General features: G+C 36.6%; 8 protein-coding genes, 1 long non-coding RNA gene and 2 other non-coding genes across 19 annotated transcripts; 7 read left to right on the top strand and 4 right to left on the bottom strand.

Moving 5' to 3' along the window:
• Positions 1-67532: 67532 nt before the first annotated feature.
• On the bottom strand, positions 67533-68774 carry LOC131541147 (uncharacterized). Its single transcript, XR_009271412.1, has 2 exons — positions 68090-68774; positions 67533-67990 (listed from the first exon to the last, which is right to left on the bottom strand). It is a non-coding gene; the product is annotated as an uncharacterized LOC131541147 (long non-coding RNA).
• Positions 68775-73203: 4429 nt separating this feature from the next.
• ier5l (immediate early response 5-like) lies at positions 73204-75448 on the top strand. Its single transcript, XM_058776467.1, has one exon. The coding sequence runs from the start codon at positions 73350-73352 to the stop codon at positions 74256-74258; it is 909 nt and encodes a 302-aa protein (XP_058632450.1). The 5' UTR covers positions 73204-73349; the 3' UTR covers positions 74259-75448.
• A 3141-nt stretch (positions 75449-78589) lies between these two features.
• On the bottom strand, positions 78590-88570 carry ptpa (protein phosphatase 2 phosphatase activator). 2 transcript variants are annotated; one of them, XM_058776581.1, is made up of 10 exons: positions 88437-88570; positions 86652-86761; positions 86000-86086; positions 85725-85850; positions 85309-85426; positions 84265-84364; positions 83984-84108; positions 83438-83538; positions 81960-82067; positions 78590-79417 (listed from the first exon to the last, which is right to left on the bottom strand). In XM_058776581.1, exons 1-10 carry the CDS (start codon positions 88459-88461, stop codon positions 79343-79345), a joined length of 975 nt encoding a protein of 324 aa, XP_058632564.1. In that variant the 5' UTR covers positions 88462-88570; the 3' UTR covers positions 78590-79342. The 2 variants fall into 2 exon arrangements, with proteins under 2 accessions (XP_058632564.1, XP_058632565.1); XM_058776582.1 differs by having other exon boundaries at positions 86000-86089; positions 88437-88454.
• A 770-nt stretch (positions 88571-89340) lies between these two features.
• crata (carnitine O-acetyltransferase a) lies at positions 89341-96614 on the top strand. Its single transcript, XM_058776580.1, has 14 exons — positions 89341-89512; positions 90094-90372; positions 90457-90575; positions 91778-91831; positions 91981-92146; positions 92402-92576; positions 93481-93659; positions 93783-93883; positions 93973-94092; positions 94222-94344; positions 94477-94612; positions 95318-95380; positions 95482-95619; positions 95885-96614. Exons 1-14 carry the CDS (start codon positions 89486-89488, stop codon positions 96098-96100), a joined length of 1896 nt encoding a protein of 631 aa, XP_058632563.1. The 5' UTR covers positions 89341-89485; the 3' UTR covers positions 96101-96614.
• A 466-nt stretch (positions 96615-97080) lies between these two features.
• On the top strand, positions 97081-106735 carry fkbp15a (FKBP prolyl isomerase family member 15a). 5 transcript variants are annotated; one of them, XM_058775651.1, is made up of 23 exons: positions 97081-97344; positions 98996-99102; positions 99220-99298; positions 99392-99461; positions 99867-99941; positions 100023-100121; positions 101577-101726; positions 102803-102871; positions 102961-103104; positions 103205-103317; positions 103523-103565; positions 103656-103775; positions 103911-103995; positions 104099-104178; positions 104717-104804; positions 104916-105022; positions 105114-105197; positions 105273-105355; positions 105457-105511; positions 105676-105852; positions 105946-105984; positions 106138-106245; positions 106318-106735. In XM_058775651.1, the coding sequence occupies exons 1-23, from the start codon at positions 97262-97264 to the stop codon at positions 106471-106473; spliced, it is 2214 nt and encodes a 737-aa protein (XP_058631634.1). In that variant the 5' UTR covers positions 97081-97261; the 3' UTR covers positions 106474-106735. The 5 variants fall into 5 exon arrangements, with proteins under 5 accessions (XP_058631634.1, XP_058631635.1, XP_058631633.1 ...); XM_058775652.1 differs by having other exon boundaries at positions 103656-103793; positions 105294-105355; XM_058775650.1 differs by having other exon boundaries at positions 103656-103793.
• On the bottom strand, positions 105691-117644 carry lrsam1 (leucine rich repeat and sterile alpha motif containing 1). Of its 3 annotated transcripts, XM_058775656.1 has the most exons (26): positions 117471-117644; positions 117100-117257; positions 116945-117001; positions 116772-116816; positions 116612-116689; positions 116451-116519; positions 115692-115776; positions 115349-115470; positions 115156-115246; positions 114868-114977; positions 114739-114768; positions 114531-114653; positions 113850-113989; positions 113664-113708; positions 112899-112969; positions 112521-112620; positions 112172-112259; positions 111908-111982; positions 111064-111144; positions 110700-110795; positions 109801-109899; positions 109591-109722; positions 109438-109507; positions 109158-109327; positions 108854-108998; positions 105691-105829 (listed from the first exon to the last, which is right to left on the bottom strand). In XM_058775656.1, exons 2-25 carry the CDS (start codon positions 117169-117171, stop codon positions 108876-108878), a joined length of 2172 nt encoding a protein of 723 aa, XP_058631639.1. In that variant the 5' UTR covers positions 117172-117257; positions 117471-117644; the 3' UTR covers positions 105691-105829; positions 108854-108875. The 3 variants fall into 3 exon arrangements, with proteins under 3 accessions (XP_058631639.1, XP_058631638.1, XP_058631640.1); XM_058775655.1 differs by lacking the exon at positions 105691-105829 and having other exon boundaries at positions 107079-108998; XM_058775657.1 differs by lacking the exon at positions 105691-105829 and having other exon boundaries at positions 107079-108998; positions 117580-117634.
• Positions 117645-117753: 109 nt separating this feature from the next.
• rpl12 (ribosomal protein L12) lies at positions 117754-121072 on the top strand. Of its 2 annotated transcripts, none has more exons than XM_058775658.1 (7): positions 117754-117912; positions 119223-119296; positions 119568-119666; positions 119753-119834; positions 120503-120589; positions 120832-120944; positions 121027-121072. In XM_058775658.1, exons 1-7 carry the CDS (start codon positions 117876-117878, stop codon positions 121030-121032), a joined length of 498 nt encoding a protein of 165 aa, XP_058631641.1. In that variant the 5' UTR covers positions 117754-117875; the 3' UTR covers positions 121033-121072. The 2 variants fall into 2 exon arrangements, with proteins under 2 accessions (XP_058631641.1, XP_058631642.1); XM_058775659.1 differs by having other exon boundaries at positions 117878-118018.
• On the top strand, positions 119923-120049 carry LOC131541784 (small nucleolar RNA SNORA65). The gene has a single exon (XR_009271594.1). It is a non-coding gene; the product is annotated as a small nucleolar RNA SNORA65 (small nucleolar RNA).
• LOC131541783 (small nucleolar RNA SNORA65) lies at positions 120634-120760 on the top strand. The gene has a single exon (XR_009271593.1). It is a non-coding gene; the product is annotated as a small nucleolar RNA SNORA65 (small nucleolar RNA).
• Positions 121073-121816: 744 nt separating the features above from the next.
• Positions 121817-123701, bottom strand: pole3 (polymerase (DNA directed), epsilon 3 (p17 subunit)). Its single transcript, XM_058775660.1, has 5 exons — positions 123526-123701; positions 123243-123323; positions 122973-123058; positions 122770-122888; positions 121817-122648 (listed from the first exon to the last, which is right to left on the bottom strand). Exons 2-5 carry the CDS (start codon positions 123306-123308, stop codon positions 122473-122475), a joined length of 447 nt encoding a protein of 148 aa, XP_058631643.1. The 5' UTR covers positions 123309-123323; positions 123526-123701; the 3' UTR covers positions 121817-122472.
• A 13829-nt stretch (positions 123702-137530) lies between these two features.
• Positions 137531-141759, top strand: ccn1l1 (cellular communication network factor 1, like 1). The gene is made up of 5 exons (XM_058776773.1): positions 137531-137756; positions 138374-138587; positions 139226-139573; positions 139791-139993; positions 140643-141759. Exons 1-5 carry the CDS (start codon positions 137670-137672, stop codon positions 140952-140954), a joined length of 1164 nt encoding a protein of 387 aa, XP_058632756.1. The 5' UTR covers positions 137531-137669; the 3' UTR covers positions 140955-141759.
• The last annotated feature ends 2420 nt before the right edge of the window (positions 141760-144179 follow it).

Genomic DNA, 144179 nt, shown 5'->3' with positions numbered 1-144179 from the left:
TCGGTAGTGCAGAAGGACAATAGTAAACACTCAATTTTCAGTTAAAGGTATTTCATTACTGAATTCAGTGATGTCATCATCCAGCTCAGTACAGTTCTAATAGTATTTGTGCAATCATGTAGACGATATCGCTGGAAATTAAGTGTCCCCATAGGGCTGCACGATTAATCGCATGCGATTTTGAACCAGCTGGAGTTTATTAAACGTGCAGATTATGTATTGTGTTAGATGCACAATATTCAAGATGGTCCTCACTGCAGAACAAAAGATCCAGGGGGTGTGGTTGGATCTAGATCCAACTCCTCCCACCTTACATTTACCTAAACCTACCTGTCTCCACCCCCTGATCCCTAAACCTACCCATCTCCACCCCCTGGATGTGGATCCAACCCCTGGATCTTTGTTCTGCAGTGAGGGGCTACTGCAATATTCACAAATAACAAACAAAACGATTCTGAAACATTTTAACTTTTAAAACAACCTTAGGACCCTTTTTCCACCTTACCTATGTAAACATTAACAAATAAGTATTGTAGCTGTACATACTGCTTGTAAATCCAATTCATACATTTGGTATGGTCTCTTAATAAATTCTGATATATTGATATATAAAAAATAGAAAGGGACAAAATTAAATAATTAAACAACACTGCGTCGTCAGCGTTGGTATTGTATCAGACTTTACTGATCAGTGTGCACTTAATGCACTTAACATTATATGAAATTCAAGTTCAAATGGAGTTAACAAAGTTTTTGACCAGCGAATGACGGAGATGGAGTGTCATTAGACATTATTAACTGTTATCTGAGGCAGTAAGTGCATCGCAACATATGCTTTCATCAACTTTTACAAGTTATATGACGTTTATTGTAGCTATATGGGCGCTTAGTTTTTCTTGTTGTTTAATACACTTGGTCAAAATCTCAAATTAAGCGCTTATGCACAGGATATTTAAAACGTACATTGTATATTGGCTAGACTGCAAATAACCTACTTCTTCTCCGCTCTTCAAGCACACAAAAACATAGCCATTACAGACGTAGTGTTTGAGTAAAGAAAACGCTGTACTATTCAATCATCAGTTATTTATTTACCCTTTCATTGCGAAAAAGCCGAGATCTGTCTCCTCCAGGCTGTGCGCGGCGTGTAAATCTGAATGGAGGCGGGTGAAGTTACGAGGTTTCACTGAGAGCTTGATGATCCAATGGCGTTACGAAGTTTTACACGTGAACAACATCTGAATCAACGTAAAATAATTAAGTTAGATGATTATAATTTTATGTTATGTGAGGTCTTTTATTTATTTTTTTGCGATTATTTTGCAGTTAAATGACGAATTATGCAGCGAGATTTTGCTTATTTTGCATTGTATTCAGCGATCGCGAATCGCGAAAAACTGGAGGGACTGATTAGTCATCAACACACACAAAAACAGTTGACCTAATTAATAGTTAAAAATCCATCTTGAACACACGCACTATAAAAATTGTTCAAAGTACTTACTTAAATTGAAGAAAAAATACTTTTTCCATTAAACATGCCAATACGCTACACAACTTTTAAAATCTAAACACATTTTAAAACATAAGGCATCATACACTTGCCGACTTTGTAAATGGTTGCAGTGAAAAACTTGAGAATCATACACTAAATGACTGAGGATCACACACTAAAGTTCATTTGTGGTCAGTTTTGTGCTCGGTTTATTCTGTTAAACAAACACTGTGTGTGATGTCACTCTCCATCCCGGTTCGTCTAAATCGCACAAAACTGGTGCCATTCATTTGTGCTTGGTTTATGCCGTTAAATGCAATATCTTAATACCGGTTTAATATCTCAAACCAGCACAAACATTAGTTTTTGCGACACAAATGTAGCACTAACGATTGCCATAGTTTTTGTGATTATTTCTTTTTTATGGGGAAACTAAAATTTAAAAAAGAAAAATAAACTAAAAATGAACTAAATTTTCTACATCTTCATTTTCAACATTATTGAATATTAAACAATAATAACAAGTATTTCTCTTTACTCAAAAACTCCTCCAATCCACTCTCATGCAAAGTGTGCTGTGAACTAGAAATCCACTCTCCAGTTTCAGATACAAAAAAAAAACAAATTAAAAAAATTATTCATGCAGTCCAAACACAAAAGGATTAAAGAAACTTCCATTGTATAAATGTAAGTGGACTGAATGTAATGAAATTAAGTTTCCACAAAATTAAGCAAAAACATCTATTCTTCTGATTACAGACTTCTGAAATTTGTGAACAAGTCAAGCCACATACCTCTGTCTGACAGAAATTACACATTCAAGAAGTGTTGTGTCTAATTTCAGTTTGTGCACATTGTGCTGACAAACTGACATTGTGCACTTCACACCATTATTCACTTGCTGAAACCAAACTCTTTGTGTACAGAACGAGATCAAGAACTCAGAAGAGGAGCGACAACCGCATTTAGCTGCAGTGTGCATGTGGTCTCAGACTAATTGAATCTGTGCAGTGTAGTAATTTAGCAAAACAGAGCAGGCCTGTATTCATTGCTCAATGCACTGAACTCCACTCCCACTACTTTTACGCATTTCTGTGCTTGGCGCAGCTGAGTTTCTCACCCAAGAATGAACTGTCTAGCTGTGCACCCACACAGCTCCACTTTGTGTGAAATGATAGCATTTTCTTTTTATTTGGCTTCTGTGTTGGTCCCTCTATGATTAAACCCTTGTTTGTTCCTCCAGCATGGAAGAGGACAGTGAGTGGGGAGCAGAACTAGTAATCGCAGGATCAGAGAAAGATGTCAGTGATCAAAATGCTGATTTTCTGTTCAGAATATGTAGTTCTTTTAATAAAACTGAGCTATACTTTGTCTAACTGTTCACCTGCTTATATCTAGACTGACCTTATAATAAATAAATGTAAATGTAATTCTGGTCCTCACTGCAGCCTGTCCTGTCCAAAAACCACCCACTTAGACAGGAGAAGACCATCTGAGTGACATGTAATGCCAGCCAATCATATGGGAACTGTTGATTTGAGCCAGCTCTTAACATTTCTGTTTGCAACATGCATCAGATGGTCAGTAAACAGATTTCGGTGGTCCAAAAGTTACTATAACACTGTGGAACGACGATATGTGGCTTTCCTGCAGGCATGCAAACACATGAGAAGTAAAAAAGCTGAGACTGTCACAAGCATTCTGGGTGAGAATTATTCATGCAGATTTTTATTTATTTATTTTTTTAAAGTGTAAGGCTCTTTCAAGTCAATTTAATGATTAAAATGTAGGTAATTTAAGCTTAAAATTGAGCCAAATTCACTTCATAAAATGGCACCTTGCTGTTCCACACATGAAACTAAGAGGTGCATGACTTAAATAGTCTAACAAACCTTATTAATTACAATTTTTCATACCATAATCTTATGTTTCTGTCACAAGATACAATGAAAAAAAACACTGTTGTGGTTTTTATTTACACTCTATTTACAACCCAGTGCTGGGTAAATATTGGACAGAACACATGCTGGGTTGTTTTCAACCAACAGTTGGGTTAAATGTTTAATTAACCAAACCTTCTGGATAGAAACCCAACCACTGGGTTCGCCCATATTTTACCCAGCACTGGGTTATATTTAACCCAGCATTTTTTTAGGAACTTGCTGAATGAGCTCAACTAGCAGTGTGATGATCACATGTTTGCTCATCATCACTGAGAAAGCATATGAGAATGACCTCATCACTGCTGCACAGCCTTATTCCCATCAGCCAGTGTGTCATCATTCTGTTAAGCAGTGGAATCGAGCTGCTCGCGTCTTTTCTGACAAGGACTGAAACTATTTTGTACTTTACTGTTAGGGGAGTGTCATGAACGAGAGTAAGGTTCAAGCGAGGAAATACCACAAAGGAAGGCAGAAAAGGAAGCAAAAATTTCAAAAGAAACCCAAATGAAGAAGTAGCATAAAATGGAAGACGAACAGAAAAACAGCAGGGAAAAAAAAAAGTGTCAAGTTTCAGTTGTTTTTTTAGGCGTCGTAGTAGATGGAGCTTGTAGTAAGTCTTCTCCTCATAGAAGCTGAAGTGGAGCAATAGAGAGCTCATGAAACATTGATAACTCAGATATTTACTTGGACCCCCCCCCAAACAGAGAAGAGAAAAGGCACATCCCAAATCATAAATTATTAAGTCTCCACTTCTCACTGTGATCCTGACAGGCATAACCTTCACTGTTTGATGGGCTCTTACTTAAGTAGGTCAATTAATCAGAATATTCTACTATTTTTATTGTTGTCGTTTTGAAGGAGTCAGCTTTCTTTACAGTAACTCTGATTATATTGTAAGTACTGTTAATTACATTAATTATAAATTGTACATTTAATAAACTAAATTAAGTTTATAATTGAGTATTTATACAAACAGAAATACTGTGGCATAAGTTGAATTACATAATCAAGACAAAAACACACACTAAACACACATTCTGAAGAAATTCTGCCACTACTCTCACCACTTACAACTGGCATAATTTACACAAACAAATCACAGATACAGAACTAAGTAACAATATTCAAATCATGATTTTTAATTGGAGTATCAGTTAATATCCTCATTCAATTTCCCCAATATTACCATTCATTACCATTTCTAATAGTCTTGGTGAAGGACAAAAGATAATGTTGCATTTGTTGATATTTTACTTAACTGGACATTATAGGCAGGCATACAACAAGCAATGCTTTTGGAATCGTGCTAGCCTGATGTCTCACTTTGTCTTTTCATACTTAAATCTTATGATTGATTTATTCCTAGCATCATCATCATAATAATAAGACAGTTAGACACTTCAGAGATGGACTTAGGAGTTAGATTTGAATTGGCCCTTATTTTTAAGTTTATTTAGTGCAACCAGTTGCTACGCCATTTGAACTGAATTGGTCATATTGCATACAGCAGGGCCGTAATGGAGACATGATCATCGCATAACAATGTCAAGCCATGGGTCCTCAATTGGAAGATCAGAAGCAGCGAACATAATAATCTCTTCATTAGTGTTAGAGAATTACGGTTATGAGAACAGCTGCAAAAGAGGAAGTGATGTGTGCTCAGCTTATCTGAAAGTATTACATCATAGGGACAAAGAAACAGAGTGTGAGAGAGAGACTATCGTGACTGCAGTCAGAGGTCCAGATGGCTGTGAGATTTACTCAATCTACCAGATTAACATGGGATGGAATAACTCCCCTGTTTTCCTTCACTCGTGGATTTGCCTGACCACTTCTGTTTCTCTGTGAAAACCATTTTAGCTCAAATGTTCTATGCAAGTTCTTTTGTCCTGGTTAAGAACAGCAGTCACTGCAATAACATTTTTACAAAAAAGAAAAGTAATAAAGACAGGCCAAACAGGCCAGAGCAGTGGTTCCCCCAACACTGCACAGGCCCGGCGCCAGGACACATGACTTGGGGGGATCGGGGGGAGGGATAGTTTCAAGTGAACGCCCGAAATACATTATTTGGGTAACACTTTAATACACTTTAATAGGCTATATTAAACTAACATAAACGAATGGAACCTTATTGTAAAGTGTTACAATTATTTGTTATTAATGCATATATGTTCACAAAAACACTGTTAAATTAAACAGAAAAGCAAGCAGGTGTGCATGATTTGGCATGGCAGCCAAAAAAAAAAATTAATAACCGTTTCCTCACCTAAATCCTGCTCGGTTGCAGAAATTCTTATCTTTATCTATAGTGTAGTAGTTAGCTATCTCTGTGTCACATGTGGCCACTTGTAAAGCGTGAAAAACACAAGTTTTATTTAAATTCTGAATATATTATCGTATACAGCATGCAAAGAGTGCTCCCTTTAAACTTATTAAAAACTGTTTTTAGAATGAAGTTACGAGCATGACAGAACGCAGCACTGGACAAAAAGCAGTGAGTGTGTGGATCCCAACCTAAACACCTCTGACTGGCTATTGCGTTGTTGAAATCAACAAACATGTCTGTGATTGGCTACACTGCTCACCTCTGCGAAAATGCATTGTAAAATCATTTGACACTTTCCAAAGCAGAAGGGCAGAAGATACACTGGATTGTTTGCCAAATCTATTTTGTTATGCTGTTATTACGAAGAAAACAGATCCTAGACCAGGAGTTATGGGCAGCTTTTCCATCTAAAAGCAATCAGAAGCAATAGCAGGCAGTTGTATGATTTAGACTATTATGCACGCTAAAGTAACATCCGACCATCCGCCTCTGTCCGGAGAGGGGGCACAGGGATGTCCCTCTGGTGCCGGGCCTGCTGCAGATTATGTCTCCCTAGTCAAATACACCTGCTTCAACTTATCAGCTCATTAGTAGAGATGGGTGAGTTGGATAAGGGAGATCTCTAAAATTTGTACTGGGTTAAACTAAACTCCAAGTATCCACCTGTTTCCGGGGGGCGCTACAGTAAAAAAGAATGTGGGTACAACTTCCTGATAAGGCGGCGGAGGAAGTAGGATACCAATGGTATTTTGTGTGCCAATTACCGCAAAGGCTCAGTGTTTTTCTTATCTTTTCCAATGTCGGGCCAATGCAAGCCAGTGCTTACGACGGGCCGGGCAGAACTAATAGCCTCAGACCTGTAGCACCAAGCCCAAAATCATGCTGTGTTTCCACTGTCGGTCCAGAAGCTCCAAAGCACTTCACTAAAACCCACCCTTTACATGCCCCTCTGGAACAACGTCATGCAAACCCCTCATTTCACCAACAAAGAGAAGTTATCAGAAAATTCATCAGAAATAAATTACTGGAACTAGTAAGATCACAAAACGAACATGATAAAAGCAGCCGCTTGTTTGCATGTTTTGTTGTTTACTTAAAGATTTAAAACCAAAGCATCGATGTTTTACCAGTTTTACACTAATAAGTACTACATTGATGAATTGTTTTATGTCAGGATTGATAATTAGTCACACAGAAATAAAGTGGTATTTACTATTATTTCAAAAAAGAAAGAGCCTACTTATTCAGTTGCGTATGTTTCTGTTTATTTGTAGTCACAGACAGTTTAGGTCTACATCACATTTAGAAAGAATGATCATTTCTTATAATTTTTCCATCAAAAATATGACCATGAGTAGCTTTAGGACACTCTCCAGTCCCAATGCACTTATATTTTCAGTCAGAAAAACAGAGGGAGCTCCCGAACAAAAACTATGATTATGATTTATGACATACACGGAGCTAAATATGAACATCAGGTATAAAGAGAGGAGACTTATTGGCAGATAAAATAAGTAAATAAATAAATTTGATTTGTCTGATTTGTCTTAAGTCTGATTTTTTCAGGCGGTTGTATTTACCATGTTTACTATGGCATATTTCTGCCTTGTATTGTGATCATAATCTACATCGGATCTCAAACAGAAAATATTTCAACCACTCGCTGCTGTCTGAAAGTGAGTTTTGAGCTAAAATTATTTTACAATCTGTTTTTTCAAGTCTGGTATTTTACAAGTACCAGCTAACAAATGAGAATGTTTGTTAGCTGGTAACTATATGAAATGATCCGTGGCATTGACGCTGACAAACGCGGAGAAACACCGACAGTGGAAACGTCCGGCTTGTGTACTTCAAACTGGAAGACACTCCCACTTTTGACGCAAGGCCTCTTGGGGCATAGGAAACTTGTGGATAAGCAATAGCTATTGTGATGCCTGCTTTGATACTAAGACACTTGGGCACCCCTGGTATAAAGTGTCTATCAATAGAGATTTTGCAATATTGTTTAAAAGATCTAATATTATAATTTAACAACTAGACTAGTTTTTCTACTGATATCAGAAGTGCTTTATGATTAAAAGTTAACTTCTACAGTTTGTGTGAAACAATGTCATTCAACTGCCATGTCATTTGCCGGTGTAAGAATTTACCATATGTACCGTATATCACACGTTCTTCAGCACTGATGTGCTTCCCTCACAGAGCTGACTGATAGAAACTCTGAACAGGTTTACACTGAAAGATCAATTCTCAGAATAAAAAGTGGAAAGTACAGAGGAATATTTGAGATTTAAATTAACTGAGGAATGAGGAAGAAACAAATACACCTAATCATTATCATCTTATTTTCTAGTAAAAATATCAAATTGTAAGAGATATTTACTTGAGATGCTTTTATTTCTTAAAAAAAGAGAAAAAAAGAAAATGATGTAAAAATGGGGGGTGGGGGGTAATCTTAATTTAAGAAACATTCTGTTTAAAAAAAGAAAGTCTTAAAGGGATAATTCACCCTCTTCTTGTTTAGATCAATGTGTCAATAAATATGTTGAGCTAAATAACCTAAAATTAACATATGCATATGCATTTTTCTTTCTTTTCCACTGAGTGAGAGAGAGAGAGAAATGTGTGTGGGTGGGTACAAAGCTCATTATTCTAGTCACTCATTCTCAGCACCGTTCCCCCTTTATACCAAAAGGTGGAGAGAAAGACTACTGACAGAGATTGCCCTACACAATCTCTCCCTCCATCTCTCTTCTGCCAATATTTCACAGCACCAGGTAATGCTCTCCGAGACCATTAGGGGAGTGCTATACAGACACTTCATAGTCTATCCGTTAAAAATACATTTACTCTTGAGCTTCTCTTCTTCTCTGATGCAAAGATTGGTTGCCAAAGCATACAGATCTAAAATGACTAGGATGGATTGAGACTTACAAAGGTTTAACTTCTGTTTTTCCCAACTCATTCACAATGTGATATAGAGGAGAAAAATGCAAAATATTGTAGTTTCCGTTTCTAGTATACCGGAACAATGTGTCTGGCTGTCCACCATACGGCTACGGTTTAAAAAGAATTCAGCTCAGTAAGCAGAGCAAAAGGGGCAAGCTAGCAGCATCTAGTGAGAGAACCGGACAAAAGCAGATGCCACAAAATGCCTCTCTCATCAAGCGCACACACACACACACACTCGCTCCACTTCCCTCTGCTCGCTCACTCGCTCTCCCTTGTTTCTTCACTCGTGTTTTTTTTTCATTCTGTCTAATGTGCAGAGCTACAGAGGAGAGTGAAAACTTTTCCATCTTTGCCTTCTTTCTTTTTTCCTCTTCAGAACAGGAAACCAAGCATGAACTGTTTAGTAAGAACCAATCTTCTACTGAACTATATGGAGGCTTTATCAAAATCCCAGCATACTAGGGTTGATTTACATATTTGAAACACTGAAATGTGGCACAGTAATTCATCTAATTCATTTGAACAAAATGGTGTAATATCAGTCCTGTTCTACTTTCTGAAGAAAATGTTTCAGTGTTTATATAGGTATACATACACACACACACACAGACACACACAAACGTTACTTAAGTTTCTTGGTGTCACTGACATGCAAATGTGAGCTGCCATGTGTTGAAATATTTATACATTCTTGTGAAAATATTATTTATATTGATACAATACTTTTAAATATGTATATTTTTTACATGTGAAAATTTGCCAATAAACATTTTACTCTTTTGCCTTAATGAGGCCTCAATAATTCCTGCTATAGATACTGTTGATTTTAAGAAAAAAAACTTCAAACAATCAGATTTATCCACAAAGATCTTAGAAGTTATCTGGGTGGATGCGACGTTACTTGAATTACAATTTAAAATACTTAAATTATATACAAATTGATTATGTCTCAAATGAAGTTATGAAAATGTTTTTATCCTTCATCAGGAGAAACAGCAGATATGAATTTCCAAATATCAACATACAACAAAAAAGGACTCAAAATAATGATCCTTCTTCACAAAACCACATTTATCACAAAGTTTGCATGGCTGAATTACCTTCTAATTGGCAAATTATGTAATTTACCTTTGTTGATGAGCACATAAATCTCAAATAATTTCACTCAACCTATCCATATGCGTTTACCTATGCTGATCTTAGGTCCTTATACGTATGTGACACTGGACAGATATTTTCTCTAATGGATTTGAATGGCTGCTTCAAGGTTTTGAAATTGTGACTGGAAACGTTTTAGGTAACACACCGCCTAAAACAATATTTGCCGCAGACTGACACCCTGATACACATATTAATACCGTATATTAAAGAAACTGATCTCAGCACAACATTTTGACAGTTTACAGTAATGCTTACTGGTTTTAAAGGGCTGCCTGCTGATCCGAGGCTAGACTGAGAGCAGTGACGTCACTGGGGGGAAGAATTGTCAGAACGAGCGAGTTCTCATTCGGTGGTGGGTGAATGGGTTCATCGAAACCTGCATATTCTTACTGGAGAGTCAGTGAGGTGTGGCCTAAGAAAGCTGTAATGATATGTACGGCCAACTTCCATGAATGACCAGGAACATGAGTGTTTAACACGTTAAAGGCATAGTTCATGGTGTGACATGAGTGAGTAAAAGATGACAGACTTGTCATTTTTGATTGAACTACTATATCCGTTTAAGTAATGCTGAATTCTGTCTTGAATTATGTCTTCACCATCAGCCCATTTCAAGTAGCAACTTTGAATTCTATTTAAAACAGTTACAAGTGGCCATCACTGATTTGTAAGTGTTTGATTTTCTTTTACATATAATAGTGGTTTAATTAACCTCACTCCAAGAATGGTTTTAGAAAATGTCGGAGTTGTCATTAGGAGCATTTTACATGATTTCAATTCTGCTCTTATGGTGTCCCTGTCGTGCAAAAAATTTCGAAAAACGCACCTTCAGCTGTAGTTGTTAAGTGAAACCACTTTATCTAGAAACTAAAGCCCAAAGAATACGTTGGTTTTCATGAATACACTAGGCAGGGTATTTGTAGGGTGCATGTGATAGTATGCATGTTCTCATGCAGGCTGGTTTTTATAATGCCGCATACTTTTTACATTCAGCTCGCACAAGCTCATAACTGGGGCCTCGTGTATAAAACTCTCTGTAGATTTCATCCAAAAAAAGTACGTAAGCACAAAAGCTAGATTACGCCAGAACCTGCGCAAACATCCCATTATAAATCCCAGTCAGGGGAAGATTGTGCGTACGTGCATCTTCACCCCGTCTCCACCCAGAAATAACCATATATGGAGCTTACAACATCTAGTTTTATGATGCATAACCTCATCTGCATATCATTTCCATGCATATTCCCATCCACGAAGGTACAAGACGTTAAGGAAATATGAGATACGGACTAAATGCCATTTGTGCCACATTAATTTTTATTGCCAAATTCATCCAGAATGTTTTAGAATATATCATAATATCCATAAAAACAAAACTGTTTAGTTCTCAGAAATAGCCTTTTTTTCGAATATAGCTACTTGACCTCATTCTTTTCCACTGGCCAAATAGTATTTCAATTGTTTTAAAGGGGTCAACGGATGCCCATTTTCCACAAGTTGATATGATTCTTTAGGGTCTTCTTTAGGGTCTTAATGAAAAGTCTATAACATACTTTGGTTAAAATTTTTCAATGGAAGTGTAAAAATCACCTTTTTACCATGTCAAAATCAGCACTGTTTTTAGCATGCCATTTTAGTCCATGTTGCTTTAAATGCTAATGAGCTCTGCTGACCCCGCCCCTCTCTTCCGTGGGGTAACAAGCAGTACTGTTTACTTTAGCCGCGAAACTGGCTAACTAGCACATTATTAGGAAAGGCGATTTGCAAAGATTCATAAAAAACAGTTACACTCATATATGGATGAAGCTGGATCACAAAAGATTTGTGCGAACATAGATGCATTTAGGTAGATCAGGGATCGGCACATTCCCTTCAAAACGAAAGTAACGTTAATCCTCTGCGTCTTCAGCGGCTCAGATGTCGGGAGTAAATGACGACTGCTATGTTCATTATTACATCTAACAACAAAACACCTCAATCGCTTAATCGGAGACATCTTGTCTTCCCCTGCACCGGAGTCGACACAATGGTGGACTGATGACAGCTCTTTCAGGGCGGGTCTAAGGTAAGACGGCGTTGTCAATCAATTATCGTGGGATCGGCCTGTGCAGAACTACAAATACAGTGGTATTTTTCATAATGTTGTGGAGATGCCTTCACATGACATCAACACCTCTGTGCAGCTGCAGTTGTACAGTAGCTATTATTCAAACCGGACAATGGACCGTTCGACCACCGAATCCAGCAGTGTCCGCCATAATATCGAAATAAGTGTGCATCATTGATCATTGTTCTCGCTAAAACATGAGATCTGCGGTTTAGTTTAAATAGCCTATGAATTATTATAGCACTCCTCGCTGTCATTAAAACATTGCATGCCACAGGAAAAGTGATTAAGCACATCAAATACAAATATGTCCAAATTCATATAATTTTGGTTTAACTTCCGCGTAATGACTTTATGTAATTTCAGTGCTTATCTCCATTAATGAGAGTGGAATATTTCATGTAATTGTGTATATCGAAATGAAAACAGAGTTCAAAATCCTTGTTTACTTCATTACTTTACTCACTCCAGGAAAAAGAGTGCGTGCGCAGTCAAGAGCATCTGTACGGAGCGCACATATTTATGGCAAGTTTATTTTTTATAAATCCAGGTATGTGCGTGGAAAACAGCGTACGCACATTTCTATGCCCATTTTGTACGCAATGTTTATACATGAGGCCCCTGGTCATAACTTCTGTAGAAAAACAGCACAGACAATACAAAGATGAAACTGTGTTTATCAAGGAGTAATTCACCCACAATGAAAATTCTGTCATCATGAATCTTTTTTTAAATTTTTTTATTTACTGTCAAACATTAACCCTCATGTCTTTCAAAGCCTATATGACTTATTTTCTTCTGTGGAACATAAAAGATTTTTTTGAAAGTAAGCAAACAACCACTGACTACCACTGAATGAACAAAACAAAAAAAGTTCTCTCCAAATATCTTCAACAGTATGTTTCACAAAAGACAGAAAGTGATACAGGTTTGACATGGGGATGAGTATGTCCATAAAAATAGGAACAATTTCATCTCAGCTTTGCTCTTAGATACAGACCAAACTATTAGGGTTTTAAGGTTTCTAGACCACCAGTGATGATCCTCAAAATGGCTCTGTTATTACAATGTTCCATTCCACTAAACTGCTCAGCGCCGCTATTGGTTTTTCTGCTTTAATGTGTGCAGGTGGTGCTCCATAACCGTTTTTTATGATGGCAGGGATCTGCAGTCAAGTGGACACAAATCGATGTCTGCCTTTTCTCCTTTCACACTCTGTTATGTACACACACATGCACAGACACACAAACAGAAACTGAGGTGCCTTATAAACGAAACTAGCCAGACATCACCAAACCGCTACACAACAGATTCCTGACTTGATGCCATATCTGTCCCTTTTTTATGGCAGCACCAGATCTTTGTGTCTCCTGAGACAACCAAGTAAACAGGTTGATACATTTTGCATTTTTTCCACCCCTGCTAATTAACAAACACACAGAGGCAGTTGTAAATGTAACAAAGTATGCTGCTGTTTGATTGGCTGTTTTTTCTTTTTGTTTGTCAGTCAAACCCTCCGGTCATGTGACGACAGTTTGCCGATCTGACTTGACATGCAGCGTTTTCCAATTAGTGATTCTAGAGAGACAGTGAAATCTTCACAAGGCACTTGGTGGAGCCAGTAGCTTTAGCTTCAGGAGGACAGATGAGCAGAGATCTGTGAAGCTTGTGGGGAGGTTTGCGCTTTAAATGTGTGGAGGAATTCATTTGAATGCAGTGAAAGCACTCACGGGCTGGCGGTAAAGTTAATCAGGGAGATGACTTGTGTTGGCAATGTATAGACTGTGTTAGACTGATACGTTTGTAATGCAACGGTTTACATACACACAGGACAATAATTATATAAAACCTGAATTTTAGGTATCAAAATTGATTGGATAATTATAAATCTGAATATCTAACTCCTGAATATGTAGTTAGTTACATATTTAGATATATAAATGTAGCTCTGAAGATATATTTATTTAACTTTACAATCAAGCAAATTGATTGAAAGTCACTTGTTTTTTATATTTCATTTAAAATAAAGGTTTTAAGGAGCTTTAAAATTAATGACCCCAAGTCTATGAATTTTCTGAATGATTGATAATGACTTTCAGTCTATGGCCAGATTTAAATTTGTAAAACAAAACTCTTTTCACTTGCATAACTTGTTCATTATGGCCAATGAACAAATAAAGCATGTCTACTACTTGAATGAAATATGGAAAACATACGATTTGCTTCAAAGTTAAAAAATATACCTCAGTTTATGAAATTATGAATGCTTTGCTTAAGAAGTGTAGTTGTGCTGTTTTTAAAATAAATAAATAATAAATAACTTGAAATTATCTTGATTAATTGTGATTAGTAGGGGGTTCCACACCAGAAAGAAACAAGGAGGAGAGGAGTGGAAAAGTAAGAGGGATTCAAAATGTCAGCCAAAAAAGGAAAATTATTTTAGAGACTACTACAACTAATTACATTTTGATAAAAGATCATTACAAATCCCACTGAAATACACCGGACATATTTATGACATTTCTATTACATTATGGTCCCATCACTCCTCCCACCTTCAGGGCAACATCTACTCTTATCACATTAAATAAGTTCAGAGCAACGGTACAAAATGACAACAAACTCCTGAAACAAAGTCTTTTGTTATTTAGAAACTCGTTTAGTTGGTACAGACATGGAAACAGAGACCAGAAACTAGTAAACAAATATTAAAAACACTATATGCATATAGCACATTCTATATGATGTTTTTCTATTTCACTGATGCTCAACAGAGAAATTAAAGGAATAAATTAATCTTCTATTAAAAAAAACATTCACTAAAATTATGAACTAGTTTAAACCTAACAATGAGGTAAAATACTGAATTGAACCTAATTTAAAGTAAAGTGCAAATTTAAAGGGTTATTATTTCCTCTGTGGAAAGTCAATATAACTCCATATAACAACATGCAGTTGACAACTCTATTGAAAAACTAGTACATTTATAATTTCATTATAAATTAATATTCAATTATTCAATTAAAGGGTTAGTTCACCCAAAAATGAAAATTAGCCTGTGTTTTACTCACCCTCCAGGCATCCTAGGTGTATATGACTTTCTTCTTTCAAACGAATCCAATCGGAGGACTGTTGAATTCTGTTCAACAGTCCACAAGACATCAAATAAAGCGCGCGCATCCATAATAAAACGTGCCTCACACGGCTCCAGGGGTGAATAAAGGCCTCCTGTAACGAATCCATGCGTTTTTAAGAAAAATATCCATATTTCAAACATAATAAACACTTCTCTCTCACTTCATCTAATTGTCATAAGAAGAAGTCGTTCCGGCGGATGACGTAGGCGTTGCGTGATTAGTGACGAACGCGAAGACAGAACAAAACAAAACGCTGGTCACGAAATAGAAGTACAAAACGAGGATTTGTAAAGAAAAATGTCGGAAGATTTCGATATAAGCCAAAAGGAGACTGGTTTTCCTTTGCTAAAGTAAGGAAACTTTGCTTCCTTTGCTCGTGTAAACAAACTCGCAAGACTGGCATATCTCAGAGGCGTGCATGCGACGCATACGTCCTACATCATCTGCCGGAACGTGTACGAGAGATACCGGAAGTGAGAGAGAAGTGTGTATTGTGTTTGAAATATGGATATTTTTCTTACAAAAACGCATGGATTCATTACAGGAGGCCTTTATTCAAGCCGCGGAGCCGTGTGAGGCACGTTTTATTATGGATGCACACACTTTATTTGACGTTTTGTGGACTGTTGAACAGAAACACTATAACACACGACTACAATGATAACGCTTGGAATAGACAGGACAGTTTTTTATAGAACTCCGATTGGATTCATCTGAAAGAATAAAGTCGTATACACCTAGGGTGCCTCGAAGGTGAGTAAAACACAGGCTAATTTTCATTTTTGTGTGAACTAACCCTCTAAAGTTAGTACTTTGTGTAAGATTTTGTATAAGGCTAAGGGAAAGTATTTTGTTTTGGGACTTTTTTCTTAACTTCCTAGCACTATAGTTCTTCTAAAGCTTCTTTCTCAAATTTTGTTCAGTTTTATCTTTATGTGCAAAAAAAAAAAAAAAAGGATGTAGTCACGAATAAGAAGAAGAAAAATAAGGGGGGAAAACAGATGGCAGTAGCATCATGCAGATGATGGGGATCGTGTGACAGTGTAGCTCTGGACTTGTAACCAAATGGTTGTAGATCTGAACCCTGTTCTAGAAGATCCATGAACCATCACCATAGTGCCCTTGAGCAAGGAACTGATAGCTACTGTAGTAAGTGTACTGAAGCTGGCTGCTAAATGTGGATTTTACATAAACTAACTCTAAAGTCTTCAAAAGATCACAACGATTATATTTCATGTTCAAGCTGCTGAGATCATATGTCAGCTAGCAGTTTAATGACCACAGAAAAAAAGACTTTTGATTAGCACTGGCTTATCATAGAAGGCTACTTGACTGAAAGTCATAAAAATGTTTAAATGCACTGTTAGCATAAGATTCAAAAGGATTCTGCACTCAAGTTCTAAAGTGACACACTATGCACTGCTTTTTAAAACTATCGTCAGCTCTTAATGGAGTGAGAAATGGTAACGAAGACTTTGCGACGGCACTGCGTGCTCAACAACAAATTTCTTAGAGCACATCAATGTTGTTCATAACCACGCACACACATAGAACCTAGAGCCTCTTTTCTAGCGCAACCAATCAATGAAACGTTGCCTAGGAAACAACCTCTACCCTTGGGAGGCTTTTCATAGATTTCTCTTTTTCTTGATGTTCCCTCTCATTCCCGGAATACAGCAGTTGGGTAGAGCGAAGGCAGAACCGAATGCTGGTTTTTAACATTTGAAGCCTAATGTTCTTAAATGAGCTTAGTGAACGGACTACATGTTCCAGGTGCCACTTAAAATGGAAAAACATGTGAAATGCATGTGAAGTCCTTGTGTCCCGTGGTGTTGCAACACTCGCTGTTGGTTGCATTTGCCAGTAGGAATCATATTAAGGTGACACAGAAGCAAAGCAAATAAAACACTGTGTCCAGCTCATTAACAGAAGTCTATCTTGTAGACCAATTATTGAATAGTGATAGAATAATCTAGTTCTTTAAAGCAAAACCGTTCTATCATGATCATATAGTCCCTGACCTGACTGAAAGCATTTCAAATGTCCTGTGAAATTAAACAATTATCAATAGAAAGCACATGTAGTTTAAAGGGTCATGAAACACTAAAATATGTGTTTGGTACTTACTGAACATGATGAAAGTCAATGATAGCATGCATCAATATATGTGCATTACTACTGTGCATTAAATTACATGCATTAAAAATGTCCAGTGTATGTTTGTGGATTGCATTATGAGCTTTCAAAACTGCGTATAATGTATTTGCGCATTTTGTTAAGTGCAACTGCACATTTGCGAAAGGTCGTGGTACCATTAAACCAATAAACGTGAAATAAAACTGACTGGACTGCAGATTGTTGTACTCTGCCCTCATCCTCTTTACTGCTTTTCACACCTACTTCTGTAGTATTTTTCAAAATTATGGTGAGGACGGACTCACTCAAAATGGGGGTTTCATCACACTAAGTTTGATGTTCATTTTTATATACAAACAGAAGTTAATAAGATATTTTGGCCAAAAGAACTGTAATTTAGACCTTTGTTTTTAGGCACTGGTGGGAAAAGACTTTTCATAAGAGAGAAAGCTTCAAATGATCTTTTCCTCTGAAATAAACAACCAAATGGTGTGCAGATCATTTAAAATGATTGATTGATCTGATAGAGTGAAGGAATGAGTCTTGTCCGATGTTATGCTAATCTGTTTTTGTGGATGTTCAATGTTGTTACTCTGCACATGTTTGTCTGAACAGGACACATCCTCTCATCCTCAAACATCATTGCCTTGTCGTACTGTGAAATGCAATACAATAGCTACATTTACATTTGATGTGTGTGGTTCTTGTGCACAGCTAACAGAAAATAACACAATTTCACCTAAAACTTTAACACTATTTACTGGTATTTCAAATAAAGAGAAATAAACAATAGATTTCACCATTTATTAAAATAAATTAATAAAATACCCATCCCAAAAAGCAGTCTACAACTAGCTTAGAATAAAAATGCCACCCTATAATGGTAACACTTTAGAATAGGGAACAGATATTCACTATTAACTAAGCGTTTTCCCTGAACAAACTCCTTGCTTATTAATAGTTATTAAATTTGTTGTTTAGTTTAGGTATCTAAGGGATCTAAGATATGACCATGCAGAATAAGGCATTAATGTGTACTTTACAAGTATTAATAGAGAGCTAATATGCTAGTAATAGGCATGCTAATAAGCAACTAGCTAATAGTGAGAATTGGTCATTCAAATAAAGTGTTACCCCTATAATCTATTGGATGTTTATTGATTGTCCTCTTAGAAATGAATCAGTGACTACGGCAAAGTATAAACTTGTTGTTTGTATGTAAATGCTTAAATAGACGCAAGAGAGCAAAGATCACAATTCAGAATGCAGATATTACAGTTGACTGCTGTCATTTTTAACACATTTACTTAATGTTATTAAAAATAAGAATGAATTGCACAACTAATAACTTTAGTTGCCTCGCTAAACAATAAAAAGAGCAGGCAACACAAAATACTCTACAACTCAATACAACATCTTAAAAACTTCTGCTTATGAACAGACCAATAATAACAAACTTACATGTTTAATGCTTTATGCTCAATGATATAAAAATATAGCAATACAAACAAAATTTTGGGATGTTTTTTCAATACTTTACTCATCTACCACAACCTTGGCTTTGAATTGTTTTCATTTGACAGCAAATATTAATATAGACAGTGAATTATGGTAAATATGATAACCATAATCGATATGATTGACTGCAATTTTTAACCAAATGGCACCTACTGAAAATATATACAAAAAGTTTGAACAGATTTGTTACAATAAGCAGCATTTGCTGAATTAATTGCAGAAATCTGTAGAGAGATTAAAAAAATAAAAAGGAAGGATTTTCAATACAGAGCTCTGCTGTAATAACTGTAAGACATACCCATACAAACCACTATCCGAAAACATGAAAACAGATATGAAGACTAACACAGATATATTCATTTACACCCAAATGCCTGATTGACACAAAAACATCCTCACTCACCCCGCCTGTCAAACACTCTCCTTTGTTATCTGTCGCCCATCATTTTAATAAGATTCGGTGGGTTTACTATAGGTTTGTGAAGTTACATTACACAACACTCCAGCACATTAATTGACTGGAGCTCCGGTTCTTCTCTTTACTCTACATTTCCATTCTCTTCCTATTTCTACATACTATGACACCATATTATTCAACAGCATCTCTACCTTCTGGCAGTTATTGAACGTGAGATACTGAATATCGAATTGGCTAGAACAAATAGACTCAGTGAAAAGGCAACCATGCCTTTCAAAAAAAAAAAAAAAAGTCAAATATTCATTTCTGTAAAAAAAAAAAAGTGTGCACAGATGTTTTGAATGAACCTTTGGGGCCCAGTGAAAAAGGCATGCAATACTTTAACAAAGGGAATCTGTGCTGCATCAGCACAAAAGGACAATTTCTATCCAAATATTAAAATAAAAAACTAATTTAATAAAGAATATGCCAAAACAACATCATCTTCCAGAAACAACTTGTTATGAAGGGGTGTTCAATACCACAAACATATTTAATGATAAATACATATCTGCCACACAGTGCACTATTATTTAAGCATCATATGTGCTTATTATAGTTTGAACAAGAACTAACCCAGCTTCTGAGGACAGATTTCATTTTGTTGTTCATTTTAGTGATTATCAAACCAGCAACCTACATAAATATATACAAATGTCAAAACTCACTGTTACTTTTATTATTTTCTACAATCATTATGAAAAGAAAACACAGTTACAGTTTCCTCACTGTAACTTCCCACATCCTCCTTCTCTAGGAAAAAAGCTTGCTGACAGATAGATTTATTGTAAATCTTGCTGTTGAAATCATCACCACATTATCAAGCAGGTGGCAAGTACATAATATTGTAGAAATATCGCATTTAATATCCTCTCAAGGTTATGTCTTTGAAATGCTTGCATGTTGCAGCAGCAGTGCACATAGTGTCGATACACCTGCAGTTTTCAGGTGGATCGTATAGAAATAGCAGCACCACCACCACAAGAAAAGTTGCCTGGTGTGTCTGTAAGGAGTTGAAAATAGCTATAGGCTACGGCAGATTAGTGCCAAGATTGCGCCCATTTAGTATGGAATTTACAGCTGCATATTAGGAGAGAAGAAATGAAAGGAAATTGTATTGTTTAATACTACTTTCACTTCATGTCTCATTTTCTATCATATCCTGTCACAGTTACCTAATTGAACCCCAACCGTTCTAGTACTTAGACATGATTTGATCACAAATCTTTCGTTTCTGAATTTACTCAAAACAGGGCTTTGATATGGGCAGTTATATATGTTAGCTAAAGGGTAAACGCACTTTCAGTGCCATTTTTGGTTTTTACTGTGTACGCTTATCAAAGTGACAGAATGGCATAACCCCACCATCGCTTCCTGAGCTCAGGTGCAGGTTTGGTGATTCTGCCAGCAGAGGCTAGTGAGGAGAGCTGAGGCACTGTAAAACACAAACACACACACACACACACACACTGACTGCTGGAAGCCAGACAATTAAGGGGATGGAGGACGGGCACATTTGCATACATATTAAAGTGAGACCGTTATAGAAGAGAAAAGAGGGAGCAGGCGAAAGATTGAGGCGGGGTGGTGGTGGTGGGGGGATATGTAGCGATAGGGAGAAGGAAAGAGAGAAAGAGAGAGAGGGAGTGACTAGAAGCATATGAGCGAGCCTTTCTCATAGATCTCTTTCATCAAAACACACAGGGCCCCGCCTTTGCTTGCGCATAAATCTGCATCTCTTTAACAGGAGGCTTTCTGGTCTTCTCGGTCTGGGCAGCAGAGGAAGGAAGGAAGGTCTGGCACAATAATAGTAAGAGTAGAGATACGAGTAGAGATGACACTGCGGAGCTACATTATAGATCAGTAAAACATACTAAAAAAAAAAGAAAAATCACGCCTGATGATCACAGAATACTGTAAAGAACATGGTATAGCCTTTCTAGACAGAATTCAAATTGCTGCATCATTTCAGTATTAATTCTGCATTAGCCCAATTCTGACACCAGTGATGTAATGCAGAAAGTTCCCACTGAGCTTACACACTACTCGACTGTCAGGCCGATTATGAACGTAAAGGAAAAAAAAAGTCGTATAGTGCGTGGTGTCTAAGCATTATAATCTCACAATTCAAGAACCAGTCATTTTTGCAAAGACTTTTTTTAAACAATACTATTTGCGGCTGACGCCAGCGATTGTATGTGGCTATGCAGTGGAGATGCTTTCACTGTCAAACATTCAGCATTCATTTTGTAATTTTGTCAGGTATTTTTTCTTGATTACACATCTTGTTGTGACGTTTCTTTTACTTCACGTGTTAACATTGCAAGTTAAATGGTTTCAGACTATTCTTTTTTCTGCAGTCAAAGAAAGTAAAAAATAAGAATGTCATTCTTTAACTTAATTTATTTCGATCTGCAGTCTAGTAAAAGTTGAGAAAAAAAACAGAATTAGCCTATAGGCCTATAGACTACACGCTAATTCTACTTTTTCTTAACTTTTAACGTTTTCTTAAAATTTGTTATAAAGAACATTTAAATCATCTTCATAATGAATAGCTTATTCTTCACGATGAATTTTCTTCACGATAAATATATAAACATAACAAATAAATAAAATAAAAATAACTAACGAATTAAACCAATAACAAATATGACACCTGTAAATAAAAATAATTTTATATATACAGTTTAATTATATATTAGTGCTGTCAATTGATTAAAACAAATTAACTAATCACATTTTTCTGACAAAAAACTAAAAGTTTTTTAATATACTTTTATATTGCAATAATTTCACATTCAATCATCAAATTAATGTAGAAACAACAAAGATAGCATATTTGTAATATTTGTTTAACGGCATCGACTGAAGACGAGTATCACTGATACCAATACTACTAATGCCTCTAGGAAATCGTTTTTTTCCCTCAGTATTTAACCATTGACTATAGCCATTCAATATTACAGTATAATTGTGAGCTATCAATTTTAACATTTATTAGACTTTAAAAATAACAACGTCTAATTTAAGTGAACTCGAAACAATCTTGACATAAACCCATTATAATAAATATCACATTTACTGTGCCCTTCAGCAAGTAGGAAATATACAGAAATTGAATAAAGTTATGAAACATAAAATTCTAAATTAAATATAGATGAATCCTTAAAGCTACAAGTTATCGATTTCCTCTTTTTTTTTCTCATGCTCTTTGATTACTAGGTTATTTTGGCTGTTTTAAGAGCTGCCACTGCTAAACATGTCACGGATCTGACACACATTGTATTTCCTCACAACTCTTTACCTTTTCTCTCAGAGACATGTTCTTAAATTGGATTTATATATAGCAAATGCAAATGCAGTTTTAAGGCAACTTTAATCAACGTTTTGGTTATTCACGACTTAATTAGCAACATAACTATGACATTTGCTTGGTTTCTTTGCGCTTTAATATGAAATGATATACAGCAGGCGCTGCTACATTTGTGCATACAATTGAAGAGCATGTGCTACAAGTACAGTATAACGGCTGACAGTTGCAATTTTTTGTTTTGGCAGAATTTGTCCAGTCTGGACTTGTCAGTCATTAAGTGTGTTGTGTATTGGACTGACTCAGGCATTAGGTTTGTCCTCCTCTCTGACTGTCAAAGACTAGAATCTGCTCCAGTCGATAAAAAAAGTCTTTAAGTCTGTCGGGTTCAGTCTTGGAATATTTGAGCTAGTCGTGTAGTGTGCCCCCAGCTTTTATGGTTAAAGTGTTATGATTTGAGTTTAAATCTAGACTAGTACATTGGGATAGGAGAGGACAGAATTGTGACCATAATGTTGAATTCAGAAAAAAGAGCTACCCAAAAAAATCCACTGGGAGCAAATAAAACAATAAGTTGCTTTTAATTTCATCATTTTCTCTTATAATAATGGTTTTCAGTGGGTGGACGTGTGTTATTAAGTTTATTGCATGATGGAAGATTTACAATTGTTTTCTAAAAATGAAATCACAGATGAAGCACTCAGGAACAAATTATGAGCAGAAGACTGTCAGCTCTAAAATGAAACCAGTCTTTTCCCTGGTAAAGGTCAAATATAGCTGTCCACTCTGGCTGTCAACTGAATGTCTAGATATGTATTGTATATAAGTCTAGATACATCCATTTGAAATACAGTATTTCTAAAGTATGTTTCAGCATAAAGCTTTCTTAGATATGCCACTAAAGATTGTTTTTATTAAATACGAAGATGGTTCCCAGTATGTTTATTACAAAACTATTTTCATTTCATGCTATCAGAAAAAAAATAGCTTGTCAATACGGTAGAACCCGCAAAAAGAAAACCGCTATGCCTTATCTACCCCTAAATGGTGCATATTATTAGTTTAAAGGTGCTGTATGTAGGATTGGCACCTAGCGGTTGAACTAGGAAATATTGGAGAGGGTTTTTTTCACCCGGCCCCTCCTCCTCAGACTTGACGCACACGCAGGTTGCCAGATTAACGACACCAACAGGAACGAGCGCACATGACGATGAATGAAATTAAATACGCTGTGTTTTCCGCCAACTGGCAACCCGGGGTGCCGAAATACAATTGGGTAAACTGGCAGTGGGCGGGTTTCACAAACCATAACAAACACAGACATTCAGGGCTGGAATGCGCATTTTCAAAGGAGAATAACTGCCTGTAGCATTGTTTTTCAGATAAACAAGTACGTTAACTTAGCATGTTTCTTAAATATCTGCAAACATATTATGGTATTTTTATGCTTTAGTAGAGTCAAAATCCTACATACAGCACCTTTAAGGAACTAATATCAACCCTTAAAGGGATATTTACCCCAAAATTGAAAGTTCCGTCATCATTTACTCACCCTTATATCATTCCAAACCCATAAGATTTTCGTTCATCTTCGTAACTAAGGATGTAATGAAACCCAAATGTTTTCTGTCCATCCAATAAAAGTACACGCAACAAAACTATTGATCTAAATAGACCTTAAAAGTTAATAAAGGTGTCATAAAATTAATATATGAGAATAAAAACCTACACTAAATCTGTTCATCATATAAAGCAATCGTATCTCTTCACAATACGTTGATTAAACTGCTCGATTCATATGGGTTAGTTTTAGGATGCCTGTATGACCTTTTTGGAACTTCATAGTTTTGGTTGTGTGGGTTTCATAAAAATATCTTAATTTGTACTTCAAAGATGAACAAAAGTCTTATAGGTTTAGATCTACATGAGGGTAGATCAAAAAAAAAAAAAAATTTTTTTTTAATTATGACATAAGGCTCAGACAGTGTCACCAAACTGTTGGCTTGTGCCTAAACCGTTCAGAAACTGAATACCAAACACTAATACTGAAACAATAACAAAATAACATGCACAACAATATTAACAACTTTTATTAGCAACAAATAGCAGTTTAGAAAAAAGTGCAAATACAACAGTCAAACAGAATTAAATTAACATAAACATCCAGAACAGTTTTTGCGCAGAGACGCGCACACAAATCAATTAAATTAAATCACACCGCCTGAACAACTTTTAATAACAAAGAGCAGCTTATAAAAAAGTGCAAATAGACCCACAACAGTCAATCAGAGTTGAATTAACATAAACATCCGTATTATAAAAAGTATTGCAAAGCGGCTGTCGGTGGACCTAGATGTTGTTGGTCCTGCATCGGGAGGCGTTGAAACTGTTGCACTGAGTGAACTCGGGTCCATCCTCGCAGCAGTGAGTGGATGGTGGTTTCGTATATGCGACCTTAGGTTCGAGGTATTTCCATCTCTCGCGGTCACCTTTTTGTTGCACAATTTGCAAATTGCCTCGTCCGTATTTACCGCCTCTCCCTTCTCGTTCGGTCGAAACCCGAAATACTGCCAAACTGCAGAAGTTGTGTTCTTTTTCGAGACCAGGTCACTTGGTGCGCGACTCGCCATCTTTCCCCCTCTCTCTCTTTCTCCTCCACGCTGTCACGTGATGACAACCAAGCATACGCATTTTTAGGCATTAAATAAATTATATTTAATATTTAATCCTCATCTCCTATATAAGTGCATTGTTTTTTATGATGGTATAACGGTATTGAAACTGATACCGTTGCTATTTTTAGATCCCGCGGTATACCATATTACCGTATTACCGCCCAAGCCTAGTGGTGACTTTGTTCTTTGCATTGGGTGTTGATTGGATTGGTTGATTGGACATCAAAAATTGAGGCATATGACCATGAGCTTGCAGGACGGGGTTTAAATGCGCCAAATTAGAGTAGTCCAGCAAATGTCACCAGAGAAGTCTGTCACTTTCACCATAATTTCCAGTTATAACATTTTTATTAAACATTGCCATTTTTTATAATTAAGTGTACAACCTGAATGAGTCATTTACAATAAGATCTATAACATGCATTTAGAAAATAGATATGGCGAACTCTTATTTCATGACGAATTTGGGGTTCTAAAACTGAGCATCCAGCAGTAGATAAAGCACAAAAGGTGTCCCTTTGAGGGTACAAGCTTTTGCACCCCAAAAGGTGCTATTTTTGCACTGTTTTTCTGACAGTACAGTTCTGTGAAACTTTTGGCACAATATCTGCAAAGCAAGAGAGAAGGCATAATCACTTTGTAATTGTCTTGATCCGTGTAACAAAGGTGGGGTCTGCGGTATGAAGCGCTGTTGCCGTGTTCTCTCCTCCACAGTAACGGTTGCTGTGGAGGCTGCAGTTGATGGTTATAACAGCAGCTGTCGCTGCAATGCACTCTGCAGCCCATGAGGAGCGAGAGAGAGAGCGAGACAGAATGTGGGAGCGACAGAGATAGAGTGAGAAAAGTGGCAGAAGGGGAGAGCTGGTGAGAGAGAGAGAGAACGAGCGATGTTTAAAGAGAGCTGCGAGAGATATACCAAGGGAGGGAGGAGAGAGGAGAGAGAGAGCGAAAGAAGTCTGAAAAAAATAGGGTTAGAAATAGCAAGCAAAAGAGAACTGCAGGCAGAGTAAGCAGAGAGGGAACGCAAGGGAGAGAGAGCGACAGAAAAATGCAGTGGGAGCTGGTTTAGATTGTAATAAGAGAGGCCCTGCTCCGCTCTGTCAAGCTGAACTTGCTCCACCACCTCCAACCTCCACAATCACACATCACACACATTCCAGCCTAACCTCAGAGGCCGTGAGCGTGTGTGCCTGTGTGAGTGTTTGTGTAGCTGTGCATGGTTGTGTACACATTTTGTGTGAAAATGTGTGCTCCAGAGAAATCCAGAGCAGATAGAGCAACATCAGGGTGTCTCCCATTCGATCACAGAGGGATACGGAACAAGAGCAACTGTAGACAAAACAGGATGAAGCTCGGTTTTAACTGTTCAACCTCAGATTTCAGAGCCTGTGTGAGTCGTGCATCTGTTAAAGTGCCTGTATTTCCAGCACTAAACTGAGCCGGGCATTGAGGAAGACTGACGCAAACGAGCAGTGACTAACTATGTAAACACTGTAAAAATAGAGTTGCAGCAATAGTCAGGGACACAAGAACGAGGAAGCTTCTAAACAGAAAATATACAGACGTGACCATATACCCAACAACACACTCAGAGACTCAAAAGAGAGCAATTTTTCAAATGCAGTGTAAAATGAAAACATCAACTAAATTGGCAATAGACAGGTGAAACAGGATGCTTTATACTTTTATATACTCAAAAATACACACAAACGAACGCACACAGGGTGAGAGGGAGGGGTGAGTCTCCGGCAGAGTTTCCTGCCACAGGATTTGAAACTAGAGCTCCTTCAGCTGTGGTCTCCTGTTTCCTCTCCCCATTTCCAAACACATTCATACGTTGGGATGTAGTTCCGTAGCTGTATCCGTTAGGATCCACGCTTATTAAATATGAGCTTTCACATGCTTCCCAGAATTTTGGAACAGCAAGAAATGGTCCAAAAAACAGTACTGTATTTTGTTATGTATTCTCAATCATTCCAAATTAGCATGAGGTTTCTTTACTTGGCCTATACTCATGCTAATCTGACCCAGACAGTGGCCGGGTCCAGAGCACAAGGACAAACATAAGCATCAGGCAGATGGGGTTGTGCTTAGCCCAAGAGCACTGCAGCAGAGGTCAAATGAAGTACACTACCGAGAATATGTACAGGAGTTCCTCCATTTGTAACACTATTAAAAGTGCTTTTCCATGGCACAATGATAGTATCATTAACACCACGGTATTGTATTATTACCATATTAACACATTACTGTTCAAATGTTTGGGGTAAGAAAGACTTTTTTATATAAAATTGATTTTTCTATTCAGCACAGATGCATTCTATTGAACAAATGTGATACTTAATATTATTGCTACAAAAAAATAATAAATATGGGTCAATGATGTGACGTCTAAATTTTCTGTCCGATTGCATTTTTTCAGTTAAAAATTGGTTTAATTGCATAAAAAGATGCCATATATATGAACTCATTTTAACTTTTCAAAAAACATTATTTATTTGTAATTTTTCTGTTATTCAAAGTGTCAAAATATCATGTGGTGCGACTGTCCAGCCATAACTTTTTTATTTGCAAACATCTTTGAAATTACCCTAAATTTATTCAGATAAATTTTCAGCATTTTTTGCATGATTTCCAAAGTATTTTGTAATACTGTATAAAATTGCAAAGCATTTGTATTTATATTTCCATCATAATATACAAACAAACTTTGTCTGATGATTTCCAGTTTATGAAATATCATGTGGTGTGACCATCAAGAAACTACCTTTTTGCTACGTCCGACAAACCATGGCACTTTTATGCCACGCATCATGTTCTCATGCATTGAAAAATACATCACGGAGCAAAGAGGACACTGACAGACAAGACAGAGCTGGTTACTTTTAGTATGAAACAAAGTCTCAGTGTTCAAATATTGTCATTTTTTAAAAGAAATTCAAACAACAAATTAGGGCTGCACGATATATCGTTTCAGCATCGATATCGCAATGTGTGCATCCGCGATAGTTACAGCGCAGGATGTGCAATGTTTAGTAGGCCTATTCTGATCGTTATATTTATACTGCTCGTTTTCTTTGCTCAGACACAGACACCGCGTCTACACCAGATGCAACAGCTGTACAGAGATAACCATTTTAAATAAATTTAGTTGCAGAGCTACTGCAAGCGATTTTCAGTGCTGGAAATCCATTTATCCTTTGTTAAAACTTCTGCATCGTCGTGGAGAGCGCAGGTCAAGGTTGCTTAGCAATGGCAGACGCCAGGAAAGCGCAACCTCCCGAGCGCCTTCCACACGTTTTTTAGGCGAAGCGACAAAGCGACCATTGCCAATCATTTTAACTTTTGTGTCAGTACGTCATAAATAGAACACCATCAGTTTACTGGCAGGGATTTTTCGTGTCGCCGCATCCAGTGTAGTCAGTCACACAGCATCACTGATTATAATGAGTTCTATTGTATTTTGTCGCGCCGCTCGCGTCCAATGTAGACACAGTGAGAGCCACGCAGATGCACGTGAACACCGAATTCCATTCACTTCCTCTACTATTTGTGCCTGAAATGACACATATGCGCGAAACTATGGGTCTAAATTGACATCGGGGCAAAATTAATCGTCTTCATTTATTTATGTCTACAAATTTTAATGTATGGTTTTTAAAACAGCTTAACAAGTTTTGATGCTCTCCTCCAAATTGACATTAGGAACTGTATTAAAACTATTTATGAATGCCTTTCAGAATCAGTGTATTTCATATATTCCAGTTCAATTACTTTTTTTTTTTTTTTTTTTTTTTTACATTTTTATTTTATTTTATACAAAACACATCATGATCTCCTTCAAACTGACATTAAGAACTCAACTAATATATGTCACTTAATGTTTCATTATTTTGAGTTGCTTTCAGTTTTATGCCTTCTGAATGAAGGAATGTCTCAGCTTTCTAAGATGGGCTAATTATTTTTTTTCTAATGTTTAATCAAAAATTGTGATAAAAAATTAGCCATCCCATTACAGGGTGATATTTGACTCCTTAAAGTGATTTACAGAATTTTATTTTATGGCATTTTCTAACTTTATTAAAAGTATGTCATCTTTTTGTTAAATTTTAAAAATACATATTTATAAGCTTTTAAAATTTCTAATTAGAATAAGAATAATAAGATATCAATCAAATTAATCAGTATTAACAAAATTAATTTGTACAGAGGTGGAGCAGAACAACACAAAAGTGGCTTGTAGGTGTATTTTCAGACGTTTAATGAGCCTCAGAGTTGGTATGACTGCAATTAAATTTATAAATTCATGTTTAAATATACAATTTGAATAGGTTATAGAAATATTAAATTATTTGAATAACTGAAAGATACGTCAAAATTTAAACAAACTGCCAGCAGGTGGCGACAAGTCACTGGTTTGATCACTGAATCATTCATTAAATTGATTCGTTCGAACGGCTGATTCATTCAGGAATCAAGGAAGTGACTGTCTTTATGAATGGGTAATTGAATCATTGACTCACTAGATACGTTTAAAAACGCCTGTTCATTCATAAAGGAGACGCCGCTGTGTTTGAATGGAGATGCGCAGCAGCTCAGTTGTGGCTATGATTCAAACTATTTTCATCGAGGAAATAGAGCAAAATCAGGCAACAGTGTTATAGTCAGACAATGTAAGTCACTTAATATTAACTTCTTGTTTACTGAACTGTTGTATTAAATCAATATCACATTTACAAACTCCCTTACTAATCATTAAATCTGTCACTCTCCTTAGTTCATCTCGATCTCACAAAGTTCCATTATAATCAACGAAGCTTTCTACACTGCATAATGAATCTCTTATTTACATTGTGTCTACTTTCTTCGTTTATGAAAGGATTCATGAGATATGTCTGTGACATTACTCAACTCTGCAAATCTAAAATAAATATTTTTTTCATAGTCGCACGCAGTAGTTTTCAGTCGCATTTGCGCGCGGCTCAGAATATGAGAGCGCGTCACACAGCCTTGTGTGAATAAGATCAGAGCGACGCAGGCCGCGGAGAGCACGCCGATGCTGCAGGACTCCGGTGCAGCGCTGTTTGTGGAATTAAATTCTAAATTATAGACGGACTGTTTGAACCGGTGATTTCTTTTTTCGCTGCTGTGGATGTATTTCATAATTTGATCTGAGATTAAGCAAATATTGTGCGGGAATTTCTCGCATTATAAAAGTTACATTTGCGGGAATGGTTTAAATTATGCGCAATCCCCGCAATCCCGCGCCGAAATTCAAGCCCTGCATTTGTATCTTTGTTCTATTATATTTATCTATGCTTGTAATGTCTTTATTTCCTATGCTGATTTACTCACCTACAATCATTGATTTTTTTTTTTTTCCAAACAGAGCTATTCATGTCATCTGGTGATTTTTTTTTTTCATAACGCAATATATATCGTAGAAAAACAAAATATCGCAATGTGAGTTTTTTTCCAATATCGTGCAGCCCTACAACAAATAGGTTTTGTGGCTCTTTAACATGTCGTGACAGATCGCTGTACCGATCATCTCTTCATCTTTACTAGTCATAGCACAAAATAAACATGAATGAACATCAGAAGGTATCTTGTTTCAACCATGAAAAGATGTCAATACACACCGTTTTTCAAGTTCAAGTCCATTGACGTTAATTTACTCTCCTGTCTGGTTTGTTTTCGGCGTTATAATATGTCAGACTGCCTGTTAATCAAACTCCTGGCAAAAGGGTAAATTGAGCTACCAATATTGGGCAAAGTACAGAAATAACTGGGGCTAAAGAAATGCCTGCAGTTAATATTCACGTGCTGCACTTTTCACACGTCTCTTTAAATAGATTTTTAATTATATAAGGTCTTTTTGTCATTTGGAGCGACCACTCGTCATGTGGTGCGACCAATAATAGCAATAACTGTATTAAAGGGGTGGTTTACTGCGATTTCACTTTTTTCATTTTAAATAGTGTGTAATGTTGCTGTTGGTGCATGAACAGTATCTGCAAAGTTGCTGCGCTGAAAGTTCAACGTAAGCGGAGATATTGTCTTTTAAAAATCAGGAAGTTTAATGCCTACAAAAACGACTCATATGGGACTACAACGAGATACTTCCCGGGTTGCATACGTAAAAAACCCATAAATTTGCATCAACCCCTCCCTCCGGAACATGCAAAAGAGGGGGCAAGGCCATGTTCTGCGGCTTTGTCGAAGAGGAAGAGTTATAGTGGAGAGTTGTAGCCATGCTGTCGAAACGGTGTTATTTTCACCCAGCTGTCAGGTCTTCTGTGTTCGGGCTTCCTACGGATGCTGTAGTTCGTCAACAATGGTTAAAATTTATGTTTGATTATGTTCCTGACAATTACAATCCTAATTTAGCTCTCTGTGCTGCGCATTTTACGGAAGACAGCTTCCAGAATCTACACGAGTTCAATGCCGGATTCACACAGAAACTATTACTAAAAATGGAGCAGTTCCAACTTTAAAACCAGAGGCAGCAGTTGTTGGGCCACAACCTGTAAGTAAGATTTCATAATTTTAAATGTATTTGCATGTATAATTTCAGACGTAATGTTTTAGTTTTATCAAGGACGTAAACAAATGCCAACGCTGGCTTTAGTAGCCAGTTAGTTAAATGCTATTTCGTGTGTCTATGACAAACGCGTACAAACATTTTGGACCCGAATTTGTAATTATTTACTAATTTTGTAAATGTATTTTCCATGTATACTTTATGACGTAATTTTTCGATTTGATCAAGAACGTAAACACAAGCCAACGCTGTTTGGTTTTAGTAGCCAGTTAGTTCGATGCTATTTTGTGTGTATAAGACAAGCGTGTACAAACTTCAAAAAAATTATATGTAATCACAACAGCAAACTTCCATTCAGAAACGTTTTGTAAGAGCCGTGCTTGCGGAAGTTCTGCTTGACTCTCTTCATTACCGCTTTCTGGGTCTGATTCTGGCTCAAACTGATACGGCAATATTGACACCATTATTTACATTTGACCGGAGCACATGCGACTGTCGCCCGTGAAGGTAATGGGCGTGAAGTTTCCGGACAATGTGCAGTACGCAGTTTAGCCAATCACAACACACTGGCCCAACTAACCAATCTGAGCCCACTGCCCGTTTCTGAGGGAGTGGTTTCATAGAATCAGGAAGTCAACCGGTCATTCAAATGACAGAGGAGAAAGAGGCTTATAATAAAGGTGAAATATATGAAAAATAAGGCGTTTTTTAACAAACGAAACACGAAGACATGTTATATTGCACCCCATAAACACAATCAAGCAAAGAAAAAAAGCAGTAAACCACCCCTTTAAAATAAAAAATAAAATATCTAATTTCTGTGGTCGAAATATGAATCACTGCTACAGTATTAAGTGAATGGTATTTTTAAAACATTTTTTATCAGTTTTATGCAATTTGCAGGAAAAATAAGTCTGTTAACTACATTTAAGAAGGCAACTCTGAAATTAAAGAATAAAAATAAGAGATCATTATTTACAAAAACTCAAATTAAATGCAAATACTTTGTTTCTAAACACTTTAATTACTGAGATTTTTTTTTTTTAAATGTTAAGCATGTTAAGGAAATTATTTAATATTAATATAAATCATGGTCGCACCACATGACATTTTTTAAGGCTACAGCCAATTCATCTAGATAAAAAAAAAAAACACAAAACAATTACTTAATTTTAATATGAATTTATGTGTCCACAACATTCTTAATGTTTGAACAATTACAGTAGATATTATTTTTTGTATTTTAAAATTATACGTCAGTGACCCATATATATTTTTTAATACCAAGCAGCTTCTTTAACATTGATAATAATAAGAAATGTTTCTCGAGCACCAAATCAGCATATTAGAGTGATTTGTGAAGGATCATGTGACACTTAAGACTAGAGTAATGGCTGCTGAAAAGCTTTGATTACATGAATAAATTATATTTCAAAATATATCACAATAGAAAGCAGTAACTAATAATATTTCACAAAATTTATTATTTTTGATCAAATAAATGCAGCCTTTTGAATGGTATTGTAAGTCATGGTGAAAAATGGCACACAAATCCAAGATGCTTCAAATAATACACTGGAATCACAATCCTGTCTAGGGCTGCAACAACGAATCGATTAAATCGATAAAAATCGATTACTAAAAGCGTTGGCAACGAATTTCATAATCGATTCGTTGTGTCGCGCGACGCAGAGACGTTTGATTATTAAAAAAAAAAAAAAAAAACTTTAGTTGAGCGCGGAGCGGAGTGAACACACTCGGTCTCTCTCGCGCACGGATGCTAGCAGAGTTTGGCGCCTCATAAATAAAAAAAAAAATAAAAAAAAAAAAAAAAAAAAAAAACGAGCGGAGGTAGAGGAAAGATACATGGCGGAGGCAGAGAAATCCGTGCGACCCAAGTCATCCAAGGTGTGGGAGCAGGGGCGGCGTTTGCGTATGGCAGTGTATGGCAGTTGCCATACCCTAGCCCAGTCAGGTGCTGTGAAAAATTATCCAAACTTGAGTCGCTTATAATTCGTTTTTATTATTTTAAATCAGAGAGTTTTAAAAATAGTAAACCAATGATAAGCATTAAAATAACTTGTCAGTAAAACTGTAACGCCATTGGATCATCGAGCTCTCAGCGAGACCTCGTAACTTCACCCGCCTCCGTTCAGATTGACGCGCCGCGCACAGCCTGGAGAAGATGAGATCTCTGCTTTTTCGCAATGCAAGGGTGAATAAATAATTGGTGTTTGAATAGTACAGCGTTTTCTTTACTCAAACACTATGTCAGTAAAGGATAATGTTTTTGTGTGTTTGAAGAGTGGAGAAGAATTAGTTATTTGCTGTCTATATACGTTTTAAATATCCTGTGCATTATGTGCATAAGCGCTTAATTTGAGATTTTGGCCAAGTGTATTAAACAACAAGAAAAACTAAGCGCCCATATAGCTACAATCAAAGTTATATAACCTGTAAAGTTGATGAAAGCATAATGCACTTAATGCACTTATGCACTGCATAACAGTTACAGCCGTTCTAACGACAGACAAAACACTCCATCTCCGTCATTCTCTGGTCAAAACATTATTAACTCCATTTGAGCTTGATTTTCATATAATGTTAAGTGCAGGTGTCTGATACAATACCAACGCTAACGACGCAGTGTTGTTAAATTATTTAATTTTTGCACTCCCAGATGTAAAGCATACATGTGTATGTTTTTGTGTTAGTCCATTTTATTTTATTTTATTATTATTATAACAGCTCAGGGATGTTCAAGGAGCAACATGTTTGTGCACTTTCTAAAGATTTTAGTTCTGTTTTTGAATAAAGGGTTGGAAATGAATGCTTTTTTTGTTTTTTAATCCGATTCATCGATTAATCGAAAAAATAATCGACAGATTAATCGATTATTAAAATAATCGTTAGTTGCAGCCCTAATCCTGTCCAAACAAACATGGTATTAGAAAAAAAAAATTACATCTTTAAACCTTCAAGAAGGTTTCTTCATTTAGATGATAATGTATTGATGAGTGTACTGTACATATAAAGCTCTGAGATGCTGTACTTGGCAAATGTTTCACTAGCTTCTTCAACAGGCACTACTGAATGAGGACTGGACCATGTAAATTTCCCTACCCAAGAGAAAAATACGATGGCCGAGAGAGCTCAACACGCTGCAAATAGAAAAACCACCTGCAAATTAAGAAAACAACTTCATCAGTTTGACAACACACGCGCTGCTAATGCTCACAACACAACCAAATAAAGAAATACACTGCAAATAGAAAAAAACATCTGCAAATTAAGAAAACAACTCCATCAATTTGACAACACACGCGCTACAAATGCTCACAACGCAATTAAATAAAGAAACACACTGCAAATACTCACAGCACAACCAAACAAAGAAACACGCTGCAAATAAAATTCTTTATTTGGTTGTGTTGTGAGCATTTGCAGCGCATTTCTTTATTTGTTTGCGTTGTGAGCATTTGCACCACCTGCAGTCAAACTGATGAAGACGTTTTCTTGATTTGCTGGTGCTTTTTCTATTTGCATGTGTTTTCTGAAGTTGCAGCACATTGAGCTCTCTCGGCCACCATAGAAAAATGATTAAAAAATGTCATTTTATTATTATTGTTTTTTGTTTAATTTGCAGAAAAACACTGCAGACATTCTTTCCGCAAGTATTACAATGGATGGACTCGCAACACTTCAATCCATAACATGTTATTAACATAGACCTATAACTATCTAATATTTTATTAATCCATAACTTACCTCCAATTGTAACACAAGTTTATCATATTAGAACTCAAGAGTTCAAGTACTTTACAGCAGATTCCACTTAGCTGTAGGCTGCATGAGAATTAGGGGGGCTAAAATTTCACAAGACTCTGAACACTGCTGGTGCTATTCACTAAACTTTAACATTTCTCTACGCCTTGAAATCCTTGGAATGAGCCTGTTGCCTCCAGCTTGCATATTAGTGTCATGGCACATGATTGCAGCATTGAATGGATTCGAACACCTCATTTCTCTCCACGGGTTTCACCAAACCATCCAATGCTTGAACATTTGAAACCTTCTCAAGAATAAAATGATGGTTTGAAGCAACAGTATTATTACCACTGTATCATCCCAGGAAGGGAAGAAAAAAAATATTTACAGGACATCTTCAAATAAAACAACTGTGCACTACTCAACTCAATCCATTTAAAAACAATATCTATTAATTTTGGTAGCCTGACAGAGGAACAATTGGCTCAGCCAATGGCTCGACTTTAAAGCAGGGTTATCTGTTTTTCTGACACAGGGAGGGAAGGGGGCATGTTTAAGAAACCTGTTTGAAAACAAGCTATTGCATTTCATGCCACTAGTCTAAAATGATATACATTATATTTGTATTTCTGTGCAACTAACAGTTCAATAGCAAAATGTACAACAGCTAAGCTGATGCAAAAGGAAAAGCAGATATAACATACAGGATAATGCTGGGTAGAAAGTGTTCAGATAGTCTTGAGTGGTTTGGTCTTTTAAACTGTTATGCTAACCTTGAGGAAACACTTTCATCAATCAAAACTGAACCCAAATTAAAGGGATAGTTCAGGAATGATTCTATCATTCACTCACCCTCATGTTGTTCCAAACCTGTCTTTCTTGTGTGAAACATAAAAGATGATATTTTGAAGAACGTTGGTTACCAAACCATTTTGGATGTCCACTGTTTGGACTGGTTTGTGTTCCAGAGATGAAAGAAAGTCATGCAGGTTTAGAACAACATGAGGGTGAGTAAATGATGACAAAATTTGTATTTTTGGGTGAACTATCCCTTTAAACATGTCATCTTCCTAACCTAATGTTTCTATGATTTGTGGGAACAATAAAATAAATACATATGTGATACATTTTTAATGCAAGATGTAAGAGAGAGAGAGAATCAGACCTCAGCTGCAATCAGTCTCTCCCTTTCATTCTAGTCAGATACAGAGGAGCTTTGTGAGACCTGCGTCACTCAAGGAAGCAGACAGAAGGGAACCTTGTGTGTGTCTTATGTGAAAGGTCAAGGGTCACCACAGGCCAAAAGGACAGGGAGCCCTAATGAGAAAAAAAAAATTATTTTACAGAATTCTGGTTGTTTTTATATATTCTTTATATATATATATATATATACATCTCTTCTGCTGAAAAAACTCCAAAAAAAAATAGCACAAACATTTTGTGCCTTTTAATAGTGCAATCGAGTGACTAATGAGTATTTCTCTATTGTGCTAAATACCAGTTTGTAGAGGCACAGACCAGTCTCTTTTCTAAAACAAATTCCACTAATGCCGGAGCTGAAGCTTATCATGTGTGGGTTATTCCTACAATCTTGTCTGAATTCATTTTATACTAGAGTGGACATGTTTAAATGGCTGATCATGGCTATCATGTTCATCTTCATGGATCTATATGTACTTCAGAATTAACTGTTTGTCTGTCCTGGTTCATCCCATAATAGGTTCTACAGCCTATGTCAGAGAAAGCAGGAGGCCTCTTCTTTCCTCCCACTTTAACTTGAGCTGGAGCTGAAGAACCAAGGGACCCTCAACATCCTCCTTTGTTTCCATCAGGGTGAAAAAAACAGAAGGAAATGGAAAAATGGAAATAAGGAAATGGAAGCAGCATGTGGAAAAAAGCAACACATTTTTCTGATGATTACAATGAGGTATACAGCTTTAAAATGAAGGAAGGATAATGTAGAAATTAAACAAAGAGTCAAGAGCCTATGTAGAGGTTTATAAAGTGGCATTGAAACTTATTAAAAGCTTCTCCATGCTTCTTCGTGGAAGATAAATTACAGCATTACAACAACAATACTTACTCTCACACCACTAACGCAACAATAATAATGCTTAAACTTAATTTTTAGATCTGTCATTTAAAAACTAAATTAATTAATGTTTGTAGGATGATGGTTACGAAAAGGGACAAATTTACTTTAAAGGTGGGGTAAGTGATTTCTGATAGCCAATGTTGATATTTGAAATCACCAAAACAAACACGCCCCTATTTTGATAGCTCCGCCCCACACATACCTACGTATCCAAGGCAACGGTTAGTGCTGTGAAACAAAGCAAAACCAATGTTATTCACCTATCGAGAAAAACAAAGCAACGACAGTAAACTGCTGCCGCGTTCTATTTACGATGTATTGACACAAATTTCAAATGATTTTCAACAGTCGCTTTGTTGCGTCCAGGGTAGACAGACTTTCGCTGTTGCAGCGCAGTGCAGTGTCCGGTGTGCACGCGGTGTAAGCCTTCTTTTGTTCTACAGACATTTCCCTCTTTTGTTTTTTATCTGTCGTCGCTCGGCTAATGTCCGTCATGTGCACTGAGCACTCTCTACTCGCATCATGAGTAGACACGCCCCTTACTGCTGATTGGCTACAAGTTTGTTTTGGTACTGGGCCCGACTCAGTTACCTAAAACGTTTTTGAAAAAATACATACCCCACCTTTAAGATTTTCTGTAGCAAAGGATTAAAAAAAGCCTTTCCAAAAAACTATTTCTGTTAAACATTCTTCATCAACTTGAGCTATCCATGTTCTGCTCTATCTCTCTCCATATGTGTCAAGTTAAACATATGCACTTAGTGTGTTCCTTGTTACGTACATCTGCTGGGCATATGAACATGTCCAGGATCACAACAACCATGGCTCTTTGCCATATAGTCAATCTTTAATTCAAATCAAGAATAAGTGTGCCCTTCCCAATATCTCAATGTAACTAATAAAATAACAATTAAAAAAAACTACTGATCAGAACACTGCAATGACGTATATGCTAATGCAAGGAATAAACATTTTAACCTAAGCCTTAGTACTAGATAGTAGTTTTCTAGCCTGCCAAATATTTGTGATATGTCGGAGACATATAGCAACTTAACTAGATATCCACAAGAATAATTGTATATTCTGCTTCATCTGCTTAATCAGTACTACTGTGGCTGGTTGATTTACATGTTGGTCAGACGGTCTCTTCCTGTTTAAGTGGGCGGTTCTTGACCTGAATAAGCTGCAACGAGGACCAGACTTTATAGTCTAAGGTCTGGTTATGCAAAAGTATTATGAAAATTTGTTAGATATGCATTAGGAAAGAAAAGATCACCACAATTTATATATATATTTTTTTTAATCTAAAAGCAACTGTCCATTTAGATTTTGCTTATTTTTTGCATCTGTTAATCATAAATCAAGATACAATACATCTTAATGGACATATTAGCATATTGTGAGGGTTTGAATTGCTGCTTCACACAAAAAGTTCCACGTGAAAAAATGATTGGAAATATATCTATCAAATGAAAATGAATAAGATCCTATACTAGTGATAAAACTATACAATTATTATAAATATCACACTGTAATAGTGAAAATATTTGAGCGAGCCTCTAACAAAAAATCTGAGCATTTAACAAGTTAAATGTATAAACAGTTCACCAAAAAATAAAAATTCTGTCATTTTTCACGTCCAAGTTTCTTTTTCCCCATATATTAAAAATTCAATGTCATTTAATTTAATTTCACTTTCATGGAAAAGAGCAGCTTGGATATTCTTCTAGATGACTCAAGATTGTCATACAGGTTTGACATGAGGATGATATTTTATTTTATATATATATATATATATATATATATATATATATATATATATATATATATATGTTTTTTTTTTGGAGTTAACTATTCTATTAACACCTATGAACTTTAAATCAAACATCGCCTTAACAATTCATAGTTTTTATCCCTTCATTTCGAGTGATTTTTTTTATTCTGTCCTCCTGCTGTCGGCAATAAATCTGCATGTTGAGTGTTTAAAGATTAATGTTTCTCTCTCTCTCTGCATCTCTCCCTCTCCCTCCCGCCCGCTCTCTCTCTCCATCCTCGCATTCTTTCTTCGTTTCAACACCCCGGCAGTACCCTCACGTATGCATATGTAAATGGCTCTGCCTCTGAGCCGGTGGAAGTAATTGTATGCATTTTTAACTGGCCAATCGACTGACAGATAGGCATAGATTGTCTCGTCTACCTCTCTTCCTCTCTCATTCTCCCTCACACAAACACACACACACACGCTCAGTGATTTTTTTTTTTATTTTTAGCTCAGTGCCTCCCCCTCCAGATGCACAGGAATCATTATGTGGTGGTGGTCTGCTATAGGGCGATTAGAAACTAGAAATCTCTTGCTCTCTTTCTCCAGTGTGATATTCTTAATGCATCTACTTGTGTTCTTCCATGACTTATGAGTTTGCCTGTGTTTGTTTTGATGAACACCTTTTTTTTTTTTTTTTAAGGACATCATAAAGTTCTCAAAAATGTAAGATATTTAAGGACTAGTTCACTTGAGTATTAAAACTTTCATCACTCTGTTCCAAACCTGTACGACTTTCTTTTTTCTGCAGAACACAAAGGGAGAAATTCTGAAGACTGTGCGGGTTGCTCTTTTCCCTCACAATTATAATGAATGGAGAGTGGGATAAAAAAACCAAAAAGTATCATAAAGGTCTGTTTGACTCAGGCAATTTATATTTATATAAGCCACATAGCTTTGTAAGAGAAATAGACCCAATTTTGCATTGTTATTAACTAAAAATCTTCACCCAATAGGTGAATAAATAATTCAGTCTAGATTTCTGACCCAGATCAACAAATAATTAAAAACCTCAAAAGATAAAATAGTAAAAAATGTTTGCAACAACATGAGAGTATTGGATGAACTATTGCTTAAAAACTGCAAAAATAATCTCTGCAAGTGCCATAATGCTGTGTCCGCAATTGCCCAGTCAATCAGTGAATAAACACTTGGTTTAGGTATACTGGCAAGGAATTCATTTTTCTTGATTTATGACACACAAATGTATTTATTAATTTCAACAAAAAACAAAGAAAAAAAAAACAATTTACTATTACAGTTTTTCTCAATCGATTGGACACTTTTCTCCAATGCAATGTACTTGTTCTCAAAACAATTAGCACAGCCACGCAAACACAAAATTATCTTAACCAAACAGTTTAACTTTACTGCAAAATGAAGCACTGTAATTTTTTTTGTAGTAATGCGTTTATATTATAAATGCGTAAACATTAACATCAAATCTATAGGATTTAGAATCTAATGATTCTAAAACATAGTCAGCTGTAGATGCACAAATACACTAATGAAAATACATGTTTATTGCAATTCTTCAACAGGAGTTTTGTTATATACTGTATATATATATATATATATATATATATATATATATATATATAGTGTATATCTAAACAAACAAACAAAAAAAAAAAGTTGTAAAAATGTAAAAAAAATATAGTTCTCCAACTCCTATCACCCATCTGAAAAACGAATTGCCCCTTTAAACTTCTATTAACTTCTATAAAAATCTATTTGTGCCACCTTTAGCAGCATGAACTGCAAACAAACATTTCTGATAACTACAGATATGTATATATACACATATCTGTCTGTCTATCTATCTATCTATAGTTGTCCTAAGACAAGAATGGGTATTGTTTTGGTTTTAGGGCAACTTTAATGAAAGGTTTTGATCCACTTCAAATGTTGACTACTGTATATATATACACACCCACACACACACACGTGTGTGTGTTTGCTGTATACATGAATTATCCTGAATTATTGATGTTGCCTTTCATTTACATCTGGAAGAGAATTTCACTGCATTTTATCTACACTACATATTTGCTGCGCTTGCATCATAGGAGAAAAAAAATGTAAGAAGGTTGAATCCATGCTTGACAAGCTCCTGTCTCAACATCTCCACAGGACTCTTCCTTTGTGTCTGATGATGTTGTTCTGGACCACCATGTCAACAGTGCTGCTGTTCCATTCAAAATAATCTTGATTGTCCACCTGAATGATCTCACACTTAAATACAGTAAATTTACTGTAAATAACTGAAGTTGTCCTATAGGACTAAAAATGTGTACCATCAACAATCATAGCACAACACTTACTGTAAAGTCTTATAGTCCACCTTATAGACTTACACCTCTTTCTTTATCGCCCCCCACCCCCGTTTTTATTTTTATTTTTATTTATTATTATGCAAATTTGTTCTTGCTCTTTATACTTTCCCTTTTATTATTACTCTAAAGCAATTGTGATAAATGTGTAAACGATTAGGAAAACTGCATTTCCTGTGCTGAGTGTACGATTAACCGAATAGTTATCAGTTTAGGGCCAATCGAAAATATACCATGCTCATTTCAGAGAATGACAAATTACAGAGTTTTGTTTGTTGTGTTTGAACAAATGGTACATAAACGTTTGTAATTTGTGTAAAACATTTTTTCAGATATGTTAAAGTATTGATTGGTTGTATTAACTATTGTGAAAACATTTGAGAGTTTTGTCCACATTGTTTTGAGAAAATTATTTGCATGATTTGTAATTTGTTTGAAATGAATGAAAACGTGCAATCTGCTTAGGACAATTACAAAGTATTCAGATCACTGTGTTAACTGTTTTGAGATCAGTGACCTGAGTTTGGAGAAATGTGTCAGATCGATTGAGAAAAACTGTAACTATTTTAATAGTTTTATATTTTAAGTCAATAAAGGGGTAGAGTATCTGGAACTTCATTTTCTTTCATTTATGAATTGATAAATCTTGCACCATTAGTGTGCAGCTTTGCAGTAAGAGGTTAACCTACAATTATAAAGTACTATGCATGTTAATACAATATGTATGCATTCACATATGGCTTTTATGGGGTTATTAAGTAGATCAACCTGCTTGCAGTCGTCTTTTGGAATAATTCAATAATTCAATACATTAACACTGTGTGGTTAAGAAGGTTGTTAAAATGTCATTACTTTTGAGAGTAATGTGGTCCCTTGATGGAAATTAATAGCATAACAATGAGCTAACTTTACTTATGGCACACCAAATCAGGATGCAAATCCTTGGTGCTTCTCACAAGCTTTCTCGAAATTGTAAGCCATTATTTCTTTATTGCCATAGATTCAGTCTTTAACTGTCAGTACATGAACGCATTTAGCATTTGCTGAATTTGATTCAGTGGATAATGAATGTAGCAGATCAACAATGCTGCAATTTTCTGTTCCTTCAATGCTGTTTGCGACAGTTTGAGCTGTGGCACAAACAATGTCAACTTCCATGACAACAGAAGACATGCTGTAATGTTCCTTTATGTAATTATTGTTTTCCAATTTCTTTGTCAAATGAACAGCCTCTAGTGGAATATGACTGCATTCAGAAGAATTCTACTGATTATAGGGACGGATATGATATGAAAGACACATTAGACAATTTTAGTAACTTACTAAATCAAACTTTGAAACTTACTTAACTAAAAGGTATCAAATATGTTACTGAATAAGATAACAAATTAACATGCTACCCTGGACATTTCAAGCTTGGCTGTGACAAAGAAATATATCAGGTACTCAAGAGAGCACTCAAAATAAAACGTTTCTGTTCCTTTTCTATTATCTTCCCTGGGAAAAAGTGACAGGACCACTTTCTGTTTGGGAGGATATGCAGGAAAAGTCAAAGATGACTACTACTATCAGAATCACTTCATGTCCCAGTGCACTGTCATGGCTAAAGATGCTTTAGGACATTTTCTGATAATCTCTCCTTTCACTTTATAACTCATTCTGTATCTTCTGAACATGAACAAACTTGAACAAAGTTATCAGCAGACTATCACATAGCGATACTGGCTCTATTTATTATTTTCTGCAAGACTTGAAGAGTAGTGTGTGTCTCTGAAACAGCCATGCTCATATTTGGAACACTGCGCATATAGAAATAGCCAAACATTTGTCCACAGAAATTAGCATTGAGGCTAAAAACAAAGCTTTGTGGTGATAAAAAGGAGAGGACTTGACGTGGAATAATTATTAGAACAATTTGTTGTTGCACTTCAACTAAAGGCTTGCTAGTTGCAGCAACTATAGACTATTTATCGGGGAATATTTTGCAGAGAATAGCTCACTATTCTAACTTGCACAAAATTATTTATATACAGCATATAGAATCACTTTCGGTACAAGTAGAGCCATCTGTTTGACATTGCTTCACAGAGACTGATAGAAACATTTAGGAATAAAATCGAATATGGTGTTGGCTGTAGTCCAAATGTGATTATAATGTAATCTGTAGACATCCCAGAGGAAGTGTACATTGTAAGTCTAATTTGCAGAAAATAATTTGGACAAGTTACACATGTTGTGCGGGCAACTGTGGTGCTCAGTGACTGAAGTTCATCTCCTTAACTAGCTAGTAGGGTTATCAGGGTATCAGACATTCTTAATGAAATACTGCTTAGTACTTGATATATGACTGCTAAACTACTCAGATGCCTTAAACAGCTGTTCCCAGATGTGTGTAAAATCATACTCTCAATCCATATTACATGTAAATGCAATAATGCAAGACTGCTGTTATTAAAAAAAGAGATAAAAATAGTTAAAAGAATTGGCTCCGTGTTTGAGATGGAATTGAAATTCTAATTGAAATGAAGTGGAAATTGCTCATTCTAATGGTATTCTTGTAAATTGAGTGTTCTTCCTCATTGGTTCATAAAATGAAAATAAATGTATGAAACATAAATCAAGTACAAATTTCTTAGTGACTTTTTAAACAAATCTGTCTGTCTGTTAGGCCTATAAACACCACACTTTAAAAATTACAGTCATTGCAGTTGAGAATTCCTCATTTTAATTACAAACTCAGCTGGAATTTAAAAAGCATTCTGAATTCATCTTGGAATGGCCCACAACCCTAGACTTCTAATAGAATTAAAAGAGCTTGATTAATCATTACAGAGACATTTATATCACAGTGATTTCCAAAATAAGGTTCAAATATCACCAGGGTCTTGTGGGCCTTGAAAACATGTATGAATCTAATATGTCCACAACCTCAGCATGCAACACAAATCAAATGTAAATAAATCTGAAAATCAGCTGGCTTGAACGTGTCTGCCACCCCTCAAAGGATATAAGAAGGACTGCATCAATTTCTAGACATTCTAGATACAGCTTTCATGAAACTCTAGATTTTGTATAATTGTATCTCATTAGATCTTCATCTGAGGTATCTGGTTCTTTCTTTCCTTTTTCTTACAGTGCATTTCACTTCTGAAACCAATTTTCAAATAAGTTCACACCTTTAATTTGTTAATGATTAATGTGCATATAAATGGCATGTCACTACCTAAACATCTTTCTAGATCTTTCAAATCTTTCAAATATTATAGCCAATTGCAAGGAAATTTTGCAGCATTGTGATACCATGCTCACTTTAACATGATATCAGCCTCTTTATTGTAGTGGGAAAATTAACTTAAATCTGCATGCCTCCAAATATACAGACAAATGTATGTTCAGAAAGGATTCATTTCCAGTCTACACACAAACACACACAGCCACAACGTGTTTAAATAAAGCAAATATTCCTCTTTTTCCTCATCTCAACACGACCACACAGCACTGCTGTGGAGCATTTTCAGTGCCGCAGCAATGTACAGGCACCAGCGACACACAAGGTGTCATCACGACCACAAATCACTTCCTTGCGAGTGTCTCTTCCTCCCCCCCCAAACTCTCTTTCTCTTCCTCTCTCTTTCTTTTTCCCCTCTCCAGCGCGCCATATAGGACGGAGTTAGTATATATCTCAATTAGAGAGCAGGGGTTGGAGTTGGCGAGGGGGAGGGCTTGTGTCCAGGCTGACTCCTCCCCCCAGTGCCCCACACCAGCCCACTTAAAGTGGAAGCAGCAGCGCAGTGCCGTCTGGAGCCCTGTCAGTCAAAAGCCCTGCGGCCCTTTATGCAAATCAGTCTGTCTGTGGTGGACTGGGAGGGGAGGGGGAAACATGTCTAGATTTGTTTGTTATCCGTTATGCCCTCCCCTTCAATTCTTCCACTTCATCTTCTCTCTCTATCACATGCACACACACACAAGCAAAGACTCCGCTATATTCAGTCTTTCTCTTCTCTTCACCTTCCCTCATGGTATGCCTTGACACTTTTATTCCTCCTTTTTCTCTCTCAGGCCCCATAACCTGTCCACTTCTACAGCCTTGAGATGAGAAATTGTGACATAGCTGTGAAACTGGGAACCAGTGAGGTGAAGCATGCAATGCTACTGGGCTCTAGAAACTGGGTCGCATAAAAAGGGAGGCTAGATGTGTGTGTGTGTGTGTCTGCACATGTATAAAGATTGTAACACAGATCTTGTTTTCAAGAAAGGTGCAGACTGAACTTGATTTTATAAGATTTCATTACATACTTCAATTAAAGGGGTTGAAATTAATTTTCCAAAACTGGAACATAAATAAAATGTCTTTTATCAAACACGCTCTTATATAGGTCAGTTTTACAATTGTTAATGCACCTAGTTTTGGAGTTCTTTGAAAAAGCAGACGGACTATTTAAAAATTCCTCAAGGAGAATCGCCACAATTCCTCATCCCCTTCCACCAAAAATATCCTCACTTTTAAAATTCGCAGAAAAGCGTCAGGTTTAAGAAAAAAACAAGATGTCTCGGTGCATCCCTTTGGAATACCCCCTGTCGTGAAATTCCCCGAGATATCAAACTAAGACAGACAAGTGAGACAAGAGCTGCAATGATCTTTAAAAACGGGTGAACAAACATCACCCATCACCAAAAAAGCAGCATCTTCATCTGTACAAATAAAAACAGCAGGTAAGTTTTAAACTAAATAAACATTCAAAAGTTCTGGCAAATCATCTGCTTGTCTCATCCAAATCAGCAACTTCAAAAGTAGTAATGATAAGACAACATTGTCTGTCATACAATGACTGGATTATTGGATGTTGCCAAAGTGAAGTACAGCGCAAAAATAAACTGAATTTTAAAACAAAGTAGACATCAAGGGATCTTTATTTAACCTGCTGGAAGTCTTTCACTGATAGGATCCAGATGACATATATTTTACTATATTTTAAAAAGATGTATAACAGTAAATTATTTATTCAATACTGCTACATTCAATGTGTTTAGCTTGAAGTTTAAAGTGTACTCAATTGCATATTTTTAAAAGAGTTATATTTTATAGTCTTTTTGTTTTGTTTTGTTTTGTTTTGTTTTGTTTTGTTTACACATTGTAAAGCCAATACACAAGGGTTAATATGTTTGAGGAAGTTAGAGTGAAATAAACTGGCTACAATAACATGTTGAAACTAGATCTGGAAAAGGGTGTGTGTGTGTGTGTGTGTGTGTGTGTGTGTGTGTGTGTGTGTGTGTGTAACAGTACTCATCTGTGGAGACCTGTCATCTTTCTCTTTCACATCTGAAGACACATGTGAGAGCAGCACCATACTTCTGAAAGACCACATAATCGTAACTGTTAATCATAACTTCAAACTGATAAACGTTCCAAGAGTAACAAAATATGAACAAGTCCTTTAAAAATGCTGTCATCACGAGGCCCTGGTGTACACAGGAGCAGAATATGGCCAGTACTGTTTTAGAAACCGTTCATACAGAACGTGTACTTGCGTATTAAAAGCGGGATGGAAAAGATTTTATAACAACTAACTTCATGGCGTCTTAATGCACGAGATGCTAGCAGAACAGCTAGCCGCAGCTGAAGCGTTTGCTAGTTTCTACAGTAGCTATGTCAATCGGCCCGTAAGTGCTAAACACAGTTACGGTCACACACAGTTCTATAATAAACAAGTGTAACACCTCTAATTTTTTCACAACCGTATTTTAATCACAACCGTATTTTTTATTATATCACACAGACTGTTGTCTGTCAAGTCATACTGTGAGCACGTCTCGTGTAGGACGCGTGTTTTAGTTTCGGAAACTTACAGAGACACATGTATATACATTATAAACGGTGTGTCATCTGAAAGGTTCAGATCCAATCTTCCGCTGGAGTCGTTCCCGTCCGTTTCGTGGTCCAGTTGCTGCACCCCAAACTCCTGCTTTAAGTTAATCAAGATTTGGCAGGTAAATTCGCGCGGGCCCGCCGTTATTGCGGTCGCCATCTTTGATATATATACTTCAGTCACTGTCACTATGGTTACCGGTGACTTTCGCGGCTATTTCGAGAATACAAAAGGGGCTGATATTAATTGCACTATTGTGGTACATGTCTTTATGTAGCTAAATAATTCAATATAGATTAGTTAATATGTTAATCAGTAACACACAAGCAAGAGTGTTGTTTTACTGAATATTAGTATGAATCACTTATTCAGCCATGGACATAATGCCTCAAGCTATGGTGCTGATACAACAAGTTTGCAAGTGTTATATTGAGTAGTATACAAACTATATAAAATAGGCAAAATGTAAGCAAGTAATTCATACTAAATATTTACATATACGTTTGGATTACACAGACATTCTTTTATATTCATTAAAATAAAAAACTGGAACTGACTTTTACCAAATGTATTTGGCTGAAGAATTTAAAAATACAGTGACATTAATAATTTTTTACAAATTGATTTGGTTTTACAAGAGCATATTTAAAACCGCACATGGTCCTCTGTTTTTTTTTTTTTTTTGTTGTTTTTTTTTTAACACTATGTTAGATATTATTTATAAGAGTGTAGACTGGAGCATGAGACAAGCAGAACAGTCACACACTGCTTCTTCACAAAAGGCACAGGCTACCCCCACCTCCACCCGCCGTAGCCATGGAAATGCCACCCAATCCAGAGCCTAGGAAATGCAGGGAGGGCGGGAATGGCTCGGAGCCCTCCTTCCAACTTTCTCTCAAACGCATAGCCAGGCACAAATACACACAGCACGATTCAAATGAGTGAGGTAGATATTTACAAGCATACATTTCAACATTGTCACTGCTCTCACTGGTTCCGTCTCATTCACTGACACATTCACAAAAACACTGTGATGCTAACATGCTTGTCACACTTCTCTCATTCTCTTTCTCTTAAATACATGGCTCTCAAGAATTTCAGAAAGACTCATTAAGATTTTGACCGTCATTTAATGAACATTAAAAAATCCTCTTGAAATATTAAAGTATTTTCAAACAATGGAAAAACTATGTTTTTTAAATGACAAGAACGATTGAATTTCAGTTCTTGGCAGATGCACTCTGATGCACATGTTGTAGCCTACATCTGTATTGGTACACTTTATGGCATATATTTGAAAGATTATTAATCTTGGATCATTTCCACCTAGGATCTAGGGCACTTCTTGCAGCCTCTGTAACATCTAGTACTATATTTCTTTTTTCACCAGACTACACTCTGCAATAACCATAGCTTTACCAACTGCCAAGGTTACTATATGAACAGATGGTCATGGGTCAAATGTGTAATATTTTTAGTGTTAAAATAATATATGCCAACTTAATATGCATAGACGACTAGTATTGGGGAAAGTTACTTTTAAAAGTAATGCATTACAATATTGCATTACTCCCTAAAAAAAGTAACTAATTACGTTACTTAGTTACTTTTGTGTTACTTTTTAAATATGAGCAGGGCTTGACTGTTTTTAATATAAGAAGTTCTATTTATAGCAAATGTAAAAGCCCTTTCACACCAAAAAGTGTAATGAATAAACCTCAGGCTGAAGGAAAAGTAAATTCACGTCTGTTCAGTAGAACACAGGAGAAGAAGGTTCAACACTCTTCAGCAATAAAAAAAAACAATGAAGCACAATTGTTAGTTTATCTAAAGTCATTTTTGCTTATTAGTATGGTTGAACTATCAAAGGTCAACAGCAAAGACATTGGTTAATAAAATGTGCATTTAACATATTTAATTACTGCAGGTTTGCGTCATATTCTGATTTTGGATTTCACTGTTTTAATTCATTTTGATGAATTCTAAATCTGTTGTTTTTTTTTTGCGAGTGGGATGAATTAATGCACATTCACATTTAGTCTAGAACTACAGTAACATCATGTTCACACATAACGCCTCTGTGCTTCCAATTTCTCCCAATATGAGGATAGGAGACTTGTCAGTCAATAAATGGGAAAACAAAGTAACGGGCGTTACTTTTTTGAAAAAGTAACTCAGATATTTTCTTGTAGATTAAAAAGTAATGTGTTACTTTACTAGTTACTTGAAAAAAAGTAATCTGATTACGTAACTCGAGCTACTTGTAATGTGTTACCCCCAACACTGTAGACGACTATAAGTTAGCCTTTTGTTGGCTGATTCCTCTGGAAAGTGTAAATGGCAAAGCAGTGGGGGGGTTTTTTGTGTTGGTTATTTTTATTCTTTTGGATTTTTTATATATATGTCTATATAGTTTAAATTAATTTTACTTCCATTTCAGTAAGTTAAGTTATGCTGCCTTCACGTGCTATCGGAATTATCGTAAATACGAGTTTCCTAATCGGAAATTGGACGTGAAATCGGAAATTCTGAAATAATTTTGATACCCGAGTTTCCGAGTTGGGCGGGTCATAAACTTTAAGCATGGTGGAGGGAACAACCATTGCTACTGTCAATGCTGTTCTCACAACAACTACATCCCTTTGTCTTGTCGCTAAAGTAGTGTATTGATAGGCTAGATATGAACGTTCATGCGAACCATATTGTGTGTTTTATAAGCAGTGAAATAAGCATGTATTTGACCGAAATTCCAGAATTGTCAGTGAACTGCATGTATAGCGCGGTGAATGTTTATGATTGTCAAACAATGGGATGCTACATTTTATTCTTTCTGACATTAAAGCACTTGAATACGACAAGCTCGTAATCACGACTTCATAAGTGGGAAATAGGAAATTTCTGATAGCACATGAAGGCAGCATTAAACTCATTGAAAATGAGAAATGCTTCCTTGGCTACTAGCTGAAATAAAATAAGTTTCAAGTTTTTTGTATTTTATTTAATTTCAGTTAAATTGTATTTTATTCCAATTGTATTTTATTAACTTATTTTAATGGTTTTAGTTAACTATAATAACTGGATGAACCATGTCAGTTGTCAGTTTGGAGCAAGGCTATCTGTTTCTCTAACCAATGGCAAAAGAGGGCATGTGCAGGAAACTTTGGAAGTGAACAGACATTATTTTATCAGATTTTTTTTTTTTTCGTTTTTCGGTAACTTTGACTCCTTATGAGTGTCTGCATGAAAAATTCAGTTTAGATTTAGGTTTGCCTAGATTGTTCTGTGTCTGTGTTGTGAAAGTGATGGAGAGCGATTGTGAACAGAGCCTAAGAGAGAGAGTGTTGTGAGGCGTCGGCACAGCCTCTGCCATATTGCTAAATCCAGTTATTATAAGCATCTTTGGACTTGTTTTTTCCACATAATGTGACACTATAGTAAGTTAATAAAGTTGTGGTTTAGGGTTAACAATATCTTTATTTAACTTCCAAAACAAAAGATTTAATATTATTTCAGTTTATTTATTTATTTATTTTTTTACTTTTGTTTGTTAATGTAGCAATACCTGGCAACACTTCAACTGACAATAATCAAAAAAAGTGCATGGTATTACATGATCCTTTAGAAATTATTCTAATATGCTGATTTGGCACACAATAAACATTTCTTAATATCATCAATGTTCTAAAGTTTTTGTGAACAACATGATACTTTTTTTCAGGATTCAAAGCTTTTTGTAGCTAATATAAATGTCTTTAGTGGCATTTTTGATCAATTTAAGATATCCTTGACAAACAAAAAAATATCTGCATTAAAAGATATGAAACAAAATGAACACACAGAAAGGATATATTATCCTTTACTTGTATTTACATAGATCTGAAAACTATTTTAAGTAGTTTTTATAAGTCAGAATCTACAGAGAACATAAATATAAAATTATAGCAGAGACATTCAAAGCTGCTTAAAGAGGCACAAGTCAAGTCAAGTCAAGTCACTATTATTTGTATAGCACTTTTAACAATGCAAATTGTGTCAAAGCAGCTTTACATCAGCTTGATATAAAGCTGGGTGGCTTTATATCAGCTTTACAGTATTTAGACGGGGAAATAGTGTGTCGAAATAGTGTCATTCTCCTCTGGCCAGACAAAATCAACAGTTTAAATCTAGGCTAAAGCAGAGTCAGATTGTGTAAAGGACTCATCTGATTCCTGTGGTCTTGTCCCGAAGGCCGTCTAGGAGACAGGGTCTTCTCTGGGGATCAGTCTCTGGGGCTCATCTAGTTGTCCTCGCCTCCACTGACGTTGAGGGCTGTAGAGGTCATCTCTAGGTGCTGATCCACCATCTGATCTGGATACGGACTGGATCCGGGTGGCTGCGGTGACCTCGGAATAAGAAATAAACAGACTAATATTAGCATAGATGCCATTCTTCTAATGATGCAACAAGTACATTGGGTGTTTTGGGAAGTGTTCCCAGTTCTGGTTGACCTAATTAATGCAGCCTAACAATCCTTTAACGGATTTGAATTATAGAAATGTGATAGTCTATTATGTGTACGCTAGGTTAAAGAGATGGGTCTTTAATCTAGATTTAAACTGACAGAGTGTGTCTGCCTTCCGAACAGTGTTAGGTAGATTGTTCCAGAGTTTGGGCGCTAAATAGGAAAATGATCTGCCGCCTGCAGTTGATTTTGATATTCTAGGTATTATCAAATGGCCAGAGTTTTGAGATCGCAGCGGAAATGAAGGACTATAATGCGATAAGAGCTCGCTCAAATACTGAGGTGCCAAACCATTCAGGGTCTTATAGATAATTAGCAAGATCTTAAAATGTATACAATGTTTAATAGGGAGCCAGTGCAGTGTTGACAGAGCCGGGCTAATGTGGTCATACTTCCTGGTTCTAGTAAGGACTCTAGCTGCTGCATTTTGAACCATCTGGAGTTTGTTTATTAAACGTGCAGAACAACCACCCCATACAGCATAACAATAATCTAGCCTCGAGGTCATGAACGCATGAATTAATGTTTCTGCATTTGACATTGAGAGCATAGGTCGTAATTTAGATATAGTTTTACAAATGCTAGAAACATGTTTTTCGAAGGAAAGGTTACTATCAAAAGGTACGCCTAGGTTCCTAGCTGATGACGAAGAATTTACAGTGCAGCCATGAAGTATTAGACAGTTATCTAGGTTATTACATGCAAATGTTTTTGGTCCAATAATTAACACCTCTGTTTTTTCAGAACAAAGATATGTTAGTCTCCATAAACAGTCTGTCCATTCAGTTTGAAATAATAGTATTCTAGACACAGTGCAGGTGTCTGCATAGGCTACATCACATTATTAATGTGACACAACAATTGCCTTATGAAGTATGTGGGGGAATTATCTTCTCAGTGAAAACAGTAGATTGTGTAAGCAATCAGCAATATGATTCTCTAATCTCAAAAGCACCATCTTCATCACAGATCGACATTAAAATGCTAATTAGGATTCTCATGATTTTTCAGGTTATAGTGGCAGGCTAAGAATCTGAGTTACTGTCACAAAGGCTGTGCGTTCACTCTGAATGGTCGCATTACTGTGGCCATAATTACCATTGACCCTCAAGTAAGCGACTACGCTATATTTCTTTTGGATAAACATTATCTAAAGCTAAAGTATGATACTTGTCAATTCCACACACTTCTTGCAGGTTGCCCAGTGCTGTCCGCTTCTGTTTCCACTGTCGAAGGCAGTGTTGCAAGCAGTCATAGGCCTACAGCAGCCAGAAAGAGAGACTGCCAGAGAGGCCTCCAGACCCAAAGCTCCTTAGACCCCACATTGGTACCCAGCCTCCATGCCTTGTAAACAGAATTGCAATTTCTTTCCATCTCCTGCCTAACACATTCTGCAACACCAAATATAGCCGCCTATTTCCAGCTCCCCAGCTCTAACGCGTATCCTCCCCCTCAGCTGTCTTGCAAAGGGGGCATCTAATCTGCTTTCTTCTTCACCACTCGCTTGCATTGTAAACCGATCCAAGAAAATATGAAGGGAGAGGGTGGAAGGTGCAAGGATGAGAGAAATAAGAGTGATAGATGGTATAAAAAAAGAGAGTGAAAAGATAGAGAGTGAGGCCGAAAGAGAACGGGGGAGAGGAGAAGATGACCTAATTACAATTGCCCACAGTGTGAACCATCTCTCTTTGAAGAATATGAAAATTGCAAAGAGACAAGGAAAGCCAGACCAGCCATGATGTGCGAAACACACAGCAGAAGAGGAGAGCAGATTGAGCGTGCCTTGTTTTTGAAATCCTTATCACACATTCATATCTACGTTGCATTCAAGTGCACCAGAGGAAAAAAGATTGTTGGCTGTTCCGATGATGTTTCATTCAAAGGGTCTAGCTGTCTCCTAAAAGCTTGAAAACTCTTATGTAAATGTTCTATATTGTTTAGTGCTCTTCTTTTGAAGAAATTGCTACCTTGTTGCATAGACAGATCAAACGTACCCTCGTCAAAATTCATGTTTTGTTTGGATAAGAGGTTTGAAAATGAACAGTGATTCATGTGATTGTCATACTACACAGCTCCCCTCAGGTCACCAAGCAAGTTGTTGTTGTTATTTAGAGAACTGAGAATCACGATTTTATAATCGGTACAGTTTATATTTATAAAATACATGATTTGTAAGCTGTTCCCTCTTTGTAACGGTTTCAGATTTCAAGATTTAACACTGTTACACAACTTGCAGTGAAACGTAAACCTGGTCAACTACTATGGGTTTAAAATTAAGTGCATTACATTTTATATTATAGTAATGTTACTGAAAGAGTGTCAGATTGAATCTGAGAGTTCTGATTACAGATAATACAGTTCAAATGCTATGATATTGCCTCCACCAGACCAAATAAGTAGACAGTATCTCAAACCCATAAAGTACACGCATGCTTTAATATATTATTTAGGCCGATTTTTAAAGCAGTCGAGAATGGAGAATTTGAAGTGAGAGAATATACTAACTTTTATCTATAAGAAATTCATCTAATCTGTCTGTTTTTCTACATCTTTGACCTAATTAGCAGCAAATTCCCTACAACACGTTAACGTTAATTATCACTTTTCGATGATTCATAAAACTAATTAGCTACACCTTTGAGTAAGGGATGTGAAATTCAGTCTGAGCCATCACATCCTCTCAGAATAAGAGCGAGTCATTTGAAACAGTGTTTTGTCTTTTGCTATTGTTGGTGAATCAGGATTCAACCTGAATGCCACAATAACAAAGCTTGCACAGAAAAAGTACATGCATACATGGCGTAGATTTAAGAGGGTCCACAACCTCATAAGCACATATGAACAATAAGAACAAGAGAGGTTAATATTAATTTAAATGTATTTATTTTATTAGTCAATTATTTTCAGATTCAGGTATACATGTCAAATGACCCATTACAGTCCTTCCTCGCAATCATACCCTTGTTTTAATTATTTATGAGCAGTATTTGGAAGGCAAATGCTTCAAAAGCAATTGTGATTCTCAACTGAAATGAGCAAACAGTGTGGACGAATGATTTGTATGCCTCACTGGACAGTGCTATCCATTAGGTTAAACAATGCATTTTGATGCTTTTTGTTCCAAGATATTATAAAAAAAGAAGAAAAAGAACCATTGTTGTATAAAGCTGATATCACCATGACTGTGTATTTTAAAATGATTTTAAAATATGAATCAAAACAACCTGGCACACATTATCCTTAACATCCCACACATAAAACACAATGACGGTGACACTCAAAATCATGTTCTTCAGAGAAAACATATGGAAACGGAACAACGAACATGACAACATCACTGAAAACAGTAAAAATGGTGTAGTGATTGGCAGTCATGTTTGGGTGCATGTTCAGCAATGTGGTTTACATAAATGAGGTTCAGAGGTGAGAATGAGGGAACTGAGAAAACATCCACAAAATACCATAAAATCCTAGAAACACGCATATTGTCACCATCCTCACTTCTGGACCTCTCCCATTCTATGAAAAATGTCCTCTTCTTGTGTTGCGTAACTCTATGTGCCATCTGTGAATTGCCAACGGAAGCCGTTTAGCATGGCTACAATAATATGTATATATGTTCCTCTTTTCCTAACCAATCTTCAGTCATCATATACAGGGATCACCTTGCTAATAGTGAGTCTCTTTGAGATCCTTGAGAGGTAAAGCTTTTAACACAACATTTCATGTGTTTTTTATTATTCAAATGTAGGTCAGTTTACTAAATAGATGGTATAGAGGAAATCTCTAAGGGTGTTTCCCACCTACTTCTGCCCATTCGCAGTTCTTTTTTTTCCTTCTCTGCATAGACTAACATACATTTGAATAGAAAAAGCTTCAGATTGATTGGCATTCTGAAACAAGGCACGGAGACGCAGATAAAAACAGCGTAGTATTATAATGTTGATTCACCCCAACTAGACAGGTCTAGGAGGAGGCAAAATGAAATATTTAATGCGTTCTCTTCAACTTGACTGCATCTGTGCTGAGAGGCTGAAAATATCCAACTGGCTTATGTAAGAGCCTGTAGCAACTGTAAGGAGGGAGAAGAATGGAGAGATAGAGGGTGACAGAGAGAGAATGAGGGAGAGAGGAAGAGAGAGAGACACAGAGTGTCCCCGCTCTGCAACAGCAGTCTTATCGGGTTAGCGCCTCCCGTTCTATTTCCTGCTCCCTCGCTATACCACTGGAGATTCACGGGTGATTCGTGCCCAGCTGGACGAGCTGTCCCTTCAGCCAAAGACTGAGGAAAAGAGCAAATAAAAAAATTAAAAAATCATTATATGGCAGAACTGGTAAACAGGATACGTATAGCATTAGACACAACAGTGTTGAATTTGTCAACAAAATTACTGACGACACTAACAAAGCGTTTTTTTTTTTTTTTATTTCAGCAGTGATAACAGACAATATGCTAAATTTGCATCATGGTGATAAGGATGAGAAAACAGCACCGAAAGATATTAATAATGCAATGTTTCTGAAGAAGAAAAATTGGGAAAAATATGATTGCTGTATGACGAAAAAATAAAGCATTAAGCAACATGGTTGCTCAATGTTATTTCAGGTTTTTAAAGTTAATATGTGTTTAAAAGTTTTGAGTAATTAATTTTATTCAGCAAGGATGCATTGAAGTGATCAAAAGTGACAGTGAAGATGTTTACTACAAAAGATTTCAGTTTTTTTTTAAAAGTGCTGTTCTTTTGAACTTTGTATCCGTCAAAAAATCATGAAAAAAAGTATCATGTTTCCACAAAAATATTAAGCAGCACAACTTTTTTTAGACAAATGTTAAATAATAAAACATTGAGCAGTAAATCAGCATTTTAGAATTATTTTTGAAGGATCACTTGGCACTGAAGAGTGGAGTAATACTGAAAATTCAGTTTTTCCATCATAGGAATAAATTACATTTGAAATATATTAAAATAGAAAACGGTTATTTTAAACTGTAAGAATATTTCACAGTATTGCTGTTTTTACTGTAAAAATGAAGCTGCATTTACTTCTGATCAAATAAATGCATATGTTTTCATAAAAAATCTTACCGACCCCAAACTTCTTATTGACAAAACAGTAACTAAATGCAAAATATATTTTCATCAAAAGACAAAAACCGCGTAAAAAATGAACACTGCCCATGGGCTGGTCTGGTACCATTTTAATCTACCTAGTCCCATAATGATATGACATAGAAGAAAGACCAGAAGTGCATTTAGATCAGAAGCTCATCCATACCTCATTTCACAAGCTACTAATACATTTTTAATCAAGACAATCACCTGAAGTCTTAGTTCTCAATAGGTTCTGCTGCATAAGTGTTCAATTTCTCTTATGATTATCCATCCAAAATGAGAAAAAGGTTGTCCAGGATGGAAGTTTCTTAGTGGAAATGATACTACAGATTGGTGTTCTCCACCAATCGGTGATTAGGCTTGAGATTAAAGGCAGAGAACAAGAGTGGACTAAATGAATTAAATGGAAATTAGACAAGATTATGTACATCAGGTTTAGGGTCCAATGCATTTGTATTAATTCAAATTTTGGACATTTATAACTATTTGGTCACGAGTCTTTCCGTATATGCCAGCATTTGCCAGTGTAACTGGTGTTTTGTCTGGGCACAGTTGGAGGGGTGGGGTGTTGAGGTTTACATGTAGGAGGATAGTAAACATATTTTATCACTCACTGAAGCTCACAGGCTGTAAATCAGGATCTGTGCCGTATCGCTCCTCATCTCTGGCTTGTAAAATGGATTAATGAGACCTGCCCCTTCTTATGAGAGCCACACACACACACACACACACACACACATGTACCTTGTGTGAAACAGACAAGCCATTTCCTCTGTAAATTGTTCCTCTCAGTAAATCATCATTTTATAATTGCTTCTGGCTTTTGTCAATTGTTGTTAGCAGGTAAACATTAAGATGCAAATGTGTGTAATTACGCTTTGCTAAAGCATTGCTAAAGGTAACAAATGTTAAAATAACATTTCTCCATCCATCCAAGTAACCACAACAGACAGCTGTGCAATACGAATATCCCCTGAACTAAAATTCAAACGAGGACAATATTTAGCCCATGGTTGTTTAAGCTGCTAAAATAATGAAAATAGATAGATAGACAGATAGATAGATAGATAGATAGATAGACAGATAGATAGATAGATAGATAGATAGATAGATAGATAGATAGATAGATAGATAGATGGATAGATAAATGTTTTCCTGTTTTGAAAGTGTTAATTATAGTACATACCTGTACACTTTAGGTGGGCTATTAACCAATAAGGTTCTAGAGAGGTTTAGCTATATTAAGAACACATTAATGGCTAATTAATGACACACAAATGATTATTTTCACAATAAAGCACAGCCTGAAGTGTCTTACTGCTTTTTTTTTTTCCTTGCTTTTTTTAAATACATAAAAATATTGAGAATACATTTTTATTAAAACATTATTTTATTCAGCAAATTCATTGAGAGCCATTATTCCTCAGTACAGTCGTGAAAAAAACTTTCCAACTTTTATTTAGTTTTATCTTTCTAGAGTAAATGCTGCAATCTTGTATATGAATTTGAAAGGCTGTATTTCAAAGTGTTTAAAAGTGAAAATAAAATAAGAATATTGAGGAAAAAAATAAAATAAAAATGATATTTTTAAAAACATATTTTGAACATACTCACACATGCAACCGCAATTTATTTCAGCATGTTTCTTTAAGCTCATAATTGAACCAAAAAAGCTCATTCTTGAAATTACTGTTTTCCTGAATTTGGCTTGCTGTTTTTGAATATTTTTCCCCACGTTGCTAGCATAAATATGATTCGTTTACAAGATATTTCTTATACTCATCTCTTATACTACCCATAAACACATATTGTACAATTGTACATGTAGTTATGAAATATAAATCCAAAATCTAAACTGTTTATATGTATAATTATAGAGTATATTCGTACACATAATTATGAGTGTTCATTTGTCACTTTCCGATTGGATTCTCAGAAAACAACACTTGTGTGTGTTACTCTTCTGTGCTTATACAGTTTGAATATCAGTCATATCATAAACTTACCAGAAGCCCAGTCATTCTACATATTCTGCCTACACAATTCAACATATTTGACTGCTGGACTGTTTGAAACACTACGACCCTACAAATATGCAAATGATTAACACTACAGCTGCAACATACACTTTCTTACATATAGATAAGTGATAAAGAGATGATGTTTGTTTGCTATTTGCTCACTATAGAAGACAATTTCAAGATTGTTTGAATGTCATTTTTACAGCGGGAGGCAAAACTAATCTAACCTCCTACAAAGCAGTATGTCAGTGTGCATATGTGTCTGCAATCACTGTTTAAAAGACACCATCATAAATCTGCCACTGGAGGCACCAAAGTCACTGCATCTACAGTGTGTGTAAACACCTGACACGTCCCTAAGCACACACACACACACACACAGAAGCATGTACATACAGACGACTGTCATGGGAAAACACAGCAAGCTTATTCACATCAACACAGACAATTTTACTCAGGAAAACAAAAAAGTAGTAGAGATGCCAGCTGCTTAAACGATTGATTTACTTCATTTACTAAGCCCCTTATAGCACACAAAGAGATATGGTTGCAAATGACTTGTTTTACTGTCTTGGCTTCAGACAGTCATGAATTTCAGAAGGCAAATGCTCAGTGAGTGGCTATTTAAAGGCATCTTTGAATAGACAAACTCAGACATTCGAACACACACAATATGACAACGGCTGTTAGCTATTGTTTTGAGATGTGCTGATGCTGCCTGTTGGCAAAAACATCCTCTAAGGCCACACCTCCCGAACCTAGCAAGAAAACTGAGACCTATACAATGAGGGATTCTGAAGAAGTTTTTGTCTTCGATGAGGACAGTGGGATAGGGTGACCCACAGAGCCCTGGGCTACGTGAGGGTGTGGCAGAGCTTCAGAAACAATGCTGGTAGTTGTTGGTCAGGTAATGCAACCCAAAACAAAGCGCTGGATCTTGAGTAAAGGTCCGATGTGCTAATGTAAATGTTTTTATCCAAAACAACTGACACTGTGTTCGAGGCATACATTTTATCAGTTCAAGTGGTGGGAATCTACCTAAGGTCTACCAGCTACTAGATATGATGACTTTAATGACTTTAGTTTTTGTTGTTGTTGTATTCATATCTGATTATTCAGTTATGATGTATTAAGCTGAACAAAAGTGACAGTAAAAACATTTATAATGTTACAAAAGATTGTTGTTCTTTTGAACATTCCACTCTTTAAAGAATCCTGAAACTGTTTTCAACGCTGATAATAAGAAGATTTTTGTTAAGCTCTAAATTAGCATATTAGAAAGATTTCTGAAGGATCGTGTGACACCGAAGACTGGAAATTCAGCCTTGCCACCATAGGAATAAATTACATTTTAAAATATACTAAAAAAAACAGATTTGATAAGAAAATTTTAAATTGTGATAATATTTCACAATATTACAGTTTTTACTGTATTTTTGAAGAACTAAATGCAGCCTTGGTGAAGAAGACTAAAATTTAAATACTTCTGTCTTACTAATCCCACATTTTTGAATGGCAGTGTAAATATAAATCATTTATGATCAAAAACTTCCATCATGCAAACAGGTAAGGGGGGAAAAAAAGGTGAGAACCGGGGGCATGCTCCACATGGAATTTTTTTGAATGTAGTTAATTTAAGGTATTTTTAAAAATATTTTTATTACCTTATATGTCCAAAACTGTAATTTTTCACACACAAAAAAATCACCTTGTTGCAACATTTTACAAAAATCAAGATTGAATATATTTGGTCAAAATCCCATGTTATAAAAGATGAAGTGCAGGCTATTTAAGACAATATTGGCTGATTAGATGGCAGCGCTGACCTAAAATGCAAAATGTTTGCCCTCTCTCTTTTCACTGTTCCCACATCTCAGACCTCAAATACATCAAATATTACCCTTTTTAGACAGTTTAGTAAAGAGTAAAGCAAATACTATACAAAACTTACTAGCAGTCCCCTACTAGCAGTGAGTTGTCACATAAAGGTGAGGAGTTTGTATCTATGATTATATCTAAGAGCTGTGGCTTATTGGTCCATGCTTTCACACACTGACCTGTGGTGATCATGTGGACAACACAAGTTTGAATCTGGCTTGAAACATTTCCGGTCCTTTCGTCACCGTCTTCTTAATAAAAAAAAAAAAACTGCAATAGGGCCTAAAACAAAAATACCTATATAAATTTATGGTTGGGAAAAAAATACTAACAATTATGAATTTTGTTGATAATTTTGTCAAATTATTTGACTTGCGTGGAATGATGTATTGTTATTTTAAAGATATTTCAGAAATGGAAAAATGTAAACGACGTAGCAGCATGCTTAAAAAACACAGTAGAGAAGGAGAAACAGATGAGGGATAACAAGCCAGTGCAGAGTCCTTGAGTCTGTTGCTGGATCCGTCAAGGGCTTGCTCATACCTGTATCATCCTCAGTCTCTGCTGCACACCTGGCCAGGCCTCCCTTTTAGGTGTCTCCCAGACACGACACAGCATGCTTATGTGTGTGTGTGTGTGTGTGTGTGTGTGTGTGTGTGTGTGTGTGTGAGAGAGACAGCGAGAGTGGGAGGTCTTCAACTAATGTACTAATTTCTTTAAAAGGGACTTTCCCTCTATATTACTCCAGTGTCTTATTAACACTTAAAAAAGTTTGTAATACAATTTTTAAAAACTGAGATTTTCAACATCTGTCTTTGAAAGGTTTTCCAATACTAAGATACTAGGAGAAAGCACAGCATAGTAGCGTAGCTATTCTCTGAGAAAGTAATTAAAACAAGAAGAAGCCTACTGACAATTTGAGAGTCAAGCTGGACCTCTAGTGTTTCTCACAAAAAACAAGAGTAAAGTTTTTCTCCCCCCCTCTCTCATTCTCTCTTTCTCCGCTGAAGCCCCTCCTGGTGGGAGGGGTAACCCCCCGTGTCAAACTTCAAAGAGGAGACTGAGCTCCTCTTGCATTCATCTCAGTCTACCAGCTTAACCACCGAGTTCAAACAGCTCACCCACACCCTGTGAGCTGAGGACTGAAGGAGCTGCACACAGCACAGAGACAGACACCAGCACAAACACAAGCACATACATGTACACAAAAGGCGCAAACACACAAACTTACATGTACACACTTGCATAGAGCTTCATCCTAACGTTCTGAGACATTTCTGAATGCAGCCTTTCAGAACTTTCTCCTGAAATGGCTCTGGAACACTTCATGGTAGTAATTTTCATTCTTCACCATATCCAAGACGGACGGACTCTGCTGACCTAATTTTCGAAACCGCTATTGGTACCATGCTATTGGAAAAGGTGGAACGTGTACAGAACAATTATATAAAACAATTAGTCAAGGTCATTGCTTCTGACTGATCAAGACAATTTTTTATCAGCTTTTATGCTAAAATCTCTCTCTCTTTTTAATTTACTGCATTAAAAAATGGTTCGCCATATCATTGTATTTGTTGCATAGCAACATTATGCCAAGAACTATATCTTTTAGTGTTAAATATTTCATCCAAAAATTAAAATTGTCCCCCTTTACTCACCCTCATGACTATTTTACTTCTGCCAAAGATTGTTTTAACTGTTTTTTCTACACAATGAAAGTCAAGTGGTCAAAAAAATAAAATAAAGGACTCCACTGACTTTTTTAAAATCCAAATCCATATATATTTTAAATATCTTTTTTTGTGTTCCACAGTGATAAGGATGTGTAAATGATGATAGAATTTTAATTTGTGTGTTAATTATTCCTTTAAGTATTAACAAATACAACTTAAAAAACAGTGTCCTTAACATTTTTAATATGTAGGAAAATATGTCAATTATGCTTTGTGGCATATATTTTATACAAATAACATACTGACTTTATTATCTGTGGTGAAACATTTCATGCTTCAAATATTCAAACAGGCTTTACAGGCATTTTTTCCAAAAAAAGAGATAGACAGCAGCTCTAATATAGCACAATTTTGATTGTCGGCCCTCATATGAGAATAAGAGCGCTTACTAGTGCTACATTAAGTGCTGACTTCAGTGGAGTACTTACTCTCTGCCCTAGATTCAGGCAACCCACACTAGAGCTCTACATACAGTCACAAGCTCTGAGCAAATTGCTTCGGATACTGACACTGAAGAAAAAGGTGAATGACATTTAATTTCAGAAGTCATTTAGGATAAAAACAGTGCTTCACCTGAATAAGCATTAGTGACTTTATACCGAGGTAACTCTGTCTATTTCCGATGAGGTCTGGGCTTCAGTTCGCAGTTTGTCAAATATGTTTACAACAGCAATTTTTCTCTCTCAAATGAAGCTTTATTTAGATGTGGATCAGTCAGAAGGCCTAAAGGAGTGGTTGATTAAAAGGATAAAGCATAAATGAAATGCGTTTCAAGTATCGCAGAGTTTTGCACTCTTCACAGGACAGAACGAGGCGCACATTATTAACAAGAACTTTGCAAACTCAGGGAGATTTTCTCTAGACTTGGAAAGTACCCGCTCCCTCCCTTTTCTCCCCCTCTTCTTCGTGAGAGAGAGCATGTGTGTTCGATTAACATTTGCCGGAGTATTTGTTTATGGAGTGCTCTCTCTCTCTCTCTATGGCCCCACCCCTGGAATTCCGGGTGTTCCATATTTCCCGAACATGGTTCAGGAATTCTTTGACCTGATTCCACCAACTCTAAGACCACGTCTCACTTTTTTTATCCAAAAGTGCAATGTTTAAAAACACATGCGTAGCGTTATCATTTCAAAGCTAAATATATGACATTCAGCATTTATTTCTGCTAGCAAAGGAAAAACCCAAATTTACAAAACTTTTTGCAGGAAAAAAAATTCTGAAACACAACTGTGTGTCTGCTTTTGACCCTCCTCCCCTCTCTTTCTTTCCGTCTTCCTCTTTCTGCTTCTCTCAGCAGACAAACATGTCTTGTTAATCCTTTTGGCTTACAAAACTATGAACAGGAAATGCTTCTTTTGCATTGGACAAATTTAACATTTCAGTCTTGTCTAAAATACTGGTTAGGAACAAGAACGGTGTCAAAGATTTTTATTTATTTATTTATTTTTTTAAAGCTGTCAAAGTTTAATTAAAATAAATACATTTCAATGCAAGGAAGGTCAAATAAACAGGTCAAGGTGTCTAAAATTAGATTTGAATTTCACATTCAACCAATTGTTGGCTATACAAACACTCTCTCAATCCCCCCTCCCTCATGTTCTGTAGGATAAAAAACATTTATTCTGACTTGGAGAGTGACAGAGTGGACACCAGTAGAGGGAGCGTATGAAGAGTGGACTCCACATGTAACCAACCTATACGCCACTTCCTGAGAAGAATTTCCTCAGCACAGAGACACTCCCTACAGCAGCACACAACGCATCCAGCAGCAACCAACACTGCATGCTTCTGAAGGAGAGCAGGCCATGTTTGTTTAGCGTTCCAAACATAGTCCTGTACGTCCGAGCTTGTGTGCATAGCCTATATGTATGAGAAGAAATAAAGAAGAATTCTGCATGTTTAATTATATATCAAAGGCATGCAGAGCCTGTACAAACTAAAAATCTAAATTCCTGTGTGAGATGAATATTGTTCATAACAGCATTTATCCTCATAAACATGTATGATACGAATGCAAATATTTCTAAAACATTAACCTGAAATGAAAGTTCTAACATAACTATTTTGTCTTCAATTAAATAAACATTTGTTTATATGTGACACTGGACCACAAAACCAGTCATAAGTAGCACGGGTATATTTGTAGCTATAGCCAACAATACATTGTATGGGTCAAAATTAGTGATTTTTTTTTTTAATGCCAAAAATCATTAGGATGTTAAGTAAAGATCATGTTCCATTAAGATATTTTGTAAATTTCCTAACATAAATATATGAAAACTTCATTTTTGTTTAATAATATGCATTGCTCATGACTTAAATTTGGACGACTTTAAAGGTGATTTTTTGCACCCTCAGATTCCAGATTTATTTATTTTTTATTCAGCTTTCAGTTAATGTATAAATCTCAATTTCAAAAGAATCGACCCTTATATGACTGGTTTTGTGGTCCATGGTCACATATGTAATCAAGTTTAAACTACTTTTTGTGTTTTATAAATAATCTGCCGAAATATGTGGATCAATATACTGCTAGAAAACAACCTTATGAGAACCAGAAAAATTGGGAAATGCTTTTAGCATCTTTTAGATGTCCTTTCTTTCCTGCGTGAGCTTGTCATTACTGGCAGAGCTGATTTGATGTTCGTATTTTCAGAGGAAATTGTTACTTCTAATATTTCACTCACACATACACACAGCGGTCTAAGCACTTCAAGGAGAAATGGGCCCTCTGCAGGAGAGCATTAGTAGGCGAACCTCGAAATCAACGCAAAGTGTCACCACAGCCATCGGATTCGTGACGCACACAAGCTGAAGGATAAAAATAGGGCACCGGCTACACTCCTGAGAATGGCCATAGAGCTGACACTTCCACGGGCGCGCAAATTTCGGTGCAAAATGTATGTTATGAATTACAGTTTGCAGGGGAAAAAAACATTTCCTGCTAATTCGCTCATTCCTACGCTTCTGAAGCAATGCGTGCTGCACGCGCAACCTCTGTCTTCCGCTGTCACCCTGCAGCGCGCGCACGTGGGCGAGCCCGCGCACGCTCTGTTGAGCTGGAGGGAGGAGTAGGCACGCAAGTAAAACATGCATCCTGACATGAGGAGCATTTCACTTGTGTGTCGCTACCGCATTAAAGAACGTATTTTATTAAGGACGATCTATATTTCAAGAGCCATTTTCACGCTGTTTGCTCGTTGGTTGTTTTCAAAGAAACATGGACATTCTTCACCTAAAACAGCATAGGGAAACTGTAATGTTCTTAAACATTTGACTTTAATATGAAAACGTTAAATACATAAGAGTATATTTTTGTTTTGTTTGCTTGCTTACTTTATACGGCTATTTTGGTTGTTTTCCACGCGTGGAAAGGTTTACCTACGCCGGCGTGCGTGCATGCGTCCGTGCGCGCGCACCTTAATGTCCCTATCCACCTAGAAGCCATAAAAAATGCACCCCCCTTCGACTGAAGAGGGTAGTGAGGAGAATCATTTCTGGCACTGTGAACTACAGCCGTGTTTAAGATTTTCTAATTTTAATTTTAACCAGATGATGTTTTACCTAGAGTAAAAGTCTTGGTGCATTTTTAAAATCCTTGGGGTCATTATTTGTACTTTGGTCTAAACCAAGGCCGCCATTCATGTTGAAATCAATGAAATTGATTACCAGATCAAGGACAGAGCCAAAGAAAACCCTTTTTCTAGCTGTTAAAAACAGAAAGGTTGCGTTCCTAACTCTGAAATAAAGGATAGCTACAGATTTCATGAGATGTACACACATAAACATGTGTAAATATACATTATAGAGAAAAATGTACATTTTGTCGATATTCTTACTCCATGGAATGCATTAACAACTCTGAAAATTGTTTTTTTTTTCTTAAATTCAGAATAATTTGGATGTGTTTAACAGATGTTTGATGCATGTAATCTGATACACAATCATAACTGCATAGCAACAAAATATCAAGAGTAACTTTATAGATGGAACTGAAGATGAAAAAGTAGAAGAAACCACTACAGCACACTTCATAGCTGGGTTAACCTAGTAAAATACTACTTAACTTTGAGTTTAGTTTGAATAAAACCTAAATCAAATGAAATTAAATAATATTTTCTTAAAGTCAGCCAGTGTCCTTTATCGAAAATATAAGCAAATACCTAAACACTGTGTATGCGTGTGTGTTTATGCTTGTGTTGGAGATAAAAAGAGCTATAAAAAGAGTTTGTGTGTGTGTGTGTGTGTGTGTGCGTGTACCTGTGTGAGGGAGAGATACAGCTCCCTCTTTCTTTCATTCTCTGTATCTCTCCAGTTCCCCTCCCCTCCCCACCCACCCCCATCCCTTTGGTGAACACACCCTCAGTCCGTGGCATGCAGATGAGTCTCAACAGGTTACAGGAAGCTGAAATTCCAGAAGAGCTAGAAAGGCTCAGACAGGAGAGTCTCATTTGTCACATATGACATCAACTCTCAAACATTTCTTAAGAAAGTCGTTGATTCTTCTAAAAAACCAGGCTGCATCTTAAGCAGGGCTCTTCTTTTTTTAATTAATTAGATCATTTAAGGTGTTCTGCTCAGGCTGTTTCTTGCCATATGAGAACAGGAGTAGCCAGCACAAATAGAGGACAACTTCAAACCATGCATTTAACAGTTGCAGCTCTTTATTTATTTATATATAAATGAAAAAATAGGCTACTTTATCTGTGTTAGTGAAAATAATCACATACGGTTTTACCCAGGCCAATACAGGCTATAGCATATTCTCATATCATCGCATTTTCTTGCAGAACTAATGCAGAGAGAAATTGTCCGACAGACTTTGGAGGAAAGCAGGCGACTTTCCGACCGTTCGCTCAGCTTGCTTTACGGGAATAGAAACATGCGGGGAGATACAATCATTACCATGGAAACCAATCTTGCCTGAGGAGGATGGGGATGGGGAGGTCAGGACAAGTGGTTGCCTTGGAAACCGCACACATAGCTCACGCTCAGAGCCCTCCCTTAGCGGGCTGACGTATTGCAAAGGGGGTCGACGACTTTAATTGGCCGAAATTCAGCCTCTGGGCTTGACACCTCCCTCCCAACACAGTTCGTGCTCTTAAAGGGGAAATAAAACACAATTTGTGAACCGGGCTAAAAATACTTCAGCAAAGGATAAGTCAAAATGGTACACGAATAAAGGCTATGCAGGCTTACTTGGTAAAATGTAGCTGATTGGTGTTCCTGCTCTAGACTATACAAAAAAATGAAAAGTGAATTGCGCAACAGACAAACGCAGAAGGGACACGAGAGCAGTTGTGTTTATGGGTGATACAATTCTGCAGCTAGCGCAAAACTCAAAAAGACCAAATGTTTTTTGACTTGAAAAGTCTCTCCCACAAGAATGTACAGATTACTTTAATAATAATAACAATAATAAAAAGATCTGTAGGCTAATAATCTAACTTGCAAAACGAGATACATACGGTATATTTAGCCTACGTTTTATTTAGGCTATTTGTCAAGAACGTCATTATTCTTCTTTTAAAAGCGCACTCGAAACGTGACCAAATGTTTAAAAAAGCACCAACACACTTTAATCACTTTCTTCTAATAAAACATGTTCAAAAGTATCCACCGACAGAAACATCTTACCGTGTAAAGCAACATCGCGTCATACCGGTAAGTTTTATCTACTTCGATTAAGAGAAATATGTTACAGATCAATGCACTTGCCTCGTGGGTTATTCATTTACGCCTTTTGAGATGTGTCAGGATATATTTTTACCTCAGCAGCATTGTCAATCACGCTATTGTAGGCTACTATCGTCAACAAATGTCTACTACAGGCTAGAACGTATGGTGGCGTCCGACCCTGTGAAATTGCATCTTGCGATTTATGTTAAGTTGATTACTTTGCCTTTAAGTTCACAAGGCATCCATCTGCCAAGCGGGGAAAGCTCCGCCCTGATATTTCACCCACTGGTCCTCCTGCCACCGGAATGCCCGCGAGTGTCCTGAGCAACGCAAATCACACTTCAAATCCCACAATGCTCCTCCTTTGATAAAAGTGCTTCAGTGACGCCTCTAGACCGGGGAATGTAGTTTTTCTCACGTTAATTTAGAATTACGCTCATTAAAAATAAAAATGATATTTTTGAATTCTGATTATACCTGAGTTTTTCTTATTTGACGACGCAGCAAGGAACAGAAAACTGCCTTAGGTGAGCCAGTACAATGACTATTAAGGTATTGAATAGTGAGTGTGTTATGTCAATATTAAAGTGTATTTCTGCAATCCATGTTTTACATTGTTTTTTAATGTGCATTTTAAATGTAATTTCAACCACTACATTAGTCATACAAACGCAAACCTTCATGGTGAAGTACCAATAAATAAATAAAATAAGGATTAGTGATATTATTCAAATTAAAACTATTACCCATCCATGACATTTATGGTAGCCTTAGTTATTCTAAATGAGTAAATATTACTTTTGGATACTTGCATCGTTGCATGTTTTTGCAATCTTTGTTCTGACCCCACTGAAGGATGTCAGTGAGGTATGGAGCAATCATATCTCTCATGGTAGACAATAAGAAAGAGGTGATCACCTCAACTAACAAGAAAACAGTAAATCCTATATTCTCTCTGAAGTGTTTAGAAGAGAATTAAGTTTCTTTCTGATGACAGAAGTTTATAGCCACTGACCTCTATCACAACTGGAGATCCACTGTCGCTGGAGTAGAGTTTATGCTTTTTCTGTTTAACGATAGGCTATATATGAGACTATAGGACGTGACAGAATGTGTTGTAAATAAATGTTTTTATGTGACTGTAAAAAAAAAGTTCAAATACTCTATGATACATTCTGCTCAAGCTCACCGATAATTTCTGGTGTTCTAGAGGAAGATGCAAGCAAATCTTGATCTGAAGTCTTTCAAGAAAATGTTCCTGTGCGACCGAGATAAAAATGTTAAGTCACATTCAGATGAGAAATTAGAAAGTGTTTCCAAATGTAATTTTGAATCTGTAATACAAATTTAAGGATTGTTCTCACAGTCTTTATGTTATTATTTTTACAGTAGATAGTTGCTTCATTTTATATTATTTTTATATCATTAATTTATTTATAAATTAACTACACTAAACTGTCTTTGAGGATTTGCCCAGTAGCCTTAGCAAGATTTTACTTATTGTTAAATTATTAATAATATTATTTTTAGCTCACTTAACATTTACTGTTGTTGATGGTTATATGGAATATAAAAATTATAAGAATTTATTCCAGTCGAGTAGGAATGGAGCAATACTTTGTGTTTAATAATAGTAATAATAATAAGTAATAGTAATGATAATAGTAATACAAAAAAGAAATACTACATGTACAGCGTTTCTTATCTCTCATTCAACATGATATAGGTTTCTACGTTTCTTTTATATGTAGTCTATATGAAAAAAAAAAAAAAAAGTAAATTGTAATGAAACCTAAATTAATTGATCTTGAAATCTCAATTCATTATCCAACAAGTCTTTATAGGGCTATTTACACAAACTAATCACTGAATGCAACATTCTTACGACACCCTTTTGAAACAAAACGTGCTTTGAAAAAATGTGAGAGTGCCTAGCAACTTGTTGAAAATCTGTGAAAGTTAAAAGCAAGTCTTTAGTACCCTAAGAGACTGTTTAAATTGCTGCTAATTCCTCATGACGAAGCACTTAGTGTTTGGGGTTTGCAGAAATATTGCAATTTTGCAGAAATAATAATTCTCGATAGATAGATAGATAGATAGATAGATAGATAGATAGATAGATAGATAGATAGATAGATAGATAGACAGATAGATAGATAGATAGATAATATAATAGAATGGTATGACACTAAATGAGAGGTGAAGCATCTTAATTCAGCTCTATGTTTAGAGGCCCATTAGACAAAATTAGCCTGCATTAGGGCTAATAGTCTGCAGTCACTAAATATCTGTGTAGAATTCTGATGTGTCTCAAACTTCTTTTGGCATAGCTGGAAAGTTGACAGCTGTTCTTTCAAAGGTAGAAATAATTTGCAAATATTTAAAATCACATATGGTTAATGTGATGAACTACACCTGTGGTTACTCTGCTTGGACACCTGTATGAAATTGAGGAGAACTGACTTCATATATCCACCAAAAATCACCCTGAGATTAGATGATAAAAAGTATTTACAAAAAGAAAAGTTAGATTGGAGAAGCAGTCTGGCATCATTTACAGATGCCACTTGGTTTATAATGCCACTTATTTTGTTTTCTAATGCAATGACATTCATGCATTTTAAATGTGTCTTAAGTGTCCAAATATTAATATGGAGTGGATGAATGCACTGCTGCACAAACGTGTTGCATGAAAGGACAAAACTGATGCAGCACTGACAGATTTATTAGCTAGTCGGTATAAAGTTTTTGCAACTCAAAATCTGAATTTCTATATTCCGGCCCAAGGCAACTACATGCATGTATTTCTTTAGTTATATTTTTTACTTATATCTTACCAATTAGTGCTGAATTACAGCAGTTTATTATTAAATTAGAGCTCATTTTCTAAATCTGTTTAGAAGACTACTACATATTGCTACTGTACCTCATGGACAGTTTCTCTGAAACTATTGTTGCAATGTTGCATGACAGAACTCACTGCAAAACTTAGTTAAAAGTGTATCAATATCACTTCTTAATATCAAAACCAGCTTTATTGTTTCTGTTTTTACCAATTTTTCCACATTCCATTATTTTTTAACACATTAATGTAATGTAGCTACTCTTTTCATCACTTATGTTTGGTAGTGTGTGTGGATTACTCGTTTAGTTGTTTATTCATTATTTCTACGTTCAATACATTTTGGGTGTTCCTGATTTTGGGCATTGTTAAAATGTAAGCTTAACACTCACTGGAGATCTGAGGTTGTGTGTATGTGTGTGTGTGTGTGTGTGTGTGTGTGAGAGAGAGAGAGAGAGAGAGAGAGAGAGTTGATCAGGAACATCGAAATGATTCTCTTAAAACACTGCTGTGATCTGTCATACCACTGGGAAGAATGAACAGCAATTAGAGAATGCAGCAAATGTTTGACATGCACAGAACTGAATCTGATATTTCGAAAATTCTAATCAATTTAACAGTTTTTTTTTTTTTTTCACATTGTGCAGTTGATTGTATCAAGACTTGATACAATCAAGTGTTGTAGAGCGGGGTCATTCAGATGTATTCTTCTGTAATGTTACTGAGTCAAAGGTAAACAGTTTGAGTTGAAACAATCTATAAATATGATGAAATTATATGACACAGTCCTTTGTGGAGGTTTACAGAATAGTTTTTGTCCTGAAACCCAGTAGTTTAACAATAGATGTCAACCTGAGCTCAGATGATATGAATATCTGTCTTACAGTCCAAAGGGTAAATATCAGTGTAAAAATCTGTTCTGAAATAAATACTCACTAACTTTATTTATCATCTTTTCCTTCTTTGACTCCATCTCAGACATCTAAGTTAAATCAGTGTTGTCCAGAATATCTTTAATCAGAACTAAAATGTTCTTGCACATGGAGTCTGAACTGTCTGTGTAAACCTCACTAAACTATAAAGAAACTATATTAGAGAAACATAATGCAATAATTGTAAGACTAATTCATTTGTAATGCATTAATAATAAAGTTTACATTACATAGTATGTCAATTGCATTTGCTGTCTTTCAGTCTGAATCATCCATTACATTAATGTCCTTCTCATATATAGCCTAAAATAACACTATAAATAGCTATATAGATGTTTTTACATATTTATCATCAATAGTGTAACGTTTCATATGCTGGTACGGTTTGTAAGTAAGTTGCAAATTAGTTTACTGTGCGTAAGATATCGATTACCCAAAACAGAGAAAATGTAGTTTTAATGACCTTTTAAACGGCGAGGTTGTAATAACTCATATAGAGTGTTTTTCAGTTGTGTTAAACTTACAAGCGCTTAGCACTTTTTAACTTGTGAGAGAAAAGATTTGAGTTCATTTGTGTCAGATCCTTCAAGCAGTCTCTCCAACACACATGACAAGAGCACGCACTCCGATGTACAATGCGCCTCATGAGAACATTCCAGTTTGGTAAAGTCAGTTTGGAATTTGAATAGCACAGAAGAACCGCCTCTTTGTGATTGGACGAGATCAAAACCTCTGGGTGGAATTTGCTTGTCACTCAACGGTATTCTCGGCTTCTGATTGGCCGCAGGCGAAGTGGGCGGAAAGTTCTTCGCCATATATATACTATGGCAGCAAGCGCAGGCTAATGATTGCCTACGCTCACACGCTGAGGCAGAAACGACCACGTTCAATGTTTCTCCACAGAGCTGACTTAAGCCTTCGTCCCCGCACGAAATATCGTGATTCTGACTAAAAGAAAGTTTGTTTCCTTCGTCGGAGCGGTGGGAGAACATCACGACCCCCGACCATGATCAACACCATGGAGTGTGCAGTGGATGCACAAAGTCTCATTTCGATATCTTTACGGAAAATCCACAACTCCCGTACTCAGAGAGGAGGAATCAAGCTGCACAAAAACCTGCTGGTCTCCTATGTACTGAGGAACGCCAGGCAAGTCTACATGAACGAGAAGTACGCCGAAATCTACAGAATGCAGCAGTACGAGGAGGTGATGACCGTCTGCAACGAGATCCAGGAGCTGAACCCTCTCGATCTGGTGGAGGACTGCGAGGAGCAGACGGGGGACTGCTGCGGCAGCGCGACCGAGTCGGCGAGCCTCTGCGGTGCGCTCCTGCCCGTCAGTCACCAGGCTCCTTCGGCGCAGCACATCCAGCCCAGCAGCGCCTGCTCGGTGCCCCTAGCTCTCCAAAGCGAGGAGGTCTGCAAAGCGCCGGACCCCTCGTTCTACCGCAGCTGCTGCGCGGAAGCCTACCCCGTGTCCAACTGTGACTTTTCGCCGGTAAACAGCATGCACTGCAACAAAACTACAGTGCTCGATTTGGACACGCATGTCGTTACCACAGTAGAGAACGGGTATTTGCATCAGGACTGCTGCGCTTCGCTCCAACAGTGCTGCCAGGGCGCGCAGAGCCCGGCCAAGAAACGCAAGCTTGACTTTGGGTACTACGTGTCCGAGATCGAGGAGGTACCGGATTTTACGCCGTGCAAAAGAGCGAAATTTGAGGACTCTTCATACGCGAGCACGGAGCCCTTGGACACGTCGAACATTTCCAACCTCATCTCGATCTTCGGCTCGGGGTTTACGGGACTGGTGAGCAGACAGGCGGACTTGGAGCAAGCCTTAAACGGACAGTTCTGTAGCAAACAAGCCCTGGCGAGTTTAGGGGCTTGGACGAGAGCTATTGTAGCCTTTTGACTCTGTGGTTAATGCGAATACAGATACTTTATGAAAAAAAAATTGTACAAAGTCTAAGACAAATTGACTTTTATTTTTGCAGCAAAGTTATTTAAGCCTTTTTATTTGGGTTTGTTTTTAGTTTCGTTTCAGTGGGGGAGGCGGACAGTGGTTGTAGCCTACCACTTGTGATGATGTATCCTTTAAAACAAATGTCGATAGTACAACAAGCGTTTTAAAACCAAGTTGAATTTCGTTGCCTTAAACCCAACGCAGACTGCTAGCTATGGCCACAAACATGGAAAGTCTCTGAATGTTTCGCTCGTGGATTGTTTCTGTTTTCTCTCCCTTCCCAGGAACTTCCACAAAGATGTATTGTAAAATAACATTACAGCCCATGTAATGTTGGGAATAACAGGCTGCAAACGGAGAAGCCTATACCCACTGCACGCTTATTTCTCACACAGTAGGCTACATAACACTTTAAGCAGCCGTGTCACATTTTCTAACGTTTTAACGACTACCAGTTTACCAGTAGAACAGGCTACAGCAACAAGACTATCTGAGCTCCTGCTACAGGAAGAGGACTGGCTTACACAGACTACATTCTGTAATATCACACAAGGCAATCAAGTAGGCTAATGAAGGTGCAATATTTGAACCCCCTCCCTGTCGCAGTTTGTTGTTTTCTGTATTCTGAAATGTGCTGTTGAACGTGGCGAGGACTGGAGCGTTTTGTTGACTGCACTGACCTACAGCTCCAGTTCCTCTGAGTGTGTTTGTAGTTCGCCTATGCCAGTCACCTCATCAACACTGAACGTTGGGGCCATTAATTAACACTACAACTCCCATAATGCACGCCGTGATTTAATCTGCCAGGTATTTTTGTTGACCAGCGTTAACCATTTCCCGCCCCCTTACTCTCAGAAAGTGTTTAAGCCTTCACAGTAATTCATGATGCCAGCATTTGCTTGGTTTTGTGGGTTTGATTTTATTTTCTACAAACTTAGACCTTTTGTTCTAAAAAGGCAATCTCATAAATTAGCCATACGTCCTCACATTATATAAGCACTATGTGTACTGAATTAAAGACGTTTCAGACGTATTCTCCATATTTTGTTGGTATTCTTGTATTTTTGTGCATATTAAATTGTATATCACCGGGTAAAACTGTTTTAGAAAGTATTTGTTTAAAATTTATAACCTTAATAAAAAATGAAACTTACTTTGCATTGCCTCTTTTTTGATAAACCAAGAGTGTTACCAAACCAAGCTGCCTTAAAATTTAGGCCTGATGATATTGAGCTTGACTCCATTAAGCAACACAACAGAAAGGTTACATGCAAAATCCAACATCCTTAGCATGTCTCATCTCCACATCCACAACAACTGATGTCATCATATTCATTATATATTTGCCATATATTCCATACTTCACTGTAACAGAAAATGTTAGTTAGATTTCTGATCAAGTATTAGTCTACAGAACTAAAGTGCAAACGTTTCTAGAACTCAGTGGTTCCCCATATACTGTGCTTTTAAGATCCTAAATGAATATTCTCAGTATTGTTTTGGATCACCTGAAATTTTATTTGAGATATATGCCATTACCTGCGGGATATTAAACTGTCACCTGCAGGCCAAGAATGGAACATCTAATGAAATGGAAAGTATAGGTATACACACCATAAAGAGAATAAAACAGAGTTTATCATTCAGTAAAGCCTACATTCAAAACTAAGGTTTTGAAGTAAGGACCATACCCCTAAAAGCTAACTTTTGCCTGACACACGCGTCACGTCCTATTGGCGGGCACTGTGTTCACTTGTTTTGTTTTTTTTATCCAGAAACTCTCGCTAAACTTGCAGACTGTGTTATCTCTGCTGTATGCCACATGGTGGTGTTCTTCAAAATCAATGAATGAAGGTATTAGAGCGCCTATGTAGCGGCACCTCGGGCTGACCTCGAATCCGCTGCTCCCTGCAACCCCCTCCACCCTCCCCTCCCTTCCCTGTCCTCTCTCTGGTCTCTCTCTCTCATCTCCAGCCGAAACCTCTCGACTCCTCTCAATCTGAGATACTGCAGTACACCCGACACATCAACGTCCAACATGCATAGGCTGTTATCAAGTCGTTGTCATGGCTATTTTCGACGAGCTGCTTCGCGCGCGTTTAAATCTCGCTAAAAACGCAGGTAACTCGGTTGCGCGGTTTGTTGTGTAGTGCGTTAATGACGAGGCGTCTAAAACCGTGCAAATATGTTGTACGGTGGCATCGAGCTTGGTTTGCATTGCGGCGACACGTCTGAAATTACTGAGTGATCTAACAAGGTTAAATTAATGTCGGCTATATAATGAGCGTAAAACGTTATGTTGGAAACTTTTTGTGCGTTTTTTTTCCCGAATAGGCTGAGTTTTGGGGAATGGTGTCTGTGCTAGTGCTACCAAATCTATTTTATAAAAAGACCGTTTGTATATTCGTTTAATTTTTGACAGGGCTATGCTCAACCGGGTCTGTGGTGTATGGCGAGCTCCTCCGCGTGGCCAACGCGGGAAACGCTACAGCGGAGAGCGAATGCAGATGTTCTCATTTTACATGATGGAAGGATCCGTGTGCCTTCAATTATACACACGCACACAGAACATTCAACATAGATAGCGCGTGTTTCATTAGTCGGTGGACGTGATATATGTACTAAATACACTTCTGTTTACACCTTCCAAAATGAGCAGCCTTGTGAAACGGGGTCAGTGGTAACATCAAATGTTAATGAAGACAAAAGGCACGACTTTAATCTTATCTTATCTCAACTGCGCCTGTTGAACTCAGCAGTGGAGCCTGCGTTTGAATACAGCTGAATAGAAATGGGGGAGGCGGATGGGTGTTGGGGGTAAATTCGACATGCGTTCATGTCAATTACTCAGCAAGCTGTGAGGAGTTTCACAGCGGGGCGGCTGGACTACAGTGACTGGGCAGATGCTGAATTTGGCAACCACCGAAAATGACTCGACTGAAACTACAGAATGTGAATTGGCCTGGCCTGCATGTAGGTTTCCTTAAGACAAAACAAACCAAATAAAAACATAGAACCAAATTTGCGTCAGGGATGTCGTTTCTTTATATATAAAAAACCTAAAGTCACCTTATGGAAAGCTTTTTCAGCATCATGATTTTAAGCTTAAATGTACATATATAGACATATAATGACCATTTTACCTGAAATCATAAACTTAAAAAAAGAATACAAATATTTGCCATTTGCCTTCATATCTTTTCCTTTGTGAGGTAATGAAACCTTTTATTTGAATTATATACAGCTTTAGATGAATTACAGCATGTCAAATAAAAGCACACTGCTTAAATACTTGAACTGTATATTGTGGTGATGATGAGGAAAAGAAACCACGAATTGTTAACCCTGGTAGGCCTCTGTACAATTAGAAGATCACAGTGTTAGTGATTAATTAACTTGAAACTTAGTTGTGTTGGTTGGAAAGCAGATAAACATTAAGCGTTATGTCCCATTATTAACTCAGTAGTTCCATTCAATCAAACAATTATCATTTTTATTAAATACTGGAAACCCAAAAAGCCAATTGTAAGACACTAATGATTTTGATGATGGTTATTCTTTTGAAACTGAGACTACACAAAAATATGAAGCTATTGCAATAAATGGTTTAAGCAAATCCTTAGTCATAATCAATAAGGTCATTTTAACTTATATATCTTAATTTAAAGCATTGTTTGCAGCTGGCATCCAGCTATAGGAATGATCTTGTTACATTTAACACCCAGGGCTGCGATTCCCAAAAGCATTGTAATCCTAAGTAGATCATTGGTGCCAATGGTTTCAACAATCTACTTAGGCCTACAAAGCATTTAGGAAAGGTCTGTTAGTTCCATATTAACCCATGTAAAACAAAAAGGGTTTGGATTCTTGAAAACACGGTGCAGATCTACGAAAACTTATATTTCTGCTGACGTAAAAGTGTTCACAGATGTATTGCCCGGTTCTAATGGTAAAAAGAGTAACAAAAGCTTTTCACCAATATTTCAGTAATGTTAACATGCAGGCTGTACCCTGTTCTTTAGGATGTGCCCTCTGTGTTGATTCTGAAGCAAACCGAAATCATTTATTTATACAGAATGAAGTTTAGAAATTAAATATACTTTACTAATGTTGCGTCATGCTAAACCGCTGGATCCAAATTCATTGCTTTAAATTAACAAACGGAAGACTATTGTATTACCTACATGTGGCCGTTTAGAAACTAAAAGGGTCTTTTTGGCATTTTACTCATCTCATTTTCAGTTAAGTTAATATGAAAGAAACAAGCACAGCCAAAAATGTCAAACTAAAGTGGTGACAACTTATTAATGTCTTACATAGGTAAAAATGACACTTATCAAAACCATTCACAACACACATGCCTCAGCAATCTTTGATAAATGAACAGAAAGAAGTTCACTACAAGTGCCTTTTGAGGCACTGATGTTCCATGAACTCACAAACACCCACACACACACACACACATTATTGTTCATTGGCTTCAGATCTTTGCACACCGGAAATAGAATCCATTAAACCAAAACCAAGCCTTCAACCGTTCATTGTGACAAGCTCTTTCTTTATATACACATAAATAAATATAAATGCCAATCCAGATGAAAATGTATGTGCATAACTGCGTTGAGAGAGCTCACTGCAGGTGTCTAAATAGCAGTTCAACTTCCTGCTTGCAGGGAAAAGATAAATAAAACCAGACAGACAAATTGCGTCACTTAAATAGGAATATCAGAGGTGGGATTTCATATGCAGAACTAGTAGATTGTGAAGAGCAGGGCTGTTTAGATCTACCGTTCTGCAGAGTTTAGTTCAACTCTACTCAAATACTCCTTAACCTGCTAATCTAGTTCTTCAGGTTGACTGAAATCTTTTAAGGTTGAACGTATTAGAGTAGGTTTGGGACTGAACTCTCCAGGAAAGCATCTCTGGTGATGAGAATGCATATTTAGGTTTGTTAACTGGGATTGAAGTGGTTTCATCCAAAGTTGAAGTTTGGTTGTGCTCTCTGATGAGGTGCAAATTCTTTTTCTTGTCTCTCATGGTTTGACTGGCTGGATGGAGAGCAGGCTGCCAAACTTGAAATGCTGGATGACGGGGAATTTTTCTAGACACTGTGAGAGAATGACAGAGAAAGACTTTGTTAGTATCAGTCAACTTTACAGCAAGAAAATGTCTAATGCTATGGTCTCCAAATAGAATATGACTATGTACAGAGGATATATATCCACATATACTACTGTTCAAAAGTTTGGGGTCAGAATGACTATTTTTAATGTTTTTGAAATAAGTCTCAAACTCAGCAAAGCTGCAATTATTTGATCTAAAACAGCATTATTGTGAAATATTATTTAAACACCTTTTTAAATTATCATCACCCGGTTTCACAGACAAGACTTAAGCCTAGCCTAGTCCCAGACTAAAATGTAAATCTGATCTGTTTCAACTAAAAGAAACCGGCACTGATTGACATTAAATTATATCAGTGCCTTTGTTTTTTCTGAAGATGCACAGTTTATAAAAATTACTTAAATATGACCCTGGACCACAAAACCAATCTCAAGTCGCTGGGGTATATTTGTAGCAATAGCCAAAAATACATTGTATGGGTCAAAATGATCGATTTTTCTTTTATGCCAAAAATCATTAGCATATCAAGAAAAGATCATGTTCCATGAAGATATTTTGTAAATTTCTTACTGTAAATGTATCAAAACTTCATTTTTGATTAGTAATATGCATTGCTAAGAACTTCATTTGGACAACTTTAAAGGCGTTTTTCCTCTTTTTTTTTTTTTTTTTTTGCACCCTCAGATTCCAGATTTTCAAATAGTTGTATCTCAGCCAAATATTGTCCGATCCTAACAAACCATACATCAATGTAAAGCTTATTTCTTCAGCTTTCAGATGATGTATAATTCTCAATTCTGAAAATTTGACACTTAAGACTGGTTTTGTCGTCCAGGGTCACAAATGTCCTAATTGAACTATGGCCTAATCCGGTCTAAGCCCTGTCTGTGAAACCAGGCCTATAAAATGTAATTTATTCCTGTGATGGCAGAGCTGAATTTTTTAGCAGCCATTACTTCGGTCTTCAGTGTCACATGATCCTTCAGAAATTATTCTAACACTGTGTCCTAACTACACTCGATGCGACAAGATTCCAGCGACAAACAATTTGAGTGTTTGTCACAGCCAATCAAAAGCGTGTGTGGGTGGGCTTTCTCTGGAAGCGCACTGCACTCGCAACGAAATGGATAAGTTTACAATCTAATTCATAAATATAAAACCTTGTTAACATTTTTAAAAGTACATACTGAGTGACTGATACCATCTTTGTAATGGAATATGCTTGTTAGTTCGCATTAAGTTCACAGTTTAACATAGCCTACATCTTTGCTTTAGTTTACCTCAGATCTTGAAAATAAATGAACTATTGTTGCTTTCAGTATGGCTATAAATGTCAAGCAGAATGACATTCAAACTCACATTAACACTGAATAAAGCACATAATGCGTACCTGAGATTATCAATGTCATAGTTTGTGTGTTGTTGCTCCAGCCGCGACGTTGCAGAAATAGAAACCGTTTCTAAACTAGAAATTTTGCGTGTCGCCATCGTGGCTGATTAGGACAAAAACTTGGAAAAGATACCTTTTATCGCGTGTCGCAGCATTGCGGCGCATGTAGTTAGGACACAGTGTGTTTAAGAAAGATTTCTTATTATTATCAATGTTGAAAACAGTTGTGCTGCTTAATATTTTCAGGGAAAGCTTTTTTTCAGGATTTTTTGATAAACAGAACATTCAAAAGAACAGCATTTATTTGAAATAGAAATCTTTTGTAATGCTTTAAATGTCTCAACTCGCTTCTGATCAATTGAATGCATTCATGCTGAATAACAGTCTGTGGAAAGCTCTTGAAGTGTATAGGATCCTCAAACTACACATATTTCAGTATGCCTTGCCTATTTCAATGTAGAAAAAAGTCAAATTGAGACTAAATCACATTGAAATGTCACTCAGATACAGAATTAAAACCTTTCAAATATATAAAACATCCATATGAATAGCTTTCATACTCAGAAAAAAAACAACATCTCTTTAACTTGTGTTTAACTTGAAAGACATCAGTAACAGTCATGAGTCCCTGGCTGACGGAGTCAAAGAGAGAACGAGAGTGTGATATACACGGGGGTGGGGAAAGACAGACAGGGTGAGAGAGAGAGAGGGAAGGAGGAGGGGAATTTGCAGACAGACTGGCCCCTCAGTGCAGAGCGGAGAGAAGGGGGAGGGAGCACAGCGTCTTCTCAACAACACAGGATGTGGGCTTTGGAGGAGGGGGTGGGGCACTCGGTTCTTCCCCTCGAACACACATGCTTGCTCAATTAACTCTTTCAGCTCTGGTCTTAAAACTTCACAAACTGTGAATCTACGGCTTGCCATTTGTAATGACGCATGTAGACTGTGTGAGTGGGTAGCCTGCAATTTTGCTTTCTGAATAGAATGTTTACTCTGATATTTCTTTTCAGTTGTGATAAAACAGGGTTTAGTGTACTAACTGCCAATGCACCATTTACACACTCTATATAAGGAGTCCCTATCACACCAAGTTTACTCCTGACATTTAAAAGTGTTTACAATACCATGATACTTACTTCCGCTTTATACATTCGTATGAGACCTTGATTGACTTTGGACCAAGAAGGAACAGCGCTGATGTTCCAAAGCTGATTCGAGTGTTCGGCAAAAGGGCCTGTTTTCATCTAAAAGAGGAAAAATACGTAATGATTAAGAAGATGATAGTAAACTTAAGATATACAGTGCAATCAGCATTAAAGCTGGATTTAATGGAGCAATTTGAAACCTAACAATTCTACTTTGAATAAGATATTTCACTTTTAACTGTGGTGGAAAGTTGCTAAGATAAAAATGTATTTTATTTGGAGAATGCTCGAATCATATCTGTCAAATACCAATATAACAATCGTTATGAAAGTGGTTCTTCAAATTAGTTGTAGAAACAAAGGTTACTCAAAGTTAGATCAAAGTTCAGAGTTTATACAATAAATAATGTTTCTGATTGCGGAGGAAATCAAAATACACTGCTTTTCAAAAGTTTGTGGTGGGTAAGATTTTTTCATATTTTTGAATGAAATCTCTTATGTTCACCAAAGCTGCATTTATTTGATCGAAAATACAGTAAAATGGTATTTTTAGTTAAATATTATAAACATTTTATTACATTTTAAAATGTAGTTTAGTCCTGTGATTGCAAAGTTGAGTTTTCAGTAGTCCATTTTCATTACTCCAGTGTTCAGTGTCACATGACCCTTCTGAAATCATTTTAGCATGCTGAAACTGTGATACGTGTTTTTTTTCAAGATTCTTTGATGAATAGTAATTTCAAAAGAACAGAATTTATTTAAAATAACATTAACATTATAAATGTCTTAACTGACAGATTTGCATCTATTGCATCCTTGCTGAATAAAGGTATTCACTCTTTTTAAAAACTTTTGATTGGTAGTATATGCGTGTGAAGTAAATAAACATAATACAATTCTAAGAATATTATCAAAAGATTACTAACTCTTCTGTAGTATTAGTAATTTGACAGTCATCATCAATTCACTGTACTATGAAGTCTATTCATGAGAGTTTATGAGAGAGAGGGGCTTGTGGGCTGCCCTTGGGAAAGAGCACTTTATGAATGGCAGTGCTGTGTGGCTTTACTCCATACACACACACACACACACACACACACACACACACACACACACTGCTCTCGTCAAACCAGACTTTCCAGAGACCTACTAGCCCCACAAATGGAGGAATGGAGAGAAGGAAAGGGAGGAGAGAGAGAGAGACAGAGGAAAGAGAAAGGAGGGGGTGGGCCCTAGGGGCCTTAGGAGTGATTCACAACAACGTGCAGGGAAGGAAGGAAATGACTCATGTGAGTGGAGTCCAAACACAACCTCCCTGAGAGAGAGTTTTAAACTATATATTGTAAGTATTTACATGAATGGAACTTATGAGTGTTTGTTAGTGTGTGATCTAAATTTCATCTTCCCAACAAAAATGAAAATGAAAGGAAAAATGGTCTTTCCACTAGCAGACGCCAGATGACACGCACCTCATTGATGAATTTAATGCACTCCAGAAACATGTAGTCTTGGTGGTACTCGTTTACAACCTTCTCCTCCACAAAGTGTCTGGGCTCCAGGGTTGGGTGTTCTACACACAACACATGAACGAACAAACACACTTCAGTTACACAGTGTGACCACTAGGTGTCTCCATGTTAGTCACTGCAAACAACAATGAACCTGAATTTAGCCAGCTCTAGGTACAGTGTTTTTACATTTTAATGTATACTAAAACTATTAAAAACTGAAATTAAATGTAAATATTAGATAGAAACTTAAAATGAAAATTTTAAAGTATTAAAATTACTAAAATTGAAACAAAAATTAAAGCTAAAAAGAAATACAAACAAAAATCATAAAAATGACAAAAGCAAATAAATGACTAAATATGATAATGGCATATAAATAATACCAAAATAATTGTCTGTCTAGATCTACCAAAAAGTTATAACTTGCTGTTGTTAAAGACTAAAAATGGAGGCATCTCCAGGCCAGGACACATTATCAATGGGCAACAAAGGAGGAGTCGTTACCTATAAGCTGTGAGCTCCCCCATATGAAGGGAAGGAACTGAAAGTCGTCAAGACCCCACACACCCTGACTCCCTGCCGGCTCCATCCTATATGTCTTCTGCAGTTTGCGCATCAGTTGCAGATACCTACGCCAATTAGATCATAATGCTTAATGCAAATGAGTTCTTCACAGTTTTAGACCATCAAAGACCACGCATTAGTGTGCAGTAAAGTGCAGACTTGCTGGAAGTTACAGATTTAAAGTATTCAAAATAAGAGGTCAAGCGATAAGATGCACTAACTTGTCAAAAACTTTAAATATGATGGCCAGCTGGTCCTCCATGCGCAGAGCTCCCACCTTACAAAGACAGCAGAGGAAAGCAGCAAATGCTGCCTCATGACCTGCACACAGAAACATGTTATTTCTTATGCTAAATAATGCAACCAGCGGTTCCCTACACAGCTGAAGCACTTCTATAGCACCACAGCATTTTACCTGATTGATTAGCTTATAGTCTGAATTGGATGTGATGAGATAAAATGGCACTGCACCACAAAGTAATTGCATCCTCATTGCTGGCTACACTCAAAAACAAATATATAGCATGAGCGGTGTCATTTAATTAACAAATAAATGACTCTCATGAACGCTTTCAGTGTGAATCAAGCACACTTCTATGAAACAAGAACTGTTTAGTGTACTTAAGGTTTGTAATCCTTAAAATCCGTATCTGAATCGTGTTAAGCTCTCAAAAGCATCCAAATGTTTTGTGTTTCAACAGCACCCTCTAGTGATTATCCAGAAGAACAACGTTAAATTTACACTTGGATATTTGTATATCATGGAGCCTTTTCTCATTTCCGGAGTTATCATAGTTTGGTAAACAGAAACTGCAGCTAATATAATTTTTCCCATTTTCTCCAATAGCAAAAGAACAAAATCCATGACAGTGCCTCTATGACTTTACAAAAGAGGAAAAAATATTGCGAGATCGATTACATTGGTCAGAAGAGAGAAAGATGTCATTAGAAACACTCTTGCAGCTGTGTTAAATAGTATAGTGTTATAAATACACAATACAAAAACACTTAACTGTGAAAATGCATCATCATAGTCTGTAAAAAGAGTCCATATAGCTGATGTTTTGAACGTAAAAATCTAAAAGACTAGTTCATGTTTTGGTCTTTATTATTCTCTCTGATGTGACAGTTGCATTTATTAATGAGTGATAGATAAAAGTGTGAAAAGTTATCATTTCGCTTCAAAGCCAACTATGGAAAAACACACATACACAAACATATAAGAAATACAATGAACACTTATATTTGTGTTTCCCCACACAGACCTGTGCCATAGTCAATCCTGGTGGAGTTGCCCACAGCCTCTTTCAGGTAGACGGCAATCTCTGGAGCAGCATCATGACGCTCTGCTGGCAGAACGGCTGTGATCAGAGCCTCTGCTTCCTGCACACACAAAACACTGTTACAACATTTCACCTCATACGAACAGCACAGAAATGACAAATTGCTATCAAAAAAAATTATTCACCTTAACCAATTCTCTCATTCAAAAAATTAACTTTCAAAGTTTTACTTTGAAGAAACACAACAGAAGAAGAAATAATCAAATGGATGGTGAATATTTTCTGAAGGCACTGTATGCTTAAAGTTTCTAGCCATGCTTGACCAAGAATTGATACCTAAACAAATTAAAACAGTGTAAAGATGTAAACAATGGTCATATACATATACGGGCACTCACCTGGTCTAGTTTAGCATACCATGTGCGGTAAGCTTTATTGCCGAAGCGAGAAGGCTGGTCGACTGGTGGCGTCTCATCGATCCAGCGATCTAATGTTGCCAACACAGCAAGCAACTTCTCCACTGTCTAATAGCAAAGAAAAGCATGCAAGCACATTTCTATGAGCTGATCCATGAACATGCATTATTGTGATCAAAATATATGTACCAATCACTTCATCTGTTACATACAGACCAACATACAGCAGTATAGAGAAAAGCAGGACAGTGACCCACCTCAGACACCTGGTATTCACAGGTAAATTTCTTTCCCTTCACACCCTCATTCAGGGTCAGAATGAATCCCATGTAGTCTGCATATGCCTACTTACACAAAACAGAAACATGTAAGCAAAAGAAGGTTTAATGACTTTTAAGGGAGATGTTAGCAAGTAATATATATATATATATATATATATATATATATATATTTATATTTATTTATTTTTTAAATGACCAATAAAATTATTATTGATTTAATTATTTATTATTATTATGCCTTTGCAATTTGCTTTAGTGAAATTTTAAGTCATTTGGTTGTGTGATTTCAACAAGGCTGCCCTCAATCTAGAACAAAACAGCTTTTTACAGGCCAAAAATGTTCATTTCTGTATTTACACATTTCTAATGAGGAAAAAACGCTGAGTGTACCTTTAACAGGAGTAATATATGCAGAGGTTCTCATGACTTTTATTTTTTAGGACTGTCTCTTTAAAATGTAATGGTGCTGCTGCAACTAGCCACACAACAAAAAGTGTGTCAAACAATAGAGATTCCTATTATTATCTTTAAACTCCAGAGATACTGAGAAAAGAGACTGATAATGAGCTAGTTTTTTCATCTCTCAAAGTAGCAGATAAACTGCTTTTAAGTGGGTTGTACAACATACCTGTGATCTTTTCCATTTGCCCATATCAGGCACCATGCTGATCTCCTTCTTTGGTATCATGAAGTCGAAACTGAGAGGACTGGGAGGCTTGTCATCCTCATGGGAGGAGCCTACGCAAAAGACAAAAAATATGATGGACGTGTCTAGATTTAGTGTCAAATTAAAATTATATTAATATACTAATAATGTAACTAATAAGAACTGATAGCAACTTGTTAAAAGTGGTTTCTGTAATTCCAATTTTTTTAAATTTTTATTTCAAGCAACTTAATAAACTGGTTATAATTTATTTTTAAAAACTTTCGAAGGACATGTCTGGTCCAAAAATAATCATTTATCCAGACCCCAAAAATACCAATACCTATTATCATCAAAACATAAGGTTATAATTCCAAGCATTTATATGGTAATTTGACAGAAAGGACTGAAGAAGAAATAGTAGTCTCACATATCTCCCCTAACGTATTAACTATTAAATGTTAATTACACAGCGGCAGAATTTGTATTTCTTGTGGGTTGATAAGTGCACTTCATGACTTTGTGTGGCAATGAACACAACACTTCAGTGTGTGTTTATTAAGAGCTGGGGTAGAAATAAAGTTTAAAAAGTTATGAAAGAAAGTAAAAATATCAAAATAAAAATGCTAAACACAACATTCTGTGGTTTGACTTTTTTTTTGGCATACCAACCAACTTTAATTTTAATTTGTTTTTATACATATATTTCTACGAATAGGGGGAAGAATAAGGGGTCGGTTCCAACAAATCACCTTTATAATAATTCCCTTACACAAAGGCCAATGATAATATAAAAGGTAGTCTGAGGGTGTACCCAAACCTGAAAGACTTCAGTTGGTTATTATCAGGAAATATGAACCTATAACACCGTCCTAAAGGGAAAATTTTCCTACTTCTCTTAACAAAAATAACATATCCCATTTATATGTAAAGTTAGTTTCCAGAATATACTGTCAATGGTAAATTATCTGAATACTGTTCTTTTCTTTCTTTCTTTTTTTTTTAACAAAAACTTTCCAACATCGCATTATACATAAACATATCAGATTATAATCAGTGCTGTCAAACAATTAATCGCATCCAAAATAAAAGCTGTTTACATAATATATGTGTCCTGTGTATATTTATTATGTATATATAAAGACACACACAGAAAATGTTTTGAAAATATTTACATGTATATATTTATATTCATATGAGTTATATTATATATAAATATATTTAATATATAAACGTAACATATTTTTCTTAAATATATACATGCATGTGTATGTATTTATATATACATAAATATACACAGTACACTAACAAAAACTTTTATTGGATGCAATTAATCGTTTGACAGCACTAGAATATATCAACATGCTACACTAGAACTGACAACTTCATATGCTAAAGAGTGGGTTTACGTTACCCAACTAAGTTTAAAACTAAATGTGTTCAACCGCTATATCCACCACTCTCACTAAAATATATTTTTAACAGCATTGTAAGTATATTAATATTGCAAATCAGTAATAATTGGTTCCTTTATTAGCAGAAAAGGCGTTATAAACTATACATGCGCCACGGCGCAGAGCTGTGAGACTCATCGATTCATTACATGAGGCGCGGTGAGCCCACAATTAAGCGTTGTTCCTGCAAATATGCACATCCCTTTCACCCCTTCAGGTTTTGAACAACAGCATATATAATCTGCAGATATCACCGGTATCTTTGCTTTTGAATTATCCTTGTATAAATGAAGATTTGATTGATGTAAGTTACCTGACGGCTGCTCAGTCTCCGCCATGTTTACTGTGTGAACATGAAAACACGACCCTTCAACTCTCACCCGCAGTTTCGCGTAAAATATATTTTAAAAAACTTGATCAGCGAATGTAACTTGATGTGAGAAAATGCTACTTTTTTTAAAATATACTAACAAGAACAATTACATGTATTTTACAAACATTATATATGATATAAACAATAAACATTATACATGCTATAGGCTAAACAATTATACACTAGCGGGGCTGCATACAAATTTATATAAAATATTAAAGCGTTTACAAACTTTCAACGTTTTAATTGCTTTTTTTAATAGAAAATCGTATAGTATCAATATAATGCTCCATTTACTTTCTAAAAGAAAAAATTTTTTTTTGTTTTTTTTAAAAGGATGTTTTTTTTTTTTTTGCAGGAGGGCTTACATTTGTGAATGTGAGAAAATGTTACTGCATCTATTGTATGATTTGTAACATGCGTAATATGTAAATGTAGTCTTTTATTTCACAGTTTCAATTTTAGGAATCAAAGGACTATTTTTAACTACGTAATTATTATCAGTGATTTTTATTTAATTATAAATTAAATTATTTTGTTATTCTCATTATTATTTAATAAGCACATACGTTATGCGTACAATTTCGCATACATTTACAGAAAAGTAAAAGCAGAGTTAATGATTAGTACAATGTTCAATTGGGAGAAAAGGTATTGGGATATTAAATATTGGACCTTGGAGTGCAATTTGGTTTATAAATGTGGAATTTAGTTAATAAATAGACTGAAGACTTTATCTTCTTTATTTTTCATCATTAAAATGACTTTCAGATTATCACTTTGAGAAGCAGAATGATGTCGCAAAAGGGGCTGGGCTTGGCGTGTTTGTGTGACTCGAGCGCCGTCTAGCGGTGAAGCGGAGCAGCGCAGCAGCAGCGATGGCGCTCGTGGTGTCTCTGCAGCTCTCTCTCAGTGGACTCTGAACGCGCTGATCGTTTCTGTCCCACCTCTCAGGCCTTGATTTGGGGGCGTTTTAGTGAACTTCAGTTATGTTGGGCATTCTTGCCAGGACGATGGTGAGTAACCAATACATATGGCCGAGTTTTTAAACGTGGTCGAAATTTTTATTTGACGTAAACAAGTAGCTGTCTGACATTCATGTTGTTTATGATTTAGATAGCGGTAGTGCTAAGGACAGTAGGAAGTGCCAATACAGTTCATGGCAATCATAGAAACAATGTTCACTGACAGTTGCTTAAATACTTAAAGGAGGTACCTAAATACATCGTGTCAATGTGTAAATGGTCTCTAATAGCGCTTTTAGTTTTTAATGACAGCGCAAGAATCGTATTACATGTTGCATTACTGCCAGTCATGTGCTGACTCAAGTGTTTTACATGTATTACAGATAACATTTCTAGTTATTTATAAATATTAGACCGTATTAGCTTGTTAATGTGCACTTGTGTGAATTATTAGGACTAATAATTGCACTACTGGATAGTAAAATAATAATATCTTAGACCAATGCCAAAAAAAAAGTGATTCAACTATTAACATGTCAGTCATTGCGAACTAAAAAGTTCTATATTATCTATGTGTCTTTATGACCTATGATATAATACAGCTGGTTTTATATCTTGTGGGATATTTTTAGGTCAAGGCTGGCATGATGAAACCCTCCGGCCTGGTAAAGCCAGTGTCAGTGACACGGCTCGCCGGTCGCTACTTTGCCCACCAGGAGGGTCTGCCTAAGCTTCCAGTACCACCACTGCAACAAACATGCGAACGCTATCTGGCTGCCCTGACGCCCATCGTGGACCCGGAGGAGCTGGATCACACCCGGCAACTGCTGGAGGAGTTTCAGAAGCCGGGCGGCGTAGGAGAGAGACTACAGAAGGGCCTGGAACAACGAGCCAAGAAGATGGAGAACTGGGTAAAAACTTGTTCGGTGACTCTTAGTGTCCCTTTTAAAGGGCTTCTTCTTATGTCTCATTGTCTCTGTCATTTCCACTGCTAGCTCTCTGATTGGTGGTTACAAACAGCCTACCTAGACTACCGGATGCCTGTTGTCATCCATTCAAGTCCTGGGGTCGTCCTTCCCCGAACGGAGTTCAGTGACCGTCAAGGCCAAATGAGGTCAGACCAGTGTGGATTCATATAGGAATAGTCAATGAATTTTAACACAGGTCATTTAGTTGGTCTATAATCTTTTTTTTAGAACTAAAAGTGTGTTGTTATGTGCGTACAAAGTTTTTAATAGAAACTGATTAAAACCATAAAATTTTATTTATATATTTATTTATGTGTAAATATATTTTACTTAAAATCTAGCATATTTATATTTTAACATATAAATATATGTATATGCATAAATAATTCTGAAATTGATTAAAGGCATGCACTTTTTGTATGTTATGTATTTATTGATATATTTTACTTTAAAATGTGAAATGTATTTGTATTTTAACATCTAATATTTATAGATATTCATGACCCTGAAGTCATACATGTTATTTTTGTATTTTGTGTTTCATTTATTAATATATATTACTTAAAAATATAAAATGTTTATATTTTAACATATAAATATATTTTATATGCATATTATCCAGTGAATTGTCTAAAAATCGACAAGCAAACTTGCGTTAATAAATATAGTAAAATATGTTTCACACATTATGAATTTAGTTTATTTTTCTTAACATGTGGGCAAATAGTTTTGTTGTTGTTATTGTTTAAAGTATAAACCTTAAAAATGTGTTAAATGTATGCTTAAAAAAAGGTAAAAAAAAAAAAAAGTTTACCAGTGGGGTTAAAAATACTGATTATTTTTTGCATGTTCATTTCATATTTAGTATTTGTGCTCTCTGGGAATCAAAAGCATGACCTTGGTGTTTGCTACTGCCAGTTACAGGAACTTTAACACATTGTAAATATTACTCAGCGGTCATTCACATGAATTAAATCCACACGCAGTGACCCAGAGTGGCATTACTGCAGGGTGAGGCAGTTATTTTCAGCTACCACTATGGTGACCTTTATACAGACTAACCCTGTCTTGCAAAGTTGAGCTTTGCAATTCAGAGAGTACAAACTGTTGCTCTCAAAAAAGTGCTGGCCTAATGCCAGTCTCCCCACATTAACTATAACGACAGCTTTCACATATGACTGCTAAAACTGGTCACAGATCAGCAGTAAGATGTGTTCTGTCAATATCATGAGTCATACAAGTCACAGCAGGCTCCCTGTATTTACAGTAGAATTATTCATTTGCAGTATGTTGATGTTAAACGTATTTAAAATGACTGTAAGAAAGTAAAAGTATTTGTTCCTCACAGATATGCAGCAAAATTAATCGCTGGAGTTTTAGATTTCAAGAGCATGATTGACAGGTGAGTGACACATTTCTTACTTTTCCTGTGCAGTCATAAGTCATTCAGTCCTCTGTTTAGAAAATCATGACTATTAATATTGGTTAAATTCATGAGTGTATAAAGTTCAGATGGTCCAGTCAGATGTAATGTCTTTCCTTTTTGATTAGTGAAACATTGCCAGTGGAGTATCTGGGTGGAAAGCCACTCTGTATGAACCAGTACTATCAAGTGCTCTCGTCCTGCCGGATCCCTGGAACAAAGAGGGACAATGTGGTCAACTACACCTTGGACAAGAGACCCCCCACACATATCACTGTAGTTCACAACTTTCAGGTCAGTCCGTGTTACAAAATATAACAGTCCCAGTTCCAAATGTAACTTCCAATGGTAGGTAAATTGGGGAAAAATGTACAAAATAATTTAAGAAATATTTAAAAAAAAAAAGTTTTGCATTTCTTTGATTAAAAAAACAACATTTAATGCATTAAATACATTTTCTTGCATCCAGGACTGTGATCTGTTAATGCCATGTTAGTACCATACAACTTACTGTTTTATTGTTTGTTTGTTTTTTTTCTCATTATGCAGTTCTTTGTGCTGGATGTATATAACAGTGATGGCACGCCACTGACTGTAGACCAGATCTACATACAGCTGGAGAAGATCTGGAACTCCTCTTTACAGACCAATAAAGAGCCTATTGGCATCCTCACCTCCAACCACCGCAACAGCTGGGGCAAAGCTTACAACAACCTCATTAAGGGTGGGCACTGCCAACACTTTATTTTTTGCCAGACATATTAGTATTTTCAATGCTAGGAACTAAACCTTTGAAAATGTATAATATAATATGTAATATAATGTATACTACAGTTCAAAAGTTTGGGATCACTATAATTTTTATTTTTTGAAAGAAATTGTTACAAATGTACACATTAAAATGATCCAGCATATATAATTTTACAGATATAACATTAAAGGGGTCATGAACTGAGAAATCAAAATTCCCTTGATCTTTTGACATATAAGAAAGAGGTCATTGTACTATAAAAACATCCTGTAAGTTTCAGAACTCACAACTTTCTCTTTAGTCTGAAAACAGCTTATATTGAAGCCAATCTGCCAAAACGACAGATTGTGGAATGTGCTACTTTATGACATAATGTGGCTAAACACCATCTCCGCTGAAGAAGATCAACGCCTGCTTCTACATCGCTTCCTGTTTAGCCCTGCCCACTGATTCATGCATAGTGTTTACGAGAGAGTCGAATGCGCAGGTCTGTGCAGTTGATCTATAAAGATGATCTGAAGACAACAAGATGCTGTGCAGTGCCAAGTTGTGGAAAAACACAGTCTTTGCATTGCCTTTCTTCTGATCCCAGCAGTAGGAAAGAGTGGATGAACTTTGAGTATTTATGTTTTTAACCTAAATCACAGCAGCGTCCATCTGTGAAGGATGTAGGCTGTCAAACGTACACAGCTATTAGCCAATCCTCAGAACCTTAAGAGAACAGTACAAAATAATAAAAAGGCAGTTCATGAACCCTTTAAAGATTTGTATTTTAAATAAATGCTGCTCCACAGGCTTTCAGTTCATTAAAAGAAAATAAATGGAGGGTTATTGTTAAATTTAGGGTGATTCTTAAATTATTTTGTGTCACTTTCAGATAAAACAAACAAGGAGTCTGTGAGAGCCATTCAGAAGAGTATCTTTACAGTCTGTCTGGATGCTCCCATGCCGCGTGCGTCTGATGACATGTATCGCACCCGTGCTGGAGTTCAGATGCTGCACGGAGGGGGAAGCAGGTGGAACAGCGGAAATCGCTGGTTTGACAAAACATTGCAGGTTAGAGACCCACGAGTTGATGTGTGTGAACTCTCACTGTGAAATTAAGCCCAAATCACTGGTGTTGACACACAAAATGTATCAAGATCCTAATACAGTCATGATGATTAATATGGTTTCTAGTTTATTATTGGAGAGGACGGGACATGTGGGGTGATCTATGAACACGCCCCCGCTGAGGGCCCCCCCATCGTGTCACTGATCGACCATGTGGTGGAATACATGTAAGATTAACAGTGATTAAAAGCTGTTTTCCCATGGCTAGATTGTAAGTATGGCTAACGCAGATAAGATTTACCACATATTTGTACAGGAAGTCGTCAGAGATGGTCCGTACCCCAATGGTGCCGCTGCGTATGCCACAGAAGCTTCGTTTCAACATTACGCCAGAGATCAAAAAGGACATAGAGGAGGCCAAACAAAACATGAACATGTAAGAAATCAAGATATTCCACTCAGTCTTTGCATTACCAACATTTTGATTGATTGTTTTATTGGACAAACAACATTGCAGTATGTTAAATGTTGAAAGTTTGAAGGTTTCTCTTCTCCTTTTCTGCAGAATGGTACATGACTTGGACATGAAAGTCAATGTGTTTTCCCATTTTGGCAAAGATTTCCCAAAGTCGCAGAAGATGAGCCCTGATGCCTTTATTCAGGTTGCTCTCCAGCTGGCGTACTACAGGTAAACGTCACCAGCACTGCTATTAATGGTGTTTGCTGTATTTATTTCTTAACTGTAACATCGTTCTGTTATTATTAGGAAGTTAATGATTAGTTTAGCTTGTTCAGGTGATTCACATACTCACTGTTTCAGGATTTACAAGTGCTGTTGTCCTACCTATGAGAGCGCTTCCCTCCGCATGTTCAGACTGGGCCGAACTGACACTATACGCTCAACGTCCATTGACTCTGCTAAATTTGTCAAGACCATGGATGACCCAGCCAAACATGTATGGTCACCTCTAGTAGACATTTTGGTTGAATCCACATTCACATTATACTACAGTTCCAAAGTTTGTGGGTCAGTATGATATTGATTGGAAATTAATATTTGTATTGAGCATGGATGCATTAAATTGATTAAAAGTGACGGTAAAGATGCATACATTGTTATAAAAATAATTTTTCAAATAATTGCTTTTCTTTTGAACTTTCTATTCATCAAAGCATACTGAGAAACAATGTTAGTGTTTCCACAAAAATATTAAGCAGCAAAACATTTCAACATTGATAGTAATAAGAATTGTATCTTGTGCACCAAATCAGCGTATTAGAACGATTTCTGAAGGATCATGTGACACTAAAGACTGGAGTAATGGTTGCTGACAATTCAGGTTTGTCATTACAGGAATAAATAAAAAAATTTAAATATATATTTGAATAAAAATAGCTATTTTACAAAAGTACTTTTTACTTTTTTATTAAATAAATGCAGTCTTGGTGAGCATAAGATACTTCTTTCAAAAACATTACAAATCTTACCAACTCCAAACTTTTGAACAGTAGTTTACATCATGACTGTAAATAGGCTGCTTCATAAATATTTGCTATGGAGCTTGTCTTTTTGATTATCAATATCAAAACCATCTTATTATTTTCCAATTGCATTTGATCCCGCATGAAAGAAAATGTAACAATCCCATTTTGATTGACAGAACACAGAGAAAGTGGCTCTGCTAGACAAAGCAGTTAAAGCGCACAGAGCTTACACAGACATGGTGAGTAAATGCATGCTGGTGATGTTCAGGTGATCAACAGAAAGTACGTGTGTCTGCACTAAATATATCCCTCATTCTCCATCCTGTGTGTGGATGTGCAGGCCATCCGAGGTCAAGCCATCGACAGACATTTGCTCGGACTGAAATTGCAGGCTATTGAGGACCTGGCCGCCCTGCCAGAGATATTCATGGATACCTCATATGCTGTGGCACTGCACTTCAACCTCTCCACCAGCCAGGTACTGTCAAACAAAGCTCCCTGGTCCAGGGTTAGGTGCATGTTAATAAACCCTTATTTCCAGAACAAACCCTGTTTAACATGCAGAGTAATGCATGTAGTGTGCCATTAACTCTACGCATTTTTGGTGATGATCAACTGACAACAAAGACTCTTAAAATATGCTAAAATCATATTGCTGTAAACCTAAAATCATCAAATCATGTAAAATTCGTGATCTTACAAAAGTTTGAATTTTACTTTTACATTTTTTACCGCTCTCCTAGGTGCCAGCAAAAACCGACTGTGTGATGTGCTTCGGCCCGGTGGTACCAGACGGTTATGGTGTGTGCTACAATCCCATGGATACCCACATCAACTTTTCAGTCTCTGCTTTCAACAGCTGCCAGGACACTAACGCAGCACGTCTGGCCCAAGCACTAGAGGACGCGCTGTCAGACATGAAAACCCTGCTGGAGCAGACGCCCAAAGCCAAGCTTTAAAGATGATTATGTCAATTAGACTTGATCTTTGACCAGTTCAGTCAAGACATTTGATCTTACAAGAGCATTCAAAAGGACAGCAGAGATTACTAAGAGATTTTTATTTAGAATTTGACCAGTCCAGACCAGAGTTGCCTGGACTCCACTGGACTGCGGTCTTTGACAAGCCTTAACACTAAATAATAATCCTTAATTTGTATATGTTTATGTGCTTTGGCTTTTGTTTGTTCAAACAAACAGATCAATTAGGTTTGTCAACAATTTTTGCTGATTTGTTTTTTCTTTTTGTTTGCATTGAGAAAATTTACCCAATTATGGTGAACCTGTGGTTAAAAAGAGCTCATGTGATTCTTTATTGTATATGAGATGTTAAATGTAATTAAATACAGAAAAAATGTTTTTAATGTAAATAGTGACATTTGCAAAGCATTGGTTTCTTAGCTCTTTGTACAGTGTTGTAAATTTGCACATTAACACATTTGAATAAATATCAAGTCTTTAATAACATTTTAAATTATGTTTCGATTTGGTGATTATTCATCAAAATTTGTTCGTGTGCGTAATGTTTTTTTTTTTTTTCATTTCTTGATGTCTTCTATATGTCTATGTAATTTTGCATATATACATATATAAAATATCACTGCAATGGTTTTTACATATGGACACACACAAGATAAACATTTATTGGTAAGAAATAGACCTACTCAACTATGGACTCTGTGCCTTGTAATACACATAAGAAATGAGTAACTATTATTTATGTTCTGGTTTACTTTTCGTTAAACATGAGTTTTACAACATTACATATTGTTATATGCATCATGGATCAGATAAACAATAGTTTTAATTTAATTCATATTTCAATAAATATATTATAACATTAATGAAACAATCTTTCAAAGCTGCAGTTCAATCACTGACCCCTAGGAGTCTCCAACTGCTCCCCGATGATCTGGCGCGTGTGTGTGTGTGTGTGTGTGTGTGTGTCTGTGTGTGTGTGTGTGTGTGTGTGTGTGTGTGTGTGTGTGTGTGAGAGAGAGACGGTTATCAGTGAGCCGCTGTGTCCTCGCGCTTACCTGTGCTCCTCGTATCGCACAAGTACAAAATATTTGTGCACATCAAGCCACTCACAGAATCCAGCGCTGTTGACTCAGTTGTTCAATGCTCAAAAATTATAGTATGGAAAAAGTTAAAGACATTATTCCTGATTATAACGATGAAGACTTTCTGTGTCCTAAAAGTGGGTAAGTGTTATGAAAGCCTAACATAGCCTTAACATATTTTAATCATTTTAAATAAATTATAGAATTATTGTTTTTTAAAACGATACTCCTGAAGTGAGTCTGTTTATTGTATTATGGTCTGATTGTGTCTCATTAAGCTCAACCTATGATTTTGTATAAGCTTTACTGAATGTGAAAATAGTGTTCTTATTAGTTGTCAAATTTTAATATAGCTAACACAATAACATTAGTTTAAGAGAGAAGTTTAAGGTGTCATTTTCCTTAAATTGTTTATAGCATTTTCTCTTAATTTTCTTAGATTACTCCATTAGATTACTAATCTTTTTTTTTTTCTTTTCATTTCCTCATAACACTATAAGGATAATTTCACATTTATCCTGAATCATATCAAATGTTATTGATGAAAGGAATGTAGATTAGGTACATTCTGAACTCTCACATTTAAGAGATCATTTCAAAACCATAATGCCAATTTCGTTCTTTCTTTCTTTTTATTCTTTCTTTACCTCAAATTTTGGGTTAACAACTTGACATTGTGTCAGCGTCCTTACATGAAAGAGGGTTTGAGAAAAGAGGGAGGTTTTAAACTCCAAACTCAGTTTAAAAGGACAACGTGTAATTTTTTTCTTAAGGTGACTGGAATTTATGTAAGTGTTCTGATTTTATTTAACAGACATATAGAGCAAAAAAAGAACATGTTTTTTTTTCCATTTCATTTTCCGCTTGTTGAAACCATGTTGATGAGGTGAGGCTCCTCCTTCAATAATTTAATTCACATGTTAGTAATTACAGTGCGTTTCATTTGGGCTGCTTCCAATCTGTACCCACTGTAGCTGATCCCAACTTTAGTACCAAGACAGGAAGAAAAAAGGAGGACGACTTTTTTATATATACCTTTTTTGAGGCTTCTTAGCCTGTTCTTCAGTGACAGAAAGCTGGCGGCCATGTCAGCTGTATGGGACACTGACTATCTGTGGAGGGAGGTCCAAGGGTCAGTGCAAACAGGTCTAATGTGTCTTCTTTCATGTGGATTTAATCATAGATGCTAGACAGGACCCTGTTCTGTAATTGTAGTTCTGATCCACGCTGGTCCGGTGATTCTTGTGTGCATGCTATCAATGTAGTAACTCATTGTCATTTTTAAAGTAAATAATATTTTAAAATATTAGCATGTTCTGTTGAACTTTTCACTTGAAATATTGTTGACAGTGTATTTTCAACAGGCTGCATCTGGCTATTCTCGCAATGGCATCTGTGGATGGGTCCAGTGCTCTGTCAAAACATGTGCTGTGTAAATTCCACATAACACGTTTTTGTTAAGTTACTAACGTAATTTCGGGAGGAGTACGGCCATCTAATCTTCCAATCAATATCCAAGTATAAAAGACAGCCTCGTAACACTTCCGTCGTTAGCTCTTTCCGCATCCCTCCACCTCCCCATCTCCTCCTTCATGCATATTTATTTCATTTATCCTTCTGTCTATAGGGGGGCTATCGGAGCTCGAGTAGAATAGTCTCTCTGAGCCCTCCATTGCGGACATCAAGCCAAATCTGTTTACCCTTAATGCTAAGATTATATGGGTGCACAGATTTGTGAAAGATGTAAAGCTATAACGTGTGTGTGTGTATGTGTGTGTTTGCATTCCTATAGGGCAAAGTTGGCTTCTCTCTTTGGTCTGGACCGAGCACAGAGTCAGGGAAACGAGTCCTTCCAATTCACCGCCCCTAAACAGCCAAAAAAGTCCTGCGCCATATTAGGTAGGCGGTACAGCAAATAGTCGCATAGCCTTTTTTGGCACAGTTTCATGTTCTGATCATTTTGAATCTTAACGTGTGCACATAATTGCTCATGGTTTAATCAGTGTTTTTCTTAAGGCCCGCCTCCTCAGAAGTCCATCCCTCCTCCATGTGCTCCAGCTGTGCTGTTTGCTACAGCTGTTCATGCATTCAGCTTGTTAGTATAAATATAGCAATTAAAGAATGTTTATGAGACTTTGAATTAGCATTAGTTCACACATTTTTTAAACGAGCTTTGATTTTCCACCAGTGTGAATGGACAATATGTAAAGCAAGGCAAGACAGGAGCTGCTGTTTTAGGAAACCATGTCACCAAAGAGGTAAGAGAAGCTAATTAACAGAAACTTATCTCTAGTAAAAAAAAAAACATTTAAGTATAGTTCAAATCAATTAACATATTTACAGACATAGTCAGTGTACCTGAAGTGTACTTGCAGTAGTTAAACTTTAACACAATCACATATACTTCAGTATATCTTTAGTTGGACTGCAGCACTACTTTCGCACAATAGAAGTGCATTAAGTACAAAATGAGTTGTTCCAATTTATTAAGTATACTAGTTTAGTATACTAAAAGTAGGATTTCAGGGTATTTTTAAGTACATAAATATGTAAATGTATTTGAAGTATACTTAGTATGAAATAAATTAATTTCAAATACATTTAAGTATATTTATTTTTAACTTTAACTAATATATTTTGTTTTTTTCTATCCGCACTTATAGTACAAGATTCTATTGTACGACAGTAAACAAAAACAGATCAGTACGGCTCGAATCCATCGTGGATTTGTCCTTACAGTGAGTGTTCTATTCTATTCTATTCTCTTGTGTTTTTTGTGTTAGATGCTGCACTCATCAGCTCTTTATACCTGTCCACAGGTTCAGCCCTGTAACTATGTCACTTTCTATGATGACTGGCAACAAAACTGGTCTTTAATGTTTGACTCATCAAAGTCAAGGCCTGAGTTCTGTAAGGAGGTAATACTTAAACTGAATTGTTTGTTTAATAAAGATTGATGCATTCTGGTTTTGGAACAAATTATTTAATATTTTATAATATTAATTATTGTTTCTCAAAGTGTGCCTCTTATTTACTTCAAAGCTGCAGGGTTCTGCAAAATTGCTATAATGCAAACATCTTTACATTTTACAGATGCACTATCAGTGGTGTAGTGGAGGGTATACGCAGGTATACGGCGTATACCCACTTCTTTATCAGTCGAGATTCTGTATACCCACTTCTAAATCCTGGTGCACGTCCTGCACTAGCCAAATCATGACAGTCCAGCATATGAGTAACTAATACAATCGTATGTGAATAAATGCAAATATTCTCTAAAACATCCAGTAAAGACAGTGATGCAGTCAGGAACGAGACGTAAACACTCTCATGCAGTGTATGTTTCATTTATAGGCTACTCGAAGCCGGATGGCACTCTCGCAGAAAGTCCAAATCGGCCTCGTGAAGTAGCTACTAACTTACGAGTCACGACGTGCAAGAATCCAGCTATCGCTGTAGCCAAAGATATCTCTACTGTTGCAAAGCTGAATAAAAGAAACGTTAAGAATGTAAACACATGATTGCAACTATATGGTTTATCTGTGTTTTTCAAGTCATCTCCAGGTAATAAAAAGCATCTGATTCTGAATAATGCAGTGCTAATTGATAGCATTTATTACACTTGGCAATAGATAGGCTACTAGGCTACAAAATATATATTCTGCCTTATTCTGTGATAAACATGGGGAAAAATGTAGTATATAGGCTAAACAAATCATAAAATTGTCATTAGGAAAATACAGGAAAAATATTATAAATTATATAATATTATATAACTATATAATAGTCAAGCAGTGTATTTGATTTCTCAGCCAATTAAAAGCAAGAGGAATAATTAATAAATAATAATAATTGTAATAAAACCTGTCAATTAGACAAAAAGTTATCATATTTGACATTTCTGTCCCCTCACTTCTGAAATGATTGAGAATCACGATTGTTTTGTTTGTTTCAAATGGAGATCATAATTCTCCCACAATTCTGAACAGACAACTAAACAAAATAGCATGCAATTTACTAGAGGTTCTGACAAAATGTCAGTTGCTGCAGTCTATTTATATTTGTTTATTTATTTTAATTATTTATTGCTAAATCTGCACCTCTTCTGTGGATAATATTATTTTCATATGATCCTTACTCAAGCAGCAGAAGTTAAGTGACAGTGTGCAAATATTACAATAGTGAACTAAATATGCAAAACTAGTTTTACATGTCACTGTTTATGACACAGGTCGGTTCATCCTTTGCCGGGTCATTTGAAAAAAAAAACAAATTGGGGGCATATATTAAGAGTATACCCACTTTTCCAGGCACCACTACACCACTGTGCACTATGTATTTGGTGAAATGACCTCTGAGCGTGTTTCTCGCAGGTGTGCGTGGCCCGGTGGAACAGTGAGGCTATGTCAGACTCTCTGGTCACTCAGGACTTGGTTCAAGGAGAAGGTCAAGCTGTTGATGTCGGGGACACAGTGGAGGTGGCCTATTCTGGATGGCTTTTACAGAACCATTGTCTAGGACAGGTGATTATTCTTAATTTAGTAATTGTTATCATATTCAAAGAACACTTTGTAGGGGAATTTGCAGTAAAGACCCTCAGACCAGGTGTGTTGAATGAAGACCAGAAGTCAAGAGATTCGATCAAAAATGAAGAAAATTTACTGAAGATAGTTTGCAGTTTCATCAGCAGAAGTCAGCTTCAAGACTCACAATCGAGTTTGTAGGCCGCTCTGCGTACAATTCAAAAACACCAGCAATTATACCCTAACAGAGGTTGCTAATTGCGCAATGCATAAGTCATCAAAATTCTGATAGGTTCTAAAACCTAGATAAACTTAGACAATCTCCACATATGGACGTAAACGCTTCAAACATCTCTCCATCAGATTGGGCAGACGTCAGCGATCAGGGATCATACAAGATAGGTGTCTTCCGGACACCTATTTTTGGTCAGGATGGCGGCAGCTGACAGAGACAGTCTTCTAACACACAGAGAGAGAGCTACCAGCACACACACATACACACAGAGCACTTATCAGAACTTCAAGGCCGCCTTGCCTTCGTTACACACACACTATGAAGTCATTATCTTAGAGAGTAGAAGTACAGCATAAAGCAGGATTCTTTAATATCTCATAAGCGCACATAAGGTTACACATTTCACTCTTGCCATAACATGATTAATAGTCAAACAAGAAATAATATAATAATATAATTAATATCAATATGAAGGATATGGCAGCTCGGCATCCACTCCTTCAACTTGCATTATAGTATTTTTGTACAGATGAATTACTTTGTATCAAAACATTTTCTATTCTTAGTAAATGATGCTGAGTGGAATCACTACTCTTCCTAAATGTACACAATATGTTCTTTTTTTTAAACTTCTTAAATAGTAGTCGAGCACATGTAGCACACAGCAGCTCACTGTGCACATTCTTGTTGATTAGTCGCGGCTCAATAGAAGTCATGCACTCATTGAACTAATCAGTTCACTGGCAATTTAAATGAGTCTGTCTGGCATGTTTGCTGTGCAGCTGGAGATCTATAAATGTGAAAGTTCACAGTCTCTTTCTGTTTTTTTGTTTTTTTTCAGGTATTTGATTCCAATTTGGGCAAAGAAAAGCTGCAGCGAGTAAAGCTCGGAGCAGGCAAAGCTCAGAGTGTGAGCAGCTCTTGAACACATCGATGCTTTAAAATGATAATTAAAGAAATGTATAACAGAAAAATGTTGGTTCTGTCTCTTTCTCACAGGGATGGGAGGACGGGATGCTTGGCATGCAGAAAGGAGGTCGACGGCTCCTTATCGTCCCTCCTAATGTGGGTCATGGGTCAAATGGCGTCCTTAACCATGTGCCAGCAAACAGCACTCTGGTGTTTGATGTTGAGATTCATAGAGTAAGGCACTGACAGTGTGAATATAATTTAATTTACCAGCAAACATCTCTCTTTAATCTCTCTCTAACTCCTTTTTGTTTGTATATTTATCTACATGTAGGTTAAATTCTCCAAAGACCGACATAGCCGGGGACCAGTTGACACCTTCAGTACATCTCCAAGCACACCAGAAGAGAACACCAGCCAATCGGTCACTGATACAGATGAGTCAAAGTGTGTACATAAATCTAACACCACTTAGCAAGTTTTATACTTAAAAAGGAAAAGAAAAAAAAAATCAATACAAAGATTTTTTAAATGCTATACATATTGAAAGGTTAAATGTAAAGATTTTGTTATATAGGTGTTTTAACTTAAGACACACATCAGTAAACTGGGTTTTATGAATTTATGCTGGTTATTGATCATTTGTATTCAGAGTCCAAGCACCTAAGGGGAAGGTGGAATCTGTTTCCCTGACAGTGAGTAACATTCACCTTAACATTTAGACAGATGCCATGTGCCTGAAGTGGCTAAAATGCTGAAGCTCCAAATATATTTCTTTCTTGTAGAGTTCAGGTGCTTCCAAATCCAAGCTAATCTCACGTATAGCCAAGATTGGTCAACCCATGCTTCCCTTTCTCACTGGGGCCATTCCAGATCAGACTGACCCCAGCGACTCAGAAACAGAGGTCAGGAGGATTGGAGAGGTTGTTTCTTTTACACATACTGCATGAATGTAATGCTGTTTAAATCTCAGATTTGTTTCCTGAATGGCCTGTGAAGTAAAGGCGCAACAATAAACCATATTATGTCTCTCTGTGCAGGGTACCAGTGGATTGATTTGTGATCCCTCTCCTTCACATTCCCACTCCCCAAAACCTGCACCGATGCCCTGCAGTTCTACATCTCGTATGTATAAAAACAATCACAAATAAGCACCTACTCAGTATTAGTTAAGTCCAGTATTAGAGCTGAGCGGATCTTTGCTTTCATGTACTGGTTTTTGTTGTAGTGTCGTATCAGCCTGATGATTCTCAGAAACAGGAAGCAGTGCCACCAGAAGCAGACTTAAACACTACTCAAGGCTTTCAGGTGAGATCCAACGTTGTATTTTATAAGTATGGTTTCATTTTATTTAGTCTAATTCTTAAAGAATTGTATACTTTTAGATGATGCATTAAATTGATTAAAAAAAAGTGACAGTAAAGACTGTTACATTGTAACAAAACAAAAAAAACCAGTAATAAATGCTGTTCTTTTGAACTTTCTATTCATCAAAAAAAATCTGAAAAAATGCATCATGGTTTCATGAAAATATTAAGCAGCACAGTTTTCAACATTGATAAGAATTTGTTCTTGAGCACCAAATTATTAGCTTATTAGAAAGATTTCCGGCTTCTGAAAATTTAGCTTTGCATTACTAATTTTGACATTTTTAAATACATTAAAATAGAAAACAGTATTGAAATAATAATAATAATATTTCACAGTATTAAGCAACTGTTTTTACTGTATTATTGACCAAATAAATGGAGCTTTGGTGAGCATAGGAGTTTCAAAAAAATCTACCGACCCCAAACATTTGAACAGTAGTGTGTGTTCTTTTCTTTCTTTCTTTTTGGATCAACAGCAATATTCCTTAAGACAAAATCCTTACTTTCCAACACCGCTAGATTCATTTGCCTCACTCTACCCATCCCAGCACATTCCATACCAAAGTAAGAGCTGAGCCTATTACTTTTGGACACGCAATATTTGCAGAAATGTGTCACTTTATTTTACTCATCTGCCATTTTTTTCACTAAATGCAAACATTATGTATTAAATAGCACCAGATATTACATCATTCTTGATGTCTGATGCTCGCCAACACAACACAGAAATTCTGCTGGCTATTGAAAAGCTGGCATGCAGGGTGGACCAGCTGACCTGCAAGGTATATTGGTGCAATATGGATTATTTTTTAATGAGTTCTTATAGTTATTTTGATTAAAAAAACACACAGAGATTTGATTCATTGTTCTCAGGTGGATGAGCTGCAAAAAGAGGGTCACTTCTCTTTCAGACTAGAGACAAACATGATCCTACACAACATTCAGAGAATTATTCAGGTTTGAATACAAGGATACTTTTATTCATTAAAAGCATTGTTTTGTAATGTTTAGATGCAAAGATCTGTGTTTTAGGAGAGTATGTGTCTAAAAAAGGAGGTTCTGGAGAAGAGTTCTCAGGTAGATGAACTGAACCACAAAATAGAAAAGAATAAGAGGTGTGTCCCACCCCTTTCTTCACACTCCAATTTCCTGCTTTCCAGTCAGATTAAAGGCAAAAAACCCTTCTAAACCTTCTTGGTTTACACTGTGAGTGCAGGTATATGGAGCAGCAACACAGCCAGACTTGCTGCCTTCAGGCTGAGCAGGAAAAGGTACAAAAGACATGTGGACTTGTTAAATTATGCTATGTTGGTTCATTGTCTCAGTATATTATAATTTAAACTTGCTCGGTTGCTGTGATTCCATTTTGATCTGATTGTTGGTGTGTGCTGGAGAATGGTGTGATCAGGAAAATGCCATAAATCATCTCTTTCAGGTTCATTTATCTGGAGAATTGGGTTCCTCCATCACACAAGCTCATCAGCTGCAGCAGGAGGTGCTCAATCTCCAGCAGAGGGCAGAGAAGCAGAAGTGCAAACAGATGGAGGACATCATGCAAAACACGGATGAGGAGATGCAAGATCTGAGGGCTGAAAAGGAGAATCTGGTTCAGGTGTGTATGATATGAGTGTATACAAAGGTTTTAACCTGTATAATTTAATACTTTAATGAGAGTATTCAAGCATCATCCAGTTTTCTCTGGCAGATCCTGTTAGACAGGAAGAAGAAGTGGCAGGTAGAGCAGGTAGACAGAGAATCCTTTTAATCTTGTATTTCCATTCATTTGAAATATTTTAGTATGAAAATCTAAGAAAGACGTAGTTTGAGACACAGTTATTACAGCTCTTATTTTGCTATAGTAAAGTGTACTGAAACTGAGCTGGTGTATCTGGTGTAGGTGAAACGATTGCTGAAGGGAGTGTTTCAGTCTCTCAGGACAGAGTTTGATTCACGGGAATTTTACAGTGGACACACGGTGCTTGAGATTCTCCAAAACACCATCAAGGTACTGTTTAACCAATTAGGTTCACTTATACAATGATTTCAGGTTTTGCTGACGCCTGCTTTTCCATTGCAGAGTACCACCATGAAATTTCTCTCAGAACCTTGGGAGCTTGAATCAAGCGTAGATGAAGATAAAGTAGAGGAAGTGTCCTTGTCAACTGAAGAGTGTTTGCAAATCAAAAACATGGAGAAGGAAAACAATGAAATAGCGGGAAAAGGCCAACATTAAAAAGGAAGCATTTATGCTAACAGAACATCTGTAGATCGGAACACCTGCATATTGCAGTCTGTTCTACCATACGCATCGGTTCACATACTGAGATCCTGAAAGGGAAATTGGTACTGTCCAATCACAGTTAAGAAGGCTAATTAATGTCCAGTCAGTGGACAGCTGATCCTTTCCCGGTGTTTCAAAGCAGGCAGTTTTTCAGGGTAGAACCCTGATCCATAATAAGTGTCCTGACTATGGCACAACTGGATATAACTAACAAGGTTGCAAGTCAAGTTAACTAGATACACATAAATGTAATCTTTACTCGAGTTTGAGAACATTATTTAATATCGTATTTAGGTTTTATTTATAATTATAAAAGATTGCAAAATCAAGACTAATCTAATCAGCTTGACATTTCAGGAATTCTGGAATTGTGGACTAATATTGATTTATTGAACATGAAAATAAAAATTACACTAGGCAAAATGTAAGAAGTAAATGGAAAATCGAACATAATTGCTAACTAACACTTATGATATTTTTAATATAAACAAATGTATCTAAACCGCAATATGCTGTTGCAAAAATAAACCTCTTAATTGTAAAAGGACACTAGAACATATTGTCTAGCAGATTTATTTTGCAGAGGTCTGACAGGTGTGATAACACTTCAAAATGAATAGGCAGCATTTCAATGGATGTGCTTGGTTGGGTACAATTATAAAACCTAAATAAAAAAGAAAGTACATTATAAATATGTAGACAACAACGGAAAATGTGTAATGGCAGCACATATATTGTAAATGAATGTAACAGAGATTCTATCTCACTGTCATCACAGATAAGGTGCCATTTGTGTTGAATAAAATGACCACAAACTGTTTCAGTTCTTATCAAATAAAACAAGAGCAGGAAGATTACAGTGTGTACATAAGTTAATAATAACCTGCCACCAGAGAGTAGCTTATACTACAGTAACTTCTACTAAACATTCTGATTATTTCATTTTTTTTCTTCAATGGCAGATGCACAGCAAATAAAATACATATTTGTCCAGTCTGATCCATACAGCATAACTATCACACAAAGCACACAGATTAAAAGTTTGTATAATGCTGATAAACACTTAAAGCTTATTTCTTGAAGTAAGAAATTAAATGAATATTGTTTTATTTACAGACAAATTAAGTTCTTTTTTTCATTCTGTATATGTTCAGTGAGAAGCAGACTTGCATATAAGAGCACTTGGATGAAGAGAGGTTCACAGAAGTACACAGATTTAGGAAACACTATTGTGTGTGCAATACTTAAAGTTGCTGAAACTGGATAGTTGATAATGTAAAAAGGACTAACAGTGCATTTGTTAGAATGAATGTATGCAGTGTTATATAGCAAGTACAGTGCCTTCAGAAAGATTTCACCTTCAACCTATAATTTACAATTCTGCGGTGTTGCCAAGTCAGTTCAAAACATTTAAATGTTGAAATTCAAATTTAAACCTTACATTAAAAATGAAAATTAAAAATTACTTTAGCTTAAATGGTTGAAGAATTAAAATACTCTGGTACTGCAGGGTATAGGCTCTTTCACACCAAGAACAGTAAGTATAAGGACAACTTTAAACATGAATGTATTTGCATCCACACCAACGGACAATCTGCTTATTATAAACACATACTGTACAGTAGTTATGTCAGCTGCCACTTTAAATGCTCAAGCTCTTTAAAGTCAGGCAGATTCTGATTGGCCTGTAAATGTTTTTTATCATTCATCAGCTGGAAAAAATTGTGATAGTGATTCCAATGATCTAGTTCCTCTGTGTTGTTGACATTATAGCTGTGGTGTGATGCCCCAATTCTGATCAAATTAGAATCACTAAAAACTTTAACATTACAGTTATTGCCCTTGGTGTGAAAATCCCTGAATGGTGATAGATTTGGTCTTACTGTACTACAATGTTGATAGAATAACACAGAGGGCAGGGCAAGAAGATTTAGCTATACTGTAGAGAACATGCATATTTTTAGTTGTGTGGGGTGTGAGTTGAAATCAAATACAGAAGAGGCACAAGTGCTTAGAGCGAGTACATCAAGGGCAATACTAAAGCTCAACAGTCATATTATTATTATCCATTCCTATTTGGTTTGAGTTAAATGAACCATTATCAAATACTTTCTTGCTGTTAATTTATTGGAATGTTACTAGGTTATGATGAACAATAAAACTTTATCCTATTGGACAAATGTCTTGCTGTATAAGTTCCTCTTTGACTGGCTAGTTTTAGTGGGAGTGGAAGAAAAAGTAACTTCTAAAGTGCTTGAAGGTTCACAGACTATGATTTCATGCAGCAAATGGGAGGAAGGAACAACAACGACACATGAGGTATGATCCTGACCATGGAAGGACGCTCGCCGGCTTCAGCCATGGTAAAGACGGACCCGCTGAGATATAGAGCCACGGCACAGAGGGCAGGACTGCAGGGCATCGCTGCAGGTCTGGCAACAGCATACATGCCCACACGGCAGGAAGATCACCTGTGACTGTGACACAAAGCAGAACAGGAGAACAAATTACGGTTTCTTTCAAAGTTGCTGAAAAGCAAAACTTTTGCACTGTTACAAAGAATTTCTATTTCAAACAAACACTGTTATTTTAAAAATATATTGAAATAGAATTGAGAATTGAATTTTTAGCCTTACCTCATGTTCCATGCACACCACACACTCGGAACTGTTCCATCTATCAGGACTTGGGGCAGTGGGGGTGAGGGGGGTGCTGGGGGTCAGTGGAGGAGTGAGCTGCTGTTGAAGTGGGGCACTTGGAGTAGATGGACCAGCTTCCTGCATCTCTTTTGCTGTTTTAGGCAATGCTGGAGGGGCAAACATGTTATGATACACTCAATCACAACATCACTGAAAAGAATCCACAAATGTCACCTAATTAAAAATAGCATGTCCTCGAGAAAATGTATGTTCTTACGATCAGACAGAGTGCGTTCTCTGGCCCAGTGGAGAAGAGCTTTCTGCACGCCAACCTCATTAATGCCCAACTGTAGTAAAACAGAAAAGATTTTAATGGAGACCCCTAATGAAAAATTCCTAGAGACACACACTACTGTGAAATGTGGCGGACCTTTCTAAGGTCTTTAGTGGTCATGTGTCGCAAGGCCTCAGCAGTGATTCGGTGGTGAGCTATGATTGGCAGGTAGTGTTGAGCAGAGAGTTTACACAGCAGATTCCCCAGATCTGCATCTACGGCTGCCTCCTGAGGAGAAAGGAGTGGTTAGCGTGATTTAGTGATTTAAACACAGGATCTTTGAGCCTATAGGAGAGCTACTCTGACCTGCATCCGCAGAGACAGAGGTTTGGCATCCAGGAGCCTCTGATACTGGATCATCCAGTAGTTCTGCTGATTGGATTCACTTTTCTGCTCCATCTCCACCTGAAAAAAAAAAAAAACAACTCAGCGCCACAGCTTACAAATTACAAGCAACAGACCTATGCATCTGTAGCTTTTATCAAAGTCCTACACAAATTCAACACAATGTATCAGGTTGTAATTTTTTTTAACCCAGTGGCGACTACCATGCTAAAATTTCAAAAAAAAATTTAAACAAACATCAGTCAGGTACATTGCAGGGGTTTTCAAATTGGCCTATATTTTTCTTTATTTCTTTATATTTCTACACTGAATAACAAATGTTAAATATAAAAGCCTCAACAAATGCCATATATTAAGCAGCAAAATATAATCCATGAAAAAAAAAAAAAAAATTAGAACCGTATAATATCTCAAATAAATAAATAATAAAGAGGTAAAAATTTGACCGAAAATAAAAGGATTTTAATGTTTTAAAGGCTGTCAAAGTTAAGGTGTATTTATCTGATAATAAAATGTCCAACAAATTACATAAGATAAGCAGTAAAATATAATACACTGCAATAAAATAAAATTAGAACAGAACAATTAATAAATACATTTTTACCATTAAAGTTTTACTATTATATAAAAAATAAAAGCCTAAGATAACATGTATTCTTCAGATAATAATGTGTATTATGATTTTTTTTTTCTCCACACACTTTTACACCAAATTTAAAATGCTGTTTTTTGACAGTATTGGTATGACCTAAATGTGATTTCTGCAACAGTGACTGAAGCATGTGAAATGTTTCAGTTAACTGATCCAATTTCGAATGTCTCTTTTGAGATCTCAAGAAAGTTGGTCCATAATCACTTACCAAAACCATCCTGAGTTCCTCCTCCCTTTGGTCCTTCTGTTTGAGTAACTGCTGCAGTAGGTCAGTCAGAGCAGTCCTCTGGTCAGCTAGCACCTCCTACCACACACACACACACAAAAAAAACACACAAAGGATTCATACACCAAGAATGCTGTGATAACTCATAGAGGTGGTGTGAGCAGGATATTTAAACAGGAATGGGATGAAATGGCCAAGAAATCTGAGAGTGAAAGAGAAATAAAAAAAAAAAAACAAGGAAGAGAAATGATGTGCGATGACAGAGTCATCATTACTCCTCTCTACACTCCACAGCATGATGAAGCACTGACAGGAAACCACCACATCATCTACTGCTGCTACGTACCTGCAGGTTCTCAGTGTCCAAATTCCTCCTCTTAACCTCCAGCTTTGTCAACTGCATTAACTCTGCCTCTATGAGTTTAATCTATGGATACAAGCATAGGGGGAGGGTGTGAATGGCCCCATGGAGACATGATAAAACAGCCACCTTTTGGGTTCTGCATCCAATGAGGTGGGATGTGAGAAGCATGGGCTGACTGAAACCAAAAAAAGCTTTTAATGACTAGAATGACTACACAAGACAATCTGAAACATTACTTACTTTAACATTATATAAGCTGACCACGAAATGCCCACCGAATGGCTTTGTTAATGATTATACTACCATTCAAAAGTTTGGGGTCAGTCATTTTTTCTAAGATACTAATTAATTTATTCAGCAAGGACACATTAAATGTGTCAAAATCCACAGTAAATGCATTTAGAATATTGCAAATATTTATCTTTCAAATAAATGTTTTTTAACAACAAATATAATAAGCAGCTCAATTTTCAGCATTGATAAGAAATATTTCATGAGCACCAAATCAACATATTAGAATGGAATAAATGAACAGGAATAAATTACATTTTTAAATACATAAAATACTGTATGCACGCTCTATACAGTGATGACTGTATTAGTGTTTTACTGTATATTTAATCAAATAAATGTAGCCTTGGTAAGCATGAGAGACTTCTTTCAAAAAACATCAACCCCAAACTTCGGAATGGTGGTGTATATGTTAATAAATGACAATGCTGATTAAGATAAAACTCCTTCAATCAACCAGTAGTATGATATAAATCATTGTATCTGTGGGGTCTTATTGGCTCTTCTATCCTAAAGGAAACTTTAATCAGCATACCTGATTACGGATATAAGCATGCACACTGTCCTTCTGGAGTTGGAGGGCTTCAAAGGCAGCCTTCTGCATTTCCTCCTGCAGACAAAAAGCCAATTAAGGTTAATCATTCTAGACCTACTAGACCAACAATGCACCACCTGTAAATCTACAGTAGTTCATTAATGTATTTTACCTGTGGAGTTAATGAATGGATGGAGAGCAAACTAGTTTTTAATAACAGTTTTCAAATCATGTCCATTGTAGGTTAGTGATTTAAATAGTTACCTCTTGAAGGATCTGACTAATGGCTTTGCTTTTGTCTAGCTGCTGCAGGGACAACACTTGGTCAAACTTCCTATCCATATAGTCCAAACTAAATGAAGGGGGAAAAAAATGAAGACTTGATTGTTTGCGGGGGGGTGGGGGGTTGGGTATCCCCATGCAGCACAATAACATAGTAAGTGATTTCAAAATCAGAGAATGTCCCTTTGAAATCCAAACAAGTGGTCACAGAAAATGAATTTGAAATGAATGTTATCAAGAGAAAACACTTGTGGTCAGATCAGAGAGATGGTTGTTAATATCAGGTGTAAACAGAGTGAAAAACCATATGTATTGGTAGGAACTGAAGCACCTCCTGCAGGTCTCAGACACTAGAATCTGTGTCTTGGCTTCCCTGGCCTCCTGAAGTAACCTTAAAGAGTAGCTCTCTGACAGCATCCTCTGCATGGCACCTGCAAACATGTAGCCTTTTCAGAACCACTGCAAATAGCTAAGTTTCTTCTAAATGTTATTCACTTTTTTACTGATAGAGGCAGCAGATATAACAGAAAATAGGGGGAAAGAGAGGGGAAGTGAGATAGGAACATGCATGTCTAATTCAAACTATGAGTACCAAAACACCAACTTGTCTGGAGCAGCTTGTTTTGTCAGAGCTTCTAATAAATCTAAAACCAAATAACTGTAAAACAATAAGGCAGTTTTAATGATAATTGCAATTTTTAAAACTCACATGCCACTTCCTTCTTCCTAAGAGAGTTGGCTTCATCCTGTGTGATGGCAGTAAGGTGTTCCATTCGTATACTAGAAAAAACAAATACAACAAATTCATAACTGCATCTCTATTAAAAAAATAAAAAATAAATAACCCATCAAGGTAAGTCCCAGATTTAACCATTTCACCATGTGTGTGATTAACATCTACATACAAAAATAAAAATTGTATTACTATTACTTTTTGTATTTTATTTTATTTTATTATTACTATTATTATTATTAAGCTAGGATGCATTGATCAAAAGTGGCAGTAAAGGCATTTATTATGTTTCAGAAAAATCTATTTAAAATAATTTCACAATATTACTGTATTTTTGATTAAATAAATGTGGTTCTGGTGAGCATAAAAGACTTTCAAAAACATTTAAAAAGCTTATCAACCCCAAACTTTTGAACAGTAGTGAATATATTTCAAACAACAGATTCTGATACACACCCCACTGCAGTGTTTGTGAAACCACAACTTAAAGTAGCACTCCAGATCTTTCTGACATCTCCAAAAATACCTGAATGTAACAGTAAATGTTGAACTTCAATCTGTGTGCTGTAGAAGCACCACAACAGTGGCACTGTCCAAACAGCTCAGTGCTTGCACTAAAGCTGGACTGAGGTTTTCTTAAGTGGCACCATTAGAAAGAAAGATTCACTTAGCAAGAGCTGCACTGATGGCAAGAGGCCATACTCCATTAGAGAGTTCGACCCATGCGTAATTTCCACTCACCGGTCTTCCTCCAGAGCTTGCAGAAACTCGGCGCTCTTTGCCTGGCTATAATCAAATAAGCACAAATGCACAATAAAGAACCACCCTTCAACTACAGAATACTAAGGGACTTAGAGCGATTAAAGTGATAATGATAGCTACAAAAAACCAGAGATATTTCAAAAATGGTTCACACGGTACCCTCACCGTTTGTTATCAAGTAGGAGGTCAGAGATGCGACTCATGATATTGCTCTCTGCCACACGCACTTTATCCAGCATTTTCTGCCTCTCTGTTTCCTGGGCCTTCTGCTGCTGAGACACACCTAACTCCAACCGTTGCTGCTCCTGAGACACAGATAAGCACAGAGACATGTCTTTCTAAAAAGGACATGGTAAATGAAAATGTGTTTTTATTAGCTAGATAAGTGTAGTGACAGTACAACCTGTTAAATTACTACTTTTCATCAGAAAGAATACATTAAATTGATCAGACGTGGCAGTAAAGACATTTATAATGTAACAAAACAAAAGATTTCTACTTCAAATAAATGCTGTTTTTTTCTTTTCATCAAAGATTCCTGAAAAAAGTCTTCAACAGTCAGAATAATACCAAATGTTTCTTGAGCAACAAATCAACATTTTAGAATTATTTCTGAAGGATCATGTAATACTGAAGACATTCTATTAAAATAGAAAATAGTTCTTTTAAATTTAAATAATATTTTACAATAATATATTAAAATCAAATAAATGCAGCCTTGGTGACCATAGAGACCAGAGAAGAAGAAAAAACTTACTGCCCCAAAAATTTTGAATGGTAGTGTAAATCACTTAAATGTACCATATGTTTGTAAACCCCACTCAACTCTACAATAAAAATTGTTACCAGTTTGACAGACAGCAAGACATCCTCTTTGCGGGAGTTGTTGAGGAGGAAGAGCTGAGTGTGCTCTCTCTGTTTCTCTTCCAGATCTTTCTCAAAGATCAACTTTTCCAGCTGTTTCTGCTCCTAGTGGAAAAACAGAGAGAATGAGATGTAAATACTACTTCACTCGACGATCCAATATTAACAAAATAAACCAAATCAAACATACCTTTCTTTTCTCATAGTCCATGAATTTGCTCTGCAGTGTCAGACAGAATATGTTACATTAACAGATCAAATATATCACACTATATTTTTAGGCACTGTTTGAAATGGCTGATAAATAGTGATGACTGACCTTCCAGGCCATCTCTTCACCATCGACACAATCCACCTCCTGCTTCCCTTCATCATGCTCCAGCACAGGCAGCAGATACTGGGATGGAGGGCAATACTCCAGACCCATCTCTAAATCCAGTTAAACAAACTAACTGCAGATTGACCTTGTACCATCACACAGGGTTATTTTTTAACCAAGTCTCGTGCATGATCTGTATTGTGCACAACCTGTATATATCAGTCTGCATCTAATCAGACAGTAATAAAAGCATATTGTGTAAAGTATTGCTTTAAAACAGACCCATACCTGAACAGAGGTAGCGCTGCACTTCCTCTGTGCCGGCCGTGCACACTGACGCAGGTGGATACCTCATAACCTGTGCATCCAGGATCAGGCTCTGCCACACCACATATACACAAAGACATGAGGATGGTTTTGCAGTGGTGAGCTTATACGAATATACGCCAACATCTTAATAATAGACTTTTAAAATACTCACTTCTAAAGTGCGAACATTGGCCAGTTCTTTAGGTAATTCTCTAATGCTGTTCTCACTTATGTCTAGTGTGCGCAGGCTACTCATGCGCCCCACAGACACAGGAATGACAGTAAGGTTGTTCCCTGTATCCATCAAAGCAATTTGTTAATTGAAATGGTTTAGGCTTTCATTTGATGTTAAATAGGCCCTAAAAGGCCTAAAATAAAGTCTTTTACATAAAATTTAAATGACTTTCAAAGTCTTCCTGAAACATGTTAATCAGTGCTCTAATGAAGGTGCTTAAAAATTAATATTAATGAATACCTTTTTGTGCCAAAATTATTTTTAAAAACACAAAACACACCTTTTACATTAAGTGTCTGTAGATGCCGTAGATTCCCTATAGAGTCCGGCAGCTGTTTAATGTGGTTCTTCTCTACATTCAGCACCTTAGAGAAGAAATCAAGGTTGTATGTAAAAAATAAATATAAAGGACACTAATTATCAATTAAAAAATACTTAAAGAAAACTGATGCTTGATTTTTTTATTGTTTTTGATAAAAGTCTCTTAAACTCACCAAGGCTGTATTTAATAATAATGCAGTCTAATTTAATAATACAGTAAAACAGTAATATTGTGAAATACTATTAAAAAAACTGTTTTCTATTTTAAATTATTTAAAGCAATTTATTCCTGTTTTTTTAAAAATCAATTCATTTTTAAATGACTTTCAATAAGTTTTCAGTGTCGCATGATGCTTCAGAAATCATTATATGCTGATTTGCTGCTCAAGGTACACTTCTTATTATTATCAACGTTCAAAACAGTTTTACATTCCTGTAAAACCGTGAAATGTTCATAATTCTTTGATGAATAAAACATTTTACTGTTTTTTACTACAGGTCTTTACACTCACATTTGATCAAATGTAATGCATTCCTGCTGAATAAAAATACTAATTTAAAAAAAGAAAATCTTAAATGACCCCAAACTTTTGACACACTAACATACCTAGTGCTACACAGTGACATATACAGTAATTATGCCAATGGGACTTTTACGAATCAGCATTAAATAGAAACAACAATTCACATCAGCTTTGTTCATATACAATAAAAATACCTGCAAGGACAAAAGCTGCCCAGTGTCATCAGGAAGTGATGTGAGCTTATTTTCATGCAGGTCCAACACCTTAAGAATTGACACATAAAGATGTTGTCAGTGGACAGAAGTGTAAGATGGTTATTTGCTTGGCACTGTTGTCATCAATCAATGTCTCTCACCTTTAAAGCTGCTAAGGCACCAATGCAGCAACCTTTAGGAACAAGTGACCTCAGGTCATTTCCATGAAGAATTAACACCTGCAATTAGAGTGGAAACTGCTGTGAAAGATCTGATTCCCACCAATTGTTCAGAGAAAAACACTGCAGTAAATAGACTCACTTTCTTCTGGAGGACTTTACATATGGAGAAGGCACTGGAGGGAACCTGCAGACAAGCATTGTGTAAGAACTTCTGTGATATGGATGGAAGCTCAGATATCTAGCAATGATTCATCTTCTGTCTTAGATGAAAATTTCACTAATATGTAAATAATGATATTAAGGCTTTCTTACCTCTGCAAGCTCACAGGCAGAAATGTCCAGAATATCATCAGCACCTGCTTCTTTGGCCTGCACAAAATAGGCATGTGTGTTAAGATTTGAAGCAGTGCACTGTGACAGTAGGATGTTGTCCACAAAAACAAACAAACAAACAAACAAAAACTCACTAAGCATAGCTGGTATTCCAGGCGTTTTATGGAATCCTCACTGGGTTTCTTCTTTTTGGAGAACAGAAACATCCTGAGGCAAGTGAGACTTTGTTTGCCAAGTCAAAACCCCACAACATCCACAAAAGCCACTGGATGTTAGTGTGACACTTGACTGACTGTGGTGTTGACATTTCCAAAGAAACAGAAACAGAAACATAGTAGAACAGTGTGAAGTACGACAAGAAACACATAAATAAGCACTTGTTACGTTACAAATTATAGTCCCTCGATATTCATAGGACTATACAAAAGCCACTTTTTGACTAGACTGATGGTTACTGAAACCTGGTCTTGAAGCCAAATAGAGCGATATAAATAAATGTACATACCGTACGCGAAAAGACGAATATACGCGATTAACCGCTAAATAAACTAAATCATTTCATCAAAACATGGGCTTCTTCAAATGTTTCCGTATTAATTTCTTGTCCGAGTTACCTAGTATACTCCCTCTCTGGCAGTACACACACACACACACACACACACACACGCGCGCGCACCAGGAACAACTTCTCGGATGTTGTGAATGACGTAACGCTTCGCCGCGGTGTGAAAGGTTGTTCAGTTCTCGCGATACTTCGTGGCCTTTATATTGGTGGCGTCACACAACACCGGCCTTTTCCATTTTTGCTTTTGTGGTGAAGGTGCAACACTTTTCGGTCGTCCCGAACCCGGGTTCATCCGACACCCTCACCAATTCAAATCGAACTGAGCTCAACTTCATCTGATACACCATGCCTCCTAAATTCGACCCCACCGAGATAAAAATCGGTATGTCTGGAATACGGTAACCGTTTGACGGATTTCTGATTAAGTCTGAGCGGCCATGTCTGCGCCTTGGCCTCTCGCGTGCTGGGACTAATAAATGAGTAGAAAGGTAAAACTACAGAAAAGTACCAAACGGTATCGTTTCGTTGAACCATTTCAAGCTGAATATGTGTCCATGCAACATTTAAGATATGTGTAGTTTATCCTAGAGGCGTGTAATTTGAATGCTATCTATAGCATTTTGACGATGTGTAGCTTCTCTGTGCATGTGGCGTTGTGAACGATTCGATTTGACGTTGTGTATATATATATATATATATAACACAGAAACCCGTGACTTTGTGGTCTTTGATAAAATACTCGTTTCTTGCAGTAGTTTCACAACAGCACTCCGGATAGAAAGATCGCGCGCTTTCACGTGCTGTTGTAAGGGCGTCTCGCACGTGGACAGAACTGAGCTGAAGCTATAATGGTTAGATATTTTAGTGTTAATTCACCCAAAAACGAAATTTGTCATTGATTACTCACCCTCACGTCGTTCCAAACCCGTAAGTCTTTCGTTAATCTTCGGAAAGCAAATTCATGTTTTTGATGAAATACGAGCGCTCTGAGACGCTCATTAAAGTAATGCAATTAACGTTACCACGTTGATGGCCCAGAAAGGGGTTTATTAAAATGGTCAATGTGAAAAAAGTGGTTCAACCGTAATTTTGTAAAACTATAAGACTACTTTGTGTAACGTTTTGGCACAAAAAGTGACCAGCAGGTGAGGTCAGAGTGTAGCATTTGCAATGCAACTTGTTTTTACCTATCCAGAATGTAGATGCGTGAACCAGTTAAACTTTTAGAGGACCAGTTAAACCTTTTGAAAGCTTACCACTAAAAAAAAAAAAGTTTAGTAACAGTGCATATCTGAGGCTGGGAGCCGAGTAATCGTTTTTGCCACCAGTGTGATGTCTGTTAGTGTGGTGGTGCCTTGACATGCTCTTCTCGAACCACAACAGCATGTTACAGGGTTTTAGTATTGATCCCAACTAGAACATGCTATAAAGAATAGATTTGAAGTAATCCTGCACAGGCCTGTCTGTTTCACATCAGCCAGGTGCGAGTTATTTCCATAGCCACTTGCTGAGCTTCGATGAATGATGCTTAGTGCTGGAAAGTGTTTGTTCATTTAGGGGTTTTCCCCCCTGCAACGTTTAGAAATAAGATCACTCTGTGATGTCTTACAATCTAAAAGTTCTTTAATGAAAGTGTAGTAATTCTAGTAACAAAAAAGTGCGCTAACACTAACTTTTTTATTTTCTTTCTAGTGTACATGAGATGCACCGGTGGAGAGGTTGGTGCCACTTCCTCGCTGGCCCCCAAAATCGGACCTTTGGGTCTTGTAAGTATAGCTATCATTGTTCAGATTGTATTGTTCGATCCTATTATCTATATCATAAGCCCCCCGCCACGGTCCTAGTCTTTAAAAGTGACTTTGAACAATCCAGTGGAGGTTTATAGTGACCCATCCAATGGAAGCAGGGCATCCCCCAAACCCCCCAGCCTAATGGCTACTCTGCGCCAAAAGGCTTGGAACAAACCAGTTGTGTTGCAGCACATTTACATTCATCCATGCTGTATGCTCATCTTTCGTTCTCTATTCTTTTTCTCAGTCCCCTAAGAAGGTGGGTGATGACATCGCAAAGGCAACCGGTGACTGGAAGGGCCTGCGAATCACTGTGAAACTGACCATTCAGAACAGGCAAGCAGCGGTAAGCCCTTGAAGTATTTCAGCCTCTATATTGGCTCCTGTGGACATCTAGCCTGTAGATGTTTACAGGTTTTGTTGTTGCTTCAGATTGAGGTGGTGCCATCAGCCTCCGCCCTCATCATCAAGGCGCTGAAGGAACCTCCCCGTGACAGGAAGAAGGTCAAGAACAGTAAGTAACTTTTTACCCCACCTCGATACTGTTAGAGGAATCAGGTCTTTGTGGGTTCTGGCCTTTTGTAGTTATTGACCGTAAGCCTCCCGCCACTGTGCTTGTCTGTAAAAGTGACTTTGTACTGCCAAAGGAAGGCTAATAGTGACCCAGCTCTAGGAAACAGGGCTGCCCAACTTAATGGGTGACTCTGTGCCGAAAGGTCTGGAACAAGTTCTGTTGCGTTTCTTGTTGGCCAGAATGTTGTATGATGCACACTGCCTTTCAGAAGTTTGTGGTCTGTAAGAATGAACTTTTTTTTTTTTTTAATTCAGCCTGGATGCATTAAATTTCTAAGTGACTGTAAAAATCACTTTTACAGTAGTTTTGAAACCAGATGGCACACAATTAACAACAAAAAAATTGACATATCTTATGCGAATAGACAAATATATGCAAATTACTGCTAAATTATTTGCTCAAAACACAAGCTCCTTGACGTTTCAGTACAATTGAATCCAGCTAGGACGCATTCAAGTTTTTCAAAATGTTACACAAGTTTTCAGCATGAGAGACTTGTGCTTAAAATGTTTACAAGTCTCACCAACCCCGAACTACTGAAAGGTAATGTACATGGTCTTAGTTTATTAGCATATTCTGTATGTCCTGATGTTTGTTTTCTTTTGTAGTTAAGCACTCTGGAAGCGTTACTTTCGACGAGATCGTTGGCGTTGCCCGTGTCATGAGGCCAAGATCTATTGCCAGGGAACTTAGTGGTATGTATTTTAAGAATTTATGAGTGGTATTTATCAATCAGCCTCCCGCCACTGTGCTAGTCTGTAAAAGGGACTGTGTACTGTCCAGAGGAGGCTAATAACAACCCAGCTTTAGGAAGCAGGGCTAATCAACCCTGTGGTTAACCCTGTGCCAAAAAGACTGGAACATGCATTATAACCATGTATGAATGAGTTGTTTTTATTTAGGTGACCGTACAAACTGATTTTGTTCTGTTTCTCAGGTACCATTAAAGAGATTCTTGGCACAGCTCAGTCTGTGGGCTGCACCATTGATGGTCGCCCTCCCCATGATGTCATTGATGACATCAACAGTGGCAAAGTTGAATGCCCAACTGTAAGTATTAAATGCTTTATGCTTTGGATTAAATTTTATTATTTTACTTCCTGGTTTTAACTGTGCATTTTCTTTCTTGCAGGAGTAAAAAGAGGATTGAAGACTAAATAAAACCATGAAAATGACAAGTCAAAGTGTGTTGATTTCTTTCAGTGGTTGTTAAACCGGTATCAATTCACTTTTTTTTTTTTCCTCCTCTGAAAAAGAATCGGTTTTATATAATCACATTTTAACTTAAACACTCCCAATTTCTGTTGAAGTTTATAAACGAGCAGCATTGTCAATGACAGCAAAAATACCAGAAGACACATCCAAGATGATATGGGGGACCTTTGAGTCAAAGGCCACGTACACACTGCAGTTAAATTTGTTTGTCTGTTCACCTTTTGCTCAATCACGTTCTGTACACAATTCACTAAAATATGGGAGTGACAACTGTAACTTCTGAAAAATACAGGTAATGACAATCGCATTAACAAATTCTATGCAGTGTTTTCGGAACTGAACAACTAATGACATTTGAATGTGAAAAGTCTTAACTCGGCACATTGCGACACGAAACTAGCTGTGCTCATAAACCCTGCGGTAGTGTCAGTGTTGCTAGATCTTCATATCAACAAACAAGGACAAGCACAAAAAACAAACACCCAAATGCGTTTAACAAAAATAATCTCATATCTGCGACAGACCACTTTATTAACTCTAGTCTTCATGATATAGCCTAAGCCCAAACAACATGCCTGAGGGTGCTTGCAAATGAGGACATGGCAACACTGCAGGACAGAGCTCTAAAGCAGCCTCCTGAACTTATATAAAAAGCACAGCAGTTTAGTTAAAATCGACGAGTCTTTAGCCAAAAAATGACTAACGGCTAATTTTAATATTTTTTTATTTACTCTCGCGATATGACAATGTTGCTGTGGTTACAAATGCAGGAGTGACTGCTGTTCCATACACACAATGATAATTTACGGGACTCACTCCCGCATTTAAATGCAGTTGTCACTCCTGAAACTTGCAGTGTGTACATGGCCAAAAAGTACTTCACTGGTTATGAGTGGAATATATTGCTGTCTCTAAGGAGTACCATATTTTGGAGCTACAAACTGGCATGGTATAAGTGTTTCACAACAGCAGAAACTTTGTTTACAAAATGTTTGAGTACTTCAAGCTGCTCACCTTTAATTCCTCATCTTAAATCATTAACAAGCATCACATTTTTCCCATTTCTTGACTCCAGTAAGAGTACATTTATTTGTTTAAAACTCTGTGGGTATCACTGTGTTATGCATAACTGATTAAAGTGAAATTTCTCTTGAAATATACCTCACTGTATTCAAAGGAGCTCTCAGCAGGAAAGTTGCTACAATTGTTTTTGTACAGTTGCTCAATTTCATAAAGTGAAACCTTTGTATTCAGTACCATAGGCTTGTCCTTGTCCCACCATTAATGTGGAAACTATTATTTGCCATGGTTGATGGAAACCGGGTCGGACTGAACAAATAAAAAAAAAAAATCCTGCTTGCTCTCAGTTCTCCACATCCTCTTCCTCTCCTTCATTCTCTCCCTCCTGCTCATCATCCATGTGCTCGTCTTCCTCTTCATCTCTACTCTTGTCGTTCTCATCTATGCTGTTCTTCTTCTCCTTGTCCTTACGTTTTTGCTCAGATGCCTCCTTCTTGCCTTTTTGACCTTTCTTGTAAGCTGCAACATCAGCACATAAACCAGTTACGCACATAAACCAGTTACACACATTAAATATGTCAGATGCTTTTAAAAGTTCACATCTCTGGACCTGAAGTCTTTGGTTTTATATAGCATTTACCTTCAAGTGCTTCCCGCAGTGGTTGCAAGAAACGCTCAAACTCCATCTCCTCCATAGCTGACATCACATCTCCAGCGTTGAGTGTCTTCCTTTTTGCTTTCATAGCAAAATTGTTTGCACTGGTGTAAACAAAACAGTGGAGGTTACACTTGGGTAGTTGCCAGAGTACAGCTTCTCATAACGAAACAAAACGTCTGACTTACCAAGATGTTGCATAGAGAACGAAAACACTGGCTGCTTGAGATATCGCTCTTCGTGCCTCCTTGGAGACGTTAACTCCATCTGGCAACTAAACACGAAGACAGGTTGACTGCATATTAATAAAAACAATATGACTGAAAAAGACAATTCACTTGACACTTTAACTTCTATGGTTTTCTCTTTAGCTGCTTTTCGGCTATTTAAAGCGAGCTATTATAGCATTATATTATATAGCACTGCTACATAATAACTAGCTGTGTGATGACACTTACTGCCTCCTTTATAATCCGCGTGATGACAGCATTGGGAAGATTGAGGTCCTCTGGTCTCTCGGCCATTACACTGAATACACACTTAAAAGAGATGCAACACGACGGTGTAATGTATTTTGTTTAATATTAACCGAATTGTGTTGATTAACATGCGTGATCTGATGTCAAACTGAACAACCGCGAAAACTTTGTGTTAGCTTAGCCGTCTAACTTATCTGAGAGTGAATTGGCACCAACTACAATCTAAAACGATTTAAGTGCGTTAAATAACGAATTTCGTTACCTTAAATATGCGTTAGATGAAGTATCCGCAAACCAATTCCCTACAAAACAAGCGAATACGGACAAAAGCTAGTGTGCTTCAGTGTTCTGCAGCCCGCTTGATCATCCAAACCCATGCGTTAACCTTTCACCTCTCACTGCTCTGCCCCGCCAACCAATAGCCGTTCAGCTATCACGTCAATTTGTAGTGGTTTCATATTAAATGGCACTTTTTCGTTTGACCTGTAATATAAATTACACTGAATACCTCAAATGTGAATTTCAAAGTCCCTTTGTTTTTGTTTTGTTTTTTTAAGGCGCTATCATTAAATTACTACGACGGTTCACATCCTGGTAGCAGTTGTAGTCCTGTCAGTGTGTAGTCCTTAATTTAGCATACGTTCAGAAAAAAGAAAAAAAAAGTCACTGTGGTTTAGACTTTTATTTGAGTCATGAACTGAAAATTTCTCTTCTAAAAAATATAGGGAATTCCCGAAGATCCCCAACATTTTAGTTTATATGGGTTTTTCGATATGAAAAAATGCATATGGTTTATTGAAGTAAAACGGGGGAAAACAATTTTGCTGTTTCAGTGGTTGATTTCAGTTGGCTTGTGGGCTGTTGTTTTTGGGCCACTTAGCAACATTTAGATGGCAATTCTATTTATCTGCAACTCAGATCGTGTGAAGAATAAACTCAGAATGTCAGAATGGACCTCTGTACAAAGTGAACATTTTGTTTTTCTTTACAATTCTCCCTCTTGCTCATTTTATTTCAAAACAAGTCCACATGAATAATGTGTTTATTTTCATATTAGTGGGACTTTCTGATTCATGTGCAGTGGTCACGTAGCAATACAGTGCAACTGCTCAATTTACACGGAATGTAAAGTAGTAATTTCATGGTCTTGCAAGTGCGTTTGTTAATGTTCTCAAATCATCTCCATTTATAGCATATGCTTCAAATGTTTGAGAGTATTGCTTGCGTGAGAATAAATGTGAAACATGACACATTGCTTCGCTGGACCAGAAGCAAATAATGGAAAATAAATAAATAAATACTATTTAAAAAGTTTTTTCATCACATAGCATCACATTTTCCTGATTAGCCTAAAGTATCTATCTAATCTAGATATACATTTTCTTAAAAGTGGAAAATTGTTTGGCTACATATGATTAATGGTTAGGCTTTGTGAAATAAAATGGATTTATAAATAAATAAATTAGTGTATAAAGCATATTTTCTCGTCTCCATGTGTGGTCCCCCTGAAATAGTATAGTACACTATTGCATGTAGATTTTTCCATAATGAACAGACACATAAAAGTGAACTGCTGGTGGGCGTGGCTTTTTTACATCTTTATCACACTTTAATGTCTGCCATACAGTTGTGTCAACCTCAATTGTGGTAAATGGCAAAGACTTTCCATGACATTTTTCCCCACTTTCTTTGATGCTCATCAAATGTGTTGAGGTTAGCTTCACATATTAGCTCACAAAGCAATTAACATCTAACACCATGTAGTCTTTTTATAGAGATTGGTAAAGTTTCATTCTTTTTCTTTGCCCTCTGGCAATGATGTCATTCAAATGCTCATGTTTTAAATGACATCTTTAGCTCTGAATATGACTTAGCATGGCTGCAGTTTACAATACTAGCTCGTGAACCGAGTAGGTGTAGAGTTTTGATTAATTAGGATAAACCAGACTTAATAACAGGGATCTAATTCAGTCTAACGAAGGGCATCACGTTTAACAATGTTATTCTGGGTCTTAAATGAGGTCAAAGTTTAGTCTTCTAATACCACAAATCATATATTTGAATTTTCCAATGGAATGCTCTCTTTATCAATGGGAAATCATTAGATAAACACTAACATTCCTGCATCTGTACACCTGAATAACATTTAGGACTGATAGATATGGAAAAATGTGGAAGTGATTTTGGTATCATGGCGGTAGTGACAGCAACACCAGGTGTCACTAATAATACTTCTCTCTCATATAATTAAGACCATCTCTATTGTAGGAATAATTGTTAATTAGTCAATTTTCTTTCCCTGCTTATAGGCCTTCAGTGTCAGATTCCCATGAAATTCAACAGGAAAATGCTGGTTGTCAATAACTTTGATCAAAAACACAATAATTAAAGCAGTCTCTCACCTCCGAAGCAACAGTCTCCTTCATTTTGATTTTCTAAACAAAACAGGAGCAAAAAAATTATTTAAAAAATGCATAGTAATCAACTGAACTGTATTATGTGACATGTAAACTATTTACATTTCCAAATTATTTCTATTAAATTTGTACGTGTAGCTGTTACTCAACCTTCAGATATTGATGCAGACATGCAGTTTATTTTTTCCAGTTATTTTCATGACTAGAGCTGGATTTATTATTATCATTTTTTATTAAGACAGCAGCATAATGCTACATGGGACTTCAAGAAGAATTCAAAAGTAAAATATGTTTCTCAACTATTCAGCAGTAATTTTTTTTTTTTTTTCATTTTTTGTAGTTAGATATAAGCAACTGGAGCCACCTTTTGTCACATCCTGCGTTATAAGGAACAGAGACTAAAGCTTGTTTTTTATAAAGGGTGATGTGTAATTGTTGCCGTTGCTTTTAACCAGTTGATCATGACTTCATTTAAGAGTCTTTAGGAGTTTCCTGAAATAAATTACTAAATTAAATCCATTTTAGTATCTGGATTCCACAATAAAATCCATTGTCTCACAAATTCAGATGACTAATACAGTGACAAAAATAGGGAAGGGTATAGGCTTGGTCAGATTTTTGGTCAGGATTTTAAACCGCAAAACTGTTGTTTTAATTAAATGGAAATTTCCAACAAGTATATACATGTTGTAAATAAATGCTGATGACAAGTTTAGTTGTGCTAAACTTGGCCAATCATGTACCAAACTCCTCAGACATTTTCTTGAGAAGTGTGTTTCCATGAGTTCAGCAAATGTGTTACAACCAATATTTGTAGGAATTTTCACCTTCCACCATAAAGGCCATCACTTATTATGACTATAACTCCTAGTCACGTGTTTCCACAGGTCACAGTTCCTAGGGAAGGACAGGAAGTCTGAGTTCCCCAGTCTCATTCATTTCCTTTCGAGGTTCAACCAAGAAAGTTTTAACAGAAACAGGAAAGTCCATCGACCACACTCCAATAGATGTTCTCAGGAAAGGCCACAACCAAAAGAACACATAAATACTGCTATCATTGTCTGGACATTTGTCTGCTTCTGCTTTAAGACAGACAGGCCTCTCTCTCAAGAGGTCACCCAAAGGCTTATGTTGATGGTAATTTGCATTGGAATATATGGTAACACTTTACAATAAGGTTCATTAGTCAACAACATTAGTTAACATGAACTAAGAATGAACAATACTTCTACAGCATTTATTAATCTTAGTTAATGTTAATTTCAGCATTTACTAATGCATTATTAAAATCACAAGTTGTGTTTGTTAACATTAGTTAATGCACTGTGAACTATCATGAATAAACAATGAACAACTGTATTTTCATTAACATTAACAAAAATGAGTAAATAGTGTAATAAATGCATTGTTCATTGTTTGTTCATGTTAGTTAATACATTAACTAATGTTAATAAATGACACCTTATTGTAAAGTGTTACCGAATATATCTTAGATTCACAATAATTATCTAAGTGAAGAGATTGCAGTGGTCTAATTTTATGTCTGTTGGCGGCAGATAATACAGATTTTCCTCAGTTTCAACGCTGAACATTTTACTTTCATATATCAGCGCTTCGTACTTTGCATCTTCATACAGGTAAAATCATATTAACAATGTATTCAAACATCTCATAAATCTGTTTACCTCTAATACTTTCAGGAATGGACATGTGAACTTGTCAAAAATTATGTGTATTATATATTAGTATTTGTAATGTATTGCATAACTAAAATGCTTGACTTACCGTTTGTTTGGACTCTGCATTTTATTGTGCTTTTTTCTCTGCCAGCTGTTTCCGTTTTATTTTGTCAGTTCTTGACAAAGAACACAGCATACAACATTTCACATGATCACCACAATTGCTTTCATTGAGTCTGTAATCAATCAAAATACATGACAACTCTATCCATGGAGCCTTTTTAAAAGATCATGAACATATAATTTGTTTTCTTTATTATATTATGAAAATCTGCTTTCTTTCATGCATCCTGAGTCACCGTTTCCATGTGGGAAAAAGCGTTTTCATGAGTGGAAACAGTCTTTTTGCGAATCTAATTTGACCTTTTGTATACTTTTATACAAACTGTAAATAGCATAAAAGAGACAACTGCTTGCTCGAAGAAGTCTGTAGACAAGTTAGAAATGAACAGCACTTATCATGGCCTAATAAAATGAATAAAAGACTTATGGGGGACTGCTAAAATTACAAGTATGATTGAAGTCTTTGCATGTGTCACTCCAAGATGATTACCATACTGGCCGGCACAACATTAACAAAAAATTACTGAGTGTTCTATTAAGGACTGTTTACATTTTTCTATTATTAATTACATCGATTGACCCAGGTTTTTGCAAGATAAAAACTGTTATGCAGTCTGAGTTTCTCGCTGTCATAACAACATATTTTAGCTTCCAAGAGCAGAACCAAAACATTGGCTGCAAGTTGCCATCAACAGTTACCTCAGCCTCGCCTCTAATCCTCATCTTCACCCATGCCTCTATTACACCTCATATCTACTGCACACCTGGAGATCTTGTCTTTCACAGAGGACAGTTGTGTTGTTGAAGGTTTGGGCAGTGGAGGAGTGGAGGAGGGTGGTTCTGCTCTCCTTACAGCTGTCAACACATCCATTTTGAAAGAGTGAAGGAACTCAAACTGAATGAATAACAGGCTCACGTGAGTGATGAGAAGCGAATGTCTGAATGAACCTCATTGAAACACACCTGTGGAGAACACCACCTTCACCTGTTTGAACTTCTGACCTATTTATGAGGTTAAGGGGCCACATGCTGCAATGCGAGGGACAGAAAACTCCATGCTCAAGCCAGCGAAGACACAGCTAATACACATTATGCGCTTATGAATATACAGGAAATATCTTGAACATTTTGATGTTCATATCCAATGGACATTTACTACACACAGGCCATGGATAAGGATTCTTGATTGGCAGGGAAACAACGTAACACACTCTATAGCTCACATGAAAATGCCAACACGGCAGCAGATGTAGTACGTTATTACAATACACATGCATGCTTGATAATACTTTATTCATACGCAAGCATTTTTTTATAACGTTCATAAAGTTTGTAAATGTAGAACCTACACAGACAGTATGCAATGTAACATGCAGTAGAAGAGTAGAGAAAGGCCACAGGAAAGGAAAGCTAAAGGTCTGAAGGAAGGGAGAGGTGCAAACTCTGCCCATAAGTTATGCTTAGAAAGTGTTTCTGTCTGCAAAGATCACTTTCACATGGTCTGCGAGAAATGTGGGGAGTGCAGGTTCAGATAAAAATATACTTTACAGTAGATCTAAATTAGCATCATTACAGACTTCGTATTTTATATCTTAGCTTAGTGTTATTGTAAATTAAATACACACATACACATACTCACAACATTCAAATCACCTCAACCACAGATGCTGCATTCACTGCTTCCAACATTTTTTCTTACTGTTATGCCCCCAGTTTGGAAAATAACTCATTTCCCGCTCATAATTATGACTTTGGGGTGTTCTTCGTGTGCAATCAAATTGTAAATACAATCTTTCTGACAGGCTGCCTTCAAGTGCATGTGGAAAGCTTGTACACCGAGTTGGGCATTCTTTATCACAAAACACATTCAGGAAGCAAGACAAAACAATTATATTGTGAACAATAAATCCAAACAACTATATCTGAATTTGAAATGATGAAAATTATAAATTCCTATCACTTATTGAGCCTATGGTATCAGAATCAAAATCTAAATGTTTTTGTTAAAGCAAACCTTGAAAGTAATGAACTCTTAACCATTTACTAGAGACGTGGTTTCTGCTCACTTATCTTTCCATCCACAATTTTTTTTTAAATTTAATGTAGTAATTTAAATAGCTTGTTCTGCTGCTTGATACTGCAAACTGGTGATTCTTATCATTTTATTTGAATGTATTGTCTCAATTATAAAACACTGGTTTGTAGTGCAAACTATTTTACCATTTACTGCACTTTGTGATTCTTCTCATTATTTCCTTAAAGCGGCTAATAAAGCCGAAGTCCCGCACATTCACAGAAAACAGCTTACTTCCACGTTGCAAAATAAGGTGGATATAAATATTAATCTGTTGTATTCATTCCCTTACCAAAAAGTAGTATAATTCAAGTCTATTTTATTAAGTACAGTGGGTACGGAAAGTATTCAGACCCCCTTAAATTTTTCACTCTTTGTTATATTGCAGCCATTTGCTAAAATCATTTAAGTTCATTTTTTCCCCCTCATTAATGTACACACAGCACCCCATATTGACAGAAAAACACAGAATTGTTGACATTTTCGCAGATTTATTAAAAAAGAAAAACTGAAATATCACATGGTCCTAAGTATTCAGACCCTTTGGTCAGTATTTAGTAGAAGCACCCTTGTGATCTAATACAGCCATGAGTCTTTTTGGGAAAGATGCAACAAGTTTTTCACACCTGGATTTGGGGATCCTCTGCCATTCCTCCTTGCAGATCCTCTCCAGTTCTGTCAGGTTGGATGGTAAACGTTGGTGGACAGCCATTTTTAGGTCTCTCCAGAGATGCTCAATTGGGTTTAAGTCAGGGCTCTGGCTGGGCCATTCAAGAACAGTCACGGAGTTGTTGTGAAGCCACTCCTTCGTTATTTTAGCTGTGTGCTTAGGGTCATTGTCTTGTTGGAAGGTAAACCTTCGGCCCAGTCTGAGGTCCTGAGCACTCTGGAGAAGGTTTTCGTCCAGGATATCCCTGTACTTGGCCGCATTCATCTTTCCCTCGATTGCAACCAGTCGTCCTGTCCCTGCAGCTGAAAAACACCCCCACAGCATGATGCTGCCACCACCATGCTTCACTGTTGAGACTGTATTGGACAGGTGATGAGCAGTGCCTGGTTTTCTCCACACATACCGCTTAGAATTAAGGCCAAAAAGTTCTATCTTGGTCTCATCAGCATCTTGGAGTCCTTCAGGTGTTTTTTAGCAAACTCCATGCGGGCTTTCATGTGTCCTGCACTGAGGAGAGGCTTCCGTCGGTCCACTCTGCCATAAAGCCCTGACTGGTGGAGGGCTGCAGTGATGGTTGACTTTCTACAACTTTCTCCCATCTCCCGACTGCATCTCTGGAGCTCAGCCACAGTGATCTTTGGGTTCTTCTTTACCTCTCTCACCAAGGCTCTTCTCCCCCGATAGCTCAGTTTGGCCGGACGGCCAGCTCTAGGAAGGGTTCTGGTTGTCCCAAACGTCTTCCATTTAAGGATTATGGAGGCCACTGTGCTCTTAGGAACCTTAAGTGCAGCAGAATTTTTTTTGTAACCTTGGCCAGATCTGTGCCTTGCCACAATTCTGTCTCTGAGCTCTTCAGGCAGTTCCTTTGACTTCATGATTCTCATTTGCTCTGACATGCACTGTGAGCTGTAAGGTCTTATATAGACAGGTGTGTGGCTTTCCTAATCAAGTCCAATCAGTATAATCAAACACAGCTGGACTCGAATCAAGGTGTAGAACCATCTCAAGGATAATCAGAAGAAATGGACAGCAGCTGAGTTAAATATATGAGTGTCACAGCAAAGGGTCTGAATACTTAGGACCATGTGATATTTCAGTTTTTCTTTTTTAATAAATCTGCAAAAATGTCTGTGTTTTTCTGTCAATATGGGGTGCTGTGTGTACATTAATGAGGAAAAAAAATGAACTTAAATGGTTTTAGCAAATGGCTGCAATATAACAAAGAGTGAAAAATTTAAGGGGGTCTGAATACTTTCCGTACCCACTGTATACTTAAGTAAAGTTCAAGTATATTTTAAAGTATACTTTATGTAGTAAGTATACAAATATCAGTGTACCAGTTGTATACTTGCAAGTGTACTATTGGGACTAAATTGGCCCACTTTCTAGTATATAAAAGTATACTTTAAGTATAACCGTAGTAAACTTTGAGTACACAACTAGTTTACATCTATGTTTTTAAGGTATACTGATAGTTTACTAATTAAATACTAGTAGCATTTTTAGTACACTTTGAAGTACAGTACAGTCTCAGTAAACTACTAGTTTAGTAGTTTTATACTGAAAGTATACTCGTAAGTTTTTTTTTTAAGTGAACTTTACGTCATACTTTAAGTATACTACTATGTGTCACAATTCAAGGAGTCAAGGAAGCCAGGAACGAGGAGACAAGGAATTCACAAACAAGAGAATAATCCAACGGGGAAACATAGAGCACGAAGAAGACATTCAAGAACTGACCAAACTAACTGAAAGGACAAGACCTTAAATACACAGGACAATCAGGGAGGAAGACGAGACACAACTGGAATCAAATCAACAATCAACATGAGGGAGAAACTGGGACACAGGGAACACATGGGGAGCAAAAACACAACAAAACAGTCCAGGAGCGTGACACTATGTCCCTATTTAGGTATTAATTTGTATATATTTATGAATATCTGAACATACAAAACATCAAAAGAAAGAAGAGTATCTGCTTGTAAACAAAACCTTTTTATTCTAGCTTCTTGCATTCTTTTTTAAACACTTGAATGTGGGTAAGTTTCATAAATAAAAAATAAAGAAATAAACAACATTTTGAACAAAAAGCTGAAAAAAAGATAATGAATGATATAATCAAAACGTAGATCAATACCCCAAAGCTTGACAATTATTACCTCTTTATCGGTCGGCATTTTATTCCATAACGTTACACAGTTTTGATGCGGTTTATGTCTGATGATCGTGTTAGATTATATGTGGAAGCATCTGTTGTTTCGGTTTCTTCTTCACTTGTGTTTTTTTGGAAATTCTGTACAGAAGATGTATACTAGCGCCCCCTACCATATAACAATGAAAACACGGATTTTAGGATCACAAGTATAGCTCAAATATATTTAGACTTTTTCCAAGTAAAAGTCAAGTACTTAAATGTCATTTTAAGTATATTTCTTAGAAGTACATAAAGCCCAGTTCTGAGAGGTACATAAAAAGTAGACTAAAAGTATACTTTCCTTTTTTAGTTTAAAAGAAGTATACTAATAGCACACTTGAATAAACTTCTTTTCGTAATTGTTGTTTCTGTCATGTTTCAAATTGACACAGCCCTTACAACGGCACAGCTCGACAACTCGTATGTGTCTAAAAGTCAAATTCCCACTTGTATATATGACTTTGCTGGGTCATTCATGCATTTGAAATTTTCTGACTCCACCTGAAGGGGACATTGAAAGCACCATCATACCACTCATCCAGGTAACTGAAAGCGGTGCTACTTTCATGTCCCTCGTATCACACCACAGACTCGCTTTCTCACATTTCATACAAATGCAGCTGGAGCCATCTTTTGCCACATGCTGCGTCTGATATGCCTACTTCCATACTATATAGTATGCAAAAAGAGTACGCCAAAAGAGTAGTATGTCTGAAAACAGCAGGCAAAAAAGTAGCTGGATGTCCTACTACTTCCGCCAAGATTCTGGAGAATTCAATGGATACTACCAGGAGAGGAGCTGTGAATGGCAGTTGAAGTGACACAACTGTGACAGTTACAACATTTCACAAATGCAATATGAATATCATACATCTCATATTCAAACCTCCTTTTTTACGGTTGTGAAGTGAGTTTCAAACCAAATGACTACTAGACAGTATGTGAATAGTTACCAACTGTAGTGACAATTACTTCAGATATCTTCAGTTTTATATATCAGTATATATCTTATATACCAACTTTTTTAGACTACTCAAGGCAGCTTGACTCCAGAAGTGTACCTTGGCTCAAAAATGATTCCGATTAATGTGTCAGTTTTGAAATGAAATAAAGCATTCTGAACAGACGTCATTTGAGGAATGTCTTTTTGCACAGCACTGGCAGTGGAAAAAGTTGGGATGCTCTGTACACATTGGGCACAGGGCTCATCAGAAGCAAACAAACAGAGGCGGCTCTGTGATGATGCATGAGCCTGTCAGAGAGCGCCCAGCACTGAATACAGACCAACAGTGTAGGGTCAGATGGAACCTGAACTTCTCTATCCATCACAAGCTGGTTACCGCATATACCTAGTCAATCTCGTGTATGTGCATTCACTCAGACATGCAAACACTCGATAAACTGACCTTCACTCTCTGGAAATTGAAGGAATCTCTAAATATCCAGACAAGAATGTGCACACACAAACACATACACGTACGCAAACACAAAGGGTTGCTTGAGTTCCTGTTGAGTCTACTTCTTCTAGTCCTAACATAGCTACTGTAACCTTTGCAAAATTCTCAACTGCAAAAATAATTCTTTTTTTTTCTCCCCAGTGTGATTTATGAACGTTGAGCATTCTTAAGCGAATCGTCAAATCCTGCAAACAGTTCCATGAATAATCCTAAGGTATCCTTGGTATCTGCTAAGTGTTTCACACCATGCCTGGTATTTCATGCCAGTATTTTGAACCCTTTCAGTTTTTTTGACTCACCAACCGTCTGTTTGATTATGTTGGCCTGAAAGTGGCATATTTCAGCTGCCCTCTGAACAATATCATAAAAGAGGTGTTGTTGATACAAGGTGAGTTTGTGTTGAAAAACGGATGTATAGAGGGGAAAGATACATATTTGGGGAGTTAATATTGGCACATGTGGCTTAATTTTTTCCATCTCTGGTGTGTTTAGGGGATTAATTCCAGGAACATTTAAAGATGTTGTTGCATTAAACAGCAAAGCTAAACAGCTCCAGGGGCACAAATCGGTTCCCAGCAGTTTCCCTCTCACACACTTACCAGCTGCAACTCTTAGTCATTTACTGAGTGGAAATTTCATGTTTGATCTAAGCATCAGAATGTTCAACAACAATCTCACGAAAGGGTCTCAAGGTCACATTTTATATTTATTTAAAAGAAAAAGTCTACTATTAGAACACTTTGCTTTGAATTTGATGAATTCATTTACCCCCCTCCAAATTCTCTTGATTATTGAACAATATATACATTTTATTGTATTTATATATCATGGTAACATTTGATGTATAGACTTTGTTTAAGAATTAATTGATTTGTATTAATAAAAATTGCAAAACAATTATTTACAGTATTTTTACAGTCATTTGCATGACTTTATAATAAGAATCCTCAAAAATAATGCATTAGAAAAATGAGAATTGAGTAAAAAAAATTTATAAATTGAATAAAATGTAATTTGCAACAGCACAATGCAAAAAAAATTAATAAAATAAATCTAAGGTTATTGTCTGTAGATTGTCTGCTTCATGCAAAATATGAGTACAGTATGTTTTCCTTTTGGTTTTGGGTGAGATGTGATCTGGACATTTGCTGAGATCTTAGTTCTTTTTCCGCTTTAAAAAGACAGGTTTCAATTTAAGGAATTAGGTCAGTTTTCCTCGAGTATAAATGCTTGTCTTTAGATAGATTTTTTCTTTTCAGTGATTTTGATTCATACTGTTTTGAGATTGTTTTGGTTTCAGCAGACGTAGTTTCCATTGCTTTGCAGACTCTGTGTGGCAAGTCTAAGTGTTGCCATGGTATTCGTTTATTAGTTGGTTCAATCCCTATTGCTTTTTTACTTCTATTTTTAGGCAAGACTTTTATTATTCTGTCCCCAGGCAGACAGACGAATATATACACACTGATTTCCCACTGTGCAGTTTTGACATGCTTCTCTTGCTAATGTGCAGAGCTGCTGATCCCTCACTTGACTGTTTTCATAGCAATGCACTGTAGATGTTCCAGACATCAACAAACATATGTATATGTTTTTATCTTTATTTTCCCTTCTTTTAGCATTCAGGATGGCCATCTGTTTTGTCTGACAAATACTCAAACTCATACTTAAAATTAGAAGTACGTAGGAACAAGGGTCAATTAAGGTAATTTAAGATATTGAGTAATATGGGACACCCAAGATTTGATTTGTACATTTGTAGTTCCTAATTGCTTGTCATGTCATTGTGGTCTCATTTGTTGGTCTGAAGTATTGTGCTGACAATTTAAAAACAGTAAATTGCATGATTTACTATTATTTTCACTCTATAAAATGATAATTTTATGGTAGTATGTGAGTATAACTTATTCTCTTGGTAAAGCGCTTTGGTAACACTCTAGTATAGGGACCAATTCTCACTATTAAGTTGCTTAGCATGCCTATTATTAACATATTGGCTGTTTATTAGTACTTAAAGCACACAATGTGCATGACCATATTCTACATCCCTAATCCTACCCAATACCTAAACTTATAACAACTACCATATTAATAAGCAACAAATGAATAGTTTATTGTGGCAAAAGTTGTAGTTAATGGCTTAGTTAATGATGTAGTTAATGCAAGAATTGGACCTTAAAATAATTATTATGACTTGCATTGGACCCAAAAATAAGGCACAGAGAACAATTATTAACCACAAAACAGATGACACTGTGGTGGAAATGTTCATGACGTTCAGAAATAAAAAATGTTTAAAAATACTTTTGTGATGCATGTACAGATTAAAGACGAGTTAAATAAACTAATCACAGAGCAAAAGTTTGACTCACCCTCATGTTATTCCAAACTTTTTTGAACACAAAAGAAGATATTCTGAAGAAGCTTTAAATTCTTCATGTCCATACAGTAAAAGCCAATGAGATCCAAAACTGACTTTAACTGAATGGACAAAAACAAAACACTTTTTGAGAATATCAATAACGAAGGTGTGTAAATGATGCCAAGAATTTGTTTTTGTATGATCTCTTTAAGAGAAGAACTTGTGACCTGGATTTTAATGCACACATGTTATTATAGGAAATTTCGAAACCTCTTACAAATCATTTTCTAATCATTGATGTTTCATAAATTGCGCATGAAGGCCAAGCTTTTGCATCATGGTGCCACAAATACATCCTTACAGTGTGTGTCCTAACTAAGATTCACCTGTTTGGTGTCTCCTTGAACTTGTTCAAATTCCTGCCATATGACTCTATTATCAGTCATTACAGTCATTTGCTGCATATGCTGTGACTCATCTCCATCAGACTTCAGCTCTAACCCTGTAGATGTCACATCAGTGCTTCATCGGGGAATGTCATTCCAGCTGCTCTTCTGACACGTTTGTCAAAGGAATGAATGAAAAGCTCCACACAGTGACATTTTCACACCACCTACTCTTTCATACATATGATTTTCCTCTCTTTCTTTCCTTCTCTCACTCAGATTTTGTGAGTGGATGCAGTACGTCACTGAACGGACCGGCAGCTATGTGCCATGTGTGTGTGATGTCTCGCCGCCGCTGCGAGAGAGCGAGTGCTGTCTGACGAACTGTCTGTGCTGTCTGCAGGGGAAGTGAGAGGGATTGCTCAGTGTGTGTGTGTGTCACTGGACTCTCCTCTGACCAAAATGTGCTAGACTACCTTTCCTGTATTTCACAACAACCCATACTAATTCCTGAAATCAGACACAAACACCTTTCAATATTTCTAGCAGTTTCTCCAGCTCTAGTTTTCATCTGCTGTCTATCTAATGTGATAGTTAGAGAGGGTAAAAGAAGATAGTAATACAAGTATATATCTAAAGATGTTTGTTCTTACCATTAATTCGTTATAAAAGAGACAAGGAAAAATAAGGAGAAAGGAAAATAAATTTTCTATCTTTTTCTTTCTATGTCTAAAGTGACCTGTCAAATCTCTGTGTGTGTGTGTGTGTGTGTGTGTGTGATGTCAGAGGGGGCTGGCTGTGCACAGCTGTCTATAAAAGTGGCAGTTTCTAAGGGAATCTAGTGAGAGCAGAGCTTTACAGTTTTATGCATTTACCAATTCCCAAACAGGCTTCAAGAGAAAGGGGCGAGTGTGGATTGCCAACCAGTCAAATTCTTTTTGAACTGACAGACGCAGAGGGGCTGTAAATCAGAAGGCACTTTTTGAACATCTGAAACACTACTTTGTAACTCATCCAAACAGAGCACAAACTGAAACATTTTGAATGAAACTAACTATGTCCCCGCTGAGGAGCATACTAAGGCAAGGACATTTCATCACACTGGTGCTGCTGTTATGGACCGCTGCGGAGGTGAGTTTTTGCTCTGTTTGATGGTTTGAACTTGAATGCATTCAGGTAGACTTTAATATAACTGAAAACAAATGTAGCAAACTACCATTACCATTGGTAATATGCACAGGTATAATAAAGTAGTAAAACAAACGCACACCTTTTGAGGTGCAAGTTAAAGGAGTAGACTAAATTAAAAAAATATATAACAATTTTTTTTTTTTATTACCCTAATAAACAAAGAGTGTTTAAGGGAGTTATATTTCTTCTACACAAAAATTTCCTCCAGTTTTTATATTAAGCATCTATTACAGCATTTTAGTTCAGGGAGTGATGGGGCATTGAATCCACTTTTTCGCCTTAATAGCCAGTACTATTCTTGTATGTGGTCTAATATAGAGACAGAATGAATTTATAATGACTTTATAGTGGTTAAGGAGGTTATACTGCATTAAATCATCTGCTTTATTGCAAAACGATGGCATTTTAAACTCATTTTAAACTTTTTTTTTTTTTTACATTTTTAAGTGAAAGCAACTTATTATCTCTTGATTTATGGGATGGGAGAAAGAAAAATGTCTCATAGGCTAGTGTATTTCAAAATCAGTCCTTACTTGTTTCCTTCTGTGCTTTCTCAGGCGCAGAGAGGCTGTCCACTGAAATGCTCTTGTCCTTCCTCGCCCCCCTCGTGTCCTCCTGGTATCAGTTCGGTTCTGGACTCTTGTGGGTGCTGTCGGGTCTGTGCCAGGCAGTTTAACCAAGACTGCAGCCCTGCCGAGCCCTGCGACCACATCAAAGGACTGCGCTGCCACCTAAAGGCTGATGGAGACCCCAACAGAGGCTTGTGTAGAGGTAAGAGGAATAAAGGACATTGTGACCCTGGACCACAAAACCAGGCATAAGTAGCACGGGTATATTTGTAGCAATAGCCAAAAATATACATTGTATGGATCAAAATTGTCAATTTTTCTTTTATGCTATAAATCATTAAGTAAATATCATGTTCCATGAAGATATTTTGTACATTTCCTACTGTAAATAGGCCTATATCAACACTTAATTTTTGATTTGTAATATGCATTGCTAAGAACTTCATTTGGACAACTTTAAAGGTGATTTTCTCAATATTTTTGCACCCTCAGATTCCAGATTTTCAAACAGCCTAGTTGTATCTCGGCCAGTTGTATTGCCCTATCCTAACAAACCATACATCAGTGGAAAGCTTATTTATTCAGATGATCTCAATTTCAAAAAATTGACCCTTGTGACTGGTTTTGTGGTCCAGGGTTATATATTTAGACAGTGCTGTTATTGTTAAAACTAAACTATTAAAAATCGTTTTAGCTCACTGAAATAAGATATAAATATTAGATAAATACATTTTAAAAAAAGGTCTAAAGTGATTTACTGGACTTAGCCTAATCTTGTCTAATATTTATTATACATGGCACTCATGCTAAACAAGCAATATTACTGTTAATTCTGTCTAGCTGAGGCTCAGGGTCGCCCTTGTGAGCTGGATGGACGGGTCTATCAGCACGGCGAGGACTTTCAGCCAACTTGTGAGCATCAGTGCACGTGTGTTGATGGAGTAGTCGGCTGCGTCCCACTGTGCCCACAACACATCTCTCTACCCGACTGGCGCTGTTCCCGCGGCCGCCTCACCAAACTGCCCGGCCGCTGCTGCCAGGAGTGGGTGTGCGATGATGACAACCGCATTGCCGAAGTGGGGCCGTTGCCTGACGCACATCCACAAAAGCACACAGACATAACAGGCAACGAGTTACTTGTAGCTCCATCTATTTCTTGGGACAGCAGTGCAACAGCCCCTTATCAAGGTAGATGAATAACACTGGCATTAAAATGTAATGTAGCCTACAGAAAAAAAAACTGATAAAGAAACAAATGACATAAAGAATACATTTCTATTAAAAAGTATGATGTACAGCAGTGTTTTCTAACTTTTGCGCACAGAAAAAAATGAATCATGGTTATATACACCGGCTATTTTTAGGAATTACAAGCTTATTCACCATATTCTTTTTTTTTTCTTAGAGTGGATTTCATCCTCTGAGTCCCACCCCATCCTTCCACCCACCTGCTTACTGCAGGTCACTGATTGGTCCCCGTGCTCAGCCACCTGTGGAATGGGCGTGTCCAGCCGTGTAACCAATAGTAATCCTGAGTGTCGGCTCGTCAGTGAAACAAGGCTCTGTCAGATACGAGAGTGTGGCATAAACTCTGCACCATCACTGAAGGTAAGTGATGTCTGTAGTCAGATATAATTTTTTTTTTTTAGCATTTTTAAAAATGTAACATTATAAAATAAAATACATTTTCTAAATATTTTTAACTTTGTAATAGGCTATAATATTTAAGCATTCTAAAATATAATATTTAAACAATATAAAATTACAAAATTGATATATATATATATATATATATATATATATTACATTTAATTTATTATTATAACTAAAACTATTACAATTTGTTTTAGCTAAATAATATGTAAATTAGATGAAAAACTGAATTAAATGTTTACGCTGAAGTACTAAAATTATTAAAACTGAAATAAAATGACAACTACATGTAACACATTTATTAAAACTTAAAATAAAAAAATATATATAAAATTAAAAGCTAATTCAAATGATTAATGAATACTAAATACTTGTATAATTTAAACTTTATCTGTGAATACCATAAAGAATATAAATATCAAATTTAAACAGTATAATTTTTAAACAATATAAAACTAATAAATGTCATCTGCTTAGATTTTTATAATTTTAATAATATTAATACTTTTGATATTTTCATTTTGATGTTTGATCAACGGCTTCTGTTCTGTTACTGAAGTAGATTTCCCTCTCTCTTTCTCCTCCACTCCATTCCTTCACTCAGAAAGGAAAGAAGTGTCAGAGAACCACACGATCACCAAAACCTGTGCAGATCGTATTTGCAGGATGCTTCACTGCTCGCCGCTACCAGCCTCGTTCATGTGGATCCTGCTCAGACGGTCGCTTCTGTGTTCCCTCTGTGACACGTACAATCCCTCTACACTTTCACTGTCCCGAGCCAGAACGAGACGATTTTACCCGCAACGTCATGTGGATACAGCGCTGCAGCTGCAGTCAAAGAAACAGCAGACAGGGCCTGTCATCACAAGCAGAGTTCTTCAGTCTGCCAAATGATATACACACATACGCACACTGACTTCAGCTCAAGAGCACATTCAAAAGCATTTTATCACTTTTCTATCTACTGTACCAAATTTTCTGTGGAAATGTTTTAGCCCAGCATTCATTATTACAACAGCAGTCTCAATATAGCAATAATATGTGTAAAGCTTAGAAACGGGTTTGTCATAGCTGTTTTATCAGGTATGCTGTAGTGACACAGGAGATAAATTATGACTGTAAAGCAGTTGTTTGAGGTAATCCATACCATAATATAGCACACACACACACACACAGTCTGGCATATGTGGTTTACGGGGACTCTCCATAGGCGTAATGGTTTTTATACTGTACTTACTGTATGTGCTATTGTCCTACACCAACCCTACACCTAAACCTACCCCTTACAGGAAACTGTCTGTATTTTTAGATTTTCAAAAAAACACCATTTAGTATGTTTTTTAAGCCTTTTGGTTTACGAGGACATAGGCAGTGTCCTCATAAACCACCTTCACGTTGTAGTAACCATGTTATTATACAGATTTGTGTCCTCATAAACCATATATACCAGTTCACACACACACACACACACACACACACACATTAATAATTCAATATTCATGCCCTTTTGTTGTATTCATAAAAACAGATTTACTGTATATAGTGTAAATTAATCCCACTGTACATATATGATGCTTTGTTTATTTGTATTTTATAATATTTAACAGACTTCAATTCTTGTGAAGTGTCATATTCAAACCTCAGTTTTTTGAGGTGAATGGCAAATAACAAATATGGAGCAAATACATTATGTATAATTGTAATAGTTTCATTCTGTAAATAAAATGTATTACAATTTACGTTTTGGCTTTGTGTTGTTTGTGTATGATATTGACAAAAAAAGTGAATAGAATAGAATAATGTCATTAATCATAAAAAAGATGTGTCTTCTAAAAACACTCACTTACACTTCCATTAGAACACATAACATGGCCAGGTCAGTTTTTCTAAATGACTTTTGTGTTGCCACTGTTATATTTCTCTGCTTTATCTCTGTCTCTCACTTTCTCACAGACATCTGAGACTTTCAGCACTGACATGACAGAGGAACAGGAAATGTCTGAATGTGTTGAGGATGGCAGGTGTAAATATGTGATGATGGCCGTACAATCCCACAGACACTCTCACAGAACATTTGAGCCACACACACTGTGAACATTTGTCACTCATTGATTAGTCAGCACATGTTTTTTTGCTGTATGTCGGGTAACAATCACCGCTTATGACCGAGTCTATTAAATACACACAGTCACAGTCTTCCATTGTTATGTCCTGTGTAGTTTTATCCAGTCTTAAGTGCTTCTTTTAAAACGTTTCTGTATTTAAGGCTCTGTACGTTACTTCATTATTTGAATACGCATAAAAACGTTAATTAAAACAGGAAAGATATGAATTCATGTTCTTGTTCATCTATTGAATAGCTTCAGTTTAAATGTGAATATTAGCGCCCTCTATTGGCTAAAATGACAAAAAATAACTTTAGAGTGGAAACTGTTATTTATTATCATATTCTGTCACTGCATTATACATAAAACCGGGATGTGTTAATCTCCATTTAGCTCCATTTTATTGTAGGGCCTATTAGATAAACGATAAAAATTCAATCGTAGTGCAATATTATGTTATTATAACATTATTCTTCAACAATTGAATTTAGGAACAATTATGGATGGTATTTATCGATGGGCATATAACTGAGCAAGACTACCATAAAGGGGGAGTTTTGGACTGACTAACAACTAACAATACCAATGACAGATGTAGATTATTTCTAGCTACTGACCACTTCATAACAATTTACCTTTCTTGTCTAATTTCGGCATTAAAACATAAAATCCCTTTTGAGATGTCGAAAACACCTCATTTTTGTGTGTAGCGTTCATGAGAGAGAGAGAGAGAGAGAGAGTTTATCCATTAATAATAAAAAAGAGATTCATAGTAAGAAGCATCAAAGCAATTTCCACAATGAAAACTGATCTAATACCCCAGTGTCCTCTGATTTTCAAGGATTCAGTTTTTTCCCTTTCTTTCTGTCAGCCTGTTTTATCTCTTTCCCTCCCTGGCTTAGATATTTTCTCACCCATACTGATGTGCCCTGTTCATCTCTCATGGTCTTCTCTCCATCTACTTCCTTTCTCTATCTCATGCAAAGGGTAGAGTTTCTATGAAACAATGGGGCCACCAGGGAGACTGGTACCAGGGGGTTGGGGGAAAGGAGGGGTGGATACATTTACCTTTGTAAGAGTGGCAGGGGACTCCACAGTGTCTCATCAAAGACCAGTCTGCTCAGGTGATCCCCAAGGCAGAGCGTGTGTGTGTGTCTAAGAGCTGCTTGCTTTGAAGTCTTTGTATGCAGAGTCTGGATTTGAATAGAATCACACTATTCCCCCTTTTTTTAAAACAAATGACATTGCCTTACATCAGAATAGAACTGGTAGATCCTTCTATGACCCATCTTTGACCCCTTAAATATTCACTTAATTGTGTTCTCATATGATACTAACATGATACTAGTTTTGCAAATTTTGTTGGGAAATATGTAGCAAAATGCACAATGAGAAAATTCAAAAGTAGACAGAATAATTCCATTGTATAATCTCATTCTAAAGTAGAGATAAAAAATTTACAAACTTAGAATATATATATATTTTTAATGTATTTATTTATTTATGCCTCTAGTTCTAGCCTCAAGTACAAACAAAATAGATCATAGAATCCTCCACTAGATGTCGCTAGTCCCTTAATTCCTGAGCAGGAATAATACCATTGCCAACACTTTTAAATGCTATTAGGCCCCAGTGTCTGTTTATACCAGGGCCTAGCACATGTACATCTCCTGTGTCGGCTCTGCCCCATTTATGATAAAAATTTATGTTTGTGAACCTTACACTAGGACCTTGATACATACTTTTAAACTTTCTTGTCTGAGTAATAGTTTTATAGCTTACTGAAATTTGCTAAATGTGATATTGTTCTTCCTATGTGAAAATTAAAATGTAGTAGCCTACATCAGGCATTATATAATGCCTTTGCATAATATAGGTCAGGTTAAAAAAGAAACACTTCATGCAACTTAAACAATGAACATAGTAGCTACTTAGTTAGAACAAAGATATCAAAGACATTTATAAGACTGTGTTACAGTTGTCAAATTATGCTATTATCCTTAACAGTAAAGCATTGATTTGGCCACGCAGGTGTG

This window comes from Onychostoma macrolepis, chromosome 05 (genome assembly GCF_012432095.1).
Source record: "Onychostoma macrolepis isolate SWU-2019 chromosome 05, ASM1243209v1, whole genome shotgun sequence".
NCBI lineage: Eukaryota > Metazoa > Chordata > Actinopteri > Cypriniformes > Cyprinidae > Onychostoma > Onychostoma macrolepis.
Note: the sequence above shows the minus strand (reverse complement) of the source record. Positions and strands in the feature narration are given on the sequence as shown.

Excerpts from the sequence above, each read along its gene's own strand:
- crata (XM_058776580.1), top strand. The coding sequence starts at position 89,486 with ATGTTGGGCATTCTTGCCAGGACGATG. Across the intron at positions 89,513-90,093 it reads GCATTCTTGCCAGGACGATG|GTCAAGGCTGGCATGATGAA; the intron begins GTGAGTAACCAA and ends GGATATTTTTAG. Across the intron at positions 94,093-94,221 it reads GCCAAACAAAACATGAACAT|AATGGTACATGACTTGGACA; the intron begins GTAAGAAATCAA and ends CCTTTTCTGCAG.
- fkbp15a (XM_058775650.1), top strand. The coding sequence starts at position 97,262 with ATGCTCAAAAATTATAGTATGGAAAAAGTTAAAGACATTATTCCTGAT. Across the intron at positions 100,122-101,576 it reads GGCCTGAGTTCTGTAAGGAG|GTGTGCGTGGCCCGGTGGAA; the intron begins GTAATACTTAAA and ends TGTTTCTCGCAG. Across the intron at positions 103,105-103,204 it reads TTGATGTTGAGATTCATAGA|GTTAAATTCTCCAAAGACCG; the intron begins GTAAGGCACTGA and ends ATCTACATGTAG.
- ccn1l1 (XM_058776773.1), top strand. The coding sequence starts at position 137,670 with ATGAAACTAACTATGTCCCCGCTGAGGAGCATACTAAGGCAAGGACAT. Across the intron at positions 138,588-139,225 it reads CAACAGAGGCTTGTGTAGAG|CTGAGGCTCAGGGTCGCCCT; the intron begins GTAAGAGGAATA and ends AATTCTGTCTAG. Across the intron at positions 139,574-139,790 it reads TGCAACAGCCCCTTATCAAG|AGTGGATTTCATCCTCTGAG; the intron begins GTAGATGAATAA and ends TTTTTTTCTTAG.
- ptpa (XM_058776581.1), bottom strand. The coding sequence starts at position 88,461 with ATGGCGGAGACTGAGCAGCCGTCAG. Across the intron at positions 84,365-85,308 it reads CAGGATTGACTATGGCACAG|GTCATGAGGCAGCATTTGCT; the intron begins GTCTGTGTGGGG and ends TTCTGTGTGCAG. Across the intron at positions 84,109-84,264 it reads ATATTTAAAGTTTTTGACAA|GTATCTGCAACTGATGCGCA; the intron begins GTTAGTGCATCT and ends TAATTGGCGTAG.
- rpl12 (XM_058775658.1), top strand. The coding sequence starts at position 117,876 with ATGCCTCCTAAATTCGACCCCACCGAGATAAAAATCG. Across the intron at positions 119,297-119,567 it reads AAATCGGACCTTTGGGTCTT|TCCCCTAAGAAGGTGGGTGA; the intron begins GTAAGTATAGCT and ends TCTTTTTCTCAG. Across the intron at positions 119,667-119,752 it reads TTCAGAACAGGCAAGCAGCG|ATTGAGGTGGTGCCATCAGC; the intron begins GTAAGCCCTTGA and ends TTGTTGCTTCAG.
- ier5l (XM_058776467.1), top strand. The coding sequence starts at position 73,350 with ATGATCAACACCATGGAGTGTGCAGTGGATGCACAAAGTCTCATTTCG.
- pole3 (XM_058775660.1), bottom strand. The coding sequence starts at position 123,308 with ATGGCCGAGAGACCAGAGGACCTCAATCTTCCCAATGCTGTCATCACG. Across the intron at positions 123,059-123,242 it reads CGCGGATTATAAAGGAGGCA|TTGCCAGATGGAGTTAACGT; the intron begins GTAAGTGTCATC and ends CTTCGTGTTTAG. Across the intron at positions 122,889-122,972 it reads GTTCTCTATGCAACATCTTG|TGCAAACAATTTTGCTATGA; the intron begins GTAAGTCAGACG and ends TGTTTACACCAG.
- lrsam1 (XM_058775656.1), bottom strand. The coding sequence starts at position 117,171 with ATGTTTCTGTTCTCCAAAAAGAAGAAACCCAGTGAGGATTCCATAAAA. Across the intron at positions 115,471-115,691 it reads ACAGACACTTAATGTAAAAG|GGAACAACCTTACTGTCATT; the intron begins GTGTGTTTTGTG and ends TGATGGATACAG. Across the intron at positions 109,508-109,590 it reads CCACTAAAGACCTTAGAAAG|TTGGGCATTAATGAGGTTGG; the intron begins GTCCGCCACATT and ends GTTTTACTACAG.